The 144,179-nt window shown below is 36.6% G+C and overlaps 1 protein-coding gene across 1 annotated transcript; it reads left to right on the forward strand.

Moving 5' to 3' along the window:
- Nucleotides 1-1,970: 1,970 nt before the first annotated feature.
- Nucleotides 1,971-91,233, forward strand: TMEM260 (transmembrane protein 260). Its single transcript, XM_020986452.2, has 16 exons — nt 1,971-2,088; nt 6,734-6,765; nt 7,490-7,641; nt 55,209-55,386; nt 61,750-61,863; nt 69,087-69,266; nt 70,633-70,673; nt 74,657-74,740; nt 76,000-76,114; nt 77,217-77,389; nt 79,792-79,963; nt 81,195-81,343; nt 82,861-83,037; nt 84,372-84,425; nt 85,681-85,771; nt 88,940-91,233. The coding sequence occupies exons 1-16, from the start codon at nt 1,971-1,973 to the stop codon at nt 89,192-89,194; spliced, it is 2,085 nt and encodes a 694-aa protein (XP_020842111.1). The 3' UTR covers nt 89,195-91,233.
- The last annotated feature ends 52,946 nt before the right edge of the window (nt 91,234-144,179 follow it).

The following is a 144,179-nucleotide window of genomic DNA, read 5'->3' on the forward strand; positions in this document are numbered from 1 at the left end:
CTAGTCCACAAGAGGGTGGGGGACCAGAAATAGGGCAATGGAATCTCCCCAGTCAACCCATCTGACCTGTTAGCCTAACAATTGCTAGACTAGCAAAGTGCCTCAAATTGCTCAACGTTAAAATACTTATTCCCATTTTAGATTACAATCTCCCTTGGGCAGTGACTATATCATATCTCATTTTTGTATTTCCCTCAGCACTTGGCATATAACTTCTTGGACTTAGTAGGCACTATTAAATTTTTTTTTTCACACTAGATCTATGATTTTCTAAGTGTAGGCAGCTCTGGGTAAAAACTCGGTCTTACTTTTGCAGATTGGCTGCTGCTCTACAATTTATATTCATAACAGAGGTGTAGGGGCTCTAAGAGTTTAAGTGATATCCTAGTTTGCACAGTTTGTAGATCTTACAGGTAGGATTCAAATCAGATCTGCATGACTGAGACTATCTCTATCCACTATGCCATATTGGCTGTTAATGTTTAGTGAATAAAAATTCCTATAAAATATAAATTTTTTTTGGTTAAAAATGCTGAGTTCTAATTACAGTTATAAATAGACGATTTGGAAACTTTAACATTATAGTTTATCAAGTTGGCTCTACATTTTATGTTACTTTTATACTTTAAACTTGGGTGGAAAAAACAAAACCCTTAATCATTAAGAGAAATTTCTAGCACAGCTCTATTTGCAAAAATAATGGCAACTCATTTCCTTCATTAATTTTTTATGATGCACAACAAATTCAGAATTGACAAATGGTTTTTCCTTACATCTACTTTGAAATCTGACACATATAAAGTATTTTGCATCCTGAATTTTCCAGTGGATGGAGTGTTGGGCCTGGAGTTAGTAAGACCCAATTCAAATTCACTTACTAGCTGTATGACCCTGTGCAAGACACTTAACTCAGTCTGCTTCACTTTCCTCATCTGTAAAATGGGGGTAACAATATCACCTACCTCCCATGGTTATTGTGAAGATCAAATGAGACAATAACTGTGAAACACAGCACACAGCCTGACACATACTAAGATCTACATAAATGTTAGCTTTTTATTATTATTAGCAACACATTATCACTATTATTAGTAGGATATAGGTAGTAAGATATTTAGTTTAGTATCACTTATTTTATTAGTATCACTAGTTTAGTATCGCTTTTACTTAGTTTAGGATTAGTTTTGTTTAGAATATGCCCTCCTTAAGGGCAGAGATTGGTTCTGTCTATATCCCCAACTAATGCTCCAGAGTTGTGTGCGTGTTGTCTTTACACGTACAAGAAGGCTCTTTACCAGTGTTTCTTAAATTGAACTGAATTACATATTGATCATTTGCCCTTCACTTCCCATCTCTAAGTCTCAGTTCTTTCATCTGTAAAACGAGCAGCTTGGCATACCTGATGGTCTCTTTCCAGCTCTGAATTCTGGACTCGAAAGATAAATACTTCCTAAGGGTAGTGTCCCTAAGTGCGGGGGGTGTGGGTGTGGGGGTGGGTAGGGTTAGGTGTCCTGGGTGTAATACCACCCCACACCACAGAGGGCGATGCGATCCTCCGCCTGGCTCCAGGCTCCGCAGCCGCCTCTTCCTCTCAAGAACTTCCCAAGCCGGGGGCAGGAGAGGGGGGGGGAGGATAGAGAGAGAAGGCGTGGAGGCGGCTGGCTCTCGTTCCTGCCAGAGTATTTCCTTCCACGAGTTAATCCGGCCTTCTCTCCCGCCGGACTCTCCGGCTGTCCGCCCTTTACAGAGAAAGCGGAGGCGGCGTGTGTCCGCGCCATAGTGACGATTGTCCTCTCTCTCCCCCCGTAGAGAGGGGAAAAGATGTGGTCCTCCTAGGGGAAGGCCTGAACCTGGAAGGCGCCTCGGCTCCGCAGGTTGGACAGGTGTCGGGAGCGCGCTTCGGGACCCGTCGCCGCGCCCCGCCCCGCCCCCGGCCGCTGCTCGCGCCGTCTACTTCGGCGGGCCTGCCCATGGGTCTCCATGGCGACGGCGGGCGGGGGGGCCGCCGTGCCGCCGTCGCTGTGTTCGCCGCTGTGTCGGTCGTGTTCGTCCTCACGCTGCCCCCCTCATTGCCGGGAGGAGACTCGGGTAAAGTAAAAGTCGGGCCATCCTTCCCTGTCCACTGCTCACATCCTTCTTTGCCCCTTCTCGAGGTGGGTTGTGGGACCACACCCTCGAGGCCAGCCTCTTCCCGGCGGCGCACGTGGAGTCTCAACTCTGGGGCCGTCCGTGGAGGGGGCGGGGAGAGGAGTGTCGTTCCCCCCGCGCCCCCCCCCCCCCGCCTTTCCTTCGTGCTCCCCGCCCCCTTGTGGCTGGACTCTTTCTGCAGGGTGGATGGAGCTCCAGCTCTGAGGATTGGTTAGCTCCCTCCTCCTTGTTGCTCGTGGCCACGCCCCCTCCTAGCCCCACCCCTCCTGGTCAGCCTCTTTCTGGAGGATGTGTGGAGCTCCAGCTCTGAGGACTGGAGTCTTCCGTTTCCCCACTACCTCCCAGACTCCCCCTTCCCAGACTCCTGAACAGTGTAAGGGCTTTTATCCCGATGCCACCTGTTATCCTCCACCTCTTTCGCTTTTTTCCCCTTCCCTGCTAGGCACACAGTAAGTGCTCAATGAATGCTTGCTGACTGACTCTAGAGGCAGGGAGTGAGTTACTCTGTATTCCTAGACAAGAGCTGCCGTTCGACAAGCCCCTTCTCTACACCTTGGATTCTCGGTCCAGACACCTGCCTTTTTTGGCCTCCAATTTCAAGAACGTTTATTTCCTTTCTGCTACGAAGAGTTAATGTCTTTAGAATCAGTGCATTATCAGTCCTATTGATCATCCCGGTCAGTCGCCCTATTTTATAGATGAGGAAACGGAGACCCTGAGAGAGCTAAGTGACTTGGCCAGGGTCACACAGTTAAAGAAATTGTAGACTCAGGTTCATAGGCTCACAGATTCAGAGGCCATCTAGCCCCATCGCACTGATTTTACTGATGAAGGAATTGAGGCCTTGGGAGCTTAAGAGGCTTGCCCTAGGTTACACAAGCAATAAGCATTGCAAGTAGAACGGAAAACTAGGTCCTTCGATTCCAGGGTCAGTGTTCTTTGAAACACTGGACTCCACCAATTGCAGTGCACCATTTAAAAAACTTGAATGTATCTTTAGCTCTTTCTTTTGAGAGAATTAAGGCACAGTGCTTTTGCAGCCAGGTTAAATGAAGATTTGATGATTTGCTGTAATAGTTCTAATAAAGCTCTAATGGGGCAGTTCACAGCAAGTCTGTCTGCTTGATTATATTTGCCCATATGCAGCATCTTCGTTCATCAGACTCATGCTAGGGTGCTGCTGTCTATTTGGACAAGCTGAATAAACAGTACTACTGTTGCTTCATTTTAAGGTACAACATTATTACTTGTCTGTGAGTTGACTTCAAGCCATTTTACATGAAAAGCTGGAATAATGTAACGTTCAAAGAAGGGTGAATAGAATTGCAAAAGATAGTTTATCTTCTTTAGAAAAGAATTCCCTGGCCTACTTTGCATCCTCACAGTCCTTGCAAAAAGAATTTATAGTTTTTCTTATCTGAGCCCTCTCTGCTACCCCCTCCCTCCCCAAGAGATGTGAGATGCCATCTCTTTTAGATGAGGGAAGTGTAATAAGTCTTCCCAAAGGTAGTAAGTCTTTAGAGGACCTTATGAGTTTTCCATCCATATGATGCTATAATTTAAAGGCATTGTCAAATCATTGATCATATTGTACATAATTTTGCTAATAGTGTTTTAAGATAAGTATTTTGCTCATATACTTTGCCCTTCAGATGAGTGTCACTTTAAAACTTTTCTCATTTGAAGTTGAGATCTTACTTTCATTTTTTAAATTTGGTAATGATGAAAAAACTTATTTCTATTATATTTTAATATAGTCTTTTTATTTGGTAACCTCTCCTCTTGACTTTTGCCTGTGTGGAATGGAATATTTTATTTTTTAGTGGAATATTTATCTGCAAGTAAGTGTTATTTCAAATAAAGTTCATATCGTAAAACCAATATAAAATACTGATTTTCCTCCTTGGTGTGTCCTAAAAATTGTCTTTTGTGTGCCAGCTGGAGACATCACATTATTATGTTTCTCATCCTCCAGTTTAAAAGCTGACTTTTAAAAAGTTCCAGGACTGAAGTGGCACAGACAGGTATTTGAAGTCCTCCGACTAAATTGTTGTGGGAAAAAAAGGGCTTCACTACAGTCTGGTAGTGTGGGGAACTAATGAATTTTTATGACTTTGGTTAGTTAAGGGCAAGTGAACCTACTAAAATTTTGCATTAAAAGTATCTGCAGAGATTTTACTCCAACTTCCTATTCATTTGGGCCTGACTCCATAGGTTGGGAGAAATAGAGATTCTCTCAGGAAGAGCACATTATGCTGCTTACATATTTTATTACTATTTTCTCTCCTTGAGGTCCAACACTAAATATCTATATTTAGCCTCTTGTCAAGTATGTATTTTAATGTTTCGTATCTGAAGCAATTTATCCTTTTTCTCCACCCTAAGTTGTAATTTAAAGGTCCTTAGTAGTTGGCAATGGAAATTTCATATACCCCAGATTTCTTGCTAATTTGAAGCATCCAAGTGAAGTAAAATATAATATTGACTTTTTGGTAGGGAAGATAAAAAAGGAGAAATGAAAAAATTTTAAAAATTGTATTTTAAGTCACTTAGGAGCTGCGATGCTGTCTTACACATTCACTTTTAAGTACTGACTTTAATAGTGAGTTTTTATGGCATGTATCATCATTTTAAAATACTGATCTGTAAGATCCCTTCTCCTATAATCCAGGGGATTTAGGTGCATATATATGTATATTATGACCTATAAAATTACTCACTTCAGCAATTACAGAAATAAACAGAAGATTAACACTGTCACTTTAAAAAAATCCCTACTTCCTGGCATGGCATCTTGCACATACAGTGTTCTTAATGTAGAATCAAATGGCAGCAATGCACTAAATAAATAATCTTGACCTTGTCATGAAATGTAACATCCACAGTTGTGCTAATTGCCTAATATTCCACTTCACTTTGAATTGTGTCAACTTAGTCCATTAAGAAAATTTTAGATTTCATTATCTTTTTCCTTAAAGTTGTTATAAAGAAATTTGTGTATATAGTGTCTGATTAATCTTTAAGTTTTCTAAGTTACTTGATGAGAAAAACCAAAGGCAAGCTATTTACCCGTGAAGGCTAACTTTGTCTTAAGCTGCCGGATGCCTCAGAGGTTATGGGTATTAAATGATTACTAATTGATTTTTGGATTTTGGATTGGATCTATCATATCATTGGCACAGAGAATTCCAAGTGGGTAATCTCTCCCTCCCAGTGTAGATCAGTGCTTGCTCTGCAAATTATAATCTTAAAGAGTTGCCTGGGGCATTGAGAGGTTAAGTGACCTGCCCAGGGTCATTCCTTCCATATGTGTGAGTCAGAAGGCTTGAATCCAGATTTTCCCAACTAAGGCTGGCTGGCTTTCAACCTATTATGCCATGCTACCTCAGAGTTACTAGTTTATGATAGACAGAAGTCTAGTTACAGTTTTACCATCATTTTCTAGCAATTTCTTAGCGGCAAGAATGACAACTTTATATGCTTTTTCAGATCTTGAAATAACTAAATATGATAAGCATCCTTGGTCCTTTTGAAGCACAGAATATTGAAACTGGTGTAAATTTCCCATTGGTTTTATTTTAAAAGAAATGATCAGAAATGCTTCTTAAAGTGAATAGATTTTTAGAGTTGCATTGTCTCAATTTTTAAGGAACAAGTACTTACTTAGAAAGCAGGATTGTACCAATGATAGTCAAAATAAAATAAAAAATCTTCTGTAGTGAAGCCTTATTCTTTTATCTCGTCATGGCATGAAGATGACTCTGGATTCTTAATGATGTCTGACATAGACTGACCTGGGATCAGAGAGGTTCATCACCAAGTTGGCTTCAAGGTGATAAACTTTTTGCCAACAGCTACTCTGAAAGATCATCTATTATAAAGGGTTTATGATCTTTAGATAGAGGGAGCATTTACAGTATATTTACAGAAACACACAGATCCTTGAAATGTCAAAGTAGTCTAAAAGTCAAAAGTTAGCCAATCCCCAAGTGTCTGAATTACTTAATTGCTTAATATTCCACTTGAGTTTGAATTGTGTTAACTTGGTTTGGTGAAAACAGGATAGCCAAATGTCAAAACTTGAAGCTTACAGCAAGCATTGAATATGTTTTTCAAGTAATAAAAATTACTTAAACTGCATAATATATGCTGCTGAATATATAATTACAGGCATATTTTACTTGGTACAGTCATATACATTTAAAGAACCAATGTAGGCAGCTCTGTACTAAATTTTTGAAGACTAATGCAGTATTTGATAACAGTTTTGATGCTTTTCAGCAGCTCCTTAGATCAAAACATTTGTATATTTTCAGGTTTAAAAAATGCAAATAACTTAAGCATATTTAATAAAACTCACCTGTACTTTCATTGACCAATTAAAAAGTACCAAAGATATTTTGTGCAACAAGATCAGAGGGAGAAAATATTCTTAGAAAATTTCATGCCGTTAAATCTCTACAGATTTACAGTTTTATCCAGTCAAATTAATGCAAAACCCCAATGCAAGCATTTGGATTTTGAAAACTTTGGAGGAGTGTCATTTTCTAATAGTAATTATTGGTTTTACATTATTTTTTCACAGGGGAGCTGATCACAGCCGCATATGAGCTTGGAGTAAGTATTAGTTTTATTGTTTAATCAATGCTCTCATTAACAGTTTTAGGAATTAAGAAAGTTTAATTAAGCATGGACCAAAGTAGATTAATTTATTTTCAAACCACATTTTTTACTAACTTATAAGTACAGTATGTGACAATTTACTTTAAATTTGCAATCCAATTATACTAAATTATAAAGCAAAGGCTTTACTGTATATATAGTAGCTGTCTTATTATCAACCCAAATTTTGTATAAGCTGTGGAGAATAAAATAAATCGGGTTAACAGTTTTAATAAGTTTTATTATTTAATAAACTTTATTATGGTGCATGATCCCTTTAGGCAAGACCTTAGGACTGTTAGCATGGTGGTAATCCAATATGAGTGTGGTCTTTCAACTTTCTAAGCAATAAAATATTTGGGAATCTCCTTTTTAAAATAGCCTTTTGAGTGACCCTAATTTACCACGAACCTAATAAACAAACCATTTAAGAATTGACAATGAAATATATCACCCTTCCTAAGTAATATATTATGATATACACTCTGCCTAGCCAATTAAAGAAAATACTTGTTTATATTAGCATGAGAATATGGTTACAGGGAAGCTATTCAAAGATATGCCTGTTGGATTCTAATTTTGATAATTTAGTTGAGAAAGGAGTTGTTTTTAAGGTAATATCAGTGTAAATTGTTTTGACTCGATGAAAACTTTGTGACTGTTGCTCTTTTGTCCATAGGTTGCTCATCCTCCTGGTTACCCTTTGTTCACACTGTTGGCCAAACTGGCAATTGGTCTATTCCCATTTGGTTCCATTGCCTACCGAGTAAATCTTCTCTGTGGTTTATTTGGAGCAGCTGCAGCATCATTACTTTTTTTCACAGTTTTCAGGTAAAGTAATTGATAAGTCAAAAGAATTAATTTTGAGTAACTGGAAAGGTACTTAAAGGTAGTATTTTTTTTCCATGAGATCTGAGTTACATAAGCTCAAAATATTTTTTTCCCAAATGGTTTTTCTAACAAGTGATTTCATTTTGATAATTTCATATTAGTGTCAGATAATTCCCTTTCAAACAGCTGCCCATTTGGGTTTGTTGCCTACAAAGAAGTGATAGAGTTATTCTGTCTCATTATCACATATCTCTTTTTAGGCAGAACTAATGATGTTTGTCATTTCTGAAAATGCAGATGGTCCTGTTGACAATAAGAATTTCATCTTTTGGTAAATGGTAAACATAATTTCATTACTTACATTGTTGCTGGTAGGCAGCTGCTTTTCTGTTACCAGAAATGATTTTCAGTTAGGTTGTATTTTAGATATTATAATGTCCCATTTATTTTTTTCAAAGAATAGAAAAATTATGCTCAGTGTATGTTTAGGCATTTTTTTACTGTTTCAAAGTAAATCAGAACTTTTTAAATTTTGCCCTTATATTTGAAAGGCTATCTTATTTTAAAAATGAAGCGGTTGGTTATAAGTTTATTATTTTTTTCTTTAATTATCTCTGATATTGATGGACTCTATAATCTTACTGTCACCTGAACTTCAGAGGATTGTAGTGAAAAATAAATAAATTTTAAATTCTTCTTGAAAAAGAACAAAATAAACAATTTCTTCTTCCTAAAAACACTGCTATATTTCATGTTAAATAGCTTTTAAAAAATATTTTTGTCTCTGAATAGAGAAGCATTCTCAAAATACAAAATGTACATTTATTTGAAACTGATTATTTTTTACATTGCCATTTTTGCTAAAGTCACAATTTAGTTCTTTGGTAAAGTTTTTAGCAAGATTTTGTTGTCTCATTATTTTTTAAAAGAATAGTCTAGCTAACTCTAAAATCTAAAATCTAGGTGACCATTTTTCAGATATATAATTATAGGAATTATTTTCATGTATGGCTTGTATTAGAAGACTACAGAGAGGTCCCTGCAAATTCTTTGATTCTATGAACTTGCATCTTTTATTTTATTTTTTATATTACCCCATCCATATTCATATTTTTGTCCTTTATTTTATAGTAAATTGTTATCTGTGTTTTATATAAAACCCTTTCATTTAATCCTTACATACATTAAAGTTATTTCTAAATCTTAAAGATCAGATAAAAAAATAATTCTGTTTGGATTGATTAGTGTTAAGAATCCTTTTCCACTCTTCCCTAAGTTCGTCAGAATAATCTTTATTATAGCTGTTCCTACTGGGACTGCTATAATTAAGAATCTGTCAGTCTTTTCATGGAGAGGGAAGCTGAGTTTTCAGGATTTTAAAAAAACCTGACATAATCTCTCCTAGGTCAAAATTTAGAAATGCATATTTTTATATCTATGCATGTAAAATCACATTCTATGGAGAAAAATATATTTAAAATTTCTTTATATTTCTTTTGACAGTTAATCGATATCTTAGAAAGCTATACAAATATTGATGTAAATATTGTCCATGCCAACATTGCATATTATCTACTAACATATGAATTACTAATGCCATTCAATATGAGATCCATGACAACGGAACACCATATATAAAAGGCAGCACTTTAAAATGTCCAAGATAGACTTAGAATGTAGTTTTCTTTTGAAACAACATTCTTTTTAGAAAATGATCTGCACTGTTATATTTGACAATATGCGTCTTCACATACTATAGTATATTTTCCATGATGTATTCTTTAAAGATCATAATCTTTAATTTGACATTACCATGTACATATTAGCACTTGTTCTTGTCTTTCATTTTACAGCTATGTTTTGGAGAGCTTTATCTATACTCTCCTACAATCTTTTAAAACATTTACTTATACTGTAGTGGTACATATTTTAATATGAAAATGCTTAATTATTTTGAATACAAATAATTGACAAAGTACACATCCTTTGGGAACAACACAGTTCAGTTGACAAATCTGTTTTGTCAAACAATAGACACCCTTCAGAAGGGAGCAAGCCATCTCTATGGTAATGGGACTAACAGTACCCTATTGATTGAGTGGAAGAAGACATTATACAATGTCAGTTGGGTTGTTACAATTTCATTTGTCGTGTGACCTGAACTTAACCTTTAAAACCTTTCTTCTGTGAGCATAAACCCAACAGCAGGGCATAGTTTTTGTATAGCCATAACAGTGAAGGCTTTTTTTCAACCTGAGTATATAGTACATGTATTCCTTTAACAGATTTACACTTCTGTTAAGCATTTGTTTGAGATACATTTCACTACTTTATACATTTGCATGTCATATTGTCATTACATTTTGATGTCAAATTCACTTTTGTGTCCCTTAATTTAAAAAAAAATTATGAGAACATTACTATACATGTAGGAGTAGTGCTAACTGATGTGCAGTAAATTAATTCTTTTAACAGGTTTATGTTTTTCCCAGGTAATTGTTCACATGTCGTTCACTATATTTAACTCTTGGGGTAGATATAAAGACCTTCAGTTCCTTTTTAAACAAAAATTGCATTTTAAAAGCAAATTTCTATTTAAGTATATTGATGCAAAGAGCTCCAATTTTCAGTAAACAAGACTTTGAAAGAACAATTTTCTCTGTCTTTGATTACTATGTAATTTTTTTTGTTTTTTGTATTTCTTTGAAAACTCATGCAATGTCATTAACAATGTATTTTAGTCAATTCTTAAAAATGGGTAGCAACAACAACTTAATATTAGCGTGCTCTTATGTTGTATGTGCATCAGGAAAATAGGATCGAATATTACTGTTTTAGAAAATATTCTCAAGAAGTATCAATATTGTAATGTTTAATTATGTACATTTCTTCTGATTGCCAGTGTGTTACTCATGTATAGGAATATATTTGAGAATATTGTGAGCATTCGTAAGATCATAAGTCTAGAGTTAGAAGGAATCTCAGAGGTTGTGTAGTTCAATACTCTCATTTTACCAAAAAAGGAAACTGAGGCCCAGTGAGGTTAGGTAATTTGCTCAAGGTCACACAGGTAGTAAGTCTCAGAAACAGGATAGTAGACTTCATTAGTATGAAGTCACATACTCATTCGAGGTAATGCCTATTTCAATATAGTACTGCAAAAAATCTTTATGATTTTATCATATCTTCAAGGTTAAAGTAACGATCGTGTTCAATGACTGAAATTTGGTGGAATGATTCTTGAAGTATGTGCTTTGAAATTCACAAAGCCTACTAATTTAAAGGAAAAAGTTCTTGTAATAATGCAAGCTAATGTGGACCTGATGAAAAACTACTATTGGTTATTTGAATTTTAAAATTATTTTCCTAGAAGTTATGGATTAGAGAACTTGAATGAAAAGTTTGGGTAACCATGAATAATGAAAGATTTGTGAGTATCCACATACAGCAATGATTACCTTTCTGTTTTAGGGAAAATAGTTGGGCACACTTGCAGTCACTGTCAGTTAAATCTCCGCACATCATTAAATTTCATGTGCATTACTGCACTACTCTGGTGTAAGAGTGAGGCAGGTGACTATCAATGTGTATGTGAGAAAACATCGTTCTTTACGTTGGGCTGAAATCGCTTTTGTCCTGGAGTCCGTCAGGTTTTTGTTAGGACTTTTTGCTTGTTTTTGTGTGTTGTTAGTAAATACAAGATAGAGGAATGAGAAATGCATTGTCACGGGGCATCGCGATGGATAGAGACGACATCTCTTTTGAAACGTGAAAGCTGAGTTTAACTATTTAAAATAAGTTATGTTAAAGAGGATTCATTCACCACATTTATTGAGCACCTACAGTGAAACTAAAAATGAGGTTCACTTTTCAATAGAAAAGCACGTGCAAATTTTAAAGAACGTTAAGAGATTTAATCATACTCATCATTACATTGTTAACCTGTAGGTATGATTGTAAGACAAGACATTATATGAGAGCAGATGGTTTAAAATGGTGAAACGTAAAAGATAAATCATAAATGGTATGCACTTGCTGCATACTAATTAGAACAAAGGTATGAGGATTAAGCTTAGTGCAAGATATGTCGTACCTGTGTGCTGTAACTGTACTGGAACTGATAATATGCTCAGCTTAAGATTGTTTACATCTGGCAGATTGTTCTGTCTCAATGTTATTATTTATGGAAATCAGAGAAATTATTTTAAACATTTCATTGCTGTCAAATGATAATTTGATGAAACTTTTGTAAATTGATGCAAACTATTATCATTATAGCTTTGACCATGATTCCATTCAATAATGAATAGAAAATGTAAATTCCATACCTTAAAGAATGTAGAATCTCCTGATTAAGGAATATTAGGCTTTTCCATTTCAAATATTATTTTAGATTATTGCCATAGAGAATAATGTAGAGGTTTTCCTTATTTCAGAAGTAGCTATGCATAAGTAACAAATAGTTACTAAGTTTTAGTAGTTGAAGAATGGAAAGTACTGAAGCATTAATTTCCTTTTAGAAGAATATCTGCTGTGATCCCTAGCTAATTGATCATATATTTTTCTCATACTTGTAATAACATTGCATTGAATCAAACTGTTTAAGTATGTTAAAAGCTTGGTTCATTTGCATTTTTTTATAAAGCAGACATATTAGGCTCAAGTAGCAGTGCTTCATTGTTGAAGGAAAAAAGCAGGGCAAAAACTCTTTTTTTTTTTAAGACTGTGGAGTCTATTCTGACAGCTAGTCAGAGTTAGAATTAGTTCAAGGAAATGTTAATAATGCACTGCCTAGCCTAATCCCTTTGATATCACCAGGTATCCTCCTGTTCATGGGTTAATTGCTTTAAAAGCGAAGGCAGTATTCTGAGCGGTGGGCCGCTTCACCTTTTCACAGCTGTTACCATTGAGTGACAACTAAATCCCATGTGTAAGATGAGGAAGAGCTCAATCTCCAATTGGGAGAAAATTTATGTAAACCGCAATCCCTTCAGAATGTTCGGAAGTCATAGACTTTCTTGATTTACTCTGCTTTTCCCAGAAAGCTCTATTGTTCACTTTCCTAAGTCCCATCAACCCTTTGTAGCAGAATATCACAGCAGCAGCAGATAGCTTGAAATATATAAATGCTATCATAGCTCTGATTAATAGCAGTGCTTATGAGTCAAGTCTGATAACAGTGCAGCTCTCCACTCAATTTCAGATACTGCTAATGGAATCTGTCTTCTTCAATTGTAATATGAGAAGGCCTAATTTGCTATGGAGCTTGGAGCTGTCACCAGTAGGGGATTGTGGGGTCAGATGGGAGCTGCCAGGTTTTTGCCCTGCAGCTTGTATCTCTCACTTTGAATAGAGCAGCCCCCTGCCTGCCAGTTAGCTGATAGGCCGCTATGGGGTTTATGCCACTATATACAATAGGAAAGGACTACATAGGCTGACTTTATAATTGTGAAGTGAGCTCATATTTCCACAGCTACTGTGCTGCATAATTTCTAATAAGTGGTTTTAACAAATGTCAGATTATGAAAAGTTTCCTCAATTACAAAAACTTATAAAACACTTAAATTGCTAAATCTGTTTCCTGCCGAGATTTTGCTGCTGGAACTAGTCATCACTTATTATGGTTGCAAAATTAAATGCACATATTTCCTTAAAATTATAAATAAAATAGTAAGTTGGAATTAATATAACTTTTCTGCTCTTTAATGACAGAGAGTGAAACTATTTTAAGGAATTGAAGTAAATATGCTGATTATAACTTGAGTAATAAAGGTATTTAACATTAAAATATATATAATTCAAAATCCATATTAATCCAAATGAAGTTACTTAATATTGCTAATGAAAAACACTTAACATCTTTCATTTGTTTTATTTTAATTTATCATTTTTAGTTTTTGTTGAAATTATCTTGGTGTATTAAATTTGTTTAAAATAACACATTTTGAAATTTTGGAACATATCCTTAAATTTTAGCTTGCACGTTACAAGGCTTTAGCTGTGATGATATGCGTTATTCTGTGCCTGTGGGAATAATATGTTGGTGTATACTTTTATCCAATTTTAGTGGTTGTTGTTGAATGCCAAATACACTCTAGACTGAAATATACTCTAGACTGAAAAATTGAACAGCATTTTTTAGTCTTGGAATGTGTGTGTGTGTGTGTTTACACATACATATCTGCATTTATATGTATGTGTATATATACATATATGTGTTGACATGTATATATATATGTGTATGTGTATATATATATATATTTACATTTCTAAAATGTGGGCCCAATCATGAAGAATATTAAAAAAATCATGTGAAATTTGAGGCATTGCTTTGGATTAAATTTCCATGACTGCTTTTGGGTTTTGGTCGTTGTTTCCTGCTATGCCTCATGATTGGCATAAAATAAGTACTTATAAAATTAAACTTTTTTTCCCTCAAATGACATCTTTCAGGAAGAATATAGCAGGAGAAAACTATTTTTAGTTTTTGTCAAACTTGAATACAATCAGTTCTGTTTCCAAAATAGCTCTGGCATCTCTTCACTGTTTCCACGCACATGGCCACCAGCCTACTTCAGACTCTTATGATCTCTCGCCTGGACTCTTGCAGTAACTTCCTAATTGGTTTCCCTACCTTAAGTTTCTAAAATTTCTAATCTATGCTCTTTTACACAATCACCAAACTAATATTCCTAAAGCACAAATCTGCTTAGGTCACTTGTACTCCAGGGCTCCCTATTTTTGTTGTTGTTTAGTCATTTTTCAGTCCCATGTGAGTGTTTATGACCCCTTTTTGGGTTTTCTCTGCAAAGATATTGGAGTGGTTTTGCCATTTCTTTCTCCAGTTAATTTTACAGATTAGGAAACTGAGGCAGACAGGAGTCAGTGACTTGCTCAGGGTCACTCAGCTAGTATCTGAGGCCAAATTTGAACTCATAAAGATGAGTCTTCCTGACTCAAGCCCAGTCTTCTATCCATTGTGCCACCTACCTGCCAAGTTCCCTCTTACAGATAATATACAAACTCTTCAATTTGGCATTTAAAGCCTTTGCTTTCTAGCTCCAGCTTACTTTTCCATGCTAATTAAATGTTACTTCCCTGGACAAATTCTGCAGCCCAGTCAAATTGACCTTTTAGCTGACCCTCAAACAGTGTTTCATCTCCTGTCCCCTTGTCCTCATACAGTTTGTGTGTGCTATGACTACAATGCATCTCATCCTCTCCTCGGCATTGTGGAATCTTGTTTCCATCAAAGCTCAAATCAGTTGCCACCTCAACTAAACTGTTGCTTCCAACATGAAGCCTTTCCTGATCACCCAGCTGCTAATGCCTCTCTGCACTGAAATTACATTATATTTATTTTATATATACTTACTTGTTAACATGTTCTTTGTATGATAGATTGTAAACTCTTTGAGGGCAAGAACTTTTATTTTTGTCTTTAAATTCCCAGTACATAGCATAGAGACTGGCATATAGTAGGTTCTTAATAAGTGCTTGTAGAACAACTGATTAAATAGCTATATGTTCATATTTAACCTTTAGCCATACTGGACATTGTGTGATTAAATAATATGCTTATGGAAGTTCTCATTGGTTGCATTTCTCTGATTTTTTTTTCTTTTTTACTTTTTATCTGATATTTAAAATAAAGAATAAAAAGTTACCTTTTTTTGCTTTTAGTACTAGTAGTTAGATAACTGGAGAGTTTTGAGTGGGGGCAGGGGAGAAAAACCTCTTTTTTGTTTAACTCTGGAGTTCCAAGCTATTAACCAAAGTTTCTTTGGCAGGTAGATGTAACTATGATAGGATTTGATTTCAAGAGATAGTAGGGAGTCATTTGATAGACTTGTTGAATGAATGGATCAATCTCTACATCAGAGACTATTTGGTATACCTGTAGTTTTAGGAGTGCTGCATTCATTGCTTATTTAAAACTTTTTTATAACTTAGATTTAGCTTTTAGACTCTATGTTTGTATATACATGTGTATTTCAAAACTTTGAGAAACATTTACATACGCATGTATGTACATATAATACATATACATATGTATCGTTTCTTTTTATATAACTGGCTTGTAATATTTTAGAGACAACAAGCCTTAAGACAGCTAGAAGTAGAATTAATTTTTGCCTTATCTCATAAAAAGATAATGATTTGTATGAACCAAATATGAACATGACAAAAAAGAAAGATATTTTTGATGCAGGATAATTCTGTGCTATAAATGGCTCCCAAAATTGAATGAAAAAAAATTGTTTCCACAATTCAGCTATTAAGGAGATAGCTTGAAATTAGGTAGCGATTATGTGTATGAGCTGGAAGGGTCCTGGATAGTATTGTTTTGTGAACAAGACCCAGAAATATAAGACCCATGATAGGATTACCAATTGATTGTTAATCATGTCCTGGTTTAGAACGTGATTTAGAAAGTTGCTTTCATCGTGTGTTCTCATGGTATGAGTACCAATTTATGCCAGAGTGCCCCTCTTTCCTCTCCTCATCTCACATCTCTTGGACATCACCCTTGCTTTCTCTATACTTGTCAAGGTCAGTCCTTGATTCCAGTCCCCCTTGTCTGTTCCAGCAGATTGGCCACCTCTACCAACAGCCGTCATCCATCATCTCTTCTATCTCTCCCATCCCCCTTTTTTTGTCTCTTAGTCTCCACCATCTTTAATCTCTTCACATCTCCTGGTTTCTTCCCTGCTACCTGCAAACTTGCCTAAATCTTCCCCATTTTTAAGAGATCTTACTGTAGCTAACAGCTGTTGTCTCTTTTTACCTTTTTGGCTAAATTTGAGTAAGCCATTTACAATTAATACTTCATATCTTCTCTCATTTTTTTAAACCCTCTGCAATTTGGCTTCTTCATTATTCAACTGAAACTATCTCCAAAGTTACTACTGATCTCTCTCAATTGGTAGATTTAATGGGCCTTTTTCAGTCATCATCCTTTTTGAGCTCTTTTGACCTCTTTGCAACATTTGGCACTGTTGAACATGTCCTCCTGATACATACTTTTTTCTTTCTGGGGTTTCATGACTGCCCTTTCTTGATTCTGTTCCTACTTGTCTGACTACTCAGTCTCTTTTGCTGAATTTTCATGTCCATAGCTAGTGTTCCCCAGGGCTCTGTCTTGGGTTCTCTTCACTTTATTCTCTGTACTTTGTTTTTTGATCTCATCAACTTTCCTGGAGTGCAATGATCATATAAAAACATATGATTACCAGATCAGTTTATCCAACTCTGTTCTTTCCTGAGCTCTCCAATCCCATATTGCCAATTGCCATATTTCCAACTGGTGTCCCATAAGCATCTCAGACTCAGAATGTTCAAAACCAGTCATTATCTTCTTCCCCCCCCCAACCCACTTCTCTTTTTAACTTCACTATTACTTTTAAGGGCACCACTTAGTTACTTAGATTCACAACATTGGTATCATCCTTGACTCCTTTATTCTCACTTACCTCACAGGTTCATTCAGTTGCCAAATCTTGTAATTGCTTTGGTATAAACTCCCGTGTTTGGCGTTTAAAGCTTCACGAGTTGGCCCCTATCTTTCTAGTCTTTTAACATATTATTCCTCTGTTCACACTCTGTGATCCGAATTCCATCTCCGTACCTTTTCACTGGCTGTCCCCTATACCTGGAATGAATTCTTCGTCTCTGCCTCTTAGATTCCCTAGCTTCCTTTAAGACTCAGTTTAAGCACTGCTTCTTCCAGGAGACCTTTCCAGATCCTTATAGCTGTTAGTGCCTTCTCCTCTAAGGCTACCTTCTTTTTATTCTGTATTTATCTTGTGGATACTGAGTTATCTGTGTTGTGTCACCCACTAGAATGTAAGTTCTCTGAGAACAGGGACCATATTTGATTTTTCTTTGAATCCCTAGCACTTAGTGCAGTTGTTCAGTCATTCAGTTGTGTCCAACTCTTCATGACCCCATATGGGGTTTTCTTGGCAAAGATATTAGAATAGTTTGCCATTTTCTTCTCCAGTGGATTAAGCAGAGAGAGGTTAAGTGATCTGCCCAGGGTCACACAGCTAGTCTGAGTCTGGATTTGAACTCCAGTCTTCCTGTCTCCAGGCCCAGCACTCTATCCCCTGAGCCACAGTGAGTACTAGTAATGCTTGTCAATTGACTAGTTAGAAGGTGATGTACTGTTAACTACACAAGTAGATTCTATTCACTTCATGTAGCAATGCTGTTTGGAGGGCAGCCACATCTTTTCTGTGGCACAGCAATGAATAGAAATAATTTAATGAGTTTTATGGGGAATGTCAAATATGTATTTAGAAAGACCTAGCAGATTTCTATTACTTTGCCTTCTGATTGACGTCCTAACATGTGACTATAAGCAAAAAGAAAATACCTTGTAGTAGAAAGAAAAAGTCACATTATCAGTAGCAAGCATTTGTTACTGGCATAAATTGTAATGCCCTGATTTATCCAGTGGTAATATATGAACATTATTTATTGGTAAACACAAACAAACAAATCATTGTCACAATCAGTACTTTTTTTGAGAAATTTCATTCAAGGCCCTAAAGATTAAAGAATCAGTCTCTCAGTCCTAAAAAAAAGCTAGTTCTTCTCAAGCTTTTCTTATCAAAGTAAGGATTTTCTGCTTTGTGGATAATCTTGGGAGAATTTTTAATACCACAAAGCTACCTTTATAATACTTAGCATACTCCTGAAAATTTCCTTCACTGTCCAATCAATGTATGTTCAGGAATTATGAATTTATGCAATTTTATGTTCAAGTAAATCATAATTGTAAGATGAATAATTTACAAATATCTAATGTAATGAATTTTAAAGCCTGCTTTAAAAAAGATTTGATATACTGGATGGTCCTTACCACTACTTTTCTCCGTTAGTGTGAATTACAGAGGATTGACTGATTATACTGCTCTGTGGCATAATACTTTTCCACATGTTTTTGTCTCTGCAGTTGACATTTCAATATCTTTAATTAGTATAGTCTTTCCATTATTTAAAATAATAACAGTAAAATAATGGAAGTTCATTATTAGAAAAATGGCCACAAATAACTTTAGTCTACTAAAAATATGAAATTCAGATAAAAATAATTTGATCCTGTTATATCAAGCAGATAATTAATATTAAAAATAGAAATATGTGGGATATAGACCTAGTAGCAGTATTGCTGAGTTAAAAGTTATGCAGAGTTTGATAGCCAAGTTGTTTTCCAGAAGTAATTGGACTAGTTTGCAACTCTGCCAACAGTACATTAGTATCCCAGTTTTTCCACATCCTGTCCAGCATTTGTTATTTTTCTTTTCTGTTATGTTAGGCAGTCTGATGGGTGGGACGTTTTAATTTGAGTTGTTTTAATTTGCGTTTCTCTAATCAGTGGTGCTTTAGTGCATTTTTTCATATGACTACAGATGGCTTTGATTTCGTCTTCTGAAAACTGCCTGTTCAAATCCTTTGACCATTTATCACCTGGGAAATGGCTCTTTTTTTTTTTTATTATCAGTTTGGCTCAGTTCCCTATATATTTGAGAAATGAGGCCTTTACCAGAGAAACTTGTTGCAAATTTTTTCCCCCCAGTTTCCTAATTTTGGCTGCATTTGTTTTGTTTGTGCAAAAGTTTTTTTTTTTACATGTAATCAAAATTATCTATTTTATTTCCTGTAATCTATTGTTTGGTCATAAACTCTTCTCTTATCCATAGATCTGATAGGTACTTTTCCCATGCTCCCCAAATTTACTTATGATGTCAACCTTCCTGTCTAAATCATTTATCTATTTTGACCTTATCTTAGTATATAGTGAGAGATGTTGCTCTGGAAATGCCTACTCTGCCAAACTGCTTTCCAGTTTTCTCAGCAGGTTTTGTCAGATGTTGAGTTCTTATCCCCAAAACTTGGATCTTTTAGTTTATCAAACACTAGATTACTGTGGTCATTTGCTATTGTGTATTGTGTACCTAATCTATTCCAATGATCGACCTATTTGTTAGCCAGTACCAGGTTGTTTTGATGATTACTACTTCGTAATATAGTTTAAAATCTGAAACTGGTAGGCTGCCTTCCTTCACATTTTTAAAAAATTAATTCTCTTGATATTCTTGATCTTTTGTTCTTCCAAATGAATTTTGTTACTATTTTTACCCAGGTCTATAAAATAATTCTTTGGTAGTTTGATTGGTATGGCACTGAATAAGTAAATTAACTTGAGCAGAATTGTAATTTTTATTATATTGACTCAGCCTACCCTTGAGCAATTGATATTTCTAGATTATCATCATCATTATTATTATTATTTATATCTATCTTTATTTGTGTGAAAAGCGTTTTGTAATTATGTTTATATGATCTCTGAGTTTGTCTTGGCAGGTGAACTCCCAAGTATTATAATGTCTGCAGTTATTTTAAGTGGAATTTCTCTTTCTGTCTCTTCCTGCTGGTTTTGTTGATAGTATATGGAAATGTTGATGATTTATTTGGGTTTATTTCATATCCTGCAACTTTGCTGAAGTTGTTAATGGGCTCAGCTAGTTTTTTAGTTGATTCTCTAGGGTTCTCTAAATATACCATCAAAATATCTGCAAATAGTGATAGTTCTGTTTTCTCATTGCCTATTTTTATTTCTTCAATTTCTTTTTCTTGTTTTATTGCTATAGGTAGCATTTTTAATATAATATTGAGTAATAATAGTGATAATGGACATCCTTGCTTCACTTCTGACCTTACTGTGAAGACTTCTAGCATTTTCCATTATAGATAATGCTTGTTGCTGGTTTTAGATAGGTATTCCTTTTTAGAAAAGCACCTGTTTTCTAGTGTTTTTAATAGGAATGGGTGTTGTGTTTTGTTGAACACTTTTCCTGCATCTTTTGATATAATCTTTTCTTTTTGTTTTTGTTATTGTTATGGTCAGTTAAGCTCAGAATTTTCCTGGTACTGAACCAGCCCTGTATTCCTGTGATAAATCCCAACTGGTCATAGTGTATGGTGTTTGGGATATATTGCTGTAATTTCCTTGCTAGTATTTTATTTGAAATTTTTGCATCTATATTCATTAAGGAAATTGGCCTGTAGTTTTCTTTCTCTGCTTTAACTCTCCCTGGTTTAGGTATCAAAACAATATTTGTGTCAGAAAGGGAATTTATGTATTTTTAAAAATAACTAATTGGTCCTTAAATGTTTAATAGAATTCAATTGTAATCTGTCTAGTTCTGGGATTTTTTGGTAGGGACATCATTGATGGCTTGTTCAATTCCTCCCCCTAAGATAGGGTTATTTAAGTATTCTATTTCCTCTTCTTTTAATCTGGGCAGTTTGTGTTTTTGTAAGTATTAATCCATTTCACTTGCATTATCAGTTTTACTGGCATATGAATGGGCAAAATAATGCCTAATAATTGCTTTAATTCCATCTTCATCGGTGGTGCAGTTTCCCATTTTGTTTTTGATATTGGTAATTTGGTTTTCTTCCTTTTTTAAATCAAATTAACCAGTGGTTAATTATTTTATTGGGTTTTTCATAAAACTAACTCCTAGTTTATTCCTTCAATGGTATTTTACTTTCAATTTTATGAATCTCTCCTTTGTTTTTTTAGAATTTCTATTTTGGTGTTTAATTGGGGATTTTTAATTTGTTTTTTGTTTTTTTTTTTTAGTGGCATGCCCAATTCAGCGATCTCTTCTTTCTGCCTTTTATTGATGTGTGCATTTAGAGACAAAAATTTCCTCTAAGTACTGCTTTGGCTGCATCCCACAGATTTCGGAATGTTGTCTCATTGTTGTCATTCTCTTTTATTAAATTATTGTTTCTATGATTTGTTCTTTGACCCACTCAATCTTTAGGATTAAATTTTTTAGTTTCCAATTAGCTTTTAAGATGTGTTTCCATGACCCTATATTAAACATCATTTTTATTGGATTATAGTCTGAAAAGCATGCATTTAATATTTATGCTTTTCTATGTTTGATTGTGAGATTTTTAGCATCAACTTTTAAATAACACTTTTCATTATTTCCCCCAATTTCTAGTACCCTTCTTCCCAAATTGCCTTGTAGTGTACTGCTTTTTATTCATTAGCTATTTAAATTCTATATTCTTCTACATATTTATCCTCACTATGCAAATATTGTATATATAGACACATATATGCACATGTACATATACACTTGTCTTTCCTGTTAGAATTTAAGTCCCTTGTGAATAGAGATTCTTTCATTCATTGTATTTGTATACTTAGTGCCTACCCTGGTGCCTGGGACATAGCAGAACTTTAATAAATGTTTGGTTAATTGATTTCCCACCCTCCCCTTTTGTTTGAACCTTTGCTTGTGAAAAGGAAAAACAAAAACTCCAAATACCCAATATGGAAACCTTGCCTGTGTGTGTGTGTGTGTGTGTGTGTGTGTGTGTACACACACACACACACACACACACACACACACATATATATTACATTTAACCTAGTAGTGTTTAATTATCTTGACACCAGGAAGTTATTTGTTTTTTTTTTAATTACACAGTTCAGTTTTCTTTTAGTAATCTTTTTGTTTACATTATGTATTTTGTTTTCTTGGTTCTACTCACTTTTTTTAAAAAATAAATTTTTATTTATATTTTCTCTTTCTTATATCACTTTAGAATCCCATGTATTATTCCCCTTTTCCCTCCCAGAGATCCACCTTGTATGACAAATAAGTATGTTTTGGACAGGAAAAGGGAAAAAAAAGTCAGCATAACTGATTAGCACATTGAAGAATTTCAAAAACGTGTGCAACATGTAATACCTATGAACCTTCACAACAGTGTGTGTTGGAAGTGTCTTGTCATATCTCTTCATTTGAGTCCCACTTGATCTTTATAATCCATTTACTTTGGTTTTTTTGGTGTGTGGTTGTTCTATTTACATTGTTATAATTACTGTGTATTTTGTTTTCTTGTCTCTGTCCACTCTGTGTCGATCCATATAGATCTTTCCACACTTCTGTGTATTCATCACACACATCATTTCTTACATCACAGTAGTATTCCTTTACATTCATGTACCACAGTTTGTTTAGCTATTCTCCAATTTATGGGCTTCTACTTTGTTTCCAAAACTTAGCTATCATGAAAAAGTGCTACTGTAAATATTCTGAAGTATATGAGGACTTTTCTCTTATCAGTGGTTTCTTTGGGGTATAAGCTCAGTAATGGAGTCTCTTATGCAAAGACTATGAACGTTTTAGTCACTTTATTTGTCTAATTCCAAATTGCTTTCCAAGCCATTTCATAGCTTCACCAACAATGTATTAGTGTGCCTATATTTCTGGAAACCCTTTAACAATGACTTTTGCCATTTCTGCCAATTTTCAGGGAGTGAGGTGATACCTCAGTCTGGTTTTGATTTGCATTTCGTTTATTAGTAGTAATTTGGAGCATTTTTAATATGGTTGTGAATACCTTGCAGTTCTTTTGAGAACTATTCATAGCCTTTCACCATTTGTTTATTGGAGAATAGCTATTAGTCATATATATATGTTTATATATACACACACACATATACATACATATGTATGTATGTATATATGTATATCTTTATTATTTAGATACCAGACCTGTATCAGAGAACTTTGATACAATTTTTTCCCTCATTTGACCTCTTCTCATCTTAGATGCATTAATGTTGTCTTTGCAAAAGTTTTTCAGTTTCAAGTTCTCTCTCCTTTTCTGAACACGGTACCATGTTCCTTCAGTTATTTTAATATTTTTTAAACGGTTCTATTCCTACTGGCTCTCTTCCCCTCATCCCAATCCCCTTTTCCCATTTGATATTCCCCCTTCCTGTTCTCTCCTAGTCTTGTTCCTTGGTTTTAAAATTTTATTTTCATTTTCCATGAAGGATTTCTCTCATTCTCTTCATTATCCATCTTTTCTTTCTGTTTGCTGTAGACCTTTATACTCTGATTTATGACCTCTATAATTATCTGGTCTCTGTCTTTTCCCTGTATTCTTCATGTAATCTAGGCTTTCTTCTCTAGGCATTTTTTGCCACTGCCCTTTAAGGCTTGCCCCATGGATTTTCCTTTTCCATTGTATCTGACTTCTATAACAATGCCAGTTATTGTAGGTGTCAGAGAGAATATTGCTCCGTGGTAGGGCCCCTCACCCCTAACCATGTCCTTAATTATGCAGCCCATCACTGATATATACCTTCTCTTGTTGGCCTTTTCCTACATTTTCCTGGAAATTTCCCTGTATCTATGTTCTCCCACCCTTCTAGGTACCAGTTTCCTACAAGTGGTCCAGCTCTGCCCCCTCTGAGGACAAATAGACTTTTCAAGCATCAAATCCATCAGGTCTCCTTTCTCTGACCATCTCTCTTCATCCATTGGAATATTCATCAGTAAAACCCCCTCCTACCTCCAAAGAAAGGTCTTTTTCCTTCCTTATACCTTTTCAGACTTCCCTCTCTCTCTCCTCCATTCCCTTATAGGCTCTTATCTTTCAGAGATCACCTTCCCCTCATTACTAGCCCTTGATTTGACTTCAGTGCATTATTCATTTCTATATTCCTGTTTCCCGTCCCACCCTTCCATGTTGTAATGTGGTTCCACAAAAAAATAAAAATAAAAAAGCATTGATTCAACTGTAGGCAGGCTGTTACCAGGTTCTGTCCATAAACCCCCGTTTGACTCTCCATTGTTACCTCTACCAGATTTCCTCCTTCACTCTTGTCTCATTGTGTACATTTAGAAACAAATCTCTTACTGGTCTCTCTGTTGTCACTCTGTTGCTAATAACTATACTTGCCTGCTGCATTTATTCACTCTTCTTGCGTTTCTGTTCTTTGCGATGTTTGAGAGATAAATAACCTCTTCATTTCTGTTTCAAATTCTCCTGTATTACTGATGTCCATCTTTGCCTTGGATGATTAAGCTCAGATTTGCAGGACAGGTAAGGTAACCCTGAGCTGCATCCTGAGTTCCACTGTTCTTTGGAAAACATATTATTCTATTTCCCCCTCCTTTTTCTGATGGGTACAGAGTAATCTTCTGTTATTCAGATGTTCTTTCTTTTGTGTTCTGAGATCTTTTTCCCAATGATTTAAAGAATTCATTTCAGAATTTAGTTGTTAAATGTAACTACTATGTGTCTTAGGGTTTGCAGCCTTGATTTTGATTTTGGTTTTTGGTTTTTTTCTGGAGGCAATCTGAATTATTTCAATTGGAATTTCATTTTCTGCATTCAGAATTTCTGGGCAGTTATATCCTTCATTATGGTGTTAAGGGTTTTTGTCTTATTGTGTTTTTCTGGGAGACCTATGATACTTAGGTTGTCTTTGCTCATCCTGTCTTTGAGTTCAGTATGTTTTGCTTGCATATGCTTTTGCTTTTTGCTTCGCTTTTTATAAATTGTCCGTCATGTTTGCTTTCCCACTCTATTGTCTCTCTCTCTCTCTCTCTCTCTCTCTCTCTCTCTCTCTCTCTCTCTCTCTCTCTTTGTAAGGCTTGCTGTTGCAGATTCAAATTTTTATATTCTGTTCATTATTTTTGCTGCACAGGGCAGAAATTCTGCTCTCTTAATTCTCATTTCTTTTTAAATCACTCAGAAATAGCATGTTGTGGTTCCATGTTCTCTTCAAATCCTACAGAGTCCTCATTTCTTTAAATGTTGGATCACTTTCCCTAATTTCTCAGTATTTATTCATAGCTGCCTGAATTTATTTACTAGATCTGGAGTCTATATTTCCTTCGGTTGTTACTATTTTTCCTGTTGATTTATTTATGTTCAAGGTCTTTGAGTTTTTTTCTTCCTGAAGTCTTTGGTCCTTGCAATTTTTTCCTCTCCTTATTTCCATTATTTCTCACTTTCTGGCTCCCTCCCTTCTGATTGTGATTTCCTTGGGGACTGGGTCTCAAAGTGTCTTAGCCTCCTCTCACACTGGGCAATTCATAGTTCACCTTTCCTAAGTCTCTCCCTCAACTGATTTTTAGGTGATTAGAACCAGCCCCAATTGGATGCTATATTTTTTGCCTCAGACTTGACGGAGTGCTGCATAGCCCTCCGCATTCATAATGTCCTGTCTTGGTGACCTGTCTTACTTTCTCTATTCCTTAGTTCTCTATCTGGCACCAGCAGTTCAGAGACCATTTTCCTTGGTACCGGTAGTTCAGTGCTTTGCAGTGCTGGTACTTCTGGATTGCTGCTGCTGGTTGGCTTTCGCTCCTAAAAGGCTGTGCTCAAGCTGGGTGTTGAGGCCCTAGCAAATTTATACATCCTAGAGCCAGAGTCTCTGTGACACTGGAAAGAGGAAGTTACCTCTCTTTTGGTATTGTGTGATGTGGTAGAGGGGCACTCCTCCCCCAGCTGTTGCCGATTCTTCTTTGCTTTTTATAGATCTTAAGGGTTGAACAGGGTTACTGTTTCTCTTAGAGAGTGAGGATGGCCAATAAGGACATTGCTGCAGTGAGATTTGTAGTGACCACTTAAATGGGACCTATTTCTATTTTGGTTAATCTCACTTTTTTCAACTTTTGATTCTTTCACTGAAGTATGGAACTATGAATGTGGAATATTGCATCAGTTTTACTGGACTGCTTTGTATTAATCTGTGTCACAAGAGAAAATTCACCGGCTAATGGAGGGATACATTTGGAAATGAATGTGATAGAGAACTAAAAGTATCATCAAACTAAAAAATAAGTAGACCTCAGTGATTCATATTGATTGCATTGAGGTAACTTTTAGGCCATGTATGTTCCCCCTTGTTTTAAAACTCATTACCTCATCACTGAATAGGTCTAAAAGAACTTGTAATGTAGGAGGTATGGTTTTGGTAAGATAAGATAAGGTCAGGGCTTTCCAGGCCTAAACCCTAGCAAGTAAGTAGAAACTTGATTAGGAGTCAATGTAGAACAAAAGTAGTATATAACGCTTTTTTTTTTTTTGAGTGAAAAAAGTATGTTTCAGTATGTGCTCAAGAGTTCCTCAGTCCTCTCTCTGGAGGTGGATAGCATTTTTCATCGTAAGTCCTTTGGAATTGTCTTATATATCATTGCATTGATCAGAATAGCCAAATCATTCACAGTTGATCATTGTGTACAACATTGCTGTTACTATGTACAGTGTTCTTCTGGTTCTGCTCATTTCACAAAGTGGTTCATGTAACTCTTTGTATTTTTTTTTCTGAAAGCATCCTTTTGGTCATTTCTTATAGCACAATAGTATTTCATTCCAATCATGTACCACAACTTGTTCAGCCATTCCTCAGCTGATGAGCAGCCCCTCAATTTCCAGTTCTTTGCTGCCACAAAAAGAGCTGCTATAAATATTTTTGTATATATAGGTACTTTTCCCTTTTCTTTGATCTCTTTGGGATACAGACCTAATAGTGTTACTGCTGGGTCAAAGGGTATGCACAGTTAGCCCTTTGGGTATAGTTTCAAATTGCTCTCCAGAATAGTTGGACTAGTTTGGAATTCCACAAACAGTGCATTAGTGTCCCATTTTTTCTACATCCCCTCCTGTGGCAAGTGAAAGATGAAATGACTGAGGAAACAAAAATTTGAGCTTCTGAGCATATTGATTTATTAAGCAATGCAAGCCAATTGTATAACATCTTTGGCACTCAACCCTGAATACAAGAGGAGAAATACTTTTATACATTAAAAACAATTAATCAAATAAGACCAATTAATTAAAAGAAAACAATTAACCAGGATAAAAAATTAGGTAATCTGAATTCTGAGTGGAGGAAAAAATAGGGACTTTCCAACTTGGGATGGGGAGAGTGAACAGGTGCAATTCCCTGAAATCCGAAAAAAAGGTGTCCCACTTCCCCTAAATATCTGTATTCAGTCAAAGGAACATGGAAACAATAACTGATTCATCAGTATGGAGGCAGTTTTCAGATAAGACATATTGGTTGCTTGAGATATATAATTGTGAGAAAACTCCTTGCATCAGTCTTCAGATCTGACTGGGTTTCTGGTCAGTGTAACTTAGGTCTTTAGTTAAGCAGCAAGTAGAGGTGGTCTAGCTTCCCAGCCATGACAGGCTAGGTTCAAACTATACAAAATAAGGTTTCCTCCCAATTCCCACAATTGAATAAAGTTTTCACATAGGACAGAAATTGGACTGGACCCATAAATTGAATAGAAAAGGAACTGACCTAGCTCCAGAATTGAGTCACAAGATGGAATCGGTATGGTTCACTCATTTCCCACAATTAACCATTTGCTGTCCTAATCTCTTCGATTCCCTTACTCCAACATTTGTCATTTTCCTCTTCTATCATGTTAGCCAATCTGATAGGTATGGGGTGGTAGCTCAGAGTTGTTTTATTTTGTCTTTTTCTAATCAATAGTGATTTAGAGAATTTTTACATGAGTACAAATAGCTTTGATTTTTTTCTTCTGAAAACTGCCGGTTCATATCCTTTGACTACTTATCAATTGGGGAATGGCTCGTATTTTTATAAATTTGACTTAGTTCTCTGTGTATTTGAGAAATGAAACTTTTATCAGAGAAACTTGCTGTAAATTTTTTCCCATAGTTTCTTGCTTCTAATTTTGGTTTTTACTTGTGCAAAACCTTTTTAATTTCGTGTAACCAAAATTATTCATTTTACTTCCCATGATCCTCTCTTTCTCTTGTTCGGTCATAAACTCTTCCCTTATCCACAAATCTGACAGGTACATTTTATTGTATTCATATTCATGAATTTGTTAAATATCTATATGTGGGCATTGGTTTAATAAATTCTAATACCGTGTGATATTATCATATAATATAATAAAGTCATTCTTTGCCTTTCAAAGTATGCATATCAAAGTAATTTACCTTCAAAGAGTACTTTTGAAAGAGCCTGGGGAACCAGGAAAAGTGAAGTATTAGGACCTGCTATTTTTTGCAGGATTAGTCAAAATTGAAATTAAATCATATGTGAAACTTAAATATATATGATTTGGAAAATAAATTTGTTCTAATAAAAGCAAAAAAAATTGTTTCCAGACATATTTTCAGGTTCTTGGCTGAAGAGGCAAAGCAAATATTATATGTAAGATACTGTTGAGAGCAGAGTGAGTGTATAAATGAGTTAATGATTGTGCAAAACACTGTGTTAAGTGCTGAGCATACAGATAGAAAAGCAAGATAATTCCTATTCTCAAGGAGATCACGTTCTAGTAGGGGGAGATAGCACATATAGGAAGTTTCATTTTCAAGTCAGGTGGAAAGACCCATTGGTCCTTAGGGAACAGATGCAAGCAGATGATAATGCGCCTTTATTTCCACTGATAAAACTTTATCTGTTCCTAATGTTGAACCATTTGACTGTACCAAGAACTTTAGTGGTGAGAACTATCTTTTCTGTTCATAAGTAGTTATGGCTGTTAAAGACACAGGAGCCGTAGCACCTACAGAAGCAGGTTCCAGGTTGCATCTCCACAAGGGTTGATTGCTTGTAGGATAGGTTCAGGAAGCATAGGCAGTAGAAGGGGAAGCAGAGGGAAGGGCTGGCAAAGTTCATGGAGTGTCAACTATTTGGGATAATATCTCTAAATTTTAAATGTACATGGTTTTGAAAGTAAAATTGTTCACAAAAGTTTTAAGCAAAAAAAGTTAGTTTCCAAACAGTTTTTTAGGCTATTGGTTTAAGTGACATGGGGGCAAGCAGGAGTCTACAAATAGCAGTTGGACCTGTGCTTTTATTGATAACTAGAAACAAACACCCATGTGAGGAAACTCTTGCCAATGGAAGATGCTACTTTATGTGCAACTTAAAGTCTTAGAGAATTGCCTACAGCAATATTAGAGGTTAAGTAACTTTCCTAGAGTCACAGAGCCAGTATGTGTCAGAGGTAGGGTTTGAATCCAAGTTTTCTTAAGAAGGCCACTTCTCTATGCCATGCTATTTCTCATAAGCAAAATAAATAGACATAAATAGTGCTTATGTAATGTTTTATAGTTTGCAAATCTCTTTACATACATTATGTCACCTCCTCATTACAATGCTCTGAGCTAAGTGATAAAGGTATTATTTTCTCCATTTTCTAGTTAAAGAAATTGGTTCAGATACGTTAAGTTACTTTACCCAAGGTCACATTGTTGTTAGGTAGCAGAGTCTTGATTTGAATCTAGGTCCTTTGACTTCAAACTGGGCACTCTCTACACTATGCCACAGTAATCTCTCTGCTTTCATGGTTCTTATAGCCCTAATGGGGCACCAAGATATAAATACCTCCATGAAACAAATAATTGTATTAAATATAGAAAGCAATAAATAACCTGAGAAGAGCAAAGAAGAACTTTGAGGATACAGAGAAAGGAGAGGTTACTTGTGTTTGGGAAGGTCAGGGTAGCTTTCAACTGAGTAGGTAAAATTTGAATTGGGCTTTAAAGGATAGGTAGGTATCCCAGATAGAGGGAACAGGGTGGAAGAAAAGAAGCATGGAGATGGAAACTTCAGGGTATCTTTAAGAAATTACAGATAAAGGCATTTTGTACCAGTTAAGGGTATGTGGATTTTCAATTTTATGGAGATTGTATGGTACATTGAAAAGAACTCTGTATTTGGAATCAGAAGATCTGGGTTCAAATCTTACCTTTGCCACTTATTACTTTCGTGACCTCAGATAAGACAGTTAACCTCTCTTGGCCCATTTCCTTCTCTGAACAGTTGGAACTTAAATTAAAATGGGCCTTGAAGTTTTTCCATCACTAGATTTGTGGTTATATCTATCCTTCCAATTTAAAGCTACTATTCTTATTGATACTCACTTTGGGAACACATTGCATTTACATGGTTCCTTTCTCAACAAACCTGTTATTAGATCAGTTGGCTTTCCTTTGTTTAATTTAGGTACAAGATGCTAGCATTAGGATGTTTTGGCTAAAATTTCACAAAATATTAAAGATAATCTGAAAAACTTTAAACCCAATGTGAAAAGCAACATTGATTAATTTTATTAGAAACCCTAACAAAACTCTTATCCCAATTTACATATTGATTAGGATATTAAATTTTCTTTGCCCTTCCTGAACACACTCAATTTCTTATCCTAAGGCATTTCAGAAAAATTCTGGTACCATTCAGCTTTTTACCCAAGATGTGAATGGGATAATTAAAAAGAGCAGCTTGTAATCATTTAACTAAATCTAAAACAGTCTGAGAGCAGTCCAACAAACTGCAATTGTTCCAGGCTAGAAACCAGGAGAAGGAGAATCGGATGAGCGTATCAGGCATGATCTGTTTTTCTTTTTTTCTTCTTTCTTTGCCTTCATCTCCGTTGCCTCAGGATTGCTTTTGTTAAACAAGGCTGCAGGACCCTACATGCAGGCATGTTAGGAAAGGGATAAATACACCAGCTAATGATATGTAAGAAACACTTGGGTGGCAGAAGTCAGCTGTGTGGGTGTGGATGTATGTGTAGGTATGTATGGTAGAAAGAACTACCTAGATTCAAATCCCACTTGAGACTTTTACTATCTATATGACCATAGGCAGTCATTTAACTGTAGTTTTCACAATTGTAAAATAGGGCTTATTTTATTTGTAGTAATTACCTCACAGAATTCTATCAAATGAGGTAAAGTTTGGGAGAACTAATAAAATAATAATTCCCATTTATATAAGATTTTAATAGTTACAAAAAAATTTTCCTCATAATAACTATATGAAGTAGGTAATACAAATGAGAATAGGATATATGACTGAACAAGTTCAAACCCAGCAGTGGCTCTGGAGCTTGCTATTATAAAGAAGTTCCTGATGTTAGCTTACTTTTTAGTTATTTTCCTCTTTCTTTCTTTTTCTTCTTTCCTTTTTTTTTTGGGGGGGGGTTGGCAATTGGGGTTAAGTGACTTGCCCAGGGTCACACAGCTACAAATGTCAAATGTTTGGTCTGAGGCCAGATTTGAACTCAGGTCCTCCTGACTTCAAGGCCACTGCGCCACCTAGCTGCCCCTATTTGCCTCTTTCTCATAAAGCTGCATGCACCCTTGAGCAGTACAAAATGACTGCAAAATTAATCTACTAATCAAAGGCTCGAACAACCTTTCTAAATTTTTTTTCCTTCCAGAAAATCATCTTATCCTTCACTGTTGGTATTGATGTCTTTTGACATATTAGCACCACTAAATATATAAACTTTCATTTCTATTTCAGTATCATACTAGACTGTGTTTCCTTAACATGTTGAGCCCACTCTTCTATCATACTTGTATTAAGTTAGTTCATAGTATGTGAAGAAATATCCCTAACCACATCAAAAATCTGTGCCTAGGGTATTTGGAGGAAAACTTATTCCGGAGCCTACACATTTATTATCATAGAAGAAGACGTTTCTGCTGACATGAAACCAGTCTGCAATTTTCTCCAGGCTTTCCTTAATATTTGACTTTGAACAGAATTCCAGGCACAAGCAACATTTAAAAATGTACCTTTAATGTTACAGGATTGAACGTCTTGCATAGTATCTTCCTGAGGGAGCAACTTTCTCATGGAATTCACTCTTTTAATAATATTCCATATTTTGAATGACATTGGTTGAATCAGGTAATATTGGGGGGACAGGAAGATGATAAAAAAAGTCTCCAACTAATCCTACCTCCTCAGAATTTGTTCTGCAGTTGTCTAGGCATATGTTAGCTTCACCATCCTGTGGTGATGGAACTAGTCAGAAGAAGGTTTGTCCATCCACACAAAGCAACAGGTAGATGTCCTATTGGATGCTGTTGAAAACTTTAGAATGAGGAAATGTACCAAACACCAAAGGTTTGATTTTATGGGCTTTGTAGTATTAGTATACACTGGGATAGTCAAACTATTCTTATTCTATTTGAATTCCAGTGAAATTTGATTGGCAAGCATCAGCATAGTGGTTTGTTTTCATTTGTATAGTAAAATTGTGGAGGAAGTTGATAGTGTTCAGAAATGAATTTTCTGAAAAGGCCGGAAGATTTTCCTTTAGCATTATATTTGCTTTGTTCATTTTTCCACCAAGTGCATCTGATAATACTGCTAATCACATGAGAGGCAATATAACATAATGGATAGAGAGCCATCTTCAGAGCCAGGAAAGCCCGCATTCAAGTACCACCTCTGATACATACTGGTTGTGGGTCCTTGGGAAATTCACTTAACCCCTCACTGCAGAAAAGGTGCCAACTGCCATTGATAGGGTGAATTTCCTTACCTAGGGTCTAGTCTCAATCCTTATTTGATACCTTGTATAATTCAAAATACCAAAGCCACTTTTCCCAAACTTTATATGTCTCAGTCCATAATTATTTGTAAAATATTGTACTTATTTGTAAAATGCTATAATTATTTATAAAAATATTTTACCATTTTTAGTAAACATTTGGCAATAGAGGGTCAGCCTTTTCTCTATCTTTCAGGTGGGAACAACCCACAGAACATGATTGGATATATTGTATGCTATTGTGACACAGCTTTAGATTTCTCTGAATTTGCAAATAATGTTAATAGCTACCTACTCTAAGCCTTGCTAGACTACAAGGTAGCTGGAAGGATTGTAGTGTAGGACACCCCTCTCATTTTACCAATGAGGAAGCTGAGACTTAGAGAAGTCAGCCGACTTGTCTGTGGTGACATTAATACCAAGTAGGAGAGCTCGTACTTAAATAACACAGGTCCTCTGACTCCAGAACCAGCATTATTTTTATTGTTCATCCCAGCAAAATTTTCCTTTGCTTGACCTTTTCAAATTGTATAAAGGTTTCCATTTTCTCTCTTAAGGTCAAAAAAGCTTTCTTATATCTACTTCTACTCTTTGCTATTCACTGGAAGATTGGAATCTGTACTATAGGATGGATCCTGCAATATACTTAGTATACACTTTGCTCTGTTGTGCTCCATCAGTATACACTGCTGTATAAGGTATAGTACTCTGTTTTACTTTGTGGTGTTAGAAAACTATTCTTACTACTACCTTAACTGCTGAATTTTACTGTCTGTAGTTTCAGTAAGTATACTGATGCCTTTTAGATATTGTGCAGCTGTTTGAATTTCCCACAACTACCCACCATTACAACTCTTCTGTCTCTTCTTCCCTGGCCTTCTGCTCTTATGCTGACATTCTGCTGTTTTCTGTCTCCCTACCACTGTCTTCAGATTCCTTTGACTGCTGCTACTACTGTGGCCAATTCTAGTCACAAATAATGTTTAAGATATAATTTTTATTTAGTTAGTTATTTGTCAGAATCAGTAATTTTATTAGTGAGAAAGTCTTGATGTGGAAACCCTACTGATACAGATTGGCAGCTCATCTGCCTGGGGGTACTAATAAGTTAAAAGATTTATTCAAGTCCAGAGGTAGGACCTGAACCCAGGGCCCTTATCATTTTTCATGACCATAATGATTTTGAAAAGAATTATCCTATCTACTTGGGATTTACAAAAATTTTTACTCACAACAATCCTGTGAGGAAGGTAGTATATCCCCTTTTTACAGATGAGAAAACAGAGCCTCTGAAAGTCTGTGACTTGTCATACCACTAGTAAGTATACACTAAGTATAGTGTATAGTTCACTTAGTGAACTAAAGCCACTTTTTATGTCTGTGTTAAAATTATTTATAGTGAACAATATGCTTAAACCTAAATCATAGCAATGTATCATTCCTTCAAAGTTTCCTTCTGATCTCATTGAGTAGGCAAGAGTATATTTTTAAAATGTATAGCTATTGATGTATATATGCTGTTCTGTTTCTGTTCTTTTTACATGCATTTTATATATACTTTCCATATTTATAGTCCTTTGGTACATGGTGGTGGTATAATACTTTTCTTAGTGTGGTATTTTAAGGCAGAGTTATTAAATATGGAGCCCCTGAGAGACTCATATCAGATTATAATATAATAGGGAAATATTTAAAAAAGTAAATAAAAATATAGTAGAACACAAAAAATGCTAACATATGGTTTTCTAAATCAATATATGGTCCTCAGGGATCCATATGTATGGTTTAGTGGCCCCATTTCTATTTGAGTTTGATACTACTGCATTAAAGAATCTGATCACATTGATGTGGGTATTTCCTCCATTGGCACAGGTCTTAACCCATCCATATAAATTTATGTTACATAACCTCAACTGGGTCCTCATTGCTACAAGGCAATCCTACTCTACCTCCTTTATAAACTTATCATCCCATGCTCTGCAGCAGCTCTTCCAAACCATTTCATCCTTCTCAGGCCTCCATGTCTCTTGCTCCCTCTACGGTCTCAGTTGAGAACACAGATTTATAATATGCTATTGATTCATAAATCTACCTTCTCTACCTCAGTCTCTCTGCTGACTTCCAATCTTGCATCTCCAGTTGTCTTTCAGACTTCTCAAACTGGATGTCCAGTAGACATCTTAAATGCAACAGGTCCAAAACAGAACTCATTATCTTTCCCTCTAAACCCTCCCCCTTTCCTACCTTCCCTGTTATTAGAGAGGGCAACACCATCCTCCCAGTCCCTCAGGCTTGCAATGTGGGAGTCATCCTAGATTCTTCACTCTCTCTTGCCTCTCATATCCAAGCTATTGCCAAGGCATGCTGATTTCACCTTTGCAGCATCTCTTAAATAAGCCCCTTTCTGTGCTCTGACACTGTCGCCATTCAAGCGCAGGCCCTCATTACCCCATGCCTCGATTACTGCAGAAGCATGCTAGTGGGTCTGCCTGCCTCAAGTCTCTTCCTACTTCAATCTGTTTTCCATTCAGCCACTAAAGTGATTTTCCTGAAGTACAGGCCTAGTCCTACCATCCTGCTACTCAGTAAACTCCATTAGCTTTTTATTGCTTCTAGGAGCAAATACAAAATGCTTTGTTTGGTATTCAGTGCCCTTCATAACGCAGTTGCCCCTTACCTTTCCTGTCTTCTTACACTTTACTTGAACTGGACATTATCTCTTGACTCCAGGCATTTTCTCTGGTTCCTCCCATACCTGAAACGTTATTCCTCCTCTGCTCTGACTACTGACCTCCCTGGCTTCCTTTAAGATCCAACTGAGGGGAAGGAGCCAAGATGGCAGAGAAAAGGCAAGGACTTGCCTGAGCTCTTCCCAAAACCCCTCAGAACACCTTTAAATAATACCATAAAAAAATTCCTGGAGCAGCAAAACACACAAAAGAACGAGGCAAAATAATTTTACAATCAAAGACAACTTAGAAGGTCAGCAGGAAAGGTCTGTTTCCCCTAGGTGGTAGTGGAGCACAGTCCAGTGCGGGCCTTGAGAGCTGCTGGATCAGCAGCAGCCGAAGCTGCTTCTGGAGCTCTCAGCCCACAGATAGTAAAGGGGTCAAACAACTGGTCAGAAGGAGATTACAAGGTCTCTTAGCTAGCACTGAGACACGATTCTGTTGCTTTGTGATCTGGGTCACAGTCCTGGGTGGCAGTCCCAGGATGAGGAAGAGCACTAGCACACCAGAGCTTGTAGCTGCAGTGGAGCGGGGACCTGCCTCACAGTGCCAGGGCAGAAAAGAATACTTGTGGTTAGCCACAGACCAGAGAATAAGCCAGTAGAGTACTAAACAAACCTGTCCGAGATCATACTACCTTGGAAAAACTGAAAACTAACAAGTTCCTAGAAGTATCTCTGAAAACAGCTACACAAAACCCCAGAAGCCTGGGACGGTGTGCCCTTTACCCTGAAAGCAGAACCTTACTTTAACAAAGAGTCAAAAGTCAAGAAATAGGCTAGGAAAAGGAGCAAACAATAGAAAAAAATTCTGACCATAGAAAGTTACTATGGTGACAAGGAAGATCAAAACATGTACTCAGAAGAAGATAACAAAGTCAGAGCTCCTATATCCAAAGACTCTAAGAAAAAATATGAATTGGTCTCAGGCCATGGGACAGCTCAAAAAGGATTTTGAAAATCAAGTAAGAGAGGTGGAGGAAAAATTGGGAAGAGAAATGAGAATGATGCAAGAAAATCATGAAAAAATGAGTCAACACTTTGGTAAAGGCGATGCACACAAAAATATTGAAGAAAATAACACCTAAAAAACAGACTAGGCCAAATGGTAAAAGAGGTACAAAAAACCAATAAGGAGAAGAATTCCTTAAAAAGAGAATTGGCCAACTGAAAAAAGAGGCACAAAAACTCAGTGGAAGTAAAAAAAATCTCTTTTAAAAGTAGAATTGGCCAAATGGAAAAGGAGGTACAATGGCTCACTGAAGAAATAATTCCTTAAAAATTAGAGTTGAGCATATGGAAGCTAATGACTTATGAGAAGTTAAGAAACAATGAAACAAAGCTGAAAGAAAGAAAAAATAAAAGACAATGTGAACTATCGCATTGGAAAAATAACTGACATGGAAAAGAGATCTAGGAGAGATAATTTTAAAATTATTACCTGAAAGCCGTGATCAGAAAAAGAATCTAGACATCATCTTTCAAGAAATTATCAAGGAAAACTGCCCTGATATTCTAGAACCAGAAGATAAAGTGGAAATTGAAAGAATCCACCGATCACCTCCTGAAAGAGATCCCAAAATGAAAACTCCCAGAAATATTATAGTCAAATTCCAGCGCTCCCAGGTCAAGGAGAAAATATTGCAAGCAGCTAGAAAGAAACAATTCAAATACCATGGAGCGACAGTCAAGATAACAAGATTTAGCAGCTTCTATGTTAAAAGATCATTGTGCTTGGAATATGATATTCTGGAGGGCAAAGGAGCTAGGATCATAATCAAGAATCACCTACCCAAGAAAACTGAGTATAATCCTTCAGGGAGAAATGGATTTTCAATAAAATAGAGGACTTTCAAGCATTCTTGATGAAAAGGACAGAGCTGAATAGAAAATTTGGCTTTCAAATATAAGACTCAAGAGAAGCATGAAAAGGTAAACAAGAAAGGGAAATCATAAGGTAAAATAAGGTTAAAATGTTTACATTCCTGCATGGGAAGATGATACTTGTCACTCATAAGAACTTTCTCATTATTAGGGCAGTTAGGAGTATATATAGAAAGAGGGCACAGGTGTAAGTTGAATATGAAGGGATGATATATAAAAAAATAAAATTAAGGGGTGAGAGAGAGGAATATACTGGGAGAAAGACAAAGGGAGGCATACAGTGGGGTAAATTATCTCAATAAAAGAGGAAAGAAGAAGCTTTTGCTCTGGAGGAGAAGAGGAGGGAGGGGAGGGGAAGTGAGTGAACCCTACTCTTATCAGATTTGGCTCAAAGAGGGAATAACAAACACACTTAATTGGGTATAGAAATTTCTTACCTCACAGGAAAGTAGGAGGGGAAGGGGATAAGAGAAGGTGGGGTCGGGGTTTGACAGAAGGGAAGGCGGATTGGAGGAAGGTAGTCAGAAACAAAATAATTTTAAGGAGTGACAAGGTAAAAGGAGAGAGAGAATAGAATAAACTGGGGAGGATGGGTTGGAGGAAAATTCAGTTAGCAACAGTAACTGAAAAAATAATTGAATCAAGTTTCTCTGATAAAGGCCTCTTTTCTCAAGCCTATAGAGAACTGAGTCAAATTTATAAAAGAGCCATTCCCCAATTAATAAATGATCAAAAGATATGAACATTTTTCAGATGAAGTAATCAAAGGTATCTGTAGCCATATGAAAAAATAATTGGAGAAATGCAAATTAAAACAATTCTGAGGTATTGCCTCATACCTATTAGATTGGCTAATAGGACAGAAAAGGAAAATGACCAATTTTGGAGGGGATGTGGGAAAAATGAGGCATTAATACGTTGTTGGTGGAGTTGTGAACTAATTCAGCCATTCTGTAGAACAATTTGGAGCTATGTCGAAAGGGCTATACATCCATGTATATCCTTTGACCTAGAAATACCATTACTATGTCTATATCCCAAACAAGATAAAAACCAAAAAGGGAAAGGTCCTATGTGTACAAAAATATTTATAACAGCTCTTTTCTGGTGGCAAAGAATTGGAAATTGAGGGGATGCCTATCAATTGGGGAATGACTGAACAAAGTGTGATGTGTGATTATGATGGAATACTATGGTGCTATAAGAAATGATGAGCAGGATGCTCTCAGAAAACCTGGAAAGGCTTACATGAGCTGATGCAAAGTAAATGTACTATGTACTGTGTACTATGTGCAAATTGACAACAGTAGTGTAAGATGATCAACTGCAAATAACTTAGCTATTCTTAGCAATATAATGATCCAAGATAACTCTGAACAACTTATGATGAAAAATGCTGTATGTCTCCAAAGAAAGAACTGATGATGTCTGAATTCAGATTAAAGCACACTTTTTTACTTTCTTTATTTTTCTTGAGTTTTTTTTTTTGGCTTAATGTTTTCTTTCACAGTATGACTAAGATGAAAATGTTTTTCATGACTACACGTATAACTTACATGGAATTGCTTGCTTTTTCAGTGCGGGGTAGGGTGGGGAGGGAGGAAAGGAGAGAATTTGGAACTCAAAGTTTTAAAAATGAATGTTAAAAATTGTTTTTACATGTAACTGGGGGAAAAATAAAATATGAAATAAATTTTTTAAAAAAACTATCAGAAAATAAAGTATAAATTCAAAACCTTCCATAAAAAGACCCAACTAAAATTCTACTTTCCTCAGTCCCTCTTAATTCCAGTGCCTTTCTTCTGTTGATTATTTCCTTTTTATCCTGTATATAGCTTGTTTTGTATATATGTATATATATATATGTATATATATGTATATATATATATATATGTATATATGTATATATATGTATATATATGTATATATATATATATATATATGTATATATATTTGTTTGCATGTTGACTCCCTTGTTAGATTTTGAGCTCCTTGAGAGCAGGGATTATCTCTTGCCTTTTTTGGTATCCTCAGCACTTAGCACAGTGACTGCCATATAGTATGCACTTAATAATGTTTATTGAATGAACTTTACATATATTATCTTGTTTTATTCTCACAACAACACTGTGAGGTAGATGTTACTATCCCCTTTTTACACGTGAGGAAACTGAGGCAAAGAGTGGTTAAGTAACTTGGCCAGAGTCACATAGCTAATGTGTTTGAAGCAGAATTGGAACCCTGTTGCACCACCAAGCTACTCAAATTACCATGTTACTTCAGTATGTACATTTGACAAAGAATCTTGTATAATATTGCCCGTTGTGTGTGTGACTGCTTGTTGAAAAAGAGCCTGTCAGCTTGCCTGCTTTTTCAACTAAGCCAAATGCTTATTTGTAAGTGACAAACCATAAGCCATACAATCTTATATTCTTTGTGCTCTTCAGCCAGTTGTGTAACCATTCAAATATCTGCTGCAGAGAATCACTTGCAAAAGTTTTTTGCAAATTTTTGCAAAAATTGCTTTCTCATGTTCTCATTGATGATAATTTTGTTGTACATGTAAGATCATTTTCATAAAGATTTTATAAAGCTGTAAAAGTGCCCACAAGGGTTAATAGTTGTTGAGGTCTCCTCAATTGCCTTTTTAGGTACCAACTTTATATTATGATGCTTCATTATGTTATAGAGGGTACCCTGGGTTCTCAAAGTCTGTGCCAGTAGAGCACAAACCCTGGCAGTTTCCACCAGCCAGAAAAGCTTTGATCCCACTGGTAGACTGTGTCTGCTGTCCAAGGCCGGAGAAACTCATCACCATCAGGCAGGTCACTAGGTGATGAAACTTTTTAATTGTGGCAATCCATGAAACTAAAACATGAAATGAAATGGTTCTAAGTCATGTAATCGTGACAGTGGCAGAAAAGGAGGCAATGTGAAAAATCATGCAATTTTTAGACAGTCTACAAATGTTAATATTACTATTGGTACTTTAAAGGTGATGTCATTGTCCAGTGATCAGAAAGTAGTCATACTTCAGGAAGAACTTAATCATAACAATTTTGACATTCTTGCTGTAAATGAAACCAAAAAAACAAAAGAAAGTTATAACTGAGTGGAAACATGACTCATAGGTGTTCCTGAGGGAAGCAAATAAAAGAGTTGGCAGAGGTGTTTTTTTGTATTTTCTAGCCATTTTGTATTCATAAAAGTATTTGTTAAAAAACATAATTCTGGCTCATGCTTCCAAAATCTGTTGCAGAGGATGAGGTAGGAGAAAAATTCTACAAAGAACTCACTAGGACCCTCTAAATTAAATCAGCTGATACTTTTATATGGAAGGCAGCATGGTATGAATATTTGAATTGGAGTCAAGAAGACCTCAGTTCAAATATTGCCTCTTAGTATGATCATAGACAAAATACTTAACCTCACTGATTCTCAGTTTTCTTATTTATAAAATAGATATATTAATGCCTGCAACATTAATCTCATAATATGGTCATGGGGATCAAATCAAATTATCTAGTGCATGAACTTTAAAGAACTATGTAAATATAAGCTATTGTCATTATTATGATTGTGATTATTGATAATTTTTATACTTCAGTGAAAAAGTTGGCCTAGAGTAGTGGTGTCAAATTCAAATATAAATGAGGGCCACTAATCTGAATCCTTATGCTGCATATTGATTTAGTTAAAAAATGTAATGTTATCTTTGTTTATTGTATTTTTATTTGTTTTATAAAAATTTCTCAGTTACATTTTAATCTGCTTTGGACCCATTCGGGAGTATTGTGAGCTAGGCCACATATTTGACATCTCTGGCCTAGAGGAAAATAGCCAAAGAGGGGAAAAAATGACTTAGGAATGATAAAAGAGAGCAAACTCTTTCAGTCCACACAGAAGCCTCACTGTTGTATCCTGTATACTTTCTTTAATAAGCTTCAGGAAGTTCTAGACTTGGTGAGTACCAAATGACACCATAAAAATGAAATGGATTTTATCTTAATATATAAGAAATCATTGACTTTACCACTGTGGGAGTCATTTTCAGATCAGTTCCATCTGTACAATCAGAACATCAACTTGTTAGAGCAAAACCCAACATAGATAACAAATTAAGAGAAGGCATAAAAATGATACTATTTACAGCTAAACAACTATTAGTTGACCTGTTTTAACAAGCTGTTAATAATAAGAATTGGAAAAAAATGATTTAAAAAAGAGGCATTAACACATGTTGCCACCATTTTCTTTTTTTTTAAATTAATTAATTTATTTTTAGTTTTCAACAATCACTTCGATAAGCTTTTCAGTTTTAAATTTTCTCCCCCTCCTTCCCTACCTCCTTCCCTAAGACGGTGTGCAATCTGATGTAGGCTCTACATTTACATTCCTATTAAACATATTTTCACATTAGTGATGTCGTAAAGAAGAGTTAGAACCAATAGAAGGAACCACAAGAAAAAGGAAACAAAACAAAACAGAAGAAAAAAATAGCAAATAGTATGCTTCGATCTGCATTCAAACTCCATAGTTCTTTCTCTGGATGTGGATAGCATTTTCCATCATGAGACTTTTGGAGTTGTCTTAGATCCTTGTATTGCTGAGAAGAGCTAAGTCTATCAAAGTTAGTCATCACATAATGTGGCTGTTACTGTGTACAGTGTTCTCCTGGTTCTGCTCATTTCACTCAGCATCAGTCCATACAAGTCTTTCCAGGTTTTTCCGAAGTCCCCTTGCTCATCATTTCTAACAGCACAATAGTATTCCATTACATTCATATACCACAACTTGTTCAGCTATTCCCCAATTGATGGGCATCCCTTCAATTTCCAATTCTTTGCCACCACAAAAAGAGCTGCTATAAATATTTTTGTACATGTGGATCCTTTTCCCATTTGTATGATCTCTTTGGGATACAGCTCTAGAAGTGGTATTGCTGGGTCAAAGGGCGTACATCGTTTATAGCCCTTAGGGCATAGTTCCAAATTGCTCTCTATAATGGTTGGATCATTTCACAACTCCATCAACAATGCATTAGTGTTCCAGTTTTCCCACATCTTCTCCAACATTTATCATTTTCCTGTTTTTGTCATGTTAGCCAATCTGGTAGATGTGATGTAGTACCTCAGAGTTGTTTTGATTTGTATTTTTCGAATCAATAGTGATTTAGAGCATTTTTTTATGTGACCATAGATAGGTTTAAATTCTTTATCTGAAAAATGCCTGTTCTTATCCTTTGACCATTTATCAACTGGGGAATGACTTGTATTCTTATGAATTTGACTAAGTTCTCTGTATATTTTAGAAATGAGGCCTTTATCAGAGACACTGGTTGTAAAAATGCTTTTCCAGTTTTCTGCTTCCCTCCTAATCTTGGTTGCATTGGCTTTGTTTGTGCAAAAAATTTTTAATTTAATGTAATCAAAATTATCTAGTTTGCATTTTATAATGTTCTCTGTGTCTTGTTTGGTTATAAATTCTTCTGTTCTCCATAAATCTGACAGGTAAACTATTCCTCTCCTACTTTGCTTATAGTATCAGTCTTTATATTTAAATCGTGTACACATTTTGACTTTATTTTGGTATAGAGCGTAAGATGTTGGTCTATGCCTAGTTTCTGCCATACTGTTTTCCAGTTTTTTCAGCAGTTTTTGTCAAATAGTGAGTTCTCATCCCAGAAACTAGGATCTTTGGATTTATCAAACAGTGAATTACTATAGTCATTGACTACTGTGTTTTGCACACCTAACCTATTCCACTGATTCACCACTCTATTTCTTAGCCATTACCAAGTAGTTTTGATGATTGTTGCTTTATAGTATAATTTAACATCTGGTATAGCTAGGCCACCTTAGCTAATATTTCTTTTCACTAGTTCCCTTAATATTCTGGACCTTTTTTTCTTCCAAATGAATCTTGTTATTATTTTTTTCTAGCTCTGTAAAATAATTTTTGGTAGTTTGATTGATATGGGACTGAATAAGTAAATTAACTTAGGTTGAATTGTCATTTTTATTATATCAGCTCAGCCTACCCATGAGCAACTGATATTTTTCCAGTTATTTAGATCTGACTTTGTGTGAAAAGTGTTTTGTAATTGTGTTCATATAGTTCCTGGGTTTGTTTCAGCAGGTAGACTCCTAAATATTTTATAATGTCTACAGTAACTTTAAATGGAATTTTTCTTTCTCATTGCCACCATTTTCTAAAGAAATTTAATTAATGTAAATTAGTCATCACAACGAAGAAATCAAAAGAGCCTGCAAACCACCAAAGCCAGTAAACATATCATCATTTTACCAAGAAGTGAGATATAGCAACCCTAATTTACAATAAAAATTTTTTTTATAAAATGTTACTGAAGAAAATGGTGGAAGATTGAGTAGTACTGCTTCATAAAACAACATGAAGCTATGGAGGGGAAAACAGGTTTGAAGAAAAGCTTAATGAGAAACCAAGGCAGATCATCCAAAGAGCATTTAGAGTGAAACTGGGAAGAAGGACAAGGAATAGATGACAATGGAAAAGGTATGTCAAGATTCTCAAAATGAATGACTTTGTCCATTGACAGTGGAGCTACCACATTTGGACTCTTAAATCACAGTCCTTCATGCGTCATTGCAATTGAAATTATACCCCCCAAAAATAAACAAAGAAGGTGAAGGAAGGAGCATCAGGGATGACCAGGTTTACAAAAGGCATGTACTGGAGGGGATGTAATTTTGAAGTGTTGGAAGATTAAATCTTAAGATATTCGAAAGGAGAATACTAAATGATGGTAAGCAATTACAAAAATCTTATTACTTCTGAAAAAGGCCATTCTAAAAATATCAGTTACTGTCAGTTCATGTGCCTGCTTATTTTCACATCTCTACAAAACTTTTATGAGAATAATAACACATATAAAGAGGCCATTCATTTTTTTAAAAATGTATTTCATTTCCCCCAATTACATGTTAAGACAATTTTTAACATTTTTTAAAAAAGTTTTGAGTTCCAAGTTTTATCGCTCCCTCCCTCTTCTCCCCTTTCTTTCTCCCTTCATTGAGACAGTAAGCAATCAGATATAGGTTATGCATGTGCAATTATATAAAACATTTCCATATTAGTCATGTATAAGAAGACAAAAAAAAAGAATGAAAGAGTGAAAAATAGCATACATCAGTCTATAGTCAAATAATATCAGTTCTTTCTCTGGAGACAGATATTATACTTCACTAGTTTTTTGGGATTGTCTTGGATCATTGTATTGCTGAGAATAGTTAAGTCATTCATGGTTCTTCTTCGTATGATATTGCTGTTACTGTGTACAACATTCTCCTGGTTCTGTTCACTTCACTTTGCATCAGTTCACAGAAGTCTTTCCAGGTTTTTCTGAAATCATGCTACTTGTCTTTTCTTGTAATACTATAATATTCCATTACAATCTTATACCACAACTTATTTAACCATTACCCAGTTGATGGGCATCCCCTCTATTTCCAGTTCTTATCACTATAAAAAAAGAGTCGCTATGAATATTTTTATACGAATAAGTCCTTTTCCTTTTTTAAATGTCTTTGGGATATAGACCAAGTAGTGGTATTGCTGGATCAAAGAGTATGCACAGTTTTATAGCACTTTGAGCATAGTTCCAAATTGCTCTCCAGAATGGTTGGATAAGTTCATAGCAAAGAGGCCATTCTTTTTTGTTTATTGGTTTGTTTTTTAATTTATTTGTTTTTTGTTTTCAACATTCACTTCCATAGCCTTTTGAGTTTTAAATTTTTTCCTTTTCCTCCCCCTGCCCCCTCTCTAAGATGGCATGGAATTTGATATAGGCTCTTACATATACATTCATATTAAACATTTTTTCACTTTAGTAATGTTGTAAAGAAGAATTAGGAACCATGAGAAAGAAGAAAAAAAACAAAAGAGAAAAAAAAGAGAAAGCACATGTAATGCTTCCATCTGCATTCAGGCTCCATAGTTCTTTCTCTAGATGTGGATAGCATTTTTCATTATGAGTCTTTTGGAGTTGTCTTAGATCCTTGCATTGCTGAAGAGCCAAGCCAATGAAAGTTAGTCATTGCACAATGTGGTTGTTACTGTGCACAGTGTTTTCCAGGTTCTGCTCACTTCACTCAGCGTCAGTTCATACAAGTCTTTCCAGGTTTTTCTGAAATTTGCCTGCTCATCGTTTCTTATGGCACAATAGTATTCCATTACATTCATCTACCACAACTTGCTCAGCCATTCCCCAATTGATGGGCATTCCCTAAATTTCCATTCTTTGCCACCACAGAAAGAGCTGCTATAAATATTTTTGTACATGTGGGTCCTTTTCCATTTGCATGATCTCTTTGGGATACAGCCCCAGAAGTGCTGTTGCTGGATCAAAGGGTATGCACAGTTTTGTAGCCCTTAGGGCATAGTTCCAGATTGTTCTCCAGGATGGTTGGATCAATTCACAACTCTACTAACAATGCATTAGTATTCCACTTTTCCCACATCTTCTTCGATATTTATCATTTTCCTGTTTTGTTGTATTAGCTAATCTGATAGATGTGACGTGATACCTCAGAGTTGTTTTGATTTGCATTTTTCTAACCAATAGTGATTTAGAGCATTTTTTCATATGACTATAGATAGCTTCAATTTCTGCATCTGAAAACTGCCTGTCCATATATCAGTGGGGAAATGACTTGTGTTCTTATAAATTTGACTAAGTTCACTATGTATTTTAGAAATAAGGCCTTCATCGGAAACACTGGCTATGAAAATTATATCCCAGCTTTCTGCTTCCCTTCTAATCTTGGTTGCATTGGCTTTGTTTGTGCAAAAACTTTTCAATTTAAGGTAATCAAAATCATCTGTTTTGCATTTCATAATGTTCTCTATCTTGTTTGGTCATAAATTCTTCCTTTTTCCATAGATCTGACAGGTTAACTATTCCTTGCTCTCCTAGTTTGCTTATAGTATCAGCCTTTATATCTAAATCATGTACCAATTTTGACTTTATCTTGGTATAGGGTGTAAGATGTTGGTCCATGCCTAGTTTCTGTCATACTATTTTCCAGTTTTCCCAACAGTTTTTGTTAAGCAGTGAGTTCTTATCCCAGAGGCTAGAATCTTCGAATTTATCAAACAGTAGATTACTATAGTCATTGACTACCGCGTCTTGCATACCTAACCTATTCCTCTGATCCACCACTCTATTTCTTAGCCAAGTAGTTTTGATGATTGCTGCTTTATAATACAATTTAAGATCTAGTAGAGCTAGGCCACCTTCCCTTGCATTTCTTTTCATTAGTTCCCTTGATATTCTGGACCTTTTGTTTTGTTTATTTTTTAATTTTAGGCAATTGAGGTTAAGTGACTTGCCCAGGGTCACACAGCTAGTAATTGTCAAGTGTTTGGTCTGAGCCTGGATTTGAATTCAGGTCCTCCTGACTTCAGGGCCAGTGCTCCATCTGCTGTATCACCTAGCTGACCCACAAAGAGGCCATTCTTGATAAATGTATGAGAAAGGGGCAGGTAAACTTAAGCCAATAGTACTTGACCGCAGGCTACTTCTTTGCAATTCTACAATTAATTGAAAGGTATAAAGAATGTAACATATCACTTTTATTGATATTTGTTGAATCCCAGGAGATTTAAAAATATCTAACAACATGTTTTCATCGAATATTTAAATCATACAAGATTCCTTGAAAAATTACAACAGAAATAACCTTGTTGAATGATGACATCATAATTATGTGCACCAAAGTTTACTTCTTTCATAAAGGATATCCAAACACAAATAGAAGAGAAAGGGGGCTTCCTGGTACTCCTTTTTGTGAATGACATTATGCTGATTTCATTAATCCTTAAAATATTTCAAAGCTTCCTAAATGAGAACAATAAATTTTCAACTGTTGTATCTCATTATCTACATAGATAGGTAGCTGAGGAGATCTGAGGTCTCTACTAGGACATGCAATAAGGTGGACAGTCCACAGAACTGGTCTATCAGCACGTCTATTTTGCATAGACATTGAACTCTTTCCAGAATGGAATAGAGGAAGAGACAAGGATGAATTGCAATTATGAAATTGAATAGTACTTTTAGGAGCAGCTAGGTGGTGCAATAGAGTGCCAGGCATGGCGTCAGGAAGACTTATCTTCCTTAGTTCAAATCTGGCCTCAGACACTTATTAGCTGTGTAACCCTGAGCAAGACACTTAACTCTGTTTGCCTTAGTTCCTCATCTGTAAAATGAGCTGAAGAAGGAAATGGCAAACCACTCTAGTATCTTTGCCAAGAAAACCCCAAATGGGATCACAAAGAGTCTGACATGACTTAAACAACTGAACAACAGTAAATAATGCTTTTAATAACCCATAGCATCTCTCTGAAACAAAGGCCCATATTTTAAACACCAGTATTCTTTCAATGAGGCTTTATGGCTGCAAAGCATACCAAAATCTCTAGAACATCAGTTTTTAACCTGAGATCTGTGAACTTTTTTTTAAATGTTTTAATAATTATTTCAGTATAATTGGTTTCCTTTGCAATCCTCTGTATTTTATTCAGTTATAAAGTAGTATTCTGAGAAGGGGTCCTTAGATTTCATCAGATTACCAGAGGTCTTTGACACAAAATGGTTAAGAGAGAATTAAAAATTGCAGGTTGCCTAAAGAACAATCACTAGTTATCCAAATGAGTAGTTCAGCACAAAAAGCCTATAGCATATTGACAATGAAGAACTACTTCTTCAGGAAAAGAAGAAAAATATTATCTAAGGAGTATACAAATAGAAAAGGTAGAATGTAATCATGTTGTAAATGTAATCATGTAGTAAAAGCAAGTGATAACTGTTGGACAGTCCTTGGGCTCTGTTAGTACCCACATAATATCCAGAGACCTAGAGGAAAACCTATTAGCATATTGGGTAGACTTTCCTGTAGAGGGTTTATGGACATGGCAGCCAAAAGAAGCACAGGATGTGAAATCACAGCAGGTACCAATCTGTGTCATTAGAGAGAGTACCCAGATTTATAAGATCACATATCCACTGTAGTATGGAAGCAAACATTGTCCCATTTTTTTTTTTGCCCTTGATGTAATGGAGTAGGTAGGGTTTATCCCTCCTTGAGCTGCCTTGTAAAACCATGCTTTCAGAAATGGATTTCCTTAGCATATACTTTGTCTGGTCCAGTTACTCTTTCCAACTTTGTCTCTTAAGCATCTTTTCTACCTCCTATTCAGGAGCTGATTTTTAAAGTCCAAATTTGGTGATTCCATTCTAAATTGTTAGAGATATGATAAATCTGCTCCATTTTCTTATTGTTGCTCCTTGTCAAATTTGTCTATTAATTTTCTTGGGATGCTATGGCTTAGTTTGAAATCTCTTGCCCTGATTTCTGTACTTGTGTGTTATACTTGCACTATTTTTCATGGATTTATAAGGAAAAACTGTAATCTCCTGACACATTCATGGTAATTTTTGCAAATAGGTTTGCATTCTAAACCAGTATTCCCCTTTGTTGCCATATTGGCTTGGCAAGGAGATCTAGGCTTTTTACATGTTTTTTTTTTGTAGATTTTGCTTTACTTCATTTAAATTTTGTTGGAAATTGTGATAATCAAGATAAATGTAATTATCTTTTTCCATTTCCCGTTCTTCAACATTGATGATTTATTTGAATAGGCTGGATTGAAGAATTAAAACTGTAAGCAGTTGCTGAGTCACAGTCTGTAAGAGTTGGTTCTCTGGATGATGACTTCAGAGACTAGGTCATTACTTAAGACCCTACTTTCTCCAAAGCTCTTGGACCCATTGGAGTCTAAGGTAAGGGTAACCATAATGGTAGCAGTGGTTTGATTTGCCTGGAACATTAAAAAAAATTTTTTATTAATTCATTTTGATTTATCAACAATCACTTTCATAAGCTTTTGAGTTTTAAATTTTTCTCCCTCTCCCTCCGAATATCCCTCCCCAAGATGGCATGCAATCTGATATAGGCTATACATAAACACTGCTATTAAACATATTTTCACATTAGTCATGTGGTAAGGAAGAACTAGGAACCACAAGAAAGAGGAAACAAAACAAAACAGAATTAGAAAATGGCAAGTAGTATGCTTCAGTCTGCATTCAAACTCCATAGTTTTTATTTGGATGTGGATAGCATTTTCTATCATGAGACTTTTGGAGATGTCTTAGATCCTTGCATTGCTGAGAAGGGCTAAGTCTATAAAAGTTAGTCATCACATAACATGGCTGTTACTGTGTACAGTGTTTTCCTGGTTCTGCTCACGTCACTCAGCATCAGTCCATACAAGTCTTTCTAGGTTTTTCTGAAGTCTGCCTGCTCATCATTTCTAACAGCACAATAGTATTCCATTATATTCATATACCACAACTTGTTCAGCCATTCCCCAACTGATGGCATCTCCTCAATTTCCAATTATTTGCCACCACAAAAAGAGCTGCTATCTAAGTATTTTTGTACATGTGGCTCCTTTTCCCATTTTTATGATCTCTTTGAGATAACAGCCCTAGAAGTTGTCTGGCACATTTTTCATCCTGTCTTTCCCTCAGTGTGCCTTATTGGTTTAGCTAGTAGCCCTGTAAGTGGCAGTTGGTTAGCAGTGGGTGGGGATGTCTCTAGAGGGCTTGCTTCTCAGGATAATGACTGCAGGGCTTGGATTGAAAACAAAATAAGACTGGAAAGGTGAGAGCATTGTTATGCAAAGCCCTAAATGCCAAGTTGAGGATTTTGGATTTTGTACTAGTGGCAGTAGGTTGCCACTGAAGATTTTTGAGTAGGGGAGCAATGTCGTTAGATCTCCATTTTAGGAATATTTATTTGGGAGTTTTGTGGAAGATAGAGTAAAAAATGGAGAAACTGAAAGCAGAGAGGCCAATTAGGTTTATAGTCCCCACAATGGGGACCATGGCCCATGTAGGGGTAGGGGAGGAGAGAACAGCATGACTTCAAAAGGGCTGTGGTATGACCCTCATAGAGTGTGTGATCAGAGGGTCAGAAGATGGTTCACATCCCACTCTCCCATAATAGCCAGTCATGAGTTTGTCTCCTATATGACTATTACATGCCCTTTAGCCACTATAATCCCAACATTGTCCTGCTCTACCACGAGCAGCTATCTGAGCTACACTGGGTATTAGCCCGGTAGTATGCTTATGCTCAAACCCTGGCCTAGGCATCTACAGCAGCTACATGGATATCATTGAAAAATTTTTCTCTCCTAATATATTCAGCCCTATCCCCAAAATCACACTGTCTATTCTACATTATAGGGTAGTAACTGGCAAGAAGCCTGCCACTCCCTTTTTATTTTGAGTGGGATAGAGCAAATTGGATAGGTTGAACAAGTATGTGTAGTTTAGTCTCTATCATAGATTTCATTAAATTATTTTTTCTTGTCCAAACCCATCCTTCTTCCAAACTTCCCTATGTCTATTGAACACATCACCATTTTTAAAGTTACCCAAGTTCATAATCCTATTATGATACTCAATTCCTCACTTTAATTTACCCTACATATTCAAGCAGTTGCCAAATATTGTCATTTTTATACCTACATCTTTTTTGTTTGTCCCTTCATTCTACCCACACAGCCATGATTGCAGTTCAGACTCTCATTCTCTGTTCCATTGAAATGGTGTATTAATTGGTTTCCCTGCCTCAGGTCTCTCTCTAATTAATTTTTTACATACCTACCGAAATGATTTTTTTTTCTTTTTGATGAGGCAGTTGGGGTTAAATGACTTGCCCAAGGTCACGCAGCTAGTAAGTGTCAAATGTCTGAGGTCAAATTTGAATTCAGGTCCTCCTGACTTCAAGGCCTGAGCTCTATCCACTGTACCACCTATCTGCCTCAGTGATTTTCTTAAAGTGCAGGTCTGACTATGTCATTCTTCTGCTCAGTAAAACTCCAATGGCTCTAGGATCAAATATAAAATTCCCCATTTGGCATTTAAAGCCCTTGACAAGCTGGACCCACCCTACATTTCCAACTCTATTAGTCTCCTTCTGTAGTTCTGTAGTTCAGCTAAACTGGCCTGCTTGTTCTTCCTCACACATACAAAAACACAACTAAAATATTGAGATATGGGGCAGCTAAGTGGTGCAGTGGATAGAGCACCTGCCCTGGAGTCAGGAGAACATGAGTTGAAATCCAGCCTCAGACACATAACACTCACTAGCTGTGTGACTCTGGGCAAGTCACTTAACCCCAAATGCCTCGCCAAAAAAAATGCCCAAAAACAAACAAACAAACAAAAAAAAGATATTGAGATATGAATAAGAAATTTAGGCAGAATTAATTATTAATGAATTATTAGGCAGAATAGTATAAGGAAAGAGGAATAGATTTATATTGAAAATTTACTGAGTTGAAATCAGATAATAAAAATATCTTTAAAACAGAAATCTACACATTTCAATAGCTACATTGATCAAATTAACTAACAAACAATTATTATTTATTATTTACAAATCTATTCTGTCCCCCATGGAAGTTTTTCGAAAGTAGTGTTATGTTTTATGACATTGCTTTCATGGGCAAAAATGTTTTTGTAATGTAAGTAAATAAAAATATTTTAAAATATTGTTTATTTCATCTTTAATCCTTTTAATGTCCATTTTATACAGTTTATAATATGCATAATATAACAATAGTATGTGTATATAATTTACTAATATATCTTTGTTGGATATGCTAAGTTTTTTTTTATCAATAAAGGTGTTTGATCAAAAAAATTGGAGACCATTAAATTATGTTCTTTGTTCAGCCAAGAATTTAATAGTTCATATATAAACTAGAGTAGGTCTTATATGAGTGGAGAGAAGGAGATGCTGAGGAGAGATCTGGGGGAAGAATTGGTAGGATTAAGCCACATATATATAAGGACATTGAGGATAAAGGAGAGGACAAAGAATCAGGGAGGACTTCAAGGTGGTGAAGCTTTTATAATTGGAGAGATATTAGTGTCCTTAATTGGAAATTGAGGGGATGCCCAACAGTTGGGGAATGGCTGAATAAGTTGTGGTATATGAATGTAATGGAATGCTATTGTGCTATAAGAAATGATGAGCAAGCAGACTTCAGAAAAACCTGGAAAGACTTGTATGGACTAATGCTGAGTGAAGTGAGCAGATCCAGAAGAACATTGTACATACAGCCACATTGTGCAGTGACTAACTTTGATAGACTTAGATCTTCTCAGCAATGCAAGGATCTAAGACAACTCCAAAAGTCTCATGCTATCCACCACTAGAGAGAGAACTATGGAGTTTGAAGGCAGATCAAAGCATGCTATTTGCTGTTTTTTTCTTCTGTTTTGTTTCCTCTTTCTTGTGGTTCCTTCTATTGGTTCTAATTCTTCCTTACAACATGACTAATGTGAAAATATGTTTAATAGGAGTGTATATGTATAGCCTATATCAGATTGCATGCCATCTTGGGGAGAGGTATTGGAAGGGAGAGAGAGAAAAATTTAAAACTCAAAAGCTTATGGAAGTGATTATTGATAAATTCAAATAAATAAAAAAAGAAATAGAGAATTTTGGAGGAGATAAAGTTTTTTTGGGGAAATATAATAAATTCCATTTTGAACATATTTAAATTAAGGTGGCCACATTAACTGAATCATTTTATAAGTTATTTTTGAAGGGAGGAGCTATATCATTTTTCATTTTTGTATCCTTGGCACAGGGCCTCCATGTAATAGATGCTGATTGATGATTATTGATTAATTGATGGTTGAAAGTATGAACACCTTTCTCGGAGAGAATTCAAAGGGACAACTCTATGATTTCATGGTTGTTATAGAATCAAGTCAAAGTCAGCTGTAAAGCCCACAATGGAGGAAGAATATGGCTTCTGAAAGGGAATAGCTTTTGATGGAGGAGGAAGGAATTTCTTTTGCCTTTTCTCCCCACTACCTCCATCAGTCATGTCAACTAGCACCAGAACTACTTAGCCAGTAGGAGACACCCCATCCAGCAGTTGGATTGTCAGTTACCGAGAGATTAAGATGTATTTGAAGGTACAGAAATACATGCATCATGTGCTCAGATATGAATATGCTCAGATACAGAGATTCAGTCATTCAAGTAATATGACTTCAAGGAAGAGATCTGGCCATGAACTTTCAAGAGACACTGTGACTTGTGAAGAAGACTCTAGGATGCCAGCTAAACAATCCACCCAGCAGAGATGCTGCACCTAGGGGGAACTCTTTGAGGACTCTCTGGGAAAGAAGGGACTTGGCCAGATGTGTTCTCTTATGTATGTGCCTCATGACATCATACTCTTAAATTTCTGCCTACTCTTCCCATGGATACCATGTGTATTTGTGGCAGAGCGTGTTTCTGTTTTATGGAGAAATGTTTTGTAGTTACTATACCACTTTAATAAATGCCTTTCTATGAGAAAACGTGTCTACTGGATGATTATTAATGGGAAGCACACTAATGGGTCTTTAGGAACTACAGTTTTATAAGTAGCTAATCAAAGGGTACCCTGGAACCTGGGAGTAGCAGCCACTTCTGCAAACCCAAACCATAAGTGTGGGTGCAGGCTAGGGGAGTATCCCAGAAGAAGTATTACATTAGTATTTGAAAGGACCTCATTTGCCATTTAGACCAACACAAACATGAAAAATAATCCGCTTTACAATATACCCAAAAAGTGATTACCCAGCCATTGCTTGACAACCTCCAATGAAGTCCCAAGGCAGCCCATTTAATTTTCAGATAACTCTGTTAGAAAGTTTTTCTTCCATCAAGCCTAAATTTGTCTCTTGGCAGCTTATACCCTTAACTCCTAGTTCTTCCCTCTGGGGCTAAATAGAGCAAGTCTAATCCCTCTTCCACATGACAACCTTTCAAATGCTTGAAGACAGCTATCATGTCCCCCTGGAGTCTTTTCGAGGCTAAATATCCATATTTCCTTGAACTAGTCTTCACATAGTGGGCCATTTCGTGTCATAAATCAGAATAATGATCTCGTTTCATATAGGTCTATTAGTATGCCCAAAGTTATTCACTACAATCCAGATTTATTCTTGGATCAAAGCATATAGATCCTCTTTAACACTAGGGAATCTTCTTTTTTTGGCCAAGAGCAAAATTTGATTCTTTTGTTTTTAAAATTCATAGTTCTTTTCTTTTCTTAACATTGTGGTTTACCTTCAAGTAGGCAAGTCCTAGCTTGAGAAGAAACATTAATGGATTAAAATCTTCCTTGTCCCCAAGTTTTTCGTCTGCAATACTTCCCATCTAGATTCAAATATTCATCTAGAAACTAGAGTGGATGTTCATAATTTTGTTTTGCAGTTCATCACATTTTCCACTTAACACATTTCACTTTCAGGTTAATTTCACCATCATTCCTCTTGTTAAACACAGCAAGAGAGATGATACTTTTGTTTCCTATATCTCTAGCCATTCATCTTATCAGCGTTTATAAAATGACTCAACCACCAGAGATTTTTAGTCTGTTTGATGCATAAAGCCCATTCTCTCCATCATATACTGAGCCATGTGTCTTCCCTTTGCTACACAGTAGACAAATATATGACTGTTCTAATTAAAATCTGGTAGAAGAAAATGATTACAAGAAGTAATGTATTAACCATATAATGTTTTGGAATGGTAGTGGGTGGCTGTCATAATTTCTGCTTCTACAGTATATGAAAATGGAAAATAAAGTAGGGGTTTTTTTTGTTGTTGGGAAAGAAGATTTCATGTTATCTGTGTTTGCAGGCTTTCTGGCTCATATGCTGGAGGAATCCTTGCTGCGGGGGTGTTTTCATTTTCTCGCCTAACATGGCAGTGGTCCATTGCAGCAGAGGTTTTTAGCCTAAACAATTTGTTTGTGGGGCTGCTTATGGCTCTTGCTGCACATTTTGAGAAGGCAACAACTGCAGAAGACAGATCAAAGGTAACCTATTTTGATCAAAGTAAAATTATTTTTGTTTTAATTTTTGAATAAATGCTGTATTTTTAAAAGAACTTCAGTTTAAATACTGAACTTATATGTTCCACTTACTGTCACAGCAGTCTAGATAATATTGGCTGAATAAGTATATTTAGTTATTTTACTGTACACTGCTACTCTGCCCTTCATAAACCCTTCTCAAATTAAAAAGTCAGTTTCCTGTGTAGTGAGCTCTTTCTTTGCGTGCATGTAGTGGAAAAAATAGTTTTGCTTTGATTGAATATCTAATAGCTTTAAGCTAATTTTAAATGCCAGCATTATATCTCACGCTCTACTTACACTGTTCTGTGTTACAAAATAGTGGTTCTTAAAGGGTATGCCATAAATTTTGCTAAGTGTGTCCTGAATGGGGTAATTTATTCATTCATATATTTATTTATTCATTTATTTGTTTGTTTAGTGGGAGCCATAGATCAGCACCTTTTCTGAAGCTTGTAGTCTTAAGAGATGTGCCTGGGGAATTTGAGAGATTTAACTTTTTACCTATATGACCTTAACTTCTCTGGGCCTCAGTTACTTTATCTGTAAAGCAAGGGGGTTAGACCAAATCATATCTAAAATATTTTTTAACTTTAAATTCTATATCAGTATGAGGTATTAGTGGTATTAATTCACATGTCCATAGTGCTTTTTAACTTTCTTCACAGTAACCTGAAGAATAAGTATAACCCCCATTTTACAGAAGAAGAAACTGAGTCTCAGAGCTGATAAGTGACTTGGCCCTACACAGTTATAAAGTGTCAGAGTTTGTTTCTACAAGGATGTTCTTTGGGGGACAGGTTACCCCTCCAGCACACACAGCTACCCATGACCCACCTACCTAAGGAGAAACAAAAACTTCAGTCAGATTATAAGCTACAACTAAAATCTGGAGAACTATCACCCCTAAAGTTTTGAATGTTGAAGGTGTAGCCATAAGCACTCTCTTCTCCACTTCAGCTGCCTACCGGGATAAATTGTGGTTCGGGACACTGAATGGGACTTTTTTTCCTACTAGAGATGTGTCTTGGTTGAGTAGGAAATACGAGTGGATTTGTTATTTATTCCCTCATGGTTAGGACTTTTGTGTGTTAATAACAAAATAGAGTTTCTCCTGAATTACTCATCTTTGATTTTAAGCCACTTAGTTTAAACTTAGTATAAAATGTTGAACCATTTTCTCTTTTTATCTCCCAAATGGTGGGTGCCACTAGGGTGTTTGCCTAGGAGTGAAGCATATTTCCTCCAAACCTGCCTGAGTAATGGGAGACAATATGGCATGGTGGGTGGAGAGCCACACACTGGCTGTGTGACCTCAAGCAAGTCACTTAACCTCAGTGCCCCAGGCAGCTATGTAAGACTTGAAGCAGGGGAGGATACAATTATCCTTATAGAGAAAGAGAGTGTCCTTATCTTGGGGTTCCCTGTGCCAGTGAAATCATAGATCTTAACCTTATGATAGTCATTCCTGCAATATCACTAAAAATAGGGTCTTCAAACTTTCAGATTTCCTACCATGAAGAACCATTAGAAATGGCAGAGGATTATTTTGTGAATACTGTGCTTATCACTTAATTACAGGAAATATATACAAAACACTTGACTTGCAGCAATCCAGTAAAATAGGGAGTAAGATTGTATTGTCCCGTTTTGCAGATTATACAACTGTAGTTCAGAGAGGCGAAGTGACGCCTATCTAATAAATTGAATTCTTTATTAACTCACCTGCATCTCTCACCCCTCATGCAGTGTGGAGTGGTGGCCATGGAACTAGCCTTGAGACTCAGCGAGATATAGGTATAAGTCCCACCTCTGACACATTTTGGCTGTGTGACCCCCAGCAAGTAACCTGTCCAAGGAACTCCCTAAGACTCAAAGTTTGAGAGAAGGTTGAAGATCTGCATCTTTAGAGGAAGTGCCTTACCATGAGCCCCCTACAATGAGGAAATCACAGACTGAATCCCCATACAATAGAATGTGTTGTGGTTTCTTCTATCAAAGAATATTTTCCCATGAAGTGGAAAAAAAAGTTTAAGGACTAAGATTGTAAATCATTATGACCTTAGTTACAAGTTCACTGGCTTTTAGCATGATTGCAAAAAATATGTTTATCCTGCAAAACGAAAACAAATGAAATAGTGTTGGAATTTTCAAATGTAAGATCCCAGAGATAAGAACAGTGAATTTTAGTGAAGCTGTTGTCATCAAATAAAACCATTTCTTGAGCATCTTTGACAAAAAGGGAGGTTTCTATGTGCTATAAGCACATAGAACTATGAGTAGCCACAACCTCAAAGGGAAGACAAACACAATTGTGAGTTTGATAAGCATTCTGGAAGTGTAGCTAAAGAACAGTATAAATGTTTTAGTGTATTTGTAGTTCATGTAATAATGTTAAATAAATTTAATGCTATTGAAGTGTCTATATGTTACATTGGAATAAGTGATACATTTAAAATGAGGAATACAATTCACTATTACCGTTGGTAAATTTATTTCTGAAACTTCTCTGTCCTTCCATAAGTTCATTTCTGTTGAACCTGTTCTTCATCTTTATTTACCTCTGCTCCCTCTATTCTTCCATATTCTAGTTTCCTCTTCAACCTCCCATTCTGACTTCATTTGTCTGTCTATTGTAGATCCTGTGGTCAGCCATTTCATTGATTCGTTGATCACAGCCCTGGAATCCTTTGCTCACTTGATATCTCCTAGTATTTCAGATTTGTTAATTCCCAAACCTGGGTAATCTTCCTTACCCATTTATTTTTTGGACCTGTGCTTCCAAGTTGGCAAATATGACTGGTAAAATTCACAAAGCCATGTTAATGGAGTCCACCACAAATTAATGGTATCTGACCTCATCTGGATGCTCTTTATATATGCTAACTGGAACTAATTGGGCTAGCTTCTTATTGAATTCTAGCTTATTTTATTCTTTGTAGTTGTTCCAAGCATTCTTCTCAAATCCCCAAACACACTACTACCCAGTCATTCTCAGTAGATAATTTCTACTAACCAAAATAAGGGCTCAAGATCCCTTAGCTTCTCTCCTTCCTCTCTAAAAGTGTTTTTTTGTGTTACTCCATACTTTTTTATGCTTTTTGGTGAGGTAATCGAGGTTAAAACAGGGTCACACAGCTAGTAAGTATCAAGTGTCTGAGGCCGGATTTGAACTTAGGTCCTCCTGACTTCCAGGCCACAGTTCTATCCACTGCGCCACCTAGCTGCCCCCCATACTCTTTTTAAAAAAAAATTAATTACTTTGTTTTTTGTTACCTTTTGAGTTTGGAACTGTCTCCCTCCCTCCCCAGCCTGTACTAGAGAAGGACATCATTTCACATAGATAGGTAGATAGCTAGCTAGCTAGCTAGATAGATATAGACTTATTTACATATATATCCACCTGTATGTAAAACCATACTATGCATACTTCTGTTTATCAGTTCTTTCTCTGGGAGTAGGTAGCATCTTCCTTCATAAGTCCTTTGTAGTTAATTTGGATATTTATAATATTCAGAATAACTTAGTCATTCACAGTTATTTTTGGAACAATACTGCTGTTACTGTATACAACATTCTCAGTTCTGTTCATTTCATCTTATTATTTCATGTAAGTCTTTCCATGTTTTTCTAAAATCAACCTGCTCATCATTTCTTACAACACAATAGTATTCCATCACAATCATATACCAGAATTTGTTTAGCCATTCACCAATTAATGAGCATCCCCTCAATTTCTAGTTCTTTGCCACCATGAAGACAGCTGTTACATATATATATATATATATATATATATATACATATGTATATGTATATACATATGTATATACATATATATATACATATGTATATGTATATACATATGTATATATATATATGTGTGTATATATATATATATACATATGTATATACATATACATATGTATATACATATGTATATGTATATACATATGTATATATATATATATGTGTGTATATATTAGAACACATAGGTTCTTTTCCTTTTTCCCTAATCACTTTGAGAATCAGACCTAATAGCAGTATTGCTCAAAGGGTAGGGTATAATTCTAGATTGCTCTCCAAAATGGTTGGATAAGTTCACAGTTCCACCAGCAGTGTATTCGCGTTCTGATTTTCCCATATCCCTTCCAACATTTGTCATTTTTCCTTTCTATCATTTACCTGATTTGATAGGTATAAGATGATACCCCAAAGTTGTTTTCATTCACATTTCTCTAATCAGTATATATCTCCCTTTATATCTAGATCATGTATCCATTTTGACCTAATCTTAATAAATGGTGTTAAGATATTGGTCTATACCCAGTTTCTGCCAGATTGCTTTTCAATTTTCCCAACAATTTTTACCATATAGTGAATTATCATCCCCAAAGCTTAAGTCTTAACATTTATCAAACACAAAATTACTATAATAATTTACTACTGTGTATTGTATGTCTACTCTGTTCCCACTGATCTACTTTTGTGTTTTGTATTTCTTAGCCAGTACCAGATAGTTACTGCCTTATAATACAGTTTAAGATCTGGCACTGCTAAACCTCCATCCTTTACATTTTTTCATATTTTTTACCTTTTGTTCTTCTGAATGAATTTTGTTATTACTTTTTCTAGCTCAAAGTAATTTTTTGGTAATTTAATTGAGATGGTGTTGAATAAATACATTAGTTTAGGTAGAATTGTCATTTTTTAGCTCTGCCCAGCCATGGCCAATGAATATTTTTCCAGTTATTTATTTGTATAAAAAGTGTTTTATAATTATGTTCACGTAGTTCTTGGGTTTGCCTTGGCAGGTATACTCCCAGTTATTTTATGCTATTTGTGGTTCTTTTAACTGGGGTATCTCTTACTATCTCTTCTTGGAGGGTTTTGTTGGTGATATGTAGAAATGCTGACAATTTATGTAGGTTTATTTTATATCCTACTACTTTGCTAAAATTATTGTTTCACATAGCTTTTGAGTTGAATTTCTAGGATTTTCCAAATATATCATCATAACTGCATTGTTAACTCCAGCCTTTTCTGCTTCCATTTTTCTCAGCCTTTCTGTAGCATTGACACTCTTTGAAATTCTCTTCTTTGGTTTCCTTGGTACAATACTGTTCTGTATTTTACCTTTCTTGTCTGACTACTCATTCTCTGCCTCCTTTCACTTCTCTCTTTTTCTCCAGCCCTACAAACAGGCATTCTCCAAAGTTCTAAATTTGTTCCTCTTCTTTTTTTCTTTCTACACTATTATTCTTTGATAAAATGAGATAATTTTTTGATGTGCTTTGTAAAACTTAGGTTTTATTAAACTGTCTGCTACTCCACATTTTTGAAGTAGAATCAAAATAGATACCTGCATATACATAGCATGCATTGTCAGTTTACCCCTTAGGCATTTCTGCATGTTTGCCCAGTCTTTCAAATTCAGCATGTTCAAAACTGAGTTCTTCCATCATTTCTCTAAAACCTATTCCTCCTTCTTACTTCCTTATTTATATTAAAACCACTACCATTCTTGCCATCATGCAAAACATTGGTGTTATTTTTAACTTTACCCTCTTCCTTCATTCTCACATCCAGACAGTTGACAAGTCTTTTGCTTTTACTTCCTTCTTGCTGCCCCAACTTCTTAGCCTGGCATTCCAAAGTCTTTGACAATATGACTCATATCTTTACGACATATCACCCATTCATTACTCTCCTATATTTTGTACATTGTACGCGTACTCTACATTTCAGCCAAACTCTGCTACTCGTTATTCTTGTGCCCTTTTGTGCTTACCTGCCTTTGATCATGTCCTCTGCCCCAAATGTCTTGCTACTACAGTATATGTCTTCCTTTGAAATCTTACTCTTCTTTTATGACCCAGCTCAAAATCCATCTACTGGAAGCATTTTTGGATTCCTTATAATCATGTGTAACACACACATAGCCCTGAACTCCAGAGCAATGAATGCGCCTTATTTAGTTTTGTATTCCCTCTAGTTCATAGCACGACATCTGAAGCACAGTACGTATCAGTATCCTTTGTTGAATTATTGAGTTACATACTAATCTGTTTAATAAAAAGAAATATTTGATGATAGATAATGGTGTTGGTAGTAGTTCTGAAAAAAGAAAACATTCACAGCAGAGAAGGGTAGACTCAGATAGTCTTAACTGTACAGGATTTTTTAAAGTAGCATGCTAGGTAGAAGTGCTTTTAAATATGGCTATTCATACCTGACATTTTAATTAGTGTTACATACATTTCCCTGTAAGTGAATTCTTAGCTTTGATTTATTAATTGTGTCAGTATTATATTTAATTTTTTCTTTCAGATATCCAAGATTGGTGCCTTCTGCTGTGGCCTTAGCTTATGCAATCAGCATACAATCATACTTTATGTGTTGTGCATTGCATTGTGGGTTCTCTTCCGACTCTTTAAAGAAATGGTAGGTGTTGACACCTTGTAAAATGGTACAGGTGAAAAACTTTTTGAGGATCTTGTTTGGGCTTACCATAATAATGGGACAGCTAGGTGGTGCAGTAGATAGAACACCAGGCCTGGAGTCAGGAAGACATCTTCCTGAGTTCAAATCTGGCCTCAGACACTTAGTAGCTGGGTGATCCTGGGTAAGTCACTTAACCTTATTTGCCTCTGTTTCCTTATCTGTAAAATGAGCTGGAGAAGTAAATGGCAAGCCATTCCAGTATCTTTACCAAGAAAACCCAAAATGGGGTCACAAAGAACTGGATATAACTAAAAATGACTGAACAACAACAAAACATAATTTTTCTTAAGAAATCAGAGAACCTGAGTCCATAATCTTTCCCATGGGAACAACAGTCTTGCTCATCTGTGCAAAATGTAAATAACCAAAGTCCCTGAATATAGGAATTTTTTTTAAAAAGGATTTATAAAAATTATACAACCTTCAGCATACTCCCCAAATAGATCAAAGACAGAGGGAAAGAGGATCTATCGATATGTATATAAATATTTATAATAGCATTCTTTGTTGTACCAAAGAACTGGAAACAAAGTGAAGCCCATCATTTGGGAAGTAGCTAAAATAAATTGTGATATATGAATGTAGTTGGATATTTTTGTGCCATAGGATTTGATAAAAATGATGGCTTCAGAGAAACCTGGGGAGAATTGTATGAACTAATGCATAGTGAAGTGAGTAGAACCAAGAATACAGTTTAAACAGCAATTACAGTAACATAAAGAAATGACTTTGAAATATTTAAGAATGCAGATTAATGCACTAACCAATCATGACTTCCAAAGACTGATGATGAGGCATGCTTCTCTCTTTGTAGAGGGGCAGTGGACTAGAGATGCAGAATGAGACATACATTTTCAGACACAGACAGTCTGCAGATTTGTTTTGCTTGACTCATTTGTTACAAGAGAAGGCTGAGGGGCAGGGTGGGGCAAGGGGAGGTAGGGGAGGCAGTGTTAGTGAGTAGTGATTATTGTCAATCCATCAAGTATTTATTAAGCACTTGCTGTTTACCATGCTCTATGCTGGGCTCTGGAGATACAAATAGAAAGACTGAAACAATCTCTACTCTCAGTGAGCTTACATTTTAACAGGAGAGAAAGCAAAAATACACAATTATACAAAGAATAAATATAAAGAGTAGTCTATATACAAATATAGAGTAGTTTAATACAAAATGTTTTGGGAAAGAGAGTCCATGTTGAGAGGATCAGGAAAGGCTCCATATAAAAGGTTGTGCCTGAACTGTATCTTGAAGGAGAGGCATTCTCTGAGGCAAAGATAAGGAGGAAGTGAATTACAGGCATGGGAAATGGCCAACGCAAAGGAACAGAGATGGGAGATCAAGATGGAGTATCCTGTGAAGAACAGAGAAGAAGTCACTTTGACTAGACCGCAGAGTGCAGGAGAGGAAATAATATACTATAAGGCTAGAAATAATTGATTATTTTCCTAATTTTAAAGCACCGCTACATTCCTGTTACAAACCCTTGATCAAAATGGAAGTTTCGGGGGGAGGAACATATATAGCTTTATTCATGTTTATAGTTGACATTTATAGGGTGCTTTTGGGTTTGCACAGTGCTTTACAAATATTAGCTTATTTATCCTCATAACATCCCCATTCTACATATGCTACTATTATCCCCATTTTACAGATGAGGAATGAGACAGTGGTTAAGTGATTTGTCCAGTCACACAGCTAGCAAGCATCTGAGTCTGCATTTGAACTCCGGTCTTTTTGACTCCAGATCCAGCAGCCTATGAACTACACCATAATGTTATGTATTAGTATTCAGTAATGATATTTTCATTTTCTGCCTTGATGTAGTCTATTTTTAAAAACGATTTGTATATTTGTTCTTTCCATTTTCTTTTCATACTTTTTATATGGCACCTTAATAATTATAGATATTAAATATTCTTATTAAATTGCTTTATTACATATTTACTTTTTTGGCTTTTGGGGGTAGTTTGGCTTTTTCCTTTGGAGGAGCGGGTGTTGTAGGAGGATCTGGGAGTGTGACTGCAGTAGTGATGAAGCTACCAATTCATATCAGCAATTGTTCTGCAACTTACAATTTTAGAATAGCCTGAGACAATGAGAGATTAAGTGACTTTCCCATGGTCACAAAGTCATTATTTGTCAGAAGCAAGATTTGAACCCCGGTATTTCTGATCTGTAATCAGTTTTTGGGACGGTTGAAGAGTGTAAAGGCAGAGAAGCAGAATCAGACATGTTCAGTTATGTTAGTATTGTTGCTTCCATTCCCTTCCTTTCTTTCCCTTTTTCCTTTGTAATTTGGGCAAGGTGGGCAAGAGAGAGCAAAAAATATATAAGGGAAAATGAGGAGAAAAAATACAAATAACAATTGTAATTGTGAATGGGATACCTCACCTTTTAAACGGATGAGGATAGCAGAATGGGTTAGAAAACAGAATCCAAGAATATGTTGTTTACAAGAGACACATTTGAAACAAAAATACACACAGAGACTTGAAATGAAGACCTGGAGTAGAATTTGTGCTTTAGGCAAAATTTAAAAACTAGGCATACTGATCATCTCAGGCAAGGCAACAAGAAAATTAGACATTACACATATTCAGATGCACATTGCAGTCCTGGAGCATAGTCCCAGGGTGATGAGGAGCACTAGCCAACCTGAGCTTGTGTCCATGGGAGAACGAGGGTCCTGGTCACACTTCCAGGGTGAAAAAGAGTGCTTGTGGTCACTCACATAACAGAGCACAGGCCAAGAGAGTAGTAAATACACCTCTCCTTAGATCCTACCATCTTGGAAGAACTGAAAGCTTATAGACCCCTAGAACTAGTTCTGAAAACAGCTGCACAAAAAACCTGAAGCTTGGGACAGTGCCCTGTCCAGCCAAGGAGTACAGCCCAACTTCAATATAAGGTAAAACTCAAAAATAGGCTGGAAAAATAAGTAAACAACAAAAAAGATCCTGACCATAAAAAGTTACCATGGTGACTGGGAAGATAAAAACACAAATTCAGAAGATGACAACAAAGTCAAAACTGCTATATCCAAAGCCTCAAAGAATAATCCAAATTAGTCTCAGATGTTAGAAGATCTGAAAAATGATTTAAAAATCAAAAGGAGTATATGTATGTGTATATATATATATATATATATATATATATGTATGTGTATATATATATATATACATATATGTATATGTATATGTGTTTCTCAGCCTTGCATTTCACATTTACAAAATTGATCATATGCTATGGCATAAAAAAACTCCTTAAATGTAGAAGAGCAGAAAAGTTAAATACATTCTTTCCTGACTACAGCTTAATAAGACATATTCAGTAAGGATCATTTGAAGAAAAGATTCAAATTCAGATGGAGACTAAAAGATATAATCCTAAAGAAATTTTTGGGCATCAAAAAAAAAAAAAGAAACAAGCATTTGTGCCAAAGAAAATGGTCACAAATGGAACAGCATGCCAAAACTTTTTGGATGCAACAAAGGTAGTCCTAAAGAGAAAATGTATGTAACTAAACACTTTCCCCAATTGGTAATGCTACTAAAATTAAGAGAAAAAGAGCATCAGCAAAATATTTTGTTTGATTGATTCTTGATGTTTCACAGAGTCATTAGCTTCTGCTTGCCCAATTCTAATTTTCTCAAAATTATTTTCTTCATTTAGCTTTTATATGTACTTTTCAATTTGACTAATCCTATTTTTTAAGAAGTTCTTTTCTTCAGTACATCTTTTTTCCATTTGGCCAGTTCTGCTTTTTCAGGTGTTCTCTTCATTGGACTTTTGTGCCTCTTTTACCATTTGTCCTATTCTGTTTTTTAAGGTGTTATTTTCAGTATTTTTTGTGTGTGTGTTTCTTTTAACAAGATGTTCTCTTTTGTCATGATGTTCTTACATCATTGTCCTTTCTTTTCCCAATTTTACCTCTACCTCTCTTATTTGATGAGAAAAAAAAATATTCTCCAAATTAAGTACAGGAGGTCTTCCATGTTAGAGGGGATAACTTACCAGAAAAAGGCCAATTAAAGTAAATCCATTTGAAGCTTAGATGATTATTTCTAGATAGTAGTTTTTAAAATATTTTTTGGGGGCTTTATCTTGAAAAATAAATATTAATTATTGAAACAGTTTATTTTAGTAAACTTGTGTTTTAAAAAAAAAATGAAGCTTACAATTGCAGTTATGCCCTAATTCTTATGGTAAAAAATTTTTGGTGGTGGTGTTTGGTGAGATTTGGGGGCAAAGTTGTATGATATGACATACTTCAAGTCTTATTTGACTTTCTCACTGAGAACATATAGTCATGATTGAAAGATATTCCAGGGCTTCACCAATTTTCCCAATTTGAGTCTTTGATATTCAGGTCATTCCTATTTTTTCATTATTTAAGCCAGAGGTTAACCTAAAAACATTTGGTGAGATTGACTAGGTTATTAAGCAGGAATATGTGTTTGAATGCAGTCATTCCCTTGGAATTTCATCTTTTCCCCTTTTCTACATTTCACTATCCCTTGACATTTCACCCATTTCCTCCTTTACTCCAGTCCGATGAAGAGGTGGGTGACCCTGCTTCTCACCAAGACCAACTCCTGTTTAAGTACAGTTGATCTTATCTCTTCCAATTCATTAGTCTCATGATCATTACCCTACATTTCTCTTCAGTTCTCCCTATCTTACGGGTTCCTTTCCTTGCGTTTACAAAAAAGCACAAATTTCCTCATTTTTAAAAGTTTTCCCTAAATCCTACCATCCCTCCCTGCATTTCATCTTATATCTGTCTTCCCTGTTTCAGTCAAACCTCTTATAAAGTCTGTCTGTACTCTTCATTTACTCCCTCTCCTCTCACATTTCTAAATTCTTCAATTTGGCTTCTGACCTTATTACTATGTAGAAAGTACTTTCTCCATAATTATCAATAATCCCTTATTTGCCAAATCTAATGGCCTTTTCTCATTTCTTTTCTTTCTTAACCTCTCAGTAATACATGATACAGTGATTACCCTCTCTTTCTGGGTAATTTCTCCTCTGGATTTTCTCAACACTGTTCCTTCCAAGTTCTTCCTATCCCTTGACTGGACCATCAGCCATCACATGCTCCCTAACTGGGTGTAACTCAGTAACTGATGCTTCTCATTTCTTTCCACTTTTATTTGATGAGCTCATCAGCTCCCACAGATTTAATCATTTCTGTGCAGATGACTCCTAGATCTATATATCTAGCTATAGTCTCTATCTGAGATACTCTCCTTTTACTGGGTATTTCAAACTGGATGTCCTATAGGCATCTCATACTTAAAATTTACAAATTGGAATTCACTCTCTTTTCTCAAACCCATCTGTTTTCCATACTTTCCTGTTAAGGGAACCACCATTTTTCCTGTCACTCAGGTTCATAACTTCTATGTTATCAACCTCTCACCTTCACTCACCTCACAGATACAATAAGTTTCTGAATCTTTTTTCTTCCTCCATAATACCTCATCTATCAACCGTCACCCTCCTTAAGGTCCTCATCACCTCTTGCCTAGGTTATCATAAGTAGCCTCCTAAGTGGTCTTCCTGTCGTAAGTCTCTCTCCCCTCCAATCCAGTCTCCACCTAGCTGCCAAAGTGATTTTTCTTAAAATAGTCACACACACACACACACTCTTAAGAAACTCTGGTGGTTCCCTGTAACCTTTAGGATCAAATATCCTTGGCATTTAAGGCTCTTCATAACTTTCCTTCTTACTCATTCATTATTCCCTCTTTGTTTTCTATAGTCCAGAATTTCATACTATTCCTCACACATGACATTCCATTTCTTTTCTCCATGTCTTTGCACTGGCTATCTCCCATGCCAGGAATACACTCTCTCTTTACCTCAGCTCCTTGGACTCTCTTTTTTCAAGACTCACTTGAAATGCCATCTTCTACAAGAGGCTTTTCTTAGCCCCTTCAGCTTGTAGTGTCTTCTCCACCAAGGGTACCTTATATCTGTTTTGTATATGTTTAATAATACCTAGGTGTGTTCATGTCATCTCTTTCTTTAGAATATAAGTTCCTTGAGGACAGACACTGTTTTGCTTTTGTCCTTGTAAATGTGACTGGCATGTAGCTTTAATCTCTTAATGAATCTGCATTACTGACAAATTTTCTAAGTGGTTCATTAGTATGACTTCTGCTTCCCAATGTGACTTCAAATGGTGGCATCGTGGTGTAGTTAAATAGTTAGCTTGCCCCAGAATCAAGAAGATTCTTGACTCCAGCCCTGCCACTGATGCATACTGTCTCTGTGACTTTGGGCAAAGCTCCAGGCAATTATCTTAGATTTTAAGTTACAGAATAGTTACTTATCTGCATCGGTAGAGGGGTTTTTACCACTGTGTAATTCCCTATAGAGGTCATTGCAATCACAGGCCCGAAACAAAAAAAGTAGTCGCTGAAGACCCAGATAATAAAGTGAGATAATGAGAGCCCCATATGTGTGTGTGCATATATATGTCAAGAAAATTCTTAAAATTTTACTTTAATACCCTATAGTGCATATTCTACATTATATATTGTAATCAAGAAAAGTTATTTTTAAATATTAAAGGACATTTCAAAACAATAGTATAATGTAAAGACTATTTCCCATTGTGTCATTTTAATGAAACATCTAAAATAGCTACCCAAGAAATACTTGTAGTGGTATTCCATAAATTGTATGTTACGTAATTGTGATAGAGACAGTGAACCAAGTCTGCCGCTGATGATGACAGGAAAGTATACCAACATTGGAGGGACATTTTCTGGCATATGCAATACAAGCCAACAACACTTAATCACTTCAAAGTGGGTTATCTCAGCTTTGCAGGGCTTCAGCCATCTATGTATGTCATGACATGATTTAAATGTAAAAAATGCAATGAATATGATACTCATGAGTCTTTCCTAATGTCATTTGCTTCACTCAAATTTCACCCAGCCATGCAAAGAAGATCAGGCTGATGAAATTTTCTTAGTAATCCATAGTAATTGGAAGGTTTAACAAAGTATTTTGTGGTGACTTACTATAAATTGAGAGATCAGCTCTGTAAATATAGTTCATGTTTTTCTTGGTGTGTTCTCAATGTTCCAAATAATTAAACTAAAATAAACATTGTAATAGAATCTTATATGTTTTGACACAGGAGCTCTCCCTAGGCCATTTGCTAAAGCTGAGTCTGTTCTTCTCTGCTGGTTTTCTGCCTTATCTCTACCTGCCTATCTCATCCTACCTCAATCAAGCTCGTTGGACCTGGGGAGACCAGACTACATTTTCAGGATTTCTGACCCATTTTCTTAGGGAAGAGTATGGAACATTCAACCTGGTAAGTTCATTTTTCAAATCCTTTTAAAATGAAATTTATGAGAAAATTTCCTTCAGTTTTCTTCCTGGGCAGTTATTGGAAAAATTACATTAATTAGACTTCTCATCTTAGTTATTTATATGACAAACTTTTCCTTGGGATGTGCCTTTGAGGATGCCTTAGAAAGTGTTGGAATCATTTAATCCACCTTTTTTTTTGCTATTGAGGTAGAATAATATTCTTTTTGGATAACAAGCATTAAAAAGACTTTGCTGTCTATGGTGGAAACAACATTTCAATAATTTTAGCAGTAGGTGTCACTGTGAGCATTGGGTTTATGAATAAAAACTATTAGAGGAAAGTTGAAGAATGAATCCAGTATTTTCAGTTGCCCTGGTTGAATTATGATCGTTCACAAATTTGTTGTACACTGTAAGTGGTTGATATTCAGTCCAAGACTAGATAAGTTTTTTGAAAAAAGTTAGATTGTGTGTGTGTGTGTGTGTGTGTGTGTGTGTGTGTGTATGTGTGTGTGTGTGATAACTATTTGGAGAAAATATGTTTCTGAATGATTTTAAAGGTCTTAGTTTCAGGAAGTAGCTAACATGCACCATATATAAATTAGAGAGTGAGGAAAAACCCAATCTACTACCATATGTTTGGTGTATGAAAAATGGAAGAACAGTCAGTAGTCTTATTGAGAGACTATTTTGATTAGGATGGTTAGGATAATTTATTGATTCCCTATGCCATGGTCAATATATGGAAGTGTCATTATATAGACTAGTGCTCGTTGTATGAAAATGTTAATTGAGATTCAAGAGGAACTTAGAAATAGAGAATAAAATTCACTTATTGCTTATGAAATTAGTAATTGTGTACCACTAAGCATAATGGGACCAAACATAGTAGAAGAACATGCAGACAGGTGATTGGAATTGTCTATAAAATTATAGAAAGCTAACCAATGAAATTGTTAATTAACTCTTCCTTCTGGGAACATTATTTCAATTGGTGTTTAGCTTGATCTAAATCATAGAAACATAGATTTACAGCTGAAAGGTACCTTAAAGGTCATTTAGTCCAACACCTCACTTTAAAGACATGGACTTGCCCAGAGTCACACAAATAACACTGCCAGACTGGTATTCAAAACCTGGTGCTTTGACCATTATGTTTTGGAGTTCTTTTTAAAACATTATAGCACTGTATACTACCATATATATTTTCTCTAAAAAATACTTTCTTAAGATTCTGAAACAATGATTTTGAAAGAGAAAATGTGTTATATATTCTAAATGTATTCTTAAATTCAAAAAACTAAAATATGCTATGATTTAATTCTTGTATGCATCATTGAATATAACTGTTTCTCTTTGATGACCAGGCCAAATCTGAGAGAGGATCCAGCATGTCTGAAATATTGCTGTGAGTAAAACATCTGTGGAACAGCTTTTGAATGTGTTTTCCGTTACCAGACTTTACTTCTCAGAACTTGTGAGGACTGTTGATTTTCCTCTGAGGAAGTAGCATCCAACTCTGATAAGTTTCTCCCTTTGCCTTTGTCTTTGCATGCTGATACTTGTTCTTGAATAGAAAACGAGATGTAGAATGCAGGCCAATGTTGTCTGAGAGTTGCATACTAAAACAGGACATTTCTGTTTGCTGCAAGGTGATCCAAAACAGAATGTTTAGAAATAACTTGTTCTTTGTCCTAGATTTTTGGTAATAACCTTTCTTAAGAAATTGTTATTCAAGCATTTTATCCACCCAAAATTTGAACAAATGTTTTCACGTAATCCGTATAATGAACTAAGATGGTTTGATTCTTCAGAGATTCATTTATTTAGGATTTCAAAAATTTTTTTAAGCTGTCATTGTAGTACATGTGCAAGTAGAAAAAATTCTTCTTGACTTCTGTATTGATTAATATCATCCTACAGAAGCGGCATGATGTAGAGCAGAGGTGTCAAACACACGGCTAGCAGGTGTCTGCAACACTCCTGACTGTGGCCAAACCAGATTAAAATGCAATTAGTGAATATTTAACAAAATAAATAAATATTCATTAAAACATAGATAAGGTTAATTTGTGGTTTTCTAAGTCACTACATGGCCACCAGCGATCCTTATGGAATGTTTAGTGGCCTGCATTTCTCTTTCAGTTTGACACCACTGGTATAGTGGATAGAGAGCTAATCAGTTGGGTTCATGTGCTGCCATGGACTTTTGCTGGTTTTGTGACTGGGCAAGTTATCTATCAAGAAAAATAACTAACTCCAAGGTACCACCTCACACCTATCAGAGGAGCAAATGTAACAGAAAAGAAGAATAACAAGTGTTGGAGGGGATATGGGAAAATTGTAACACTAATGTACTGTTGATAGAGTTGTGAACTGATCTAACTGTTGTGGAGAGCAATTTAGAACAGTGCCCAGAGGGTATAAAACTGTGACTACCCATTGATCCAGCAATACCACTTCTAGCTCTGTATCCCAAAGAGATTTTTAAAAGAGGAAATGGAAAATGAAAAGGACCTATATGTACAAAAATATGCTATTCACGGTGGCAAAAAACTGGAACTTAATGAGATGGCCATCTATTGAAGAATAGTTGACGAAGTTGTGGTATATGATTGTGATGGAATACTATTGTGCTATAAAAAATGACAAGCAGGAGGGTTACAGGAAAACCTGGAAAGACATATGTGAACTGATTCAAAGCAAAGTGAGTGGAACCAGAACATTGTACAAAGTAACAGCAAGATTGTATAATAATCAGCTGTGAATGACTTAGTTATTCCCAATAATACAGTGATCCAAGGCAGTCCCAAAGGACGTATGGTAAAAAATGCTATCCATCTCCAGAGACGGAACTGATGGAGTCTGAATATAGATCTAAGCATACTTTTTTAAACTTTTGCTTTTTTTTTTTGATCTGTGTTTTCTTTAACAGCATGACTAATATGGAAATATGTTTTGCATGACTGAGCATGTATAACTTACATCAAATTGCTTGCCTTTTCAAAGAAGAAGGGGGAAGGGAGGGAGGAAGAGAGGGTGGAACTCAAAATTTTGAAAAATGAATGTTAAAATTTTTTACATGTAATTGAAAAAAATTAAATATTTAAAAGGAAAAATAATTAGAATGATTAACCATATAAAAACAAAAAATGTTCCTATCTACCTTTATTACTTTAACAGAACTGTGAATCTCCTAATAGTATCATTAATTTAAAATATAAGGAAATATGTCTTTAATGAAAGAGAAGAGGAAGAAAAATAGTAGCTCATCATTACTAGTAGTCACTTCTGTATATTGTTTATTTAGAGGCAAAGGACTTCAGAGTTTGGAGGGGCCTCAGACATCTGTTATAGTCCCTTCATTCCCCTGATGAGGAGTCCCTGTGACCCAGAGGGACTAAGTGACTTCACCCAGCTGTGCTCCTCTGCTAAGGAAAGAAACATCCAAATCGTCTTGCTCTTGATCCATTATTTGTTCATTCTTTCATTCAGTAAACACTTACTAGTCCTACTGTGCACAAAGCACTCTCCTAGGCATGAAGGTTGATGCAAAGATATATCTTATATAATCCCTGCCCTAAAGAAGTTTATAGTTTTGTAGATTAAGTGACTCTACTTCATCTTAAAGCTACTCTACCTTGGGTCCCAGTTTCTTCTAAATGCTTCCCTTAGCGTTTGACTAACTTTTGAGGACTCCTTTTCTCTTTTTTTTCTCTTATTTACACTTTCATTATACTATAAATATTATGTCTTTATTCTCCTAATGGCTCTGTTACTTTACTTTTCATTCTTTGTTAGTCTATCTCAAAAAAATTGGCAGTCCCTGTACTCTTCCACTTTTTTTCCTCACCTTAGTTATATGATATTTGGAAATAAAAACATATATTGGCTTGGAGGATCATTACATGAGTTACAAAGAATATAGCATAACATTGGATATTGAATAAAGGTATGATAATATGTTAAGAGAGTGAGTACTTAAATCCATCTTAGTAGAAAGAAAATAAATAAATCTTATACTTAGAAAGAAACTTCAAGAAGATGACCACATGTATCAAAATAGTTACCTGAAATAAAATAAAGATAAAAGATAATGAAGGTCTAGTGCATTTATTGATTGGTTGAGTAAAAAAAAAAAAGAATTCTGGGTACTAAATGTTTCATATGAATAGCAGTATTGAGGGGAGCCTTCTAATAACATAAGAGAAAAATCCTTCATTTTGATAGAATTTAATCATACATTCTCTTCTAGTCAAGCAAATTTGATTCCTTCCCAATTCATCTCTAAACTGCACTTGATGAGGAAGTTACTGAACCTAATGACCATCTTTCAGAACTTACATTTAAGCAACAGTTCTTCAGAAATTTATTTTGAAAACTTGACCCCATTCTTTTTGAAAAATAGTTTGAAATGAGTCTCATGATGGAATCAGAATAATCATATCTTCTTATGGTAGATGAGTGTCCTTTGGTAAAGCACATAGTGTGTGGATGCCATAATTATTTCTTGCTTTTTTTCCTTGTGAAATTGGTGTCAGAGAGAGATCACTTTGAGTTGAAGGATATTATCTACTGTTTCAAGTATAAGAACTTCCCTAGAGCAAACAGCTATAGATGTCACCTGGAATGGATAGTAGCTGTATGTTTTTTAGTTGGTAAAATAATTCAGGCCTAAAAGAATCATCCTGTTTATCTAAGATTTACTAAATAATACGTGCATGAGAAGAAATTGATGTAAAAGAAAGCATCTTTTGAGAGAAATGAGTGGGGAGTGGGTAGGGGGTCAGGGTAAATGGAGATCTCCATTTTTGCTACATTTCTATTAAGTCTGGCAAGTAGATGTTCTCTGGAAGGACCTCCAGAAACTATTATTGCTTTCAGCATTTTAATTGATTGAGGCAGTATCTACCTCTGTATTAATGTGAAGTTCCAAGAACCATTTTAACCATAACTTTTGGTCCATCCAGTTAGCATGATCTGAATGAGCTACAGAGGTATAGTCAACAGAGACCTGTTACTGACCTTTGATATGATTTCACTCCTTGGTTGACAAACTGATAATTGACCAATAGTCAATTTTTGGAACTCTTCTGGAAGAGAGAGAGATAGAGAGAGAGAAAGAGTGTGAGTGTATCTCTGTGTGTAGACATAACCTGAGTTTAACTTTGTCATGTTCTTATATGTGGTCTTTTTTTTTGTCCTAAAATTCAGTTTTTAAAATTAAAAAAAAATTTATTCTAATATTATTCTAATTGTAGTATATGTTCTGGATTTCATCAGAAATTTTGTGTTTATGAAAAAATGCTTGATTTAGAATTTAAAATTATTTAAAATTTAAAAGTTGTTTTCTGACTAATGAAAATGATAAATTAGGTGTTTACTTTTTAGTTTTCAGATGGCAAATATGAAGATTGAATTATCAGTTAATATTCAAGTCCTCGCAGTTGTTGCTTGTTTATGTTTAGCAAGGCAGTAAGTAACATCTCTACTTTTGCTATGGTTTTTTTCCTATTAAGTGAATGAATTTTCAGTGTGTTGGTCTATAATTACATTCTGAGAAACCTAATGTCACTATTTCTGCTTGTCAAATTTGCATGCTTTGTAAATGCTTTATGATTCCCAGATTATAAAAGAATGCTGAAAAATTGAATTGAGTAATGTTCCTTTTCAGAATAACCAAATGAATCTTTTGATAGTCTTAAACTTTCAAAGCATTTGTACCACTCATAGTATAAAATAACTTAGACACAAGTTGAAGTTGAGCATAGGCGGTCCACAATTTACATTCACCTGACCTATTATGTGTACATTTCTTACACATGACTAGCCAACTGAAGGAATTCCTTTAGTTTTTTAGTACTACTGGAGATTTTATTTCTTCTCTTCTGGTACCTTATTTCCCCTTCCTCATATGCCATTTGCTGCTTGGGAGTGCCTACCAAATCAGGACTAATGGTGGGAAGTGAGGGGAGAGTAAAACCCAGATGATAAACCTCCTTCAGTAGGTCCATTCTTTAATTAACTCTGCCTCCATTTCATCTATTCAAAAAGTAGTGCCTGGGGCAGCTAGGTGGCGCAGTGGAGAGAGCACCGGCCCTGAAGTCAGGAGGACCTGAGTTCAAATCCGGCCTCAGACCAAACACTTGACCTGTACTAGCTGTGTGACCCTGGGCAAGTCACTTAACCCCAACTGCCAAAGAAAGAAAGAAAGAAAGAAAGAAAGAAAGAAAGAAAGAAAGAAAGAAAGAAAGAAAGAAAGAAAGAAAGAAAGAAAGAAGAAAGAAAGAAAGAAAGAAAGAAAGAAAGAAAGAAGGAAAGAAGGAAAGAAAGAAAGAAGGAAAGAAAGAACAAAAAGTAGTGCCATTTGCTGTTCCCTACGAACTCTACCTCAGCTTTAAATGAGGAAATAATTATTACTTTCCTCTGAAATGTAGACAAATCTTTCTTTTTTTTTTTGGCTAGTCAGTGAGTTAAGTGACTTGCCCAGGGTCACACAGCTAGTAAGCATTATGTGTCTGAGGCCAGATTTGAACTCATATCCTCCTGAATCCAGGGCCAGTGCTCTATCCACTGCACCAACTAGCTGCCTCTAGACAAATCTTTCTTGAGTCTGATTTATGCAAAGGTCTACCAAAAACCATCTATTGGCATTTTTAAAAGTTCCCTTAAATTTTTTTAATGTTTACTTTTTATTTTAAATCCATAATAAAAAAATGTATTATGTCTTGCAGGGACAAACAAAACCCACCATTGGTGGGGCTTTTTGTTGGAATGCTTTGTGTTTATTCATTGTTCTTTGCTTGGAGAGCAAATTTAGATATTTCAAAACCTCTTTTCATGGGCGTGGTAAGTTTCCTACAGTTATTGCCCTTCGTCTAGACTTTTGTAAGACTTCACCTTATTATTTTATAAGCATTTTAGAAGTAAAAATAATTATGAGAATGTAAAATTAGAGTTATGGCCTTTTAAAGAATCCATCAGTTGATTAACAGCAGGTAAATGATAAAAATAAATTCAAAGTGGTTTTCATTTGGTCATCTACTACTATCCCTCCTGCTTTGTTCCTGTTTAAAATATAATTATTTCCATGATCTGAAATTTATCTGTGTTAGGTTGCCCCTGCAGAATGCGTTGTTCAGCCTGGAGAATGGACTGGAGATTGGAACCGTATATAGTTCCCACTCCGTTCCTCTTCCATGTGCATGTGCAGAAAATGTCAAGCTTCTCTTTATCCTTTGCTTTCTTTCCCTTTCTCCTCATGCTCTCTCACTTGGTAACTCATCAGCTCTGGTGAGTTTACTTATCGTCTCAGTACAGACAGCTTCCAGACCTAAGCCTCCAATCCAAACTCTCCTGAGCTCCGTTTCCATTCCACCAGCTGTGTAGTGGGCTGTTGCACTGGATGTCCCACATATAGACACTTTAAACTCACTAGATCCAAAGCAAGAGCTCGTCCTCTTTCCTCTCAGAACCTCTCTTGAGCTCACCTGTTTCTGTCAAAGGCACCGCCATCCTCAGAGTCACCCAGGTCTGCAACCTTGACGTTATCTTGGCCTCCTCACTTTCCCTTCCTGCGTGGGTCTGTCTGATTTCCAACTCTTCTCATGTCCACCTCTACCACTTCTCTCACATCTGACCCCTTCTCACTTACATATCTACCACCTGATGTGCAGTCAGTAAGTCAATCAGCCAATCAACCAGTCATTAAAATTAAGTGCCCAGTATATGCCAGGCTCTAGGGATACAGTTTTTTGTAATTGGATAGGAAAGTTATAGGGGTAGTGAAGAATGGGTCAGAGTAATTAGTTTGAAAGACTTGTGGGCTAGCAAACCAATTGTGGCAACAGTAGTGAGTTCTCAAGGGAAGACATTTAAAGATATTTGCTTTTGTAGTACAAGTATATATGCAAGTCTGCTCAACGTATTGTGTTCATCGAATGCTTCACAGGTAGAACGCTTTTGGATGCAGAGCAATGTGGTGGTGACCGTTCTAGCTGGGCTTGGCTTGGCCTCATTTTCTTCTCTCAGTAGGAGGATGCTGAGCAGCGGCTCTATATTTCAGTTTCTGGAATGGCTTTCAGCGGCCATTTTTGTACTCTACCAAATTTATTCTAATTACAGGTAATAAATTAAGAGGCATTTTTAGAAAAAGTAACTGATGTTTCATTCTTTATTTGCAAAGATTTGTGAAGAACCCAAGTGACATAGCGTGATCTTATGTATTTCAGGCTTCTGAGATTATTTAATCCCTCTGTATTGTTTGTCATCCTTCAGAACCCCCATTTCTTTTACTTATGACATAGTGATGTAAATTGTTTGCTATTGGCACAGTTTCTTTCAAAGAACCCCCAAAGGAAGACCGTGGTTTTGGGAGAAACAGTGTGAAAAACATTTTGAGTTTTGTTAACCATTTGTCCATGACATATTATATGCCCAGAATACCATGTGCTTCAGCCTACTCATCTTCTATATATGTTCAGTAATGCTTTTCCTTCTCTTACTCTGTAGTAGTATATTAATTATTTAATCAATAACATTTCTAAAGTATCTTCATAGGCTTATAGGATCATAAATTTAGAATTGGGAGGGATCTAAAAGGTTCTTAAGTCCAACCCACTGCCATTAACAGACAAAGAAACTGAATTCTACGGAGTTCAAAATGATTTGCCCCAACATCACACAGGTTGTACGTGGGAGAGCCAGTATCCCAAGCCAGGTCCAGTGACTTTTTTACTGAATCATGTTCCCTGTCTTCAGCTAAGGAACCATGCGAATGTTAGGATTTTAGCTATTATGTTTTATATCTTTGATCAATCAACAAACATTTATTTATAAAGCACTTATATGTGCTAGGCATTGTGCTGAATGCTGGGTATAAAAAGAAGCAAAAACATGGTCCCTGCCTCCTTTGAGGGCAGGGGCTGTCTTTTGTTTCTTTTCATATCCCTAGTGCTTAGCACAGTGCCTGGCCTATAATAGGCTCTTAATAAATGTTTATTGATTGATTAATGGTACAGTCTTATGGCAGAGACAACATATAATAATTAGGTACATATAAGATACGTACATTGTTGCGTGAAGGTAATCTGAAAGAGGAAGACATTAGCAGCTTGGAGGGAGGGAGAAAACTAGGAAAAACTTCCTGTAGAAAAGGTAGGATTTGAGCTGAATCTTGAAGGATGTCAAGAAAGCCAGGAGGCAGAGGTGAGGAAGAAGAGCATTCCAGACAGCCAGTAAAAAGGTGTAAAAATGAGAGATGAGTATTGCGTTTGAGAAGCTGTAAGTAGGCCAATGTGGCAGGATTGTAAAGTATGTGGAAAGGAATAAAATTTAAGAAAGCTAAAAGGTAGGAAAGGGCCAGGTTACGAAGAACTTTAAAGGCCAGAATGTTTAGATAGGACAGAAACCAAGACGGCTGGAAAGGTGTGATATCTACAGACAAAGCATTCCTTTATAGTTCTTGAAATCTGCTTTGGAGTAAGGGATAGGCCAGCCTTTGCTTAAAGTATCAAAAATATGTAAGGATTTAAAATGGAAACCGTAGATGCTTTATCAAAACAGCAGTTAGGGGCAGCTAGGTGGCGCAGTGGATAGAACACTGGCCCTGAAGTCAGAAGCGCCTAGTTCAAAAACCAAAAAACAACCCAAAACAGCAATTAACTGGAAATGTAGTTTTGTTTACAGATGTGTTTGTTTGCTTTATAGCACTACACTGGTTATTCGTTAGTTGTTTTAAAGGAGAAAAATTAAATGCTATGTTTCTTATTAAGCGTAATGAAACGAGTATTAATTACAAGTAAGGATTCATTTGCTCCATTTTTTGGCAGTGCTTCAACTCATCCTTTTTTTGTTGTTTGCATGGAAAGCTTTCAGAATTCATGCCAGTTTTTCAAGTTCTAAGAAAGTCGACTTCATGATTAAAGAGTCATATTGCTGTCATGTGTAACTGCAAATATTCACTATATTAATAAAGGCAAAATAAAGCCTATGCTCATTACTTCTTATCTTTCTCTTTATTAGACTGTATTCCTTTTGGTCTCTGAATAGCTGAGAAAGGGGAATGAAGAGGGCTCATGGTTCAAGGAACTGTTTAGATTTGCCATTTGGGGGAAGAGTTCATAGGGATATTGAATTTTTAATTAAAAAGAATAAGGAAATTTCATTTTACAATTTGAACATTCCCTGTGAAATAAATGTGAATTATGTAGAACTATCCAAAATTCCAAATGTAATTGGAAACCTTATTTTAATCATTGTTGCCATCTCTTAGGAATTAACCCGTTCTCTTGCTTTCAAAGAGTTAATATACCTTCAAAGATGAAGCAGTACACTCTTTTCAGTCACAGAACTTGGTCCCTTCCTCTCCATCTTTTCAAATGGTATTATTCTAAATTTGGATATCATCTCCATGTTGGAGGATTGATGTTAGATTATATGTGATTATATAAAGAAAGAGGAAATGAGTGTCATGTTATAACTGTAGTAAAAAATATTTTAAAAGACATTTTGTCCTTTTTATTTAGCATTTGTGACCAAAGCAGTAACTACGTCATTGATAAATTTGCAAAGAACCTTCTGTTCTCTATGCCTCATGATGCAATCATCTTACTCAGAGGAGATTTGCCAGGGAATTCTCTTCGTTATTTGCATTACTGTGAGGGTCTGAGGCCTAATGTTTCATTGGTGGATCAGGAAGTAAGTATACTAAAAATATACTAAGTATATTATAATTTTAATTTTTAAAAATTCACACAGATTTTATTTTTGTGAAGTAGATTTTATTTTTGTGAAGATATAATTTTCGTAACCAAAGTAATAATCAGAATGTGACTTCATATTCCTCTAGTTCTTTTGTCCATTCAAATAGGTTAATAAGATTTCCTTCCTACTTATCCTGAAGGTATTAAGAATTGATGAGCTTAATTTTAAATTTATGATGAAATCCTAGGATGACATAGTATAAACCATGAAAAATTTTCAATGTGTAAGCAAGTTTATTTTTAAAACATTTATTGTAAATAATGATATCTGAGCCATGCAAATAAATATTGCTCACAAGCTTAGGGATTAAAAGAAATTATGATGATCTTAAAAGAAATAATTTTGTGAGCAAATAAAAATTTCACTTAAAATTAAAATTATGTTACTGCAGAATTTATTAGTTTGTCGCTCCTTTTTCTTGGAGAAGACTTGTGAAAATTTCTTACTTCATTAAAATAATTTTGTGAACCTGAAAATGTTTTTAATTAGTAGGCACAATGATAAGAATGATTAACTCTTCTATCAATTCATCAGCAAGCATTTATTAAGCTCCTACTATATGCCAGGCACTGGGGATACAAAAATGAAATGAAACTACCTATGCCCCAGAGAAGCTTATTGAGAGAGACAACATGGACATAAAGAGGTAGATATTGGTGTTATGAGAAGTGTTATTAGGATTGGAAAGAAGAAATTGTTCTTACTTTTAAGGTGCCTCGTTAAGAGTTGAGCAGGACAAGTACTTATTGAATGAATGAAGATTCATGACCATTTTTAGAAGATACTGTGCTTTCATATGATTTTGCAATGATATGTACATTTAAAAATTTTTTCCACATGTCTTGTTTGGGTTCAGGCCAAACTGAGTTCCATTCTATGATTTTATCCTGGAAATATGAACTTCCCAGATTCTTCTAGTATATTCTTTAGGAATATACTAGATAGTGTGGTCATCATCAGTATTAGTAAAGACATGAAACTCAACTTAGGTCAGTAGAAAAATGGAGACTGTGATATTCTTACTTGTGTCAACCTAGACCTTTCAATGTCAACAAATGAATTTTATGCAGTCCCATTTTTATAGTCTAGAAATTGTGTTTGTTCATTTGATTTCTTTTTAGAAACTTGAAATTAAGTATGAAGTTATTTTGATTTTTTCTGGCAGATGTTGACTTATGAGTGGTATTTGCCTAAGATGGCTAAGCATTTACCAGGTATCTACTTTCCTGGGAACCGGTGGAATCCTGTGGAAGGAATATTACCTAGTGGAATGGTTATGTTTAATCTTTATCATTTCCTCAAAGTAAATAAACAGTAAGCATTCTTTTCATGTAATAGCTTTTCTAAGATCTTTAAGCTTTTCAAAAATTGTTTATATAGCAGCTGTGCCTCATCCAAAAGAACAATTTTCTACACTGATTTCCCTGTCACTGGTGAGATTATCTTGGTAATTAAATTGAATATCTATGCAGAAATAAGGGTAGGCAGAAATAAATGTTATTTTTCCAAGTGAAGTAAAAATAAAGACAGATTAGCAAGAATGGCATATGAGATCTTAGCACAATTCAGGGAAATTAGAGATGTGCCTGCCTACTTGAAATCTTTGCAGGTGGGTAGCAAACAATTAGTTTCCCATTGATGAACACCATGGCCACCTTTTTAATGTAAAGCAAATGTTTTCCAGGAATAACCACCACACAAAAATAGCCCAAGATTTTTAAAAATAAGATGAAGTATTTTTATGACTAAGAAACACCTACAGTTGTACTAGCTGAAAGAAATTATGAGAGTTGTCAGTCCCCATACTTCTGGGCGTATAGTTTTTGCTAACTAAGATCAATGGTATTGTATGTTTGTCCTTTTCTGGGGAGACTGAATTTTGTCTGCACCTGGATGTGGAAACTTAAATGGACTGTTGACTTACTTGAGCATGTCTTTTCTGTAAAGGAATCCCTTGAGGTTTTCAAAGTAGATGAAAGCAAAGTGATGCAGTGTTTTGGTACTCAAAACCTTAATAAAATTTTTTAGTAATTATTATCAATAATAGCTAATTAATAATATTGATGAGAACAAAAGGTATTAAATGAACATCTGCTAGGAATAAATGTTCTATAAGAGCAGTATTTAATATTTTCTAGATTTATAGATCAGGAACCATGACAGTATCAAATTTAGGCAATGGTTGCTGTCTTTTGTTCTTAGATTAGGAACTAAAAGGAACTATAAAAAATATACTGCTGTTATATCTTTGAATGATTTTATATCAAAAGTTTTGCTAGAAAATCATGGTCCAATAAATATTGTATTAAACTAGCATTTTTAAAAGTTTATTTCTGTAGAACCTAGCTTAAAAACAGCTATGGTCAACCTCTAAAAATTAGTACAAAAAACATTTTGGCCAAACCAAGCAACATGCCCCATAATTGTTGAAGAAACACTAAATAATAAGGTTTCTAGAATTAAGTTTTTTAACTTATTACTATAAATTTTGCATGTTCTGCCTCCCAGTTTGATTTTTCCAGCCTAATCTGGCATCATATTCCTGTCTATGAAATGAAAATTTAATATCCAAAGATAACATGTGAAGGGATGGGTAACATAAAGATTTTTCTCTTAAGAGTCTTTGTTTCCTTGATAGGTATTATAGCATTGGCAGACATACTTTTCCCTTATTTTTTCTAAGGTTTTTTTTTTTTAGAAAGTCTAAATGAAACTGAATTGTTTGCAAATGTTATGAGTGACAGTGCACTGTGCTATGAGTAGTATAAATTTAACATTTAGATCCTGGAGCTGAACTTAAAAATAAATCCCATTTGTTTTATTTTCAATAGCAAGGAAACATTTGTTTGCATAGGACTTCATGAAGGTGACCCAACTTGGAAAGAGAACTATTCACTTTGGCCGTGGGGTTCTTGTGACAAATTGGTTTCTTCAGAGATTGTATTCAACCCTGAGGAATGGATTAAGCTTACTAGAAATATATATAACTGGACTGAAGAATATGGGAGGTATGAACAATTTACATTTTGTTTATATGGTTGTTTTATATGCCTGAAATAACCTTAAGTGTTGGCATATCTTGTATTTTCCATTAAATCAACATAAAACTTGTATCTATGTCACATAGGGACAGAAGGGCCCATTCAGTCAATCTTTACCTTCAGACTTCTGCATTTCCAGTTCAATCTGAAATGAAATATCCAGGTCGGCCTCTATTAGTTGGCCAATTTAGAAGCTCGGAAACCTAGAAATTCCATTTTTACGGTCAGCCTTTGTATTTCGACTGCTCTGTCTTCATGAGGACCATCAGTGACCTGGAAGATCGCCCAGAAACTGACGTGCCTAACTGCAGCAACAAGAATCATGCAGGAAGCCGGAGAATGATGTGGGTCTTTGTCCCAGGGAATACAGATGTTCTGTGCTCCTCGGCATAGTCTCCAGCTTGTCACTTTGGAGGGCAGAGCAAGAGCAGTAGTAGGAATGTCAGGGCAAAAAATGATTGGGATGAAAATGACAACGCATGGTCCCGAAAGAGCACAGCGCCATGTGGTTCAGACCCTCTCTCTGATGGTACAGTCTAGAGGATGGAACAGTAGCAGCAGCAAGAGCCTTTGCTATGTGTGGGACCTTTCTTTATGCCTTTGACAGAAAGGTATATTCCTAGCAATGGGAACGGTGGATCAAAGGGCACGGACATTTTTGTCAGTATTAGCATAATTCCAAGTTGTTTTTCAGAATGGTAGACCAATTTACAGCTTCTCTTTTCCCCAAACCACTATTACATTGACTGTTTCCATCTTTTGTCACCTTAGCCAGTTTTCTGGGTATGAGGTGATACCTCAGAATTGTTTTGATTTGCATTTCTCTAATTAGTGATTTGGAGCAGGCTTTCAGATGGTTGTTAATAGTTTGCCATTTTTCTTTTGAAAACTATTTGTTCCTATTGTTTGACCACTTATCCATGGAGAAATGGCTCTTGGTTTTGTATATTTGTTTTAATTCTCTCTGTATCTTGAATATCAGACCCTTATCAGAAGCATTTGATGCAAAAATTACTTCCCAATTAATAGTTTCTCTCATCTTTGCTGCTTTGATTGTTGTTTCTGAAAAAGCTTTTGGTTTCATATGATCCAAATTATTTATTTTATCTTTTGTGATTGTTCTGTTCTTTTATTGGTTAAAAACTTCTTCCTGGCCATAGGTGTGAAAAATACCTGATCCTCTACATCTACATTTTAATGTATAATCTATTTTGTTGTACTGGGGCACTGTGTCATAGACACAATACACCATTAACCTTTTATGTAACTGCCAGAAACAAATTATTTTATTCTAATTATAGGTTTGACCCATCTTCTTGGGAAGCTGTAGCTAATGAAGAGATGTGGCAAGCAAGGTAATTCTGCATTTGTATGTACTAATGATTTTAGTGCATTTTGAATAATATAGAGAAGTGGCTGATGGTACTTTTCTTCCTGGATGATAGTAGTGGGTGGTGAAACTTTGTTTGATAGAGCACATAAGGCAGAATTTTTTGAATACACTCTTAACTACCTTTCAGACATATTGTGTAGCTTTGAATTCCACTTAGTCTCTCTGTATTTCAGTTTTCCCTGCATGTCAGTAGGAGGTTTTATGTTGCTCAGTACTCTATGGCAACTGAAACATAGTAGTAATGATGCTTATTTTTAAAAACCAAATTCAGGGGCAGTTAGGTGGCGCAGTCGATAGAGCTCCAGCCTTGGAGTCAGGAGGACCTGAGTTCAAATGTGACCTCAGGCATTTGACACTTACTAGCTGTGTGACCCTGGGCAAGTCACTTAACCCCTATTGCCTCACCAAAAAGAAAAAAAAAAGGAAAGGAAAGGAAAAAACCCCGAATTCATCTTTTTTGAACCTCCTCCTGTCCTGGAATAGTGATGCCCATCTTGAAGGCATCACTATCCTCCCAGACTTCCATGCTTGAATCTTGGGAGTTGTCTTTGACTCAGTTCTCTTCCCTTATCCCCTACATTTAGTCATTTGTCGAGTCCTGACAATTGTACCTTTTCCCTCATTTTCCTTTTTTTTTTACTCACTTAATAAATTTTTTCTGAATTGAATATCTTTACAAGTTATCAGTCTAATAATAGGGGCACAAGGGGGCAAAGGTATATCACATGTTTAATTATTTAGTCTTGCTTTGTAACTTAATGCATTAAACTTCAAGGAAAGCTAAGCAAAATGAATATGCAGAGCATTATTTGTATTGATTTGTGTGCTATATGTGATTTGGAAGATTTAATATATAAAAAGTGTATGCACACCCTTGGAGAACTAAGTTTAATATTTGAAGAACTAGGAGGCAGTTATGATGAATGCTTCCAAAACATGATTAACGGACAAGTATTCCCTCTCATACTACCTCTTGTATGGGGTAAAATTTATTTGGAGGAAGAAATTGTTTCTAAAAGCCAATTTGATTTTCTTAGCTGGCATTTTAACTTAAACTTCTATGATGATGAAAGCATTAATATTAGGACACAGAAAATATGGTTTGTGCATTCATTGCCTATAGGATACTTTTCAGATTTATCTTTGAATGTGAAATGGACTATATTTAGTTAAGTAATTAATACCGTGATTTTATTTACACATACTTTTTTTTCTAGGATGAAGACAGCATTCTTTATCTTTAACCTTGCAGAAACTGCTAATGTGCCAACAAATATGAAAGTACAACTTTATACTCGTGCATATAATGTATGTTATTTCATAAAACATATTTTTGGTTTGGGAGTGGTTGTCTGGGGGACTTATAAAGAGTAATTTATTCTTTTCTCTTCATCCTCTCTGGCCTTTGTAGAATGATAAGTTTAACAGATATATGGACAAATACGCAAATATATTATTTTACAAATCAATTTTTAGGCATTAAGTGAATTTGTAAAGAACAGATTCTACCAAACAAATGTTAATTTCCTCCTTGTCTTGTTTATCTTGACTTACATACTATTGACTGTGAATATAAAATTAATTGGCATTTTTTAAAGATGCAAAACAGTGGTAGTAGTTTTATTTCTAGCTGTGCTCCTGGAGTTGGGCTAACTGATGCCCTGGGAGACATGAGCATACTAACACTAGGCCAACCTCTTTGTGATTGGAGTAGGGAGGACAGAGAAGCTTCTTGTTAGCTACAGTATTATTTAAAGGCTGTTTTGCTGAACCATAGAAATCTGGATCTAGACTTTGCTAGCTTAAGTGGTCTACAGACCCTGCCCTATAGGAAAAGAAGATATCTTGACAATAGGGATTCCCAGAACTAGATTTGTGGAAGGTTGAGGTATTCCCTATTTCCTATAAGAACAACTATGTATCTACTCAGCTAGGATATACGGTCAGGTGTTCAGATCAAGAGGAGAATTTGTTCTTTTGACTTCTTACCACCAGTTGAAGGATTACACTGCACAATTGTTAGCAGTGATTCATTATCAATCTCACTTCTAATTATACGATGTGCCATGAAGCACTGGCAGGTATGGTGTTCTGGAAGGCAGTAGACCTCATGGAATGGTTGAGGTTTTTTTTCCCCTAGGTGATAAATGCAAAGGCCATCAGTCTTTTAATTTTAAGTATTTTTTTGACCCCAGCAGCCACACTGTGATCTGGTTTCATCTTTGCCAGACCACAAGCTACTGGAGGATAGGGATTGTTTAATTTTTGCCTTTGTATCCCCAGTGCCCAGCCTAGTATTTGGAACATACATAGAAGATCAACACTTAATAAATCCTTGTTGAAGGAGTGTATTACTAATTAGTTGTTAGGTAAGCCATTTAATCCCTCTGAACTTCAATCTATAAAAAGACTAGGTGCTTTATAAGATCCCCTTCATCTCATATTTTATGTTTCTGTGAAAAACAAGAGGCAGGACTATCTTGGGCCCAGCGCTGTTAATCATGTTAGTGACATGACTCATGGCTAGCTAATGTGCTTGGTTAGTATATTATTAAAATTCTGATCATGTGTTTGATACTTCTTTGGACCAGTTAGATTTGTTGTTTTATGACTGTAAGTCTATTCCTGTCTGTCTGTTCTCAGGTCATAATACTAGACAAAATAATGTGAATGTTTCAGTATACACCACACCTATCACTGCTCCTGGGAAGATCATTCAGAACAAATGTCTTATTGATGATGGATCAGTAGCAGCAACATTATATATAAAGGATAGCATAATTATTTACAGTGACCCAGATGAAAAGGTGATAAGCGATAGAAGGCATGTTCGTTTAGTTCAAACCGTGACAAACCGTGGTAGGGAGTAGAAATAGAAATGATTAGTGTCTTAGAAACTTGGATTCAAATTCAGAGTACTTTGCTATATTGAAATGTCAGAAGTAGCAGAATATATAATAACACACTTAGGGAAAAAAACACCTCTTCAGATACAAGATGAGAAATGACTGGCATCACATGATATGGAAGATAAATTTCACTGAATCTCAGAAGAAAAGCAAATTATGAATTAGCAACAAAACAGTTTAAAATATGGTGTGATGGTGCAATGGGGATCATGGCATGTAGAGCTTGAGTTCTTCATTCTCATGGGCAGGTAGTGAATTTTTTTTTAAACTTGGAGAAAGTTCATGGAAGAGTAGCAGAGGTAACTAAATATTTAGAGGGAAAAAACCCTGTAATAAAAGGATAGAGAGGAGTTTTGATTATTTTACCTAGAAAAGAGAAGCTAAAAGTTTACAGAATAATGGTCTTCATGTAAAGGAATGTATATAGTGACCATTCTCTCTTCCACTGACTGAAAACTAGAAGGAATTAGCTTAACCTGCAGAACTAAGGATTTAAGTTAGCTGTGAGAAGCAAACCTTCAATCAACCTTCAATTCTAATGTTAAACATTAGAATAACTTATCAAAGGTGGATTATAGACATTTTTCTGGAGTTAGAAGGTCCCTCGTTGGTCTGGTATGGCTTAGGGTGAGTGAATGTAGTAATTTGGTAAGGTCCCTTCCATCCCAGTAATTCTGTGAATGTTGCCCTATGCAAAAATAATACCTTCCCCCTGGCAAAAGTTTTTTGCTTTGTATTTTAGCCAGTCTAATGACAAGTTCAGGCTCGTGGTAAGTGTAAATATTAACGTGGAGGCCCTGTTTAGGCTGTGAAATCACTAGGCAAGCAAGCATGGGTTTTTGTAGATTTCTATCTGACATTTATTTGTTTGTTAGATTTTAGTTGTGCCTTTCTTCTGTTTCCTCTGGAAAACCCAATTATGTGAAATCTGTTGTACCTCCCAGTAGATATAATATCGCTGGTGCTCAAAATCTGAGTACTTGAAGGGAAAATAATTCAGAGTTAGAAGACAGTGTCAACCTGAAGTTTAAAAAAATGTGAACTTACTGCTTTAAAGAAGACACACATTCGAATGTTGTACCTAAAGACAATATTAGAATTGTGAGTTTGTTGAAAGCTAATATGGGAATATGCTTTTTTTAAAAAAATAAACCCACTTTTAAAAAATAAACCAACTGTAAAGGATATTTTTTCCTCTTAACAGCTAAATTTAGAGTTTCCAACCTTTCTGCCTGTTGAGTAAATAGCTTTCCATGAATTACAGCTAAATCCCTTTCCCAGAACATCCTTCTGGAGGAAGAGCATTCTGTTCTAACACAGTATGCCTTAGATTTCCCCCAGCAGTATCCAAAAAAGCCCAAAAGCAGTTTTATATGAAACATATTTGCCACCTGTTACTGTGGCAATTACAGTAACATCTTCGCATTTTCTGCATCATGCAGCAAATATTAGATTTTATTGGTTTCTTGACTTTGTAGATATGTATGCTATCTATGCTTTCTGGGTTTTTTTAAGTTTAAGAATTGTTTCTTATACAATGAAATATTAAATATGCACTTTTTTCCAGCTGTATAAGGAAATTGTATATCTACAAAAGAAACATCCAGCAAATTGGCACAAGAACTATGCCATTGCATGTGAAAGAATGCTTCGTTTTCATGAAATCAATGTGAATCCTGAATTCCTGTTATCTGAGACTATCAAACATTTCCACCTCTATGTGGAGAAAGTGCAGGATGATCCACAGCGGGCTGACATTTTAGAGGCTCTTAGGCACCTCCGAAGGGAACTGCAGGGACTAAGAAAAACCAAAAGAGCCTGAAGCAGCAGCATTTGAAAGAACATGCCTGTCATCTCGCTTCATGTTCCTACGGCCTGAGAATTGTCCAACTTTTCTTTCCATTCCTAAAAAAGATATTTTTAAGGAAACAGAAATGCCAACGATAGTTTCTAGAAATAATGAAAGCGGTAATGTAATGTGGTAACCTGCCTTAAGATACACAAATGTTCCCTGTCTTTTAGTCTTGAGGGTGGGACCGCGGGGAAAATTGTTCTCTATTATCAGAATTGAGAATTTCAGAGAAAACTGCTGGAAAATCTTGTTAAAATAATCATGCAGAAAATTATTCTATGTCTTACAGGAATCTAAGGTAGAGTTAACATTGTCCCTATTTTCATGTCCTTAAACTTACTCATTTAGAACTCAGGAACCTTGTTTCCTGTGGCCAACGTGACAAGTTTACGTATTTAAAAAGAAATCCTAAGACTTTTCTATTTCTTGCCAGCAAATTTTGAACAGAAATAAGAGTCAGCATGCAACATTTTTTCCTTTCTTTTTTTCTCCAATCACCTGGCTGTTTGTACAGAACTTCTGTAGCTCTGGGCTAAATCCCAGTCTGATGATACGCTGATAAAAGTCCAGTTGCCATTGTCTCCTCTGAGGTGGTGCTTTCAGATTTTCAAACAAGGAAAGCTGATTTGGTGTTCACTTGTCTCAGTTGCATGAATTGCTTGGCAAGTAAACACGTTCCCATTTTCCTGATTCTTTTAATATTTGTGTTTTATCTCTATTTGTACTTTCAGACATACCAGATAGTCCTAATGATTAGTTAGACTTATGGTGCCAAAACTGCAAAAGGAGAATAGATTATATAAATTCTGTTACAAGCATCTTCTATAGATATTACTAAAGAGAACATACTAAGAAATGCAAATAATGGTTCTTTATTTTATTATGACAGTTAATTAATAGCAACCTGTTTTAATGAATAAAGTCACTTAGAGTCCTTCAGCACTTCCTAAGTAGAGGCCAGAATCGGTAGGGATTCTTTCCCCCCCAATTGTATAGCTCTTAGACTCCAAGCACTATATAGGCCCCTGTATAGAAATGCTCACTAATGAAGAGGGAGGGCTAGAAGCTTGTCTGCATTCAAAGATCACTGGTGAGTCATTCAGCAAGAAAAGGCCCCTTACTAGGAATGGTCACAGTTCCGTGGCATTGTACTAGCAAAAGGGTCTGATCAAAGGTCTCCTGTGGAGCTTGCATGGTTCCCTTTCATACCACGACCATAATTAAAACCACTAATTCTCTTTTAAAATGCTGCAGGATGCCATGTAGGCATCTGTCTGGAGTGTCCTTTGTGATGTCATAAGCTGTTAAGGACCAGTGCCGAGGGCTTTTGAGTGAAATGCCAGTCATGAAGGTGCTTCAAGACAAGGGTGCCTCTAAAGGCTTGACAGGGCCTTGACTGCACAATTCGAGCTGAATTTGCCCCCTTGTCAGCTGCCAGTAAATAAATCTCAAAGGGGGAAAAGCTGAAGTTTCATTACCTGATCCATGGGGCTTTGTTGGTTTTGGCATCACACAGGGGAAGCTCTTGCCCCTCCATTCTGTGGATTTGAAGATGTCCATTGGAGCCTGCAGAGCCTGGATAGGGTTCAGAGCAGAACCTTTTGAAGAGTGTCAATAGTTGTAACAGTTCAGCTGTTAGGAAGACAAATAAATGGAGGAGCTCATTAATCCGCTTTTGGCTCTCAGTGCCTTTTGCCCTTTTATCACAGCCCTATTAGGCTCCTACTCATCTTGAACCAGAAAAAAATGAATTGAAGTTGTTGAGTACTAATTGGCAAAGACTTTTAATCATGGGCCAAGAACTTTCACTGACTTGAAAGTAACTTCTCCACAGGGAGGAACCCAAAATCTGGTTTACCCTAAAACAAAAACCAGTTGGAGTTCAGTGTAGTATAAAAATTTAAGGAAGCATTGATAAATTGTCTAAGTTTATCCACTTGAAAGAAATTATGTACATGATTACAATTTACACTTTTTTAAAGCGGAAATAAATACAATTTTAAAACTTATTTTCCAGGAACTCATTGTCATTATTGGCTTGAATATGAAGAAGATGTATATATTTGATGCATATACAAAAGAATGTTTCCTGTTTACACTGTAAGGAATGGTAAATGAAGGCCGTATTTTTGGATGTCTTGCTGGGGTTTTTTTTGCTATATTTCCATATGCCTTTGATGTTTGATCTTATAATTGTACTTATGTCTGTCTACAGCATCTGATGAGTAGATATGTAGCAAAGGGAAAGAAAGGACTTTTATAAAACGAGGTGATAAAAAGTAGATGTGCTTCAATGATTTAACACCATTGGCATATAAAATTAAAAGGTGACTGTGTGATGGGTATGAGATTTAGGAATGCTAGGCTTCATTCCCAGTTCTAGTACTTGGAAGAGTTCCATACCATCTTGTAAAGTTGGGCAAATTGCTTTTGTTTTTCCTGATTTGTCTTTTCTCTCTCACTATATCTTTAACACTATGAAATCTGACAAAAGAGACTCCCCTGTAGTGTACTACCCCATGCATTGCAGAAAAGTGAGGGAAGGTGACTTCCTCTTGTGAGATTTTGGCCAACATTTTCTGAGCAGCATCCTGGGAGCAGAATGGGTTGGCAAGGCTATAGAAACCCCACAATGCCAACTTCTGCTTGCACTTTGGCCTCAGGAGCACGGGAAAGTCAGACACACTGTCAGTACGCTCCACTGTCCTGCTGCCCTCATAGTGAGGCTGTCATGATAAGACTGTGTGGCAGACAGAGGAGGGGGCTGCAGCTTCCCATATTATCTCCCAAATCACTGGGGCAACAGTCTGACCTGCTGTGTACTGACTGCTCTACCTCTCCATTACTACCCTGCTGCATGAAGCTCTGAATTCCAAGTATCAGCTGCCATTAAGGCTTGGTAGTTGTTGCTATTGCCAGTGAACTCTTGGAATATTGCTTACTTTGCTTTCCGTTTTTTTTTTTAAGGATACATTTAAGCCAGGGAGCCCTTGTGCCCTTTTGGACAAAACACTACATTATCAGTGATATTTTTAATTGAAAAATAGAGAATGTTGATGCTTATATTCATTTATTCCTCGTAAGACAGATATTATATTTAATAGTTAATCTGTTGAATGTGAACCTCCACTTTATGTTAGATTGTTTTTTAAATAACAAAATAGACAAGAGACAATATGAGTTTTTAGCCATAGTCCCGACAATGATGCTTAAACAGAGCATGCTACTCACAGGCCCATGAAGAATGGAGGATTTGTATTAAAACATATGATAAAAGGATCTTGTGGAATCGTATCCACTTAGTGTATTTTTTATTATTTATTTTATTATCTATGTATGTATGGAAACATATATCACTTTTGTTAGGTTCGCCTATACTGATTTTTCAGACTGGTATCAAGGCATATGGTTTTTTGTACAAGATACTTGAATTTCGTAGGATAGACAATTTGCATTGATCATCTTCATGCTTGTTATAGAGTCAGAAAGGTGCTAACATTTACAGGAAATTCTGGAAACATTTATTAAAAGACAAGATTTTGGCATAGCATTAGAGCAAACATGGAGCTGAGGCTTCTGCCATGATTCTGATATTAAATGAAGGCATCATTGTCAGTACCATCTAAAGGTCTGTTTGAATGTGGATCAGCATGGGAAGTCTGAATCAAGCACCCAAAACAGCAGGGTGTTTTTTTTCCCTAGATAACCAAGAGCAAACACAAGGGGAAAATACCTCAAGGCCTGCGGTTTTCTTTGGGACAGTATTCTTCTGGTTGCTTTTCAGTTTATCAGCCTACATTTAGTTAATCTTTAAAATGCAGTTAGGTATGATGAAAAAGACTAATTTATCTTGAATTAAAGTAACGATTTCATAGATTTGCAGGATGGAGAGATGATTCTAGATAGCTCACCAATAATTGCTAGCTTGGAGCTCCTATTAAATGGAAGTTCCCTGGGTCTTTTCTGCATCACTTACTAAGATTTAGTTTCATTAACTTTATGGTATTCTCAGAGTTGAAGTAGGGAGGTAAGTTCCTAGCATGGAGGGCACAGGTGGACCTCATTCCTGTCCCCATGATCCATCATCACAAAATATTCCTTAAATGTCTCTGCTAGTATGGAGAATCCACTATATGCATTGTTTTTAAAATAGCTGTTTTGTTTAATAGTGTTTTTCATGTAGATATGTAGAAAAAACCACAGTATTCAACATTTAGTAACTTTATTATTTGGATTTTGTTATTAATAAAAATTGGAAGTGGGTGTTGTAAAAAAGTCCATTTTATCAAATCTTAATTTGTAATATGATACAATCTTCAAAATTTAATAAAGCTTTAATAGTGTGATGTTTTGAAAGTTCATTGGTTCTGTGACCTCACTGACATATAGGACTCACTAGAGGAAGGTAGATCACAATTCAGTCATATCTTCTTAATCTTTGTGACTCTTGTCCACGTCATTGCATGGGTTGTCCACAAAGGCTTGATCTACCCAATATGCTGGGAGGCCTACAAATGGATTTCTGTATTATGAAGGTACGACCAGTGCAACAGATAGTTTTTTTCTTGCCATAGCTACGTGCCCAGCCCCCCTTTTCTAGTCAGACTTCTCTTTGATGTTAGTTTTTATTATTCTAAATGGGATCATAGATGCAGAACTGGAAGGGACCTTAGAGGTCATTAAATCCAACCTCGCATTATATCCAGAAACCGAGGCCCAGAGTTCAGTTATTTGCTCAAGGACACATAGTTGATGTCAGAGGCACAGTTTCAACCCAAGTCTGCCTGACAAATCTTACACCCTATCTACTACACTCCACACTGCTGGTAAATGCTAGATGTGACCTATATATTGCCATTGAGAAGTTCTCCATTGCCGTTTGAAGGACCTGTAGTTTTGATTCTCCAGAGATGTGTGGTATTCTGTGATTCATAGCCATCTAGCATCTTTGGAAGAAAATTAGCATTTTAAAGCTAGGATTCTGTTTTTAGGGAGAAGCTAGATGTAATACAAAAGGTTGCATCACTTCTCAAATATAATATGTCCTTCTCTCTCCCTCTTATTCAATGCTGGACCTACAGAATTCATCAGCCATCTGCAGTGTTGACCAAAGTATGCATACTGATGCACCAGCTCAATAATCTATCCATCCAGCTGCACGTCATAGTCTGGGCAGTAGAAATTCTTTGTTTTTTCCTGTTTGTATCATCAGACCAAACTCTTCTGAATGATTGTAGATCTTATTAAGGAGGTTCTGCAGTATTTTGAGACTAGAGTATCTCTAAAAGATTTCATCATGCTGGCTGTCCTCCATGACAGTGACAAACACCTTTGGTAAACATTTGTCAGTGTTTTATAGTTTGTTTGGTATTAATAATAAGATTTTTCAGACAAAATTATCTCTGCTATCTCTTGTTAAGAAGCTTCAAAACTGTAGAGAAAAGAGGACTGTACTTGGGATTGGAAGAGATCCAGATTTAAATCTTGCTTCAGACATTTACTAGCTGTGTGAGAATTTAGACTCTTCTGGTCTCGGTTTCTTCACTTGAGACATATAGATAGGAATATCTATTGAACTCATCTCATAAAGTTATTGTGAGGTAATCTGTAATTAAGGCTAAGTGAAATAAAGTACATATAGCCCTTCACAAACCTTAATGTGCTATATGAATGTCAAGTATTGTTGCATATTTTGAGGAATTTTGTATGGTTTCAATATGTACATGGGAGACACACTTTTGGAGGAGAACCTTTGAGTTGTCACTTTGCTCTAGTCAGTCCAAAAGCATTTTTAAATCCCTACTATATTTCATGCACTGTGCTAAGCACTGGGGATATAAAGAAAGTAATAGCATCTGCCCTCAAGGAGCTCACATTCCAGTGGAATAGAAAACATGTAAATAACCAGGGAAGCTAAGAGATGAAGGTGAGGAGGTAGAACATTGCAAACATAGAGATTGCCAGTGCAAAGCCATGTTCAAATGCTTTTAAAAAAAAATATTCAGACAGTAAGTACAGTGAAATCTTTTGTTTTCTATACCTTTCAGTCAATTGTGTTACTTAAAAAATATGGTCTACTTTAAATTATAATTTGCCAGAGTCTACATGTTTTCTCCTCTTTCCAACAAAGGAGCCCCTTTATACATGTGTAGATTATTCTCTTAAAAATTTTTGCTGAGATGGTAGAATAGGCATCAATGAATCAAACATTTATTTTGTGTGTTAGGAACTGCGTAACCCAGTATGTGTTAGAGGTCCAGCTACAAAAATCAAACAATCCCTACTCAAGAGGAATTTGTATTCTAGACAAGTACATATATGCAGAATAAACATGAAGAGAATGAAATAGTTAAATTTAGGTAATTTGGGAGGGAGGGAACTAGCATGTGAAGGAAACAAGAAATGTTTTATTTTGACGGTGGTGCCTGAGTAGTATCTGGAATGGAGAGGAGGAAAACAGGAATTAGCAGAAAATGAGTTTTGAGAACCATTTGTGAAAAACAGCAGTTGGGAAAGGGGTACATTCCAGGCATAAGGGACAGTCGACGCGAAAGTATGTGAATACATAGTTATTGATGTCTTCTCGATCACCTTTGGGGTTTTTATGTTGTTATTGTTGTTTTGGTAGTAATAAGGTTCATTCGTTCACTATTCTCCCCTTTTTAGATACTTCAGAATCATTCTGCAGCCCTTCCCCTCTCAAAATTGTGTCACCTGCAACATGGCCTTCTGCTGTATATACCTGATCTAGTTCACTTGCTTTACGCTCTTCCTGTTTTCCCTTTAGTACTGTTCTTAATCCCTTTTGTGATGTATCAGGTACTGTGATGTCAGAGTCCATTGTCATCGGTGCAGGAAATAGTTTCTCATAGAAATAGAAACAGATTTTCCATTGTCTTTTTCATTTGTTCTCCCATTTTTATCGTTAAATTTTCTTGGAATGATTTGGCTTTATTAGATATATTAGCTTAATGGATAAGCTAGTCAGTACTTGGATTCAAATACTTAGGTATAGAAAATGACTGCAGAAGAGAGACTGTCATAAATCAATGGAGATTTATTACTGGAATACGCAGGAATGGGTATCAAACAGCAGCCCCATCAATTCTGAGGGCTGCTCAATGCAGGCCTGGACCAAGAATGTAAGATGGCAAGTCCGGCACTCCAAGTGCTAGGTGACTCAAAACTTTCTGAGACAGAGGCCATTTTATAGCCTTCTGGAACTACGTGGGAAACTATTATGCAGCTATTTTTTTTTCCATTGAGGCTAGTTTCCATAGGATTAAAAGAATGCAGCTTGCCAGTGCCCCTGAACTGGAACTTTGTCACTGTTTCAAATTGAAATCCAATCCAGCTTGGCCTTGTGTAAAGAAAGTGAAATGTAAGCAAAACAAAGCAAAGACGTGACCTTACTTTAGGCAAAGACTGGGCGCAGCGGGGAGAGGAAACCAGGAGCATAGGCACACAAAGCCTGCCCCTGTGATTGTGGAGACAGGCTTGTTGAAGTCATTTCAGAGCAAGTAATTCAGCTGATATCCTTCACACCTGGGTCATATACCACGCTTTCTGCAAATTCCCATTTTCCTTGACTCATTCTTGCTGCTTTGCAGAATAAAACTTTATGTTTTCCATTATCTTTCTCCCCACCCCCTGTAAGATTTTACAAATGATTTTATCAGTCAATAAGTGAACAAGTCTTTGTTAAATATTTGTTATATGCTAAGCATGAAGCTAAGCACCAGGAATATAAAGATAAAAACAGTACTTACCCTGAAGGAGCTCACATTCTAATGGTGAAGACAGAATACAAATAACTATGTATAGACAAGATATATATATATATAGTGTAAATGGAAAGTAATTTCAGAGGGACTTGGACAGGCCTCCTGAAAAAGCTAAGATAATATTCTACTCCAGTGGTACCTTTGGATGCCACAACTTTTCGCTTGGCCAGAAGATCTAGTATGAGCTGGCTGAGGTAATTTTTTTTTCTCATTTGGCCCCCTTGTAGTGTTTGCTTTATATCAGTTAAACTTCCATAGGAAATAGTGACAGCCCATATAGACATGTATTCCCTTATTTCCTCTCCCCCATCTTCTTTTTAAATTTCATTTTTGTTTTTGCATTAATAGCTTTTTTTCAAAAAGAAAAAAGGTAGACTGGAGCTATTAATTGTATGCCATATCCTTTCATTTTAATTTTTCTAATTTGGTATTGGTCTTGATCTCCTCTCTAACAAGTCACTGGTCTTACTTATTATATCAGAGGTAGGGAACCTGCTGGCCTCAAGGTCACATGTGACCTTCCAAGTCCTGAAGGGAAGCCCTTTGACTGAATCCAAAATTCACAGAATGAATCCTCTTAATAAAAGGATTTGTTCTGTAAAACTTGGACTCAGTCAGAAGGCCACACCCAATGACCTAGAAGGCCACATGTAGCCTCAAGGCCACAGGTTCACCACCCTTGGGTCCTGCTGCATAATAAGCATTTAACAAATTTTTGTTGTTATTTAATCGTATCAGTTGTGTCCAACTCTGTGACCCCATTTTGGGGTTTTCTTGGCAAAGAAAAGTCCCTTGGCATTTCCTTCTCCAGCTTATTTTACGCATGAGGAAACTGAGGCAAACATTGTTAAGTGACTCACTCTTGTAGGGTCACATAGGTAGTGTCTGAAGTCTCAAGGCTGCAGGTTCCCCACCTCTGACTTAGATAATTGATGCAGAAAATGACTCACGCATTGGTAACCAGTTATTTCCTGTCAAGAAATAGTCAATTTCATTTTGTGTGTGTGTAATATTTAGTGCTCACCATGCCCAACGTCTTTCAATTCTTTTTGAAGAAAAAAAATAGAAAAAATTATATGTAATTTTACATTATGTTATATAATATAAGTACATATTATATATGTAACAATATATATGGCATTTAAAAGCCTTTGGCCTCACATTTCTTACTCCTAGACCAATATTTTCCAATATCTTTATGCCTGTTTTTTCTTGAAGCCACTAGGTTTTAATGGACATGTTGATTTTATTTGGAGGGCCTTATCAAGTTTTTTCAAGTGAGATAGACGTAGAGATTTTGTTCTGTTTGTTTTAATGTTAATACAATCTTCTTTTATCCAGATGTCTTACCTGTGGAAAAAGTACTCTTGTAATGCTAATGTATTTTAAATAGTATCTAAATAAGGATTTCAGTTATTTAAGATATATTCAGTGAAAGGCTGGATTATTGGAAATTCATAGGGTACATGGAAAGAAATGTTTGTGGTTTACTTGAAAAAGTTCTGTTTAAGAGGAAAGCTAAAATAACATTACTTGAAGAGTAGAATGTTCACCCCTAAGTTATTAGAGCAGCGACTAAAGTGACAGACTCCTGAACCCACTGCCAAAGAAAGGGATTTGGGAAGATTCCAGATTGCAGTGAACCCAGAGATCTTCCTGACCTGGCTTCCACATTGCTGTGACAGAGTAGAGAATCTTCTCTTTCACTGCAGTATAACTTTCATCCTTTTGAAGGGTGCTGAGAGCGGCTAGAACATCTCCAAAATTGGGAGGAATCCTTGTGATTTTGAAAACCAGGGACACCCAGCACTGGCTGCAAAAGCTGCGGGTGGAGGGATTCCTACATTTCCTTGTGGGAAAGGGTAGGAGGCAGTGCTAAGACTACAATTTTCCCACAGTTTACTCCTTTGAAATGAGTTTGTGAGATGTAAAGAAACCCCTGCAAAACACTGTTTTGAAATTGCTTTGTCTCTGTCGAAAAATTATAGAGACTTAATAGTAACCAGGTTGTAAAATGGCAATAAACCTTTTGTCAGGAAGGTAAATGAAATAGGAGATGAGAAATTAAAAGTGTTCCTTCAAGGAGAAAGGAAAGCCAAGTTTCTGTTGAGATGTTTAATAGTAGAATTACTTTATATGAACTAAGGTGTTTGAATTTATATCTTGCTCCAACTGATATATTATTTATTGGCAGAAATTAGAGGTTGCTCAGAATATTACCTGGTTTTAGATATAACTATATTTTTTCTTCATGAAAAACACTGATTAGCTTTTCTTCAATAAAAAAGTAAATGCCTATTGGCCCCACAACAGCAGTTAACCAAAGTGCAAAGTGACTCCTCTTGGTGACGAATGGAAATTTATCAGCCATTTTAAGACTTATTTTTCAATCCCAAGGGACATTGAACATTACAAGGAAAGTTTGGCTGAAATGTTCAAGGGGACTTTAGTTATGTGTGAAAGAACTCTGGAATGAGGCCACAACCAATCAGTAAGCATTCATTAAGTGCCTACTATGTGTCAGGCTGTGTGCAAGGCGGTGAGGAACACAGAAACAAAAGTGAATCATTGTCTCCAAAGAGCTTGCTGTTCCACGTGAGGAAACAATATACACACAAAATGGATTTAAAAAAAAAAAGAGGGAGAAGAATACAAAATAGTTTTGAGTGGAGTAGAACATGGAAGAGGGGAGAAGGGGGGCAAGATCAGAAGGCATCCTTTATAAGTGGCTCTTAAGCTGTGAAATAAATTAGGGCTTCTAAGAAGCAGGGGCAAAGAGAGCTTCCATAGGGAGAGGAAGGGGGTGGCAGACAACCTATGCCAAAGCACAGAACAGGAGACGGAAGGCTGTGTGTGAGGGATGCCAAGTAGGCCAGTTTTCCTAGACCACAGGGTGCAGAAAAGGGAGGAATGTATAATAAGCCAAGCAAGGTAGGTTGTGAAAGACTTACAAGTGCAAAGCTGGAATTTATACTTAATCTTGGAGGTCACAGGAAGCTACATGAATCTCCTTAGTAATATGTGCTTTAAGAATATCACTTTGACAGCTATATGGAGAATAGGTGGAGAAGAGATAGACTGGAGGCAGGGAGACCAATTAGAAGGCTATTGCCGTAGTCCAGTTGAAAGGTAATGAAGGGCTGAACAAGAGGTGTCTTAAAGGCACAATCAGCAGTGCTTGGCAACTGATTCAATATGTGGAGAGAGAGAATGAGAGACTGCAACTGCAGCTGATGGCAGCTGGCGGCCCCCTGGATAGAGTGTTGGACCTACAGTCAGGAAGACCTGAATTCAAATCCAGCCTTAGACACTTACTAGTTGTGTAACCCTGGACAAGTCACTTAAGCTCTGTTTACCTCAGTTTCCTCAACTGTAAAATGGGGATGAATTTCAACTGAATTTCAAAAAAATTAACAACCTACTGTTAGGGTTATGAGAATCAAACAAGGTAGTATTTGTAAGGGAAAAAAAGTGCTTAACACAGTGCCTGCCAAACCGTAAGTGCTTAATATATGTTTATTTTATAATAATATAAGTTTATTTCCTTTCCCTCTCTCAAGGTTATGAGCCAAGATAATTGAAAGGATAGTGATATCCTTGACAAAAATAAGGAAATTTGGAAGAGATGTGGGCTCGGGAAGGAAATATAATCACTACTGTTTTGGACATGTTCAGTTTGAGATGCTTAAAGGGCATTTACCTGGAAATGCCCAATAGACAGTTGGTGATGAAGCTTAGAAAGAGTAGAACTGTATATATAGATCTGGGAGTCACCTGCATAGGCATGATAATTGAACCCATGCGAGCTGATCTAGTCATGAAAAGAATAAAGAGGACAGAGCCTTGAGCTATACCCATACTGGAAAGAGGCAAGATATGGGTGATGATCCTGCAAAGGAGACGAAGAATGAGCGGTTAGGCAGAAGTTCAGCCAAAAAAGGAGTTACAAAAGCCCGGAGAGGAGAAAGTATCCAGCAGGAGAGTAGGCGGTCAGTAGTGTCAAGCGATACAGAGACGTCAAGAAGGATGAGGATTGAGAAAAGACTTTGAAAGTTAAGAGATCATTGGCAACCTTGTGGCGAGCAATTTCAGTTGGGTGATGAGGTTAGAAACCAGACTGCTGCGGGTTGAGAAGTGAGTGAGTAAAGGACATGGAAGTAATAAGTGTATTCAGCTTTTTCTGCAAGTTTGGCTTTGAAGGGGAGGAGGCATACAATAGCTCAAGGGGGTTATAGGATCTAGTGAGGACTTTTTAAAGACAGGAGAGGCCTGTGCATATTTTTAGGCAGCAGGGAAACAACCAGTAGCTAGGGAGAGACAGAAGATTAGAGGTGATGAGATGGGAAGGAATGATTGTTATCCTCAATCCATGAGACAGGACAGTTTCAAGAGTACACATAGAGGGGCTGGCCTAGACAAAGGAGAAAGACCATCTCTTTTTTAGAAACTGGGAAAAAGGAGGAGAGAATGGGGATAATGGCAAGAGTTTTTGAAATGTAGATAAGGGAAGGAGCTCATGGCTGATGACCTCTGTTTTCTCATTAAAGCATGAGCTAAGTTCTACTAAGAGGGTAGGTAGATCTGGTGTAAGAGGCTTGAGGAGAAAAGGGTTTGTGGACCAGGCCTGATTTCAGGCCAATCTGATGGTTCACATCTGGGATTAGAGAAAAATGAGGCATTTAAATTTGAATGGAATAGTTTAATAAAATGGAAGAGTGGGAATAAACTGAAAGAGTTGTTTGCAAAAATCACATACATAAAGAATCAAAACGAAAAGCTAGAACACAATTTACAATGCAACTAATGAATAACAACAACAAAAAAGCAGAAGTTATAATCATGTTACCAAGGAAAGCAAAAAGTAGGACTTCACAGTATCAATAGAGATAAAAATGAAATTTCATTATGCTTAAAGGAACCATAAAGAACCAATATAAATATTAAAATTATATGTTTGAAATTACATAGCATCTGAATTCATTAAGAAAAAACTGAATTTCAAAAAAGTTAACAAATAATTGAGACTTCAATTTTCCTCTCCCATAGTTGTACAAATCTAACAAATAGATAAACAAAAGGAGAAATATAGAACCAAGTTAACTTTTAGAAAATTTAGAGCTAAAAGATTAATGGTGCTTTCTGAATAAGACCACTAATTTTTATATATACACACACATATACATGCATGCATACATACATACATACATGCATACATACTTACATATATATTTCTCAGGACCATGTGTTACTTTTACAAAAATAGACAATAAACAGAGAAGTTGCAAATAAATAGAAATGGATTGAATGCATTTAATAAAATTAAAAAGCCAATAAATCAATATAAATATAAAAAAAGAAAATCCTGAAAATTAGAGGAGAAACAGACACATTAGAGAGCAAAAAAGACTATATAACTGATAAAAAGAGAAACTAGTTATATAAAAAACAATAAAATTGATGAATCTCTAATTTGATTAAAAAGAGGGAGGAAGATCAAACTGATAAAATTTTTAAAAAATGAACAAGATGAAATTGTGACAAACCCAAAAGAAATTAAAAGAATTAGCAGAATCTTTACATAGTTAAGTACCAACAAAGCTGAGAATCTAAAAGAAATAGAGCATTATTTTTGCTTTACATCCTCTTTAAAAAATACTTCATGATTAAGAGTTGATATATTAGCCAAGTTGTTTAAATGTGAAGCACACTGGTGGGGGCTCAAGAGATGTGAGATGATGTGAGAAATAGATAAATAGTTTTTTCCAATCCAGAATTATTCCTAGAACCCTGAAAATGAGCTATAGCAATGTGGCCATTTATCCTCTGGGGGGAAACTCCCAACCTGTCAATGTGAGTGTAGGTTGAGTGAGGGAGATAGCCCAAAAAGAAAAGAGAGAAGAAAGGATTTCCGGGCAGTACACCACACCTATACTATATCTGGCATGAAATAATACATAAAGGGAAAAAGGCTTTCCTTCCCCCCCCAAAAAAAAACCCCAACAAACAAACAAACAACAGCCATTTGCTTATGTCACTAAATACAGAAACTTTCTGGATTATGATGGCAATGTGAAAGATTGTTGGGGAGCACAGCTCTTGTACATTCATTCTAGCAAATGTCTAAATTAGCACCAAAAAGAACAAGGAGCAAGAAAATAAAAGAGAATTAATACTAAACTCCTCTATTCACTCCAGGACTGCATAAGACTATGGCTATAAGTCTATGGGGACTAGTAGAGGAGTGACACCAAGGTAGGTGGAATCCAGCATGTATTCTGGCAAATGGTCTGAAGCATTCAGGCTGAGCAGAGATTCCCCAAGGTCCCTGAAACCATTCTTACGTCAAAGGTCCTAAAACCTGTGGGTACCCCAAACAGGAATGTATTATGGGAAATGAAGCCAATGCAAACTCTGGTAATCAAGACCTGAAGCTCATGGGATCCCAGGCCTTACCTGTCCAAAAAGTAGGAAGGGACAGAAGCAGCCCCCAGAGAGTATTGCACAGGGAGCCAGAGTGAGGTATCACACATCTTGAAGAACTTGGAGACATAAAGGAAATAAGGACAAGTCAACAACTGGGCTTACCTGTCCAGAAACCTTCTAGGAGGACTGGAAATAGTGTGATATATAATATCTGAATGAAGCCTACAAAAGCCATAGCAGGTTATGGAGCCAGCCCCCAACTGAGGATTGTACAAGCTGAAAGAGATAGAAATGGGCCAAGACCAACACCTACCTGGGCCTCAAGGAGAGGAGACAGAAGGCAGATCCTGGATCCAGGATGACCTGAGATAAACCTGGCCTCAGACATTTACTGTCTGTATGACCCTGAGCAAGTCACACAACCACTCACAGACACAGTTTATTCCATATAAATGCTAGCTGTTATTATTATTGTATTAATAATAATAATAGCTCATAATAATATCCCAGTCTCATCTCCCTCATTCAAAACTGGAATGACTGTGTTCAGATTAGACAGGGAAGAGAATCAAACAAGGCCTACTCACCCCGTCAAAGAGCCGCTTGGTTCTTGTATGTATAGATGTTGAGGCTGGAGATAGGAGAAAATAAAATGGTGATCACAATGAACATATGCTATAGGTTAAGAAAATCCCAAGGCAGTAATCCAGACAAACAGAGTAACTCTACAATTACAAACAGAGCCTCTGAGAAATGCATGGTTTGTGTGCAAGGACTCCAGGAGTGGCCAGAAGAAATGAAGCAGGGGCAGCCAGGTGGCGCAGTGGATAGAGCACTGGCCTTAGAGTCAGGAGGACCTGAGTTCAAGGCCAGCCTCAGACACTTGACATTTACTAGCTGAGTGACCCTGGGCAAGTCACTTAACCCCAATTGCCTCACCATAAAGCCAAAAAAAAAAGAAAGAAAGAAATGAAGCAAAACATTTTTTAAATTGATTTTCAAGTAGACCTTTTAAGGTGGAAAAAGGATGGAGACTAAATAGGTTAGATTAGAAGGTAGAAAATCTTCCCCAAGAAAATGACTCTCTCAAAAAATAGAATGGATGAAATAGAACTTAATGCTTCTACAAGATGAGAAAAGTAAGAAGACTAAGTTATATATATAAAACTATATATAGTATTATCTACATGTATAATATATACTATACATACTTTATCCATCTGAGTATTGTGTATTTGTATACATACTTATGTGTTTATTTACATTTATGAAGTCAGTATAACTAGACTAGCTAGCTAGCTAGCTAGCTATCTAATACTATCAAAAAGAAACTACTGACCTGCAAAGGAAGTTGAAGAAAAATCACTTAAGAATCATACTCCCTGAAAAAATATTATCAAACAAATAACATGGCTGCGGACTGGTGTTTTAAAAGAAAATTGCCCAGCTGTATTAGAAGCAGAAGCCAAAGTGAAAATAGAAAGGATTATCAACTTTTCACTTCCTGAAAAGGAAAATGCCCAAGAATACAATAACCAAAGGGCAAAACTTTCAGGTCAAATGAAAAATACTATATGTGGCTAGAAAGAAAAAGTTCAAGTACCCAGGAACCACAGCTAAGATGACATAAGACTGTACTGTAACTAAAATAGAGAAAAATCTCGCAAAGCAATACCCCAAAAGGCCAAAGATAAAGGTTTATAACCAAGAATAACTTACCCTGAAAAACTACAAGGGTGAATAGGATTTTTAATAGAATAGATAACTTTCAAATGTCCTCATTAAAATGTCAGAGGTGGGTAGCATTTTTGAAATGCAAACTCCAAAGACAAGAAAGGTAAATACTTTTGAACAACTAAAACAGGCTATGTTTAAATTCCAGTAGGGAAGAGATAGTGGAGGCAGCTAGGTGGCACAGTGTATAGAGTGCCAGCCCTGGAGCCAAAAAGACTCAACTTCCTGGGTTCAAATCTGGCCTCAGACACCTTCATTGTGAAATGTAGAAAGATAGATATAGGGGAGAGTGAAAAATAAAAGAGGTAAGGGGAGGGCTTTGGGGTTTTGGAGAAAAAGAGTTGGAGGAGGTAAGGGAGAGATTGAGAAAAGGAAAAAAATATCAATGAAACATATTAATCGTACTAAGAAGAGCAGAAGAAAATTCAAAAGGGGATTCAAACACAGAAGTATTGGTATGACCATATTAATTTTAATACCTTAATATAGATTAATGATTTCATATACGACCCCCTTTTTATCTATGTACATGGTGGTATCCATATCTTGTCAAGTTCATAGTAAAATAAATAAATTTTGAGGGAAAATGTCTGATAACAATTTTACTCATGATTAAACAAACATCAAAAAGAATAGAAAAAAAATTTTTCCTCAACATAATACAAATCTACCTTAAGGCATTCTCCATTTGATGCATTCCCATGAATATCAAGCACAAAACCAGAATGCCTGTGTTCATCACTTTATTTGCCATAGTACTGGAAATTCTAACAGTTGAAATGACAGGGAAAATAGTGGGATTAACACCAGTTACGAAATTTTCAATGTGTCAGCATTTGCTGTTGACATTACAATAGAAAAATCTGTCTTGACAAAAAAATTAACAGAGATGATAAATGAGTTCAGGAGAGTCACAGAATACAAGATTAAGACGTCATCACTATTTTTTATTTATGAACAATAAAGATCAAGAAAACACCATCAAGATCCCACGAACAATAAAAACCCAGACCATCAACTATTTGGAAATTAGCCTTACACATGACCTGTATGAAGATAATAAATAAGAGGATAAGGACCAGACCTATGATTTTATAGGTTTAAAGAACATTTAGGAAATGTCCTCTCTCACTGCTCTTTCTCTGTAACTTATAGTTTTTAGATTCTACTAACTACCTGGTTAAGTGATTTGCCCAGGTCACACAGCTAATATGTTTTAAAGGTGGGATTTAAACCCAGGTATTTTCAGTTTCAAAATTGGCTCTCTATTCGCTATGCTATGCTGTCTCTCAGTAATAAATGAAAGAACAAAATAATCTGAAGGACATATTGTTCATGAATAGATTTTAATATGGTAAAAATGACAACATTCTCCAAATTAACTTATATATTTAAAGTATTACTCATCAGAATACTGTATTTCTTTATGGAATTGATTAAATTATAATGAAATTTGTATGAAAAATCAAACAAGCAAGAATATCGATAGATAACACTGGAGAAAAAAGCAGGTGAAAGTTTTCTTGTGTATCCTAGGTTTAAAATACATTTTAAAGCAATTATGAAAATTATCTGGTTCTGGGTGAGAAATAGGTTTATGGAATTGAATAGAAATAGCAGATACCCAACCAAATACATACAGAATACTGGCATTTCTTAAACTTATAAAACAATTTTTAATGGGAGTAAGAACTCATCATTACAAAAATGTACTTGGGAAAATTAGCTAGCATTTTTTTTTTGAAAATAGCATTTAGACCAGCATCTCTTACTATATAGTAAATTCTATCTGCATGATACATTTAAATTAAAAATACAAATTATATGAAAGATGGAAGAAAAGAGAAAAATGCATTTGTTTTACTTATAAAAAGGAATATATGTTGATTTAATTTGGAGGGTCTTATCAAGTTCTTAGAATTTCCATGAGTGCAGGTTGGGGAGGGGGAAAGGAAGAGGGAGAGAATTTGGAACTCAAATTTTTTTAAAAGAATGTAAGAAAAAATATTTAAAAAAAAAAAAAGAATTTCTCTCCCTCTTCATAACCAGCAGTGATCTTGTTGTATAAGTTTATTTTCATAGTGGTCTTTTTGTAAATTTTCATTGCTAGTATTATAATACAAGTTAGACACATATCCCATAATTTTTTTTGTTTCATTTGGTTGTACAATATCAGCTCTGCCAGTTCCTTTCTTTGTCACTCCAAGGAGTTCCTATGAACCATTCATCCTTTAGTTGTAATTTTTTTCTTCCTTCTTGTTTCATTTATAATGAAAATGTCAACACTGATATTATTTAGCTCTTCAAGTAGTATATCCATTCACTGACCTTTGAAAATGATGGAAAAAAAGAAAAAAAGAAAATGTTGTAACATTTAGAGTACCAATATTCAGATGAAAAGTTAGAGATGGTCTAAAAACTGTGATTTTTAGCACCATTTGCCCTATTTCCCAACCAGTCTGCCACCATTACTACAGAAGTAGAAAGGGACTGGGTAGGACTGAGGGCCATTTTACTTTGTCTTGTTTTGGTTTTTTGTTGCATGGGTTGCTATGAATAAAAACTTCAGCACTGAGTGGCCAGCTTAAAGGTAAAAGAGAGAGAGAGAGAGAGAGAGAGAGAGAGAGAGAGAGAGAGAGAGAGAGAGAGAGAGAGAGAGAGAGAGAGAGATGGAGAGAGAGAGAGATGTTGTTAAGTACTATGTATCAGGCACTGTGGTAAATTCTGGGGACAGAAAAGCAAACAAGGCAGTACTTTCCCTCGAGTTTACATTCTAGGGAGGAAAGAAAGGAAATAAAGAGAACAAGAAAGTGGGAGTGGGGGAGGGATTTGTACATAGTGGCATGGTTTGGAGCTGGTGGCCAGAAAGTGAAGTGGAGACTTGGTTCTGGGAAAGATAAGGAAAAGGCTCACCTATCAAAGCTCAAAGGAGTTCCAGGAGACCCCACTAAGCAGTCATCCCAAGTGCATATAAAGATCAAAATGTGATGATAAAAAAAAAACCAGAAGAAAAATGGAAAAGATTTGCAAAGATAATTGTAGCAAACCATTTTCACTGTGAAGGGCAGTAGAACCACATTGGACATTAACATTATAGACCAGGAGATTAGAAATGGCACTAAAGAGAACAAAGATGGGGGAAAGCATCTGGACTGGACTAAGAATATATAGAGAGGGTCCATTCTGGAGGTGACAAAATTATAGCAGTGTCATAGGATCAACATAACCCACTGGATGATCATTTCCCTGGGAGTGAGCCTTAACTGGTTCATGCACTTGGTCTCCAAGTTGTAAATGGCCAGAGTGGCTATGCATGGAAATCTAGTTATTTTCTTCACTGGCCTGGATATTTCCTTGACTGACCCTGTCACACTCAGGTGAGGTGGGGGCACGGAACCCTACAGCAAGCTACTTGCCTAATGTTCGTCCTAGACCCTTCAGGACCTCTAAGCTGTCTAGGCAGTTCCTTCTCATCTCTAGCTCCCACCCCCAGCTTCTTCTACATCTTTAACTTTTTCAAGTTCATTCTTTGACTCTTCCTGGTCACTGCCTTGGTGCCTGGATAGTCCACTCTCTCAGTGCCCCTAAGGCCCTGCCTACCAAATCCAGGTGACTTACTTCTCCTTCCCTTCTCTTCTCTCCTTTTTTTTTCTTTTTGCTAGGCAATTGGGGTTAAGTGACTTGCCCAGGGTCACACAGCTAGTGAATATCATGTGTCTGAGGCCAGATTTGAACTCAGGTCCTTCTGACTCCAAGGCCAGAGCTCTGTCCGCTGTGCTACCTAGCTGCCCCATTCTCATTCCCTTCTCCAACCAACACTTCTATGATTCAACTCATCACTTCAAGAGACCTCTCCCATTCCCTGCCTTTACACTTGCCAGTGTAATTAACTTCTCCTTGCTTCTGACAAGGCTTCTTTACTCTTGACCCCTCAGGAGACTCTTTTATACTCTTTTATGTATGCCTGTCCAAGCTCCAACCACCAGAACTTAACCTCAGAGAGTGGACCTGTCTACCTGGGAGTGTACTGGCCTTACCATTCCTTCCCTTTTCCTCATTTGTCAAAATCCTGCCCTTTCTCCCTCTACCAAAACCTTGGATTTCTGAAGAGCACTTGAAATAAAAGTAACAGAGGACTTCAAACACTGTGAAGAGAAGACCCGCAAAGGCCCCAGTAAATTCTGGTGGTGAATATTTTTAAAAAATTGTAAGGATATTGAAGGATCAACATGAAAAGTATTTGAAAGAAAGGAAAATATGAAAGACATGGAAAAAAAATCTCAGATCTCAATACCCAGCCCTCCAAAAAGAAAAACCTGAAAAACAAAAAATCATAACCCATTTGTCACTCCCAAATATACAAAATATTTGACTTATCAATCAGTTGCAAAGTAGTTATTATTATGTGCCACACATCACACTAAGAATTGAGGATATAAAGAAAAAAGCATTCCCTCATGCTCTACAGAACATTAAGGAGGGTTCATAATTACTGATAGGTGGATTGTTATTCTAAGAAGAAAGAGGCATGTTGTGATGGCTGGTAGTACCCTACTGAGTACTGCAGAAATGACTGTACTGCTAATATGATAAGCTAGGTCTGCTGTTTTTCTGGAGCATGTATCTAGTCTGGGACAAAGTGTCTGCCAAGACTCATTAATTGCATCACATATTCAACTTCTGTTGATTCATAAAAACAAATGGATGGAGATTTTCAGCCAGGATGGCTGACTGAATTGGAGGTAGACTGCCTAGATCTCACATACACACTTCAGGAAAATCTTGAAATTTACACCAGACTGAATAATGATCAAGAAGTCTAATGAGAAACTACAGTAAGTGACTTCCTTCACTGTAGAACCACACAGCAACCCCCATCGAGAAAAAGTCAGTGCCAATGTGACTAATAGCCAAGGACACATGTAACTCACGATGTTCTGTGTCCAGAGGCAAGAATGAAGGATTACCCTGAAAAAGCCCCAGGTTAGTCATAAAGGGCCAGAATGGGGAACCTGCAAGCCCTAGGCAAAGGGCAGCAGCCAGCATGGTACCCACTGGTGCTATAATAATCAGACTAGGATAGCTGAGGCTCAGGGGTTCTAAGATCTCTAAGAATTGAGAGGTCTCTGATGAACCAGTCCTTTGAACCTCAAAGTTCCAAAAGTTGAGGTCAGTACAAGGACCCAGGGTAATCAGGGAGCATCAAAGAGCACAGCAGGGTATAGATCCTGTCCCTAGTGCAAAGTCCCAAATCAGGAACTAAATTTGAGGAGACCACCACCACATAGTTAAACTCAGCCTCTGTGAAGGTGCTATGAGTAACCCTCAGCCCTGCCCCACACTCTCCATGTTAGCTCTTGAGTCCCCACCAGGGTGTTTTCATTTACACAAAAGCCATTCACAATGATGGTAATATTTTATCATAAACAATCATTTGGCTAGAGGGGTAGGGGTTGCTTAATAAGCACATTCGGGAATGGCTTCACCTCTTGCACATTGTAAGGCAAAAGAAATAATGACCTCAAAAGTACTCATATCTTAAAATAAGTACAGCAAAAAATAAATTTACCATAATCTATCATAAGCCTGGTTCAAATTCTTCTACCATGGCATTCAGTTTCAGCTGGGGAGATTGCATTTACTAAAACCTAGCAGGGAAATACACGAGAGAGGAGAATCCATGTGCGCAGGCCAACTTAAAGCTCTAGACTGAAGACTTTGATGTTATTGGCCCATTCAAGAATATCTGTACCACATAAATCCAGTTCTCTGCTTTCTGTCCCATTTATATTCCTCATCCCTCTCTGGTAGGGCAGCCTCTCATCTACTCTTGAACTGATGAAGCATTTGCATGCTCTTTCAACTCACAGTCATCCTTAAAAGGGTGCTAAGGAAGTGTTACACTTTAAAATGACCTAGAAATTCCCCCTAAGCAAGAGTTATAACCAAGGAGGCTTACTCTCTCTGGGGAATACAATCAAACCAAACCAGATCTTCACTCACCAGGATTCTGCATAGTCCAATAAGCTTGTAACAAACAGCTTACACAACAACTCAGATAAACTCCCTGGACAAGGCAGACAAACCGAGACAACTGTTCACTCTTCAGAGTGCTTCATTGACCAATCCACTTATAGCAAATAGAACTCTTTAACAAGAAGCTGTAAAGCTTTTACTTTTTCTTTTCAAACCAGAAAGTGGAAGCAGAGAATAATATATACTTCTGAGGGGCTTTACCTCTCTCGGAGTCTAGGTATTGGTAGAGGACAATAGCTAACACTGAAGTACTTGTCCAATGAGCTCTAATCTTTCTCCAGCCAATGAGAACTAGTTACTGAAGCCCTTAATGTTAGTTAATGGCTCAAGCTGTGCCTTCATCACATAACTCTAAGATAGATGATTTTTTTCCCACATGATGTACTCTGCGATTAAGTTAAATAAATAATACAACAATATACGGATTTGTTGTACTCCTTTTTTGCAATCTTAAACCAACAAGTTGTTCTATGTTTGTTCTAACTGTTGCTTCTTGGCCTTCATACAGGTTTCTCAAGAGACAATTAAGATGATCTGGTACTCCCATTTCTTTGAGGACTTGCCAGATTTTGTTGTGATCCATGGTCAAAGTCTTTAGTGTAGTCAACGAAATGGAAGTGGATGTTTTTCTAGAGCTCCCTTGCTCTCTCCATAATCCAGTGAATGTTGGCAATTTGGTCTCTAGTTCTTCTGCCTCTTCAAAAACAAGTTTGCTGTTCTGTTAATTCTTGGTTTACGTATTGCTGAAGCCTGGCTTGCAAAATTTTAAGCATAATCTTGCTGACTTGCGAAATGAACAGAATTGTTCAGTAATTTGAATGTTCCTTGTCATTGCCCTTTTTTAAAGATTGGGATGAAAATTGATCTTTTCCAATCCACTAGCCATTGTTGTGTTTTCCAAATTTGCTGGCATATTGAGTGTAGCACTTTAAAAATAAAACCAGGAAAAATAAAGAAAGTGAAAAAAATGCTTCAATCTGAACTCATTGTTCAGTTCTGTCTCTGGAGGTGAATAGCACTTTTCATCATCTTTTATGATTTTAAATAGCTCAGCTGGAATTCTATTACCTCTGCTAGTCTTATTGTTAGCAATGCTTCATAAGGCCCACTTGACTTCATTCTTCAGGATATCTGACACTTGCCCAGTGACTGCTCCATTCTGGTTATTAGTGATGTTAAGCTGTTCCTTGGATTGTTCTTTTGTGTATTCTTGCCACCTCTTCTTAATCTCTTCTGCTTCTGTTAAATCCCTACCACTTTTGTCTTTTATCATGCTCATTTTTGCATGAAACATTTCCTTGATATTTCTAATTTTTTTAAAGAGATTTCTTATTTTTCCCATTCTGTTGTTTTCTTCTATTTCTCTGTGTTGCTCACTTAAGAAAATCTTCTTATCTCTCCTTGCTAGTCTCTGGAATTCTGCATTCAGTTAGGCTTTTCTTTCCCTTTTTCCCTTTTTTATCTTTCACTTTTCTTCTTTCTTCAGCTATTTGTAAAATCTCATTAGACAGTCATTTTGCTTTCTTGCTCATCTTTTTCTTTGGAATGTTTTCTGTTTCTGCCTCCTGTGAACCTATCCTTGGATCTTTGGGCACTCTATTTACCAAATCTAATCCTTTAAATCTATTCCACTTTCCTATTTCCACTAATCCTTTAAATCACTTCCACTTCCTATTCATGGGGGATATCGTTTAGGTCATACCTATATAGTCTGATGTTTTTCCTTATTTTCTTCAATTTAAGTCTGAATTTAAGCCAGAGTTAAGGTTGCCAGGAGAAATATCAACAATCTCAGATACGCACATGATACTGTTCTAATGGCAAAAGTGAAGAGGAATTAAGAAGTCCCTTGATGAAAGTGAAAGAGGAGAGTTTAAAAGCTGGCTTGAAGCTTAACATAGAAATAACTAAGATCTTGGCAACTGGTCTCATCACTTCCTGGCAAATAGAGGGAGAAGAAATGGAATCAGTATTAGATTGTATGTTCTTGGACTCAAAGATCACTGTGGATAGTGACTACAGCCATGAAATTAAAAGATACTTGTTCCTTGAAAGGAAAGTTATTGCAAATATTGACACCATATTAAAAAACAGAGACATCACTTTGCCGATGGGACCATATAGTTAAAGCTATGGTTTTCCCAGTAGGAATGTATGGCTGTGAGAGTTGGACTAAAAGGAAAGCTGAGTGCTTCAGAATTGACACTTTTGAATTGTGGTGCTAGAGAAGACTTTTGAGAGTCCTTTGGATAGCAAGGAGATCAAATCAGTCAATACTTAAAGAAATTAATTCAGGATGTTCACTGGAAGGTCAAATACTGAAGCTGAAACTTAAATATTTTGCCCACATAATGAGAGGGTGGGGCTCACTGAAAAAGACCCTAATGTTGGAAAAGATTGAAGGCAAAAGGAAAAGGGGATGGCAGAGGATGAAATGGATAGATAGTTCTGTGGAAACAGTAAACATGAATTTGAATAGACTTCTAGTGGTAGTAGAGGACAGAAAGACCTGGCATGCTATGGTTCATAGGGTTATGAAGAATCAGACATGACTAAATGACTGAACAACAAAAGTTGAGCTTTTTACTCTTCTGCCATTTCTTCACTTGCCAGGTTCTGCAATTTTCACCCAACACTTTCTTTTTTTAAATATGTTTTTATTTCATTAAATATCTCTCAATTACATTAAATTTTTTTAACATTTATTTTCTAAAATTTTGAGTTCCAAATTATCTCCCTCCCATCCTTCCTCCACCCCTTCAGAAGGCAAGCAATATATCAATTATGCATATGAAGTCATGCAAAAACATTTTTCCATATTAGCCATGTTACAAAATAAAACATACACAAATAGAATCAGGAAAAATAAAGTGGAAAATGTATGCTTCAAATGTCACTCATTGTTCAATGGAGGTAGATAGCACTTTTCATCATGGGTCCTTTGGAATTGTCTTGGATCACTGTTGTGATCAGAGTAGCTTAATCTTTCACAGTTGATCCATCATTACGATATTGTTGTTACTGTGTACAATGTTCTCCTGGTCCTGCTCACTTCATTTTGGATCAGTTTATATAAGACTTTCCAGGTTTTTCTAAAACCATCCTGCTCATTATTTCTTATAGCACAATAATATTCCATCACAGTCATATATCACAACTTGTTCAGCCATTCATTCCTCAATTGATAGACATTCCCTCAATTTCTAATTCTTTGCCACCACAAAAAGAGCTATTATAAATATTTTTGTACAAATAGTTCCCCTTCCCTTTTCTTTGATATCTTTGGGATATAGATCTCGTAATAGTATTGCTAGATCAAAGGCTATGCACAGTTTTATAGACCTTTGGGCATAGTTCCAAATTGTTCTCCAGAATAGTTGGACCAGTTCACAATTCCACCAACAAAGCATTAGTGTCTGAATTTTTCTACCTCCACTCCAGCATTTGTCATTTTCTTTTTCTGTCATGTTAGCCAAACTGATCAGTGTGAAGTGGTACCTCACATTTGTTTTAATTTGTATTTCTCTAATCAGTAGTATTTTGAACATTTTTTATGTGACTATTGATAGATTTGATTTCTTTTTTTTTTTTTTGATGACTTTCTGTTCATATCCTTTGACCATTTATCAAGCAGGGAATGGCTCTTATTTTTGTAAATTTGGCTCAGTTCCCAATGTATTTGAGACATGAGGCCTTCATTAGAGAAACTTGCTGTAAAATTTTTTCACCAGTTTCTTGCTTTCTTTCTAATTTTGGCTGATTAGTTTTGTTTGTGCAAAACCTTTTAAATTTCATATAATCAAAATTACCCAGTTTACCTCATGTGATCCTCTTTATTTCTTGTTTGGACATAAACTCTTATAAATTTTTCCACGTTCTTCTCATTTACCTATGACATCATCTTTCCTGTCTAACTCATTTATCCATTCTGACCTTGTTCTGGTATATGGTGTGATGCACAGTTGGTCTGTGCTTAGTTTCTGCCACACCACTTTGCAGGTTTCCTAGTGATTTTTGTCAAACGGTGAGCGCTTGCTTTAAAAGCTTGGATCTCTGGGTTTATCAAACACTCGATTACTATGGTTATTTACTACTGTTTATTGTGTACCTAGTCTATTCCACTGATCCACTGATTCTTAGTCAATACCATATTATTTTCATGATTACCACTTTGTAATTGAGTTTGGAATCTGGTAGTACTAGGCTATCTTCCTTGACTTTTTTTTTTCATTAATTCCCTTGATATCCTTGACCCTTGTTCTTCCAGATAAATTTTTTTTACTATTTTTTCAAGCTCTATAGAATAATTCTTTGGTAGTTTAATTGGTATGGCACTGAATAAGTAATTTTTTAAAATATATTTGGCAAGGCAGTGGGGTTAAGTGACTTGCCCAGGGTCACACAGCTAGTAAGTGTTATGTGTCTGAGGCCAGATTTGAACTTAGGTCCTCCTGAATCCAGGGCCAGTGCTCTATCCACTGCATCACCTCACTGCCCCTGAATAAGTAAATTAACAGGTAGAATTGTCATTTTTCTTATATTGGCTTGACGTATCTGTGAGTAATTAATAGTTCTCTAGTTGTTTAGAACTATCTTTATTTGTGTGGAAAGTATTTAGTAATTGTGTTCATATAGTCCTTTGGATTTGTCTGGGCAGGTAGACTCCCAAATATTTTATATTGTCTGCGGTTATTTTAAGTGGAATTTCTCTTTCCATCTCTTCCTGCTGTGTTTTGTTGCTAATATATAGAAATTTTTATGATTTATTTTATATCCTACAACTTTGCTGAAGTTGTTAATTGGTTCAGCTAATTTCTTAGTTGATTCTCTAGGGTTCTCTAAGTATAACATCAAAATATCTGCAAAAAGTGATAGTTTTGTTTCCTCATCACCTGTTTTTATTCCTTCAATTACTTTTTCTTGTCTTATTGCTGTAGCTAGCATTTGTAATACAATTTAGGATAATAGTGGTGATGACAGACATCTTTGTTTTACCCCGATTTATTGGGAAGGCTTCTAGTTTATCCCTGATATAGATAATGCTTGTTTTTAGTTTTATGTAGATGCTACCTATCATTTTAAGAAAGGATCCATCCTGTGCTTTCCAGTGTTTTTAATAGGAATGGGTGTTGTCTTTTGTCAAAAGATTTTTCCACATCTATTGGTATAATAATGATTTTTGTTGTTTTTGTCCTTGATATGGTCAATTATGCTTATATTTTTCCTAATATTAAACCAGCTCTGCATTTTTGGTATCAATCTCATTTGTGATTTATTGCTAGTATTTTATTTAGAATTTTTGCATTGATATTAATTGGAGGAAATCAGTCTATAATTTTCTTTCTGTTTTTGCTCTCCCTGGTTTAGGTGTCAAAATTATATTTGTGTCATAAAAGAAATTTGGTAAGACTCTTTCTTTACTTTTTTTTTTCAAATAGTATCTATAGTATTAGGATTAATTGTTCCTCAAATGTTTGGTAGAATTTACTTGTAAATTCATCTGGTCCTGGGGATCTTTTCCTCAGAAGCTCATTTATGGCTTGCCCAACTTCTTTTTCTAAGATAAGATTATTTATATATTCATTTTTTTCCTGTTAATCTAGGTAATTTATATTTTTGTAAATATTTATCCATCTTACTTAGATCGTAGTTTTACTGGCATATAATTGGTAAAAAAATAACTTCTAATTATTACTTTAATTTCATCTGCATTGGTGATACGTTCATCCTTTTTATTTTTGAAACTGGTAATTTGGTTTCTTTCTTTCTTTTTTAAAATCAAATTAACCAATAGTTTACCTATTTTATTAGGTTTTGGTTTTGTTTGTTTTTGTTTTTTACAAAACCAGCTCCTAGTTTTATTTCTTTATTTAGTTCAATGGTTTTTTTATATTTTCAATTTTATTAATCTTTCCTTTGATTTTCAAGATTCACCTAATACTTCCAATGGCTTAATTTAGAAACTCCTGGTGCTCAACAACTTACCTTTCATTATGAGATATAAACTCACAAAATTTCCCCCATGAAGTCAACAGTTATTATTGAATCATCTCATAGTATATGATATGATTATTTGGGGGTTTTTTCCATTTTTTAAGTTTTATCCTCTCAAGTGTTAAAAAAGTTATATGAAAATAAGCTTAGTGACCCCACTGCCTTGTAGTTTCTGCCATTCTATGGTCTTCAAAAAGGAGCAGTTCTAATGGTCCATGCTCTGGACCATTTCTTTATGCTTGAATTTTATCAGTTTTTCTTCAAAATAAAAATTATTTCTCATATGCTTTAAACCATCAAACTATTCATTTATGAAAAAGGAGTCACCATATAGCCTTAGAAGGTGATTTAAAGCTTGGCAGACACTTCAGTGATAACAAGGGAGTTGCCCAGAGGATCCCTGAATGCAGGTGAGTGGGTGGGTTCTGTTGCACAGCTCTGGCCAGAGTTGGGGCCTGTTGGAGGAGGAGGTGCTAAGTGAGCAAATTAGAGGTTAGATGTAAATCTTCTCTGCTAATTCTTCATCTTGTCACTTTGTTAGAGTTCTTGGTGTCTTGGCTTCTGGGGATAACTGAGGTTGCTTTACCTATGGCACGTAAATTTTATTTTGGAGAGTTTTGGGAAGATGTAAGGATCAGAGAAAATGTTTAGTATTTCATCTTGTTGATCAAATAATCCAAATGCTGGTTATATTATTCTTTTCTAAAAGCTCTTCACAACCTGGCCCTTTCCTGTCTTTGTAGACTTCTTACACATTCCTTGCCACCATAGACTCTGTGGATTAGACAGATTGGCCTCCTTGTTATGCACACACAACACTGTCTCCTGTTTCCATGCGTTTGTAGTAGCTGTGCCTGTGATTGCCTGGAATAAACTTGTACCTCATCTCTGCCTTTTTGAATCTGTGGTTTCTTTCAAGATTCAGCTCAAATGCAATCTTTTACAGGAAATTCTTCCTGATCCTCCAGCTATTATCTCCATTTCTACCCAAAGTACTTCCTGTTCATTCTGTGTAAGTTCTACATATACTCGAGAGGCAGCAATACACTTTTGAAGTCAGGAATACTTGAGTTCAAATTCTGCCTCTGGAAGGAGGAGCAGGGCAATGCTAGTCTGGAGGAATTTACCTAGCAGTTCACCAGAGAGATGAAGCCCAGGCAACTGGTGGCTTCCTTTAATGAATGATTCTTGTTAATTATGTATTAAATTTTGTGGTTTCTATGTTGCTGCAGTGTAAGGTCTGGAAGCCCTAACCTAGTTATGGCTCTACTATTGTTGACCAAAAGAAATTTGCTACAATTCCAGGTGGTCCCAGGAAATATAGTTTTCTCAGCTTCTAACAATTTGGCTCATTCACTTTGCAGTGGAATTGATAAACAAATTAATAAACAATAATAAAAGATGATAAGACAAAAGGAGCTATTTCAGAGGAATATGGGAAGACATGTGATGCAAAGTGAAGAAAGCAGAACCAGGTTAACCAGGACTAAAGTACAAGGAACAAAATAATGTGAAGGAAAACGTCTTTGAAAAATTTCTGATATCTGATCAGTTCAATGATTAATCATGACTTCAGAAGACTGATGATAAATCATGCTCTTTGTAAAAAAAAAAGCAGATTCAAGATGAAGAATGAAATGTTAATTTTCAGACGCACAATGTGTAGATTCATTTTGTTTGGCTATATTTATTTGTTATAAGGGAAGATCTTTTTTAGGGGAAGAGATTTGGGAGAGATTGGGGGTGAGAAGTCATAGTGAAGATTAAAAGAAGAAAAAAAGAAAGAATAGAGCCTCAATAAAACATTAAAAAACCCATATAGATCTGAACAAAACGAAGTTTAGAAGATACATCAAGAAACAGGATGTGTTAAATTTAATATATAGGTTTTTTTAAAGTAACAAGCTGTTTGCAAAAGAGGTTCACAATTTCATGTACAATCTTTTTTTCTGTTCTTTGAAAAAGTTAATGTTTGTTAATGTTTGTGTAAATTTATGACAAAAAAAATCAAGGACATATAAGATGATAAAAAGACTTACCAACTTATACTTCAGTCAGGTGAAAGATGTCAAATGTTTGGTGCTGAACATGACTATTTGTAATTTAAAGCCTCTTACAACCTGACCCCAACCTTTTTTTTCTGGCCTTATTATACATTATTTTTTCCACAAGCTATCTTCTAACCAATCTGGCTGGGCCTTCTCTGATTACACTGAACTCCATTTAACATCATCTGATTGTATAAGTCTAGTACCAAGACACTAAACATTTAGACATATACACAATATCTTTATGAAGCCTGAAAAGGGTCTGGAGTGTGATAAAAAAGGAAGCACAACAAATTACACAGACCGAATCATCATATTAAATATTTATTGAGGTATATGAAGTAGCCAAATCATGGGAATCTTTCTCCCAAAAGAATAAAATAGTACATTGATATGGGAGATGAGGGACTGGCCTTGTTGACAGGGATAGGGATGGAGCCTGTGATTTCATTAAGGGCAGAGAGGTGGTACAGAAGATGGAGTGCCAGGCCTAGAGTCAGGAAAACTCTCTTCCTGAGCTCAAATCTGGCCTCAGACACTTCCTAGTTATAGGATTCCTGGGCAAGTCACTGAACCTTGTTTGCCTCAGTTTCCTCATTTGCAAAATGAGCTAGAGAAGGAAATGGCAACCCTCTCCAGTATCTTTGCCAAGAAAACCCCAAATGGGGTCACAAAGAATCAGACATAACTGGAAATGACTGAACCACAACTGTAATTTCCTTAAATTTTCCTTAATATAAATACTACTGCAATTTACAATGTTAGAAAGTTGCCTGGAACTCAAGGTATTGAATGACATCAATATCTTTGAACAAAGTCAATGCAGGAATTTCTTTTGCTTAAGTATCCATATTGTTATGATGGTTCTCTCCCCCCCCCCCATTGGTGGGGACTTTAGGGAAAGAAAATAAATGCTGGTTAACTAAAAAAATAAAATTTAAAAAAAAGTTGCCTAGAGCATTGAGAGGTTTAGTGTCAATACTTAAACCCAGATTCCCTAGCCCTGAGGTCAACTCTCTATTGATTATGCTGTGCTTCCTGTCAGTGATATGGATAGTTCTATCAAAGTGGAGAGTTTTTTTGGCTCAAATTATCCAAACATTTCAGATATTCCTATCCCTGCTCCCCACCTCTTCTGCAAATGTGTCTTCCTCTACTCCAGTTTCCAAGCTCATTCAGACTAAATTGTTTTTTTCTAGTCTTAGTTATGAGATTCATTCACATGTGTCACTGATTTTCTCCTGCCCTTCCGGCCTTTGTGACCTTTCTGTCTAATGTATCTGAAAGACAAGATGTTGTAGTGGGAAGAGCACGGGACCAGGAATCAGGAGACCCAGGTCTGAACTGCAGTTTAACCACTTTGCCAGCTGTGTAAACCAAGCAAATAAAAAACATCTCTGATCCTGAGTTCTCTTATTTATAAATTGGGAGTAATACTTCTTTAGGAGCTATTTCCCAGGTTTGTGACAATAACACTAATAAGCTATTATTAGCTAGAACTAATATGGAACTTTAAGAATTGCAAAGTGCGGGGGCAGCCAGGTGGAGCAGTGGATAGAGCATGGGCCCTGAAGTCAGGAGGACCTGAATTCAAATCCAGTCTCAGACCAAACACTGGACACTTACTAGCTGTGTGACCTTGGGCAAGTCACTTAACCCCAATTGCCTAAAAAAAAAAAATTGCAAAGTGCTCTATAATGTTATCTCATTTTATCCTTACAACAACCCTTGAGAGTAGGTGCTATTATTTACCCATTTTACAGATGAGGAAACTGAGCTTAAGTTATTCCCTCCCTGCCCCAAGGTCCCACAGCTAGTAAGTGCCTGAGGCAGGATTTGAATGGAAATCTTTCCTGTCTCCAGGTTCTTGGCTTTATTCACTGTGCCATCTGGCTGCCTGTATGATGGATCAAATGAAATACACAATGTATGGAAAGTAGGTTATAAGTGCAACGTACTTCAAAAAATGTGATCTATGACTTAGAAGGGAATCTCAAAATCTATGTAGATAAAATTACAAAACACTCTTTAAAGAAGCAAAGAATGACAAATAATTGGAGAGATATTTGGGTTCATGGCTTGGCCTCATCAGTTTAATAAATGTGATATTACTTAAATTATACAGTGTAGCCACCTTTTCTTTTCTTTGAAAGATAAACACTGTTTTTTTAAAAAATCTGGTTGCTGGTTTCCCAACCTTTTCTGTAAATTAGCTTATACTACATTTACCTATCCCACCATCCCACTACTTACTAATCTTAATGTTTACTAATTGTTCTGAACTGACAAAATTCTTTGGTCATTTGGTGGTTTTTGGTTTTTTTAAGAATCGATTGAATATTAGCATGATGGATCAAATCATGAATCTTTGATAGAGATGTTTAGAATATACTATCGCTTTTGCAAATGTTAATATTCACAAGAGATTACTGATTCTGGGAATAAACCTCCCAGTATAATAATGAAGATGTTATAAATTTTGTTAAGCATAATGCCAAAGAGTTGGGAGATGTTCCGATAACCTACGTATGGATGCCAGCAGATCTGGACACTAGGATGTGCTTTGTGTATTAGCAGACCCAATGAAAAGCTCCAGCTTCCCGCACAAGATACAAATAGAGGATAATACCTGGGTATTTAGTCTATGATTCTCTATTGGGGTGGTCAATCAGTGAGTAAAGATATATTAAGTGCCTACTATGTTCCAAGCACTGAGCTAGCATTGGGGATACAAAGAAAGGCAAAAGACAGTCCTTGCCCTAGAGGAGTCCGTGATCTAATGGTGGCAGACGACATGCAAGCAACTACGTACAAGCAAGCTGTCTACAGGATAAATAGGAAATAATCCACAGAGGGAAGGCATTAGAATTAAGAGGGATTTGGAAAGGTGGGGTGGGGCTTTTATGGGGACTTAAAGGAAGCCAGGGAAGCCAGGTGGTAAAGTAATATAGCAGGGCACCTAGGTGGTGCAGTGGATAGAGCACCAGCCCTGAAGTCAGGAGGACCTGAGTTCAAATCTGGCCTCAGACCAAACACTTGACACTTACTAGCTGTGTGACCCTGGGCAAGTCACTTAACCCCAATTGCCTAAAAAAATAAAGTAATATAGCAAATTTTTGACAATAATAAAGATGATAGCATAGCATGCAAAGTCCAGATTTGAAATTACATCTAAGCCAAGATTTTTGCTATTAGATGGTGACTATTTATGTGCATGTGATGCAGAGTCCATGTTCCCTTTCTCACTGATGAAAGCTTTACCTTCTCAGAAACAAATCAGGGGCAAGTTGCCTTAAGTCAAATGACTTTGTTGTGTTGGTGGAAAATGGGGAGTTAAGGCCCAAAGACTCCAAATAGTCAAGGATAGTTCACTTGAATTTCAAAATGCGATTAGGTCCCTTGCGAATACACCCAGATCAAGATGCGGTGGTACAGATAGCAAAAAAGAGGCCCAACATCAGAGATATTCATGACAATGGACCCTGACCTCTTGGGGAAGATGTGGTAGAGATCTGGATGAGGCAATAGAATTTGCCCATAGGGTATCAGGCATCAGACTTGGATAGTTTGAATTATTTGATGGAAAATGCCAAATGCCCTGCATCTACAGTATAAAAACACTGGAATCATATATCTAAAGTTTAAAAGATTTTGAGGCATTCTGTGGTTCTGAAGTATCAATGGAAATGGTGCTATCAGAGTTTGGAAATATCAACAAGCAGAAAAGAGAGTCGTCATCCCAATTTGAAGGACATAGACATCCAATGGCAGTAGTGTGGAGAGGGACGGTTTCTCTTGATATAGAAGATGCAAGCCAGCTGAGCCAAGTAGATAAAGGACCTGTAGTCCAGAATGACTTGAGGGCAGATCTCAGCAGTTCTATAGAAAGTTGGGCCCCCCCAAAAAAAAAAAAGAAAAAAAGGAAGTTGGGGGTGTGTTATGTAACAAACTGAATCACTATATGAAAGTGAAGAGCTAGTAAACACGCACATGCATACACACACACGCACACACACACACACACACATATACACATAGGAAAAAGTCCATTCCTAAGGACAATCAGCCTTAATATCTGCTCAGTCCTGGTCCAAGGGAACTAAGCAAAGGCCTATCCCTACAGGTGCGGAGTCAACTGAAAAAAACCCAAAAACACAAAGACAATCTAATGAGCATTGGGCCCAGGGTCAACTCCATCCCAACTGGAAATGCAAGAGAAAGGAGGGGAAGCCACCACCAGATGGAGAAAACCAGAAAGTTAGAACTCGTGTATGTTATGACTGTGGAGAAGATGGTCGTGCACAGGCCACATCCCCTCAAGAATAGAATGTAGCTTTGGTGGTGCTGAAGCTGAGAACCACAGGACCAGCTTTGGGGCCAAGGAAAGAGGTCGCCGTGGTCCTTGCAAGCAATGAGAATGACCTAATGGAGCTTTTCTACCTTCACTTAAATAGTTTCATGTAGAAATGACTGTGAAAATAGAGAATATGCATGCATTAGTGTGCTGTCTGGACCATAGAGCATAAGAGATTGATCATTGCATTCCAGTTGTTCTGAGCGACACATTTGAAGAAAATACCCGTATAGATTCTGGACATTTTGGTCTTGGAAAAATGAGTGACAAAAACGACCCACATTTGGGATACATTGAAGTGACTTGAAATTTCCTAAAGATTTTATAGGTATCAGCTAGGCAATGAATCTTCTGGCCCTTGCTTGTCCAGACCTAGTGTGTATCAATGAAGTGTCAGCCTTAAATGGAGCCAATTACAGTTTATTCATTATTAAGAAAATGCTGAAAATGACAAGCTAGAATGCAATACCTCCATGCATTGACCATCCATGCAGTTTGGAGGCATGGTAGAGAAAGAGAATCTGGAGAATAGCAAGCATCCCCTTAAAATCTGGTTCTGGGAGGAAGCAGCCAACCAGAGGGAGAGGATAAAGAGTGAACCATTTGGGTGGTCCGAGTGTGGAATGAGATCCCAGGATGGAGAGGTTTCCTGGACATGGTAAAGAACATCTGGAGAATAGGAGCGCAGCCCGGATGGGAATGAAGACATAGCCAGCAGGGGCATCCTCCTTGAAACAGAGGTTCTTGTTGATATTAAGATCAGAACAAGATCCTCAGTGGAGCCATTGTTGGGATGGCCTTGTACTTGTGTATGATTCTAGCAGGATTGACACTACTGCATGTATACTTTACTTACTGATACTTGGGTATGGACCACTCCTACCTACCGATTTATGTTTTGGAATCTTAAGAATGGGTACTCTTCATACTCTCACAACCAATATATCTTTCGGTTGAAAGAGAAGCAGTAAAAAGCTTGCTATTTAGCTATATCTTCAGCCCTGAAGGATGCTGAAATAAGCGATAGCATGATGTCCATGTTTGTTGTCAAGACCTTCAAAAAAAAAATGGCAGAGCTCCCCTGAGAAGCCATGCGACCCAAGACAAATGGAAAGCAACTCCATCTCTACCTATGGAGAGACTGGTAACTTAGCTGTTTACAAAATAGTCCTAGAGACAGGTGGGGTCCACGTAAAGACAGCTTGCTGCTTATTGACTGTTAGTGAGTTTGTTGGAATTCCCTGATGGGCAGGTTGTGGCTGATGGGCACTGTCTTCAGTAGAGTACAAATGAAAGAGACTAACTTCCAATCATGGATAAAGTAACTGACCCCAAGGCCAGATATTTTAAGTGAAGGCTCTTTATTTTAAATTCCATAAACATATTCATATGATGAAAGTGGTCCCACCAAACAGAGGGAGAAGAACTGGAAACAGTGTCAGATTTTATATTCTTGGGCTCAAAGATCATTGTAGATGGAGGCCGCAGCCATGAAATTAAATGTTTGCTCCTTAGAAGAAAAACTATAGCAAATCTGGACAGCATACTAAAAAGCAGAGACAATACCTTGCCAACAAAGTTCCACACCGTCAAAGTTATGGTATTTCCAGTACTAATGTTAGGCTGTGAGAGTTAGACTATAAGGAAAGCTGAGCACCACAGAATTGACGTTTTTGAATTCTGGTGCTAGAGAAGACTTTTGAGAGTCCTTTGGACAACAAGGAGATGAAATCAGTCAATACTTAAAGAAATCAATTCAGGGTATTCATTTGAAGATCAATTACTAAAGCTGAAGCTTAAATACTTTGGCCACAAAAGGGGAAAACAGGCCTCCTTGGAAAAGACCCTGATGGTGGAAAAAGTTGAAGGCAAAAGGAAAAGGGGATGGCAGGTGATGAGATGGATAGATAGTTTCGTGGAAACAATGAACATGAACTTGGACAGACTTCATGAGATAGTGGAGAATAGAAGTGCCTGGCCATGGTCACATGAAGAGTTGGACACTACTGAGTAACTGAACAACAAATGATGAAAGAAGACTGAACCCTGAGGCAACTCCACCTTTTTTTTTTATACCAAGTACTTCAGAAGAGTCTCCTAAGATACTTGCACATTCCTCAGAGTGTATTAACAGTATTAGCCAGCCTGAACTCTCTAAAAATTTAGGTTTAGGTAGTCAAGATTATACTTTGATGAGGATTATAATTGGCCCATACCATTATCTCACGCAGGTAAGTATAGGGGCAGGTAGCTTAACAGATTGTAGGAGAGCTAGAATTATCTAACTAATGAAAAGATTGACTTGTGTTATCCCATGTACAATCAGGGAAACTGTTACAGGAGGTATCAAGACATTTACCTATGTAAAGTGATCTTTGCATGCAGTTACATACATTAATACATTAAATTAATACATTAAATACATTAATGTATTATTTGTTATTGCATGTTTAAGTATGCTATTATCATTTTTGCTGTGCTAATTTGCTTAGTATTGGTATCATGCTTGTAACTACATTGGTCTGTTAAATACACACAGTTTTGCTGTTTATGCATATTTGCTTTGCTCTATAGATATTCATGTACTGTTATAATGCTCACATATATGATATCTGGCATATAATTTAGATCTGTGTTCACTGAAGTTGCTTGATAGGTGATGCTTTATACTGTGCTATATCTTTTGCATGTATTATTACTGTATGTTTGCTATGTAGGTCAACTTAGATAATTATTTGGGATTCTAGGCTGTTCTTTCTCCTGGTAGGTACTGATGTGCAAGTTGATGCTATGTTATATAATTCAGGTATGCCACAGCAGATTTTGCAAGGGACTGAAATATTCTAAACCCCAGGAAGGAATGTAGCCTCCTATTAGTCACAGGGACTACCGGGAGATATATTTCTCCAACCTTGAAGGAAAGACTGAAGGATTATAAAAAGCAGGAACATTGGAGGTCTGTGGAGAGGGAGTTTCTGCTGTGGATATGTTCCAGAAGTAGAAGCTAATTCCAAGTGAAGGATCCAGGCTTGATTATAATCATAAGCAGCTGGAGCCTTGCCTGGCTCACTGGTCCAGTTTCACAGAGAAATCTGCCTGAATTGAACTTGCTGTTTGTCTAAATGTGCTTGCCTGCCTTATGGTTTTAGTGGGACCTGGTGAATTAACAATAGATAGCATTAATACAACACTTTAACGTTTGAAAAGTCTTTTACAGATATTATCTCATTTTAACCTCAAAACAACCCTGAATGTAAATGTTTCTATTGTTGTTATTGATTATTCTCATTTTATAGATGAGGAAACTGAGGCAGGCAACAGTTAAATGACTTGGGTCATACGGCTGGTAAGGGTCTGAGGCAGAATTTATATTCAAGTCCTCACTACCAGTCTAGTGTGCTATCTACTGTGTCACCTAGCAGCCTTGTTGTACTGTTGTATGTACTGTTGACCTTCCTTCCCATTGCTGCCTGGCATCACTTACCCTTTTGGAGTTTCCTAGTAGTTAAAGCCTATTTATTTGGTACAAATACCATTGTATTTGTATCCTATAAGATAAGCTGATTTTTATGCATTCTGAGTGAGTGTCTGAGGAAGGTGTAAAAGAGGCAAATGCAGTGGCTGGCAGAGACTTTTTTCAGAATGTACTATATAACAGATGGACCAGTTTCTGCTCAGTGGCAAGGGAACCCTTTAGTTTGGGGGTTCCAAGCATACTGAATTCCATGAATATTACGTATAATTAACTCTCCCAAATATCAGAAGCAAGGACAAATGGAACTTGGGAAACCAATTGTCTGGACTTTAAGGGAAAAAAATGTGAGTATTATTAAGTTCTCTGGAGACACAAAGTAGAGGGGTAGGCCTTCACTAATAAAACTACAAAGGGCATACTTTCTAATGCTATTCAAAATAATAAAAAAAAATTCTTTTGGAAAAGCAAAAGGTCTAGAATTTCAAGGAAAATAATGAAAATAAGTAGGAATGGAGGAAGCAGTTCCAAACCTTATATTAATGTTATTTTTTATATATGTATTATATATTATAAAGCAATAATCAGCAAAACCATTTATTGCGAGCTTAAAAGTGGGAAAAAAGTGATCAGTGGAATACTCCAGATAAGGAAGAATCAAAAACAACTAAATTCAACAATCTGATGTTTGATAAACCCAAGAATATGCATAATTTGGGTGTGAACTCCCTATTTAACAAGAATTGCCAGGAGAAATAATGGATACATGACCTGAACAGTAAAAGTCAAAACCCCCTAAAAATTAGAATAAGAGGAGTTAACATCTCTAAAGCACTTTAGATGGGGGAAAGTATCTTACTGATATTATCTCTTGATCCTCACGACAATCCTGTATGGTAGGTACTATTACTATCCCCATTCTACAGATGAAGAAACTGAAATGGAGCTCAGAGTCACACAGTAAGTAAGTGTCTGCAGTAGGATGGGAAGTCAGGTCTTCCTGACTCCAACTATGCCACTCTATCCACAGTGTCATTCACCTACCTCAAAAGCACATAGAACATAACCAGATCAAGTTACTTTTCATAGCTAAGACTAGAGGGAGGATTCTTTTCCTAAATTTCTTTTGTTTTGGGGCTTGTATCATCTTTATTTCCATATATATATATATCATTTATCTATATCTCTCAACCTCCGTATCTGTCTCTATCTTATCTCCCTTTCTAGATGAAGAATTCTTAACTAAGCAAGGGGTGGCAGTGGTCACGAAATATTAGAATTAATTTTGCATATGTAAAATGAAAAGCTTTTTCATGAACAAAATCAAAACAACTAGGACAAGAAGTAGTTAACTAAGAAAAAAAACCTTGCAGCAAATATTTCTGATAAGGGTTAAAAATAATAGGAAATTAACACAAATATATAAAAACATGATCCATTTCCCAATGGATCAGTGGTCAAAGGATATGAACAAAGAGTTCTCAAAAGAAGAATTTCAAATTTTAAATAACTGTTTGAATGGTTGATTCAAATCACTAATAGTAAAGGGAATGTAAATCAAACAATTCTTGGCTTTTATCTCACAACCATCAAATTAGTAAAGATGACAAAAGTTGGGAATAGTCAATGTTGGACAGATTGTGCAATAATAAGCTCATTAATATACTATTGATGGAGGTGCGAGTTGGTTCAACCATTTTGGAGAGCAATTTGGAATTATGCTAGGAAGGTTTATATAGTGTCCATACTAGGGATTCTTAACCATTTTTTTTTTCATAGACACTTTTGGCAGTCTACAGAAGCCTATGGATCCCTTCCTAGAACAGTGTTTTTAAAAAGTATAAAATACATAGGATTAAAAGGAAACAAATTATATTGAAATACAGTTATCAAGAAATATTAAAAAAAAAAAGTTCACAGAATCCTGGTTAAGAATACCTGGCTATAACCTTTAACCCAGAGATTTTATTGTCAACAGGCATTTATTATATGTTTACTATGTGCCAAGCATTGTGCTAAGTACTGGAAATAAATATAAGCAAAAAGTATGTCTCTTCCCTCATGGAGCTGACATTCTAATGGGGAAAGTCAGTACATAAAAGGGAGCTGAAAAGGGGTCAGGTTGAAGGAGGGAGGTGCTGGGTCATGGTGGAGAAATCTGGGGAATGAAGGATAGTTTTCCTGCACTTTTCCTCAAAATGGGAACTCTGGGAAGAACTCCCCAATGGGAGAAAGGTACCTTAGGGGTGGAGGGAGAAAACAACTGAGCATATTCTCCAAGGAGGTCAAAGATAAGAAGAAAAGCCTTATATGTACCAAAATATTTATAGCATATAGAATGAATTAGAACGTAAATTCCTTGTGAATAGAGATTGATTTATTCTGTATTTTTGCTGTTGTTCAGTTACTTCAGTCATGTCCAACTCTTTGTGACCCCATTTGGGGTTTTCTTGGAAAGGTATTGGAGAGGCTTGCCATTTCCTTCTCCAGCTCATTTTCACAGATGAGGAAACTGAGGCAAACAGTGTTAAGTGACTTTGCCAGGGTCACATAGCTTAGGTAACTAAGTCTGAGTTTGAACTCAGGAAGACAAGTTCTTCTTGACTCCAGGCCTAACACCTCATCCACTGCGCCACCTAGCTGCACCTTTATACTGTATACCAAGCTCCTAATAAATAATTAATAAGTAGACACTTTATAAATGCTTGTTGATTCATTGATGGATAGCAGGACTTTTTATTGTAGGAAAGAATTGGAGACAGTGAAAATGCCTATTGAGTGAGAAATGGCTAAACAAATTGTGATACATGAATGTAACCATAGATTATTATACTATAAGACATAATATATGAAGTATACAGAAAAAATATGAATTGATACAAATGGAAGTAATCAGAACCAACATAACCCCATACACAATGATTACAACAATTTAAATGGAAAAATAAAAACAACAAAATTGAGACAATTTTGAAACAAAATTGAAACAATGTAATTGTAACTCCCACACTTGACTTTAAAGAAAAGATTTTGAATTCACTTCCCTCCCATCTTTGCAAAGGTTGAGGAGCATGTGTGTGAAGCATGGCCTACAATATCAGACATAGCTGATATGTTGGTTAGTTCTGGTAAATACAGTTTTTTCTTCTTAAAAATTATTTGTTATAAGCTATGGTTCTCAGGGGAAGGGAAGTATATTAGGAAATGAAGTTGTATAAAAACAAAAAATGCCAAGGTATTATTAAAAATATGAGCTCTGTGAGTTACTTAATGGGGCATGTATAAGAGATGAATGACTGTAATGAAGAAATACCAGTCTCAGTTTCCCAGCAATACATACTAGTCAAGTATCTTTGCATGGGGACTGTAATATTATTATTTTACAGCTCTAAGTTTCAGTTCTAGGCAGCCACGGAAAAGGAAGAGGAAGCTGAGGTAAGACTGGTCATACGGCTTAGTCTTTCAAAAGGTTTTTACAGCTTCATTAGCATTTGCAGATAGAAATACATTTTCAGTGGCATTATGCTAAGTAATTATTCTTACAGGATGTGAGATTAAACACATTTTTCTCAGCGTGAAATTCTTCTTGCCACATACTGACTTTGATGACAGCTTTTTAGTTTGGGTAGGACAATGCATACACACATATACATGTATATGTAATATATAGACATATCTATTGATAATATATTCATATAAATATTATATGTGTACGTAACATATTTTTTTAAGCTAGCTGGAACGCCATAACCAAAGGTACTCCTCACAGCAGAATATTTTTTGGCTAGGTTGAATATTAAACCTGTTACTCCAAATTTCACGCTTTGAATTCCTAAAGCAGATGCAGGGTAGTGATGCCAAAAAATTAAATGGAAATAATGTGAGTTGTCATGTGTATTCTGTCCAGTAGAGTGCGCACCAGATAAATGTTGTGTGTGTGTTTGTGACTTTGCCGCTGATGAGGCTCGTTTGTAATTGCTTCTGTAAAAATATGTAGCAGCATGCTTGGCCACCTTATTTACATTTTGGAATGTGTTTCAGAATAGAGGGTTTAGATTTAGAACTTTGTTTTTGTTCTATCAATACATGGGAAACTCTTGGTTGTTGCAAGCATCATGTTTACAAATGTGCGCTGTTAAATTTGCTGGATTTAATTGTTACAGTACAGTGAATTATTGTATTATTTCTGACTTTTTTTATCCTGAGGAATATTCGAACTTTGTAGGCCTCAGGGTAGGATAAAGTGGCTTTGAGCATATCCACCTCTCAAGAGCACACTATTTTTCTTATTGGATTGTATTAACTTTGCTGATGAAAATTTGAAAAATTAGAAAGCTTAAGGATGGGAAACTCTAGGAGGGAAAAGACAACGTCTTTCAGTTTATTGAAGCATAAATTGGGAAGTCTTGCTCAAGGTATTGAGGTTACCCTGTATTTTCAAAGGTTATACAAGGTCTCACCAAGCCTGGAAATACTCTAAGATCCAAACCCGGTGTCTGCTCACCACCAAGATAGCTATGGGGCAAATGTTCTTTCCTTTTTTGTTTATTCTGAGCCCCCCTTGGCAATCTGATGAAGTCTGTGGACCCCTTCTCTGAATATTTTTAAATGTATAAAATACATAATGGGTGTCATATTTCTTGCTTTCTCTATGGGTTGGGGAGTGGTGGGAGGAGGAAGAGAATTGGGAAACTGAAAATAAAAATAAATAAAAAATTAAAAATACACGTAAGATTACAAAGAGAACCAATTATGTTGAAATATAGTTATGTACAACCAAGTTCATTGAGTCCAAGTTAGGAACCCCTCTTCTATAATGATGGGTATTTCTGCCACAACAGCTCTTGCAAGGCCTGTCTTGATGAAGGAAGTAACAATAGTGATGAAATCATGGATCTTTGAAATATTGAAGTAAGTGGTATGTAATTCTGGAAACTCCTGGCACTGATCCCCATATCAAATGATATAGGAAACACAAGAGGTTAAAGGAAAGAGGGTTTTCTTCAGGTCAACAGAAATTCTTATGTCACGTTGAGGATTGTAAAAGGGCTGCATAGCTTTGTTCTTGGCTTGTGGCTGTTGGCTCAGTTTTCCTAGTGTAAACTTTTCCTTAATGGAGCAACTTTCCACAGCCTGTGCAGAACAGGTTGGCTGTTCTGCTTAGCTGATTCAAACAAACAAACAAAAAGTGATTTCTGCTCCAGGAAAAGATTGCATGGAGCCCCAGGATAGCAATACAACCTCTATAAACAAATACATAACAAAAACACACTGTCATTTTGCAAGCAAAGGGACAAGAAAGGTGGAAAATAGAGCCAATGATGGTAAAGGCAAGAAGCAGTTTGGTATAGAAGACAGAGGGGAACAGCATTAGAATCGGAAAGATCTGGGTTCTAGTCCTGCTTCTGCTATGTGATCACAGGCAAGTGACTTAACCTCTGTGTCCCACTTTAGTGATTTCCCCCTCAGACCTCAGTGTTTATTTTTCAATCTTCTTATGCACTTAACATGGAATAGTATCGATTATAGTTACCAGTGCTTGTGTCTTATCTCCCTAAGCCTGTCTCATTTAAATTCTATACCATGGTTAATACCTACAACAGTGCTCTGCCCACAATGTTTGATAAATGTTTGTTGAATTATTGAATTGAATACAAGCCTTCAGTCTCTTCCAAGTCAAATCCATCTTACATATCTCCAGAAGGTTAATCTTCTAATATTAGTACTGCTATTACTGATGATGATAATAATAGTAGCTAGCATTTATATAGCACTTTAAGGTTTGGAAAGTACTTTACAAAAATCACCTCATTTGATGCCCACAAAAACCCTTAGAGGAAGGTGCCATTATGATCCCCATATTATAGATGAAAAAGCTGACATTTAGATAGCACTTTGAATATATTAGTTAATTGAAATCTCACAAAGATCCTCAGAGAGGTTAAGTGATTTGCCCATGATCACATAGCTAGTAAAGAATCAGAAGAAAGACATGAATCCAAGTATTCCTAATTCCAAGTCCAGTACTTCTAATCTTATCAAATTGAATTTAATATAATCTACTATATTTTACTTGCCTCCTCAGTGGTTCCCCATAATCTAGCTTCAACTGATCTTTTTATTCTTTTGTTACTCCCTGATGCAAACTGTCTGATATAGTTAGACTGATCAACTCCCTGTCCTCTGAATATACCTTGTACATTCCTACCCCTGTTCCATATAGAGTATCTCTATGTTGGGGAGATATATTCAGGGCAGAACTCCCTCCAGTTTTCATTCATCACTCAAGTCTGGTAACATGTTGGTACATGAGCCCAATTTGTGACTTTGTGACAGTTGATCATATCAAGGGGGAAAGGGAGACTAACTGCTCCCTCTTTGATGGCTCCCACCCTTGGAACACAAGTGTCTTGGGCTTTTCCAATTGCTCCTTTTATCTCTTATTGGATAGTATTTATTTTTTAGTCATTGCCCTCAGTTCTACCCCCACAGAGAGATTTCTCTATGTATGTGTGAATGGAGAAAGGTTATACAACTGATATGGCTCAGCTCTGCCTTTATATAGTGATAATATCAGCTCACTTTTCACTCAAGGAGAGAAAATAAAACCCAGGATGCAATTATTGTTTTGCTTTAAGGAAACTAATAAAATACAATAATCTCTAAAATTCTTTATCATTTATATCAGAACTTGAGCTAAGTAAAATAAAACACAGTACTAGAGACCTAAACAGAAATGTTTAGTCCTCTCTCCATATGTGACAAATAGCTACTGTGCATTCCTGTTTTACAGTTCCTGGTACACAAAGAGTAAAGCACTTACATCAGGGCAATTAGAATTGATTACTTGATATAGCTGCTGAATTAGAAACTAATTAAGCATAAGTATAAACAAATTTTAGCAAATGATAAACTTTGAATCTTTTATATATACTCTTTCATAGGGGAGAAAGAGAATGAAAACAGGAAAAGAATATCACTCTCAGCATGAATTCTCTTGAAGCGGCAGGAGAAATTCCTCCTTAGACTTGCCTCTACTCTCAGACCCAGACACATCCCCTCTGTTCGTAGCCAATAGAGGCAGCTTCAATCCCTGCTAGTAGTACGCTCTGATGATGTACCCTCACCATCATCTCCATTCCCCTATCTCACCAAACTGTAAGCAAACCTTTCCTTGCACTCCTACTGTTTGTCTATGCTATTCCTTTCATTTTATTCAAAGCCCTCAGTATAGAGGGATTACTATCCAACCCTCAAAGCCAGGCACATCATCTTGAGATAGTTTATCCTATAATGCCCAGAGTTACATTCAGAGAAAATGTCCTGGGGACACATCATCACTTGAGTTGTAGTCAAGCCACATTCTTTCCGCATCAGTCCTTGCTCAATCAGTCAGTCAAAAAATGGTTTATTAAATGCTTGCTGTATGGTAAGCACTATGTGAAGAGTTAGGGATACAAAAAAAGACACAAGACGTTCTTTCCCCTCAAGGAGCTTACATCTAATGGAAGAGTCAACAAGCAAACAAATATAGACTATATACAAGTAAGCTATGTACTGTATAAATAAGAATAATTAAGAGAGGGAAGGAATTAGAATACTAGAATTAACTGGGGTTGGAAAAAGCTTCCTGTAGAAGATGGGATTTTAGTTGGAACTTAAAGGAAGCCAGTAAAGCCAGTAAGCAGAGATGAGGAGAAAGAGCATTCCATGCATGTGGGACAGCCAGGGAAAATGCCTGGAGCAGAGATGGACTGTCTTGTTTGTGGAACAGCAAGGAGGCCAGTGTCCCTGGATTGGAGTGCTTAATGGGGAGTAAGAGTTAAGAAGGCTGGAAAGATAGGAGGGGGCTAGGTTATGAAGAGCTTTGAACACCAAACAGAGGATTTTGTATTTGATCCTGGAGGCAACAGGGGCCACTGGGAATTGAGAGAGAGAGAGAGAGAGAGAGAGAGAGAGAGTGTGTGTGTGTGTGTGTGTGTGTGTGTGTTGTGTGTGTGTGTATGTAGGGGGTGGTGGTGACATGATCTGACCTGTGCTTTCAGAAAATCACTTTTTCAGGTGAACGGAGGAAGAGGTAGAGTTGAGAGAGACTTGAGATAGGCAGACCTGACAGGAAGCTATGGCAATAATGATGTGATGAAGGCCTGCGTTAGAGTAGTGGATGTGTCAGAGCAGAGGAGGGGGTATAATTGAGAGATGTTGAAAAGGTGAAATGAACAAAGCTTGACAGCAGATTGGATAGGTGGGTGGCAGGAGGTGAAAGATAATGAGGAGTCAAGAATAACACCTAGATTGTGAACCTGAGGGACTGAGATGATGGTGTTGCTCTCTACAGAAATAGGGAAGTTAGGAGGTAAGGAGGTTTTAGAGAGAAAGATAATAAATCAATTTTGGAGATGTTGAGTTTGGACTCCAGTTCAAGATGTTTGAAAAGTAATTGGAGAGTCATCTAGGTGGTGCAGTGGATAGAGCACCAGCCCTGGATTCAGGAGGGCATGAGTTCAAATCTGGCCTCAGACACGTAATAATACTTACTAGCTGTGTGACCCTGGGCAAGTAACTTAACCCCATTGCCTAGCCAAAAAAAAAAAGAAAAGAAAAGAAAAGTAATTGGAGTTATGAGATTGGGGATTGCAGAAAGGTTAGGGCAGGACAGGTAGAGTTTGAGAATCATCAGTCTAGAGATGGAAACTAAATCTATGGGAGCTGATGAGATCATTAAGTGAAGTAATATAGAGGGAGAAGAGAAGAGGCCCAGGACAGAACCTTGTGGGACACTTATGGTGGGAGGGTGTGATCCAGATGACAATCCAGCAAAAGAGACTGAGAAGTGCTCAGATGGCTAGGAAGAGCACCATAAGGGAGTGGTGTTCTGAAAACTTAGGAGAGAACATAGTATTAAGGAGAAGGGGGTGATCAAGTTTCACAGGCTGCAGAGAAGTCGAAGAGAATGAGGATTGAGAAAAGGTCACTGGATTTGGTCATTAAGAGATTATTACTAACTTTGGAGAGAGCTGTTTTGGTGAAATGATGAGGACTTGTACCAGAGTGGCAGCATTGTGAATGAAGAGAAGGGCACACATATAAAAAGTGGCATGAAGGCACAAATGAAAAGAGTTGGCAACAGATGAAATGTGTGGGGTGAGTGTGAGTGAAGAGTCATGGAAGACACTAAGGTTGTGAACCTGAGTGACTGCGAGGTTAGTTAGTGCCCTCAACAATAGACAAGTTGGGAAGAGGGGGATGGTTTGAGGGGAGAAAGGTAATAAGTTTTGTTTTAGACATATTAAGTTTGAGATGCCAAGGGGGTCTTTCAGTTCAAGCTGTCTAATAGGCAGTTGGTGATATAAGACAGAGGCAAGAAGAGAAGTTAGGGCTGGATAAATAGAACTGAGAATATAGAGCCCCTATTTAAACCATGATCTCCCAAGCATTAGAAGAGATAGGTTCCTCTTTGTCAACAGAAGTCCACACTTGTGTGAAACAAACTCTTGGTGCCAGCCATCACGTCCCAGAGAGGGGACCCAAAACCAGTAGGACCATGAAGAGCAATTGTCTCTGCTTAAGGCCATTTTGAAACAGCTAACTTTTTTTTTTAGTTGAAATTTATTTAGCAAGGCAATTGGAGTTAAGTGACTTGCCCAGGGTCACACAGCTAGTGAGAATCATATGTCCGAGGCTAGATTTGAACTCTGGTTCTCCTGACTCCAGGGCTGGTGCTCTAGCCACTGCACCAACTAGCTGCCCCTCTCTATTTCTATATATCCTTAAATAAAGGCCATGCATCCAAACCAGTCTTAAATTTGCTCTGTTTTATCAAATTATAGAATGTGTTGCAGGCAGTGTGTCAGATACAACACACAGTTTATCTAAATTCTGCTCGTTCCCCTTGTACTACTCAGGCCCGTAATGATCTCTTACTCCTCTAAACTTATAGAATATTTTTATCTGTGCCACTGAGTTGGTATTGACTCATATGTTGCCTTATATAAATATTTAGCATTTCATGTCACCTTCATTTATTTCAACAAACATTTATCAGGTATCTCTAAGTATAAGGCACTATATTACATGCTAGAGATATGAAAAGTAAACCCAGAAAGGATATTATCAGCTGATAATAATAATAATAATAGCTAGTACTTTAATAATAACAATAATAATAATACTTTAATAATAGCAAAGTACTTTACAAACATTATTTCACTGATTTCCACATAAGCCCTGTGAGGTAGGTGCTAGTGTCACCTCCATTTTACAGATGAGGAAACTGAGGTTAAGTGTCTTGTCCAGGGTCATACAGTTAATAAGTATCTGAGGCAGGATTTGAACTCAGGTGTTATTTTGTTTAAAATTACTTCAAATCTAACATTCGATCTACATGTGTTGGGGGTAAGGGATATATAGATATAGATATATAGACATATATATGCAAATAGCTATGGAAGTATAAGTTAAGTACAAAAGAATAAGGCAGTAGGTGGGAAAGGAGTCAAGCCTTGGGTATAGAACTTAGGGGTCTCCCTTCCCCACAGTAATGAGTAACAGTGATCAGAATTTAGATTGAACCTGATTATATCCTCTAAATTAATAATATTTCAGGGAGAAGATAGATATAATTCTAGCCCAGTATCTTCTTGCTCTGAGGAGAGCAGAGTAGTGGCCTCTGACCCCAGCTTCCTGCCCCTCTTGGCACCAATTAAAGTCTTCTTTGGAGAAGGGCTGGGGGAAAAGAAGCTAGAGATGTCTGTTTTTCCCCCTTTGGAGTCACCCAATGCCATCCGTATCTCAGAGATGGGGGGATAGCCCTAGCTACACAGGGGGCCTCACCACACGTGGTCTCTTCTCTACACATAAAACTAGTTACTTAAATAGTCACAGAATCACAGATAATGACTTTTAACAGTTACCAATTCTGTGACTCACAACAAAGGCAGGGAAAGATAGAGCAAGGGCTAGATATTTGTGACATCTGTGTGGAGTCATATGACTAGGCCATAAATTCCATAGGAACAACAACCTTATCTTACTCTTTTTTTTATCTCTAAGGTAAAAGGAATTGAATAGATTCTAATTGAATTGAAGGGATCCCAAAGGGGCCAAGACCCCAAACAAATCCAGTAGGAATCCACTGGATCCTGCTCCAGGGGGCAATGGGGCACTCTTTAGTGGAGCCAGCTCACACCAGCACCACCTTCCCTCATGTTCCATCCTGCCCCCCTCTAAAATAAGTCTTAATATCAGTAATTCTGTAAGGTAGCAATCTACTGTAGCAGGTGGGTATTGATAGGTACATATAATAATGATAGATATTCCCGTATTGGGTATGATCTATGATTTATCCAGCTTAGTGTTGTCTCTCTCTGAACCATGGGCAATCTGCTGGATTTGGAGTAAGAAGATCTGTGATAAAATCTTACAAAAACCTTTTAGCTCTTTGTTTCTTAGCTTTAAAATGAGACCAGACACTTGACACTTACTAGCTGTGTGGCCCTGGGCCGGTCACTTAACCCCAACTGCCTCTCCCAAAAAGCAAACAAAAATATTTAAAAATAAAATAAAATGAATTACATAGCGCATCCAAGGTTCCTTTCAACTCTAAATCTACTATCCTATGAGCTGTCTGTGATTGTGTGCATGAGACCTAGTAGATGCCTGAGTCTTTCTTCCCCCCCCCCCCTTTATGAAGGGCAGGACAGAGTAGGGAGGAAAGGTACATAGGAGTATTCTATAGCCAGCATAGCACAAATAAGAAAAGATTCCATTTCTCAGAATGCTATGGGCAGAAGACATTTTCTTTAAAAGGACCACTGGAAGATGGGCAGATGGAGGCAGTTGCTGTGTCTCAGCAAGCTGAAGGGGCTCCTTTGTTGTTTAGTCATTCAGTCATGTCTGACTCTTCATGACCCTACTTGGGGTTTTCTTGGCAAAGATGCTAAAGTGGTTTGCCATTCCCTTCTCCAGCTCATTTTACACATGAGGAAACTGAGGCAAACTGGGTTAAGTGACTTGTCCAGGGTCCCACAGCTAATAAGTGTCTGAGGCTGGATTTGAACTCAGTTCTTGACTCCAGGCCTGGTTCTCTGTCCTCTGAGCTACATAGCTGCCTAGGGGAGGCTTAACTAGCTTAACTTGGTATATCATTCCCAAAAAGTTTCTGGTAAACTGAGTGTGGAGTTACTAGAAAGGAAAAAGGAGGAACATAAGTTGTCATAGTGTAATCCACAACTCAAAGCTCATGTGTGTAAGACTCTCCTCATCGGTGGGGTTTGAACTTGTCTTCTCTCAAAAACGGAAGCCAAAAGCCCACAATTTTTCCTTTGCTCAAACTCTCATCTTCCTTACCTGTAGCATTGAGTAATCAGTTTCCACAAATGAGGAAAGTCTTAGGCAAATGGACTTTGAGCCATTTGGATAAGAAAATTAAAGTCATTTTAAAAGGGCAGTGGGTCTCTTTTTCCTTTCTTCAATTTCCATGACGTCCCCACAGGATGGCTACTGAAGAGAAGATGAGCCATTCCCACTTCCAGTGAACTGGTAAAAAGAGGGGTGGAAGTGAATTCAAATCCTAGACCTAACCTTTGCTAAAAATCATATGATCATTTAGTCACTCCAGCACATAGTTTCCTTATCTGTATAAAGAGGAATACCATAAGGTGCTATAGAGATGTGAATTATTATTCTTAGAAGATCCTAAAGTAGGCAGCATGGAGTGAGATGGGAATTGTTGTTCATTTCCAGTATTAGCAAGATGCTTATTTACTCTCTCGATGTCCCCATGGAGTGAACACTCCTTAACTGCAATTTTTGCCTTGGTATCCTCTACCTCCAGCACAGTCTTTAGCACATAGTAAGTGCTTAGTAAATGCTTATTAAGTGGAGTTGAGGACAAAAAAAGTGTAGGTTTATTCAGTCAGAGATTAGGTTATTAATAATAGAAATCACGTATTAGGCAATTGAGGATCAATATGTCACAGCTAACTTTAAATCCCCTCCTATCAGTCTCATGTCACTTCAGGGAGAACTGTTTTCTTCTTTTCATCTTGTTTTTATGTTATTTTAAAATCACAGACTAGAGCTGTAGAGTACCCAAGAGATCATCCGACCAAATCCCCTTTGTTTTAGAGTTGAGAAGACAGACACTCAGGGGTTAAATGATTTGCCCAAGGTCACGTGGCTAATTAGATAGAACTCAGTTCACCTGACTTTCAGTTCAGTATTTTGGTCCCTTTCAGATGCTGGCATTTGGTGGGGATGGAACAGTGCCAGAGCTGGATAGAATGTGATAAAAGAACTGTGCGTAGTTAGCACATAGAATCAAAGCTCTACAGATACCATCTAGCAGAATTTTCCCAGTGAGGCCTCCATTTTTCTCCTATAGGGTGTGCTATTGAATTGAACCCAGTGGGCCACAGAGGTACTGGACAGAACAGAAGCTGGCTGGAGGAGGGAAGGCGGTGCGAGGGGCTTGACTTATATGAGTTTAGAATGTGGCTCACGCAGCTTTAGAAGGGGAAGAGGTTCATCAAAGAGTTACTGATCAGATAAAGCCAATAGCTGTGGCAAAAATAGAGGGCATATTATAGAATGGAAGACATAGGACACAAAATATATTTTGCCACCTGGGTGCAGGAAGGGGAAAACCACATAGCTTCGTCTGCCTCATTGCAGTACTCATTCATTCTCATACCTTTTCTTCCCTAATTTCTGAATGCCCTGGCAAAGGACAAATATATTTATAGGGTGCGTATCTCCCATTTTCTATGGCACCTAAACATGGGTCAGAGGATTGTCATCTGAAGCACGTAAATTCTGACTTCCCTTATTACTGCCCAACCCATTGCAAATGAAATTTGTGCCACCTTAAAAGAGACCAGCTCCAAACCTGAGCCTTCTATATTGTGTTTCCTCAAAAGCATACACCCTTGTGTGGATTGGAAAAGGAGCAGAGAGGGCATTTTATCTTTTCAGAAATGACTAGCCGATATTCCATACAAAGGTTGATTACAGTTCTTTGTCAATCCTGATATGCTACTGAGGTGGTATCTGATAGTTAATCTCATCCAGCAACCCAGCCCTGGGGACTCATTCAGGGGCTGGCATGGCACCACATGTTGCTACCCTGCATCGGTAGAGGGGCTTACCTTTGCCAAAGAGAGCCCCGTGTCCAGTCTCCATCCACCTCACTGTCTGATGTTTTTTCTCTGCATACACATGTCAAAAAGAGCAGCAGTACCCCTTAGAGAGCTCTAAGAGACAAGGTCCACCAATCAGTATTCATTGCAAATATGAGTAAGTACCTGGAGTACATAGGAGGGTCTTTATAACTGGATTATTTCATGGGGAGAACTAAAATAGTTAGTACTATGGAAACCAGGGAAGTCTGGACAGTGTTGGCTATGTTTCACACGTGTTTTCTGCTTGGGTTGTGGCATTTTAAATAAGTATGTGTGTGTGTGATATGTAATTATACACACATGTATATATAAATATATGCACATATATGTATACGCCCACACACGTGTGTATTTTTATTGTTGTTCAGTCTTTTTAGTCATGTCTGATTCTTTGTGACCCTCATTTTGGGTTTTCTTGGCAAGGATAATTGGAGAGGGTTTGCCATTTCCTTCTCCAGCTCATTTCATGGATAAGGAAACTGAGGCAAAAAGGGTTAAGTGACTTGTCCAGGGTCACACAGCTAGTAAGTGTCTGAGGCTAGATTCACACACATATATAATACACTCTTTTCACCCCCAAAATAAAATGATAAATATAACCTTGCCCCTGATCAGCTCTAATCTCGTCTGCCTTTGGTAGGCAGCTTCCCTAACCTTTCCTCTAATGGGAGTGCGGCATGTCCGACCAGCCCTTCTCGCCAACTGGCAGAGGGTGCTCTTGCATAGCATATCCGCCTCCCTTCTCACAATCAGTGGGAATGAGCCCCAGCTTCAGTCACCCCTGCGTCCACCTGCTTAGGACTCTGGAGCCACGCAGGAGCATAAAATGCTGCAGCTTTTTCAAAGGCTTGGCCCAGCCCCTGAGCAATGACCACAACAAGGCCCTCTTAAATCATGACAGGGTTTAAGGGCTGCCCTGCTCTCCTTATCCCTTCCTAAGGGCCCACCCCACTTATATTCCTTGTAGGCCAAAGGAAAGCACCTGGGTCTTAATATGTGCCTACATAGAGCAGGCTCTTTATGTTGCATGTGATATACAGATGGGGGGGTGGGAGGTGGGGAGGAAAGGGCACAGAAAAAAGGGGGGCAATCTGAGAAGGGGAGCCCATTTAGTGTTCAGCAATAATAGATTTCCAGATTTAATTGGAAATTCAGTAAATCTGCTAAAACATTTAGTGGTTTAAATTTTTCCTTTTCTGTAAGAAACAAAGGCTTCTGGTTTATCATGTGTCTTTCAACAACTTTAATTTCATTTGTAGATTACGGATGGAAGTAGCATTTCCACTCGATTGCATCCTGGGCCTTACGAAGACAAAAACCTTCATTGTTTGCCGCACTCAGAATTTTTTTTTTCTTTTCCAGACGTTAAGCTGTAGGTGGCATTCTTTATACCTGACATCAGAGCACTTCTGTCAGGCGTTTAGTTGACAGGATTTAGTGTAAAGCCATCTTAGGTGTGCGGAGCTCAGCAAACAACAAAATGTTTCCGTAGTCGGGTGGTCAGAGTGAGGAGCAGGCAAGGCTGATCAGCACCCAATCGGGAACTATTGCTTTTCAAACTGAGTAATTAAAGATCTTTAGAGTGCTTCGAAGGGAATTAATTAGCAAGGAAAGGCTGTTTTGTTTACAGTCTTTATCATCAACATAATCAAAAGCTGGCCTTGATATTGGTAGCAAATTGGACTGAATTTTCCCAAAGCCAAGAATGCCTCGTGCAGAGCTTTTCTTGTTCTCTTGACGATCTCTGGGGGGTGGATGGGGGCAGGAAGGGGGGACGGGAATAATTAGCCCTGTCCTAAGGGCATTGTCGCTATCAAACAGTGCTCATTCACGAAGTACCCACTTGTGTCCCATACAGTCTGTGCTCCGGACCAGCGAAGGTTTAACGTTTTTTACCCTTCTGATATGATTGTTTCTGTCCGTGCAGGTCTGTCTGCATTAGTGTATGTGGGTCTGTCTGCATCAGTGTATACAGGCCTGAAATAAAAAAGTCTAGGGTGAGAGCAGGTGTACTTACCCTGGGGTCCACAGATGGATTTTAGGGGGTCCGTGAACTTGTATGGGGAAAGAATATCTAGCTTTATTTTCACTAGCCTGTAACTGAAATTTAGCATTTCCTTCTATTACAAATCTAGGCAACACATATTATTCTGGGGAGGTCCATAGGTTTCACTGCTCTGTCAAAGGGACCTTGGTGGTGGTGGTGGTGGTCCTTTGTCCTCAAGAGGACCAGGAACACCAGTAAGGTGTCTTGGCTTGCAAGTGAATTGGATCCAAGCGAGGCAGAGCTGTGCAGAGTCACCAGGCTCACTCTCTCCTCCAGAGCCATCTGGGTCCAGTGGCCAGACGTAGATCAAGAAGACTAGGGATGTAACGCAGGACATAATGGGAGACCTCGGCCTTTTTAAGCTAAGGTCTGTCCTGGGTCTTAGTTTGTCTGAGGCAACACCGTTCAGTGATTAAGGCTATGTATGTCACAAAAGGGAAACTAGTCTGAGGCAGGGGCATGTTGGTAAATGTTTAACAACCAGAGTTGGGTGTTGGTGGGAGGAATGTGTGTACAAGCGCTTTCAAGTTTAATCTCTGTTATTAACACTTTCTTAGGTCTAGACACAACAAAACAATATATCAAGCTCTGATTTGTAACAATTGCCAATTTCTGAGGCATAAATGTTTACACTGAAAATTTGCTGTTAGAGCTGGCTCCAGCACACCTCTGACTATGAGCTAGAGGGACGTTCAGGAGATCAGCCAGCCTTGCTCCTTGTTCCCAAGCAGCTAGAGGCCAGAATATCGGTTGTATATTCTCCAGAGATGGAGATGCGCTTATCATCCATTTAAGTCTTCCATTTTTCTTAAGGTTGAAAGATCTTTTTATTTCATGTTATGCACTTCTAGAGGGAACTCAGAAATGTACAGCCTGATGGGAC

The sequence above is a fragment of the Phascolarctos cinereus genome, unplaced genomic scaffold (genome assembly GCF_003287225.1).
Source record: "Phascolarctos cinereus isolate Bilbo 61053 unplaced genomic scaffold, phaCin_HiC Scaffold_3;HRSCAF=262, whole genome shotgun sequence".
In the NCBI taxonomy this organism is placed as follows: Eukaryota; Metazoa; Chordata; class Mammalia; order Diprotodontia; family Phascolarctidae; genus Phascolarctos; species Phascolarctos cinereus.

Coding starts and splice junctions, on each gene's coding strand:
- TMEM260 (XM_020986452.2), top strand. CDS start 1,971: ATGGGTCTCCATGGCGACGGCGGGCGGGGGGGCCGCCGTGCCGCCGTC. Junction 61,864..69,086: donor TCCGACTCTTTAAAGAAATG/GTAGGTGTTGAC, acceptor GTTTTGACACAG/GAGCTCTCCCTAGGCCATTT. Junction 70,674..74,656: donor AGCATGTCTGAAATATTGCT/GTGAGTAAAACA, acceptor TTTACTTTTTAG/TTTTCAGATGGCAAATATGA.